Source organism: Micromys minutus (genome assembly GCF_963924665.1).
Source record: "Micromys minutus genome assembly, chromosome: 10".
NCBI classification, from domain to species: Eukaryota; Metazoa; Chordata; class Mammalia; order Rodentia; family Muridae; genus Micromys; species Micromys minutus.
The window spans coordinates 45176815-45318243 of record NC_137979.1 but is presented as its reverse complement, the minus strand read 5'-3'; the positions used below and the strand labels follow the sequence as shown (position 1 = coordinate 45318243).

Sequence of the window (141429 nt, the reverse complement as noted above, 5' to 3'; positions counted from 1 at the left end):
GTGGCTTTGTCCATTACAAAGCAGAAGTATTTGAAAGAGAGACGTGGTATCAGAGTAGTAGATCTGTGGTGAATACTGGAACACAAGACTAGGTTTGAGGGCGATGATGCAAACTTCCCGAATTGCAGAGCACAAGATGCTCTCCTGCCTAGCTCCCTTTTCCCTACTTGAAGAACCTAAGCGGGTGCATCCCCAGCTCTTGGGACAGGCCTTGCATGAGAAGAGGCACGTATTACCTGGGTGCCCTACCGTGCCGTAAACAAAGCCTTTGTTACTGAATAAGGAAGACCGTTGCGATCCAACTGCGGAGGAAAGAAAACCTCTGACTTATTAGTGAGTGTTTGGAGGACCCACGGTTCAGGGAAGGGCAGGGCGGGGCGGGAGGCGAAGAGGGCGGGGCGGGGGAGGAGCCTGAGGACCAAGCCCCACCTCCTGTGAGAGACCAGAGCACCGCGGAGAGTATGGCCCACGCGAGCATCACGGCTCACGCACAAGCGGCGACAGCTGGGCTCCCTCCTACCTCAGGCCAGGCCCAACGCCTCCCCATCGCTCCTCTACAGAGCGAAGCAAACCGCCGAGGGCATTTCCCCTACCGGTCCCAGGCTACCACGGGGGCGGCTGTGCCCGAGAGCCTGTGTTCCGGCTTGGCACGAGGGGCGGGGAAAGCGCTCGCTGATGGAGAGTCCCGCCCCTTGGCGCATGCGCAGTCGGGGGTGCTGCTCGCTGCGCCTCTTTTCGCATCTCGCTTTGGGTACCCTGTTCCCGCGTTCTAGCTCTAGTCGGCCTGGTGGTGTGGAGAGAAGAGTAAAGGAAACGAACTCAAGACTTCCGGGGACTTCCTCAGACTCGAGGCTAAAGGAACTGATGAGAGAACACAGTGGGTCCCAAGGACGGTGGTGGTTGCGCCGAGCAGCGCGAGGATGCCATAGTTTGGGGATCTGAAGAAGGGAGGTTGTGAGAATTTCCTAAAAAAACGAGGGCTCACCTCGGGAACCCCCTATTCTGACGTGATGCTAGGGTTGCTGGATCTGTCAAAACGTCACATTCAGCTTTTACCTAATTGCATTCTTCTGGCACACAAAACCAAGCCCTCTGTGCTTCAGAAGGGTGCCCTCAGACCTTCCCACCAGGAAGAAGGTTAAACCTTTATTTTTCACATTAGAGTATGAGATGATGTAAGGGACACCCCCTCATGCAAATTTATTCGGAAGTAACTTTGTTTTAGAAAACGGGCCCCATCGAAAGGCAAGAGCGTATGATCTTTTCCTCAGCTGATGTGAGATAAGTCACTATCAGGGCGCTTCAAAATAGTCTTTCAAAGTCCCTCTGAACCCCGTGCTGGGACCAAACCTAGGACCTTTACTGAATTGAATCGTTAACCCCATCACGCGTGGTCCCATCTTGACTACTATTTTAGGTGACCTGAAAGGCCCTATGTGTTGTTTATCTCTTAGCAGTAGAACACCACTCTCAGTAGTGGTTTTGAGTAGGTTGGTTAGGTAGAGAGCCCAAGGTTCAGATAGGGTGCAGAATGGTTATTTGGGGTGAGATCAGGAGTTTTCAGTTTTATTTCCTTTGAGCCGAGTCAGTATTTGGACTGTCTCAGATGGTCCAGGAGCAACCTTTGTCAGTAATTTCATTTTTAGTCACTGTTAATTTTATCTATATAGCACAAGCAAGAAATGGGATCCAATGAGTCAGATCCATCCTATGTCAGTTACTACGTCTAGACTCATGGGTTAGCCTCAACTGTTAAAAATGTGTATGGTTGTTTCGCTTGCATGTCTGTGTACCACAGGTATGCACTGCCCACAGAGGCCACAAGAGGGCGTTGGCTCTGAGACTGGAATTAAAAATAGTTGTGAGCAGCCATTTGAATGCTGGGAATCAAACGTGGGTCCTTTAGAAGAGCAGCCAGTGCTCATAACTGCTGAGACATCTCTCATTTCAGATTTAATCAAAACATTTTTCAAATGTTCAAAGTGTTACTAATTTCCCAGTTATTGCACACGGTTCTCATAAACTTAGGTGTTAAATTTTAACTCCTATGAACTGAGTTATAGTGGGGTGGGAGGGGTGGCTAAGTGGTCTAGAGTTTATCTGCTTTTCCAGAGGATGGCTCAAGTTCTAGTACCCATCTGAATAGCTTACAACAGCACCCTTCTAACCCAGTTCCAGATGATCCAGGTCCCTCTTCTAGACTTCATGAATGTCTGTCTGCATTCATATGTATATACCCCCTTCATCCTTCCCATATATACATAATTAGAAATAAAACCTTTAGCTAGGTAGTGGGAGCACATACCTTGAATCCTAGCACTCAGAAGGCAGAGGCAGAGAGACAGAGAAGCAGAGAGGCAGAGAAAGAGGCAGAGGAGGCAGAGGCAGAGAGAGATCTCTGAGTTTTAGGCTAGCCTGTTCCACAGAGAGAATTTCAGGACAGCCAGGGCTACATAGAGAAACCCTGTCTCAAAACAAACAAACAAAAAGAAAAGAAATGAAAAAAAAAATGGAGGAGTAGTTTGTGTCTTGGAAGTATCCATGTAGGCTTTTGATGTAAGCTTTGTGCTTTAGAGTTTTGTTTATTTTGAGACAGGGTCTCTTTGCGTATCTCTGGCTGGCCTGGAGCTTGTTGTATAGCCCAGGCTGATGTCACAGAGATCTGCCTGCCTCTGCCGTGTGAGTGCTGGAATTAAAGGCTTGTAGCATCATGCCCAGCAGCCCAGACAAATTTATTGATTTTCTTTATTTCTTGACATCTCATTTTGTCTGATTTATGTCAGCAATTAGGTATATGCGAGAGATTTTTACACAAGACAGATTAATAATGCTGATATCACACTATATATTGGTACTTGGCACAGATATGCACTTGAGCAATTCTTGTCTTTTCTCTCTTTTCTTTCTTTTTTTTTCTTTTTATCAAGAGGGGGGGGTCTCTCTGTGTAGCCCTAGTTGTCCTGGAACTTGCTTTATAGACCACAATATCCTCAAACTGAGAGAGCCTCCCGCCTCTGCCCCCTGAGTGCTGGGATTAAAGATGTGCGCCCTATGCCTGGTATGACACAGCACTGCTAATTCAGGTTCATACTTTTACATTTCCTTAGTCTGTCCGCTCCAGGCTCACACTCAGTTGCACTGTCCCCTCAGATTCTTCTGGGCTGTTGACAGTCTCAGACTTTTCTTGTCCTCTTTCTTCTCATGTGCTTTCTTTTTGGTTCTTGTTGACTTTGACAGTTAGTTAATTACCGTTTTGATGATCCTGACTGGGCCTTAAATGATCAAGTATTGAGGAGAGCCTCCCATGGACTTTGCCTGATGGTTTTTCTCAAGATTGCATAGAATTGTACATTTTCATAAGGATCTCAGCAAAGTGAAGTTCCCTAGGCATCATGTCACTGTACTAACGTCACCATGTAACATGGGTTCACCTGACTAAAGGAGTGTTGGTCAGGTTTCTTCATATAAGGTTATCCCCCACCCCAGTACTGCACTGTTTGGAAGAATGTTACTATATGTATCCTGCACTTAAAGAGGAGAGATTTATGCTCCACCCACTTGAAGGTAGAATTGCTACATAAATGGTTGTACCCATCTGCTTTATATTTGCCCCTTCAAGCATCTGGAGAGACTGGAATAAAGCTGCAAACAGCCTAACAGTAAACATAGAGAACATTGTAACAGAAGACCCCACTTCCCCACCCTGTCTTTTAAACAACCAATTAGCTATTCATCCTTATCATCCCTGCGAAAGTTTACAGTTCCTCTTCTTCTACTTTTGATGTGCTATTTTTGCTTTTAGAAACTAACAAACAACAAATTTCCCCTTTCAGTACTAAAATTAAACCTTGATGTTTATTAAGCCTCAGTATTTCTCTGAACTCCATAGTGTCCTGCAGAACTCTAACTCATGTCAGTGGAGTTGCCACTGTGGTTCTGTGACCCCAAAGTCAGTGTGAGCCACTCAAGTTATGTATGCATGTGTACACAAACATAGTATATAGAGTTTTGGAGTCCCCCTCCCGCTTCAGTATTTCACTCCTGTTGTAGTGGCCCACCACTATGATCCCAGCACTTGAGCAGCTGAGGCAGGAGGATTGCCATCAATTCCAGGCCATAGTACAGAGTTCACAGACTGCCTAGGTACGAAGACACTAGTTAACATGAACTTAGGTTCATATATTTCAGTGTGCTTGCTTAGCTCTGAAGTATGATTTTCTTTAGATATGGAGGACTGATGAACAGTCCTCAACCTTACATCTCCTGTGTGTGTGTTTGTGTGTGTGTGCACATGTGTCTGTTGGTCTTTTTGAGACAGTTTATTATAAAGCTTTGGTTGTCCTGGAACTCAGTAGAGCAGGAAGGCTTCAAGCTCCCGGAGATCCCCTTGCCTCTGCCTTCCCAGTGATGGGATCAAAGGTGTGGCACCACCATACCTGGCTTCAAATCTAGTTGTCTAACTAACAAGACAATGGAGGCGGGATCGTTCCTTCAGCGCCGTTGGTATGGTTAGCAGTGCCCATCTGAGCACTGTCTCTTAGGACCTCATCTGATGAACCGCTGCGCTTTGAAAACCTGTCACTTCCCCTTCCCCTCCCTACCAGCAAATGTTTTCCTCTATAAAGTGTAGATGATGGGAAAGGATGTTGATTTGTACGCCTCTGTGAGCCAACACCTTCCCTTGATTTAATCCCTCTGCCCCACATAGCTTTACTCTTTGGACACATCATACATGGAATTTTTGGTAAAATGTCCTATTTAGAAGAAAGAAGATTCGTAGGAAACAGAAACATATGTACTGCTGTTCCCTCCCCCCCCCCCCCGAATGCTGGCAAATCAACCAGTTCAGTAAAATGAGAGAAATGTCCCCCCAGGTTAAGCATTTGGAGAGCCGTAAATGCTAACGTACTTTTGAACTATCTATCATTGTGAACCAAGGACTTTTTACAGTTTGTTTTCTGAGAAATGGTTCCTATCGTAGTCTGGGCTGGCCTAGAATTGATGGCAATCCTCCTGCCTCAGCCTCTAAAGTGCTGGGATCATAGTGGTGGGCCACCCCAACTGGAGTGAAAAACCGAAGGTGGGGGGAAACTCCATAAATAACTCAACGAAGTGAATTCTCACCGACAGTTCTCATGACTGTCATCCCTGAGCCTTAGATGAAAAGTTCCAGGTCTTCCGCGTCAGGCAAATCTGGAAGTTGGGCTTGCGCACACCACTTAGCTCTCCTTGCGACAGCGCCCTCATCCACGGTGTTTCTCAAGTAGACGTCCCGAGACCGTCGCTGAGGCACTGTTTCCACGCCATCAGGGTTCCTCAGGCTTGACATTCAAAAGTGGGTTGAGGGTGCGGAACCCGCGGCGCTCGGCGCTCGCCTTAAAGCGGCCGCCAGCCAGCGCCGCTGTGACCCCGCGTCCCGGCTGCCCACGGCTCCCGCCCTGCATCTGCGCCGACGCGACCGAGCGATCCCGGGGCCTCCCCGCGCCCGGAATCTCCCGCCAGCCGCGCGGGTCCCCACGGCGGCAGCACGTGGAGCGGCCGCGGAGCCTGAGCGACAGCTGCAGCCCGCGCGGCCCGAGGCGACATGGAAGGTGAGCTCCGCGCCGCCGCGCTGGGGACTTTGAGCAGCCGGAGCGGTGCGCTCAGAGGCCCGGCTTCCTTCTGAATCTCGGTTTTGCTTCTATTTATTTCTTTTAATTTAAATGCGTGTCCGTTCTCAGACACCCCCTCCCCCAACTTGGGAAAGTGCTAAGTTCTCTTCAGTTTTATTTCTTGGAGGCTGTGAGACGGGGCGTATGTATGGGTCACCTTCAATCTGCAAAGGAAGAACAGTTTTGGGGTGTCCCTGAGTTTGGCACCTGAGATGGAATAATCCCCCTCCCATTCCCGGAGGAGGGGTCGCTCCAAGGCCTCAGTGTTCAAAGGAATTAGGTTAATTTGAGTTACTTGTAGCTGCTTTTCTGTAATGTGACTTTTCTGTGAATTCTTAGGGGCTAAGGGCACATTTGAAAATGATTAGCAACTGTAGTTAGCTTGGAAATCATGCTTCTATATGAACTTTAAAAAACGCGAAACAAAAATAAGGCACACGTTAAGGATTTCATTTGAATTCATTTCGGAAGTTATAGCTTTGCTTCTCAGAAGCTTCGCAGTATGAACTTCCTTAAGATAAGTGCAATTTCACATTTTCAACAAGTGTTTCTAAAACTCTGAGGATGGAAGATGTGGCTCAACTTTGGGGGAGGAGAGGTGGCCTTGAGAAAATCAGAAGTTGAGCGTTGCATTCGTTTAAAAGAGAGAGATACTGACACCCAGTTAAAGTGTTGGTCTATAGATATTATGAACATCACAGATATTTTCTTCATAATGGTTGAAGAAGCTCTTTTAAAACACGAGCCTTGATCTTTTGGCATCTTTGTTTAGTTCTCGTATATGTGAAGCTATGACATGTGATTGTCTAGTTTGGAACACAGTTAAATATGGTAGAGCTTTTGTTTCACAGAGCAACTGAGTGGAGCTTAGCCCTTAATTCACAGCTTGTGCATGATGTGCTGGCTTCTTCTTCTTCTTCTTCTTCTTCTTCTTCTTCTTCTTCTTCTTCTTCTTCTTCTTCTTCTTCTTCTTCTTCTTCCTTCCTTCCTTCCTTCCTTCCTGCTTTAACTAATGTAAACATTTCTCTCTCAGTAAAATGGCAAGTGGTAATGAAATGAACAAAAACTTTTAAATGTCTGCTGTTGAATGATGCCTCAAACATTTTCTCTTGTGAAAAAAAAAAAAAAAAACTGTAGGTTTCTAATGGTTTTAGTGGCCAAAGTTTAAAAAATAACTTCAAAGTGTTTTGACATGAAGTGTAATATTTCCACATAGAAGTTTCTTCGTCCAAAAACAGAGGGGGAAAAAGTTGGCATAGTGTATACTATGGGAAAGAAAGTTCTCGGGCTTTAATTATTACAAATAATCTCTTTTCCTGAAGTTGCTAGTCAGTTCTCCAATACCATGTCCTAATTTTCACCACGTCATTTATTAGGAATAATGCAAACCCACAACTGGAGTATTTCTGTGCAAATGCTATTAACTAATTGGTTATTCAAGATGCAATACAGACAGACATTAAACATATTTTAGGACATAAGTCTCCTTACCAGGCTTCAGTAAGACCAATGAAGACTTCCTGAAGAAAAACAACGAAAACTTGTGTAGTTCAGCATTTGTAGATTATACGTGGGGAAAATGTATAGAATACAGGTTAATAGTTTAAAGAAGTTATGAGTCTAGATGTTAGATTAAATTAATAGCTACAAAGAGATATATATCATATAGTATATTCAATATACAAATTCAGCCTTTAAATAAAAATAAACTAAAAAGATTAATATGTGAGTTTGGTCATTTTATGTTAGGTCCTTGAGGTTAGGATAGTTAAATAAAATAAAATAAAAATAATCTAGACTGATTAGAATAATCTGGCTAATTTTGGTTGTTTATTGAGACAATGCAGGGTTAGCCTTGAATCACTATGACCTAGGCTGGCCCTGAGCTCACTGCAGTCCTCCTGGTTTAGTTTCCTGAGGGATGAGATTATAGGACACACAGCACCGTGTTGATTCAGGTTTTTGATGCATTGTACTATTTTAATATTTGGTGTTACAGAAATTTGACCAGTATCATAGCTCTCCATCTTACTGATATAAGAGTGTATGCCATAAAAATGTATGCTTTATATATTTTCTTATGTAAACTACATTTGTTTCTTCCTGATTTGGTGGTCGCAGTAAGGTACCATGGTTATTGTGAATTGCAAGACCACACTGCCATTCCTCCAGTGGATGGCATCACCTTTCCATCCATTTACCTTTGCAATCATCAACATATATTTATTTGGGAAATATAGATCTTTCAAAAGAGGCTGTATCTTTTCATTAAAAAGTAATCTTTCATATAAAAGTGAAGAGTCCCCTTACCAAGCTTAAAACTGATAACATGTATCTCCTCTCACACAGTCAGGAACTTGAGGTATTTGCTCCCGAGACTGGGGACCAGTGCTGCCTGGCTGTGCCACTAAGTTTGCACACCAGCCGCTCTTTTATCTGCAGTGGCTCAGAGAGCAGGCGATTCACAAAGATGACTTTCCCATGGGTCTTCACATTCACCATATGGAGAGGTCTTTTAAGGTGTATCTTCTTATAAATGATTTGCTGTTTACTGTATTTCATGTGTATACATATTTTCCTGCATGTATGTATATGTACCACATGCATGCCTGGTGCACACAGTGCTCATGGAGGTCAGAGGAGGGCATAAGGTCCCATAGAACTGGAGTTACAGGTGGTTGTGTGCCACCATTGCATGCTTGGAGCAGAACCAGCTGCAAGAACAGCTTGTGTTCTTAACTGCTGAGACATCTGTCCCATCCCAAATGTGTGTATATTTTGTATAGCTTCCTGCTTTATAACCAAGGTGCATAACAGGGAAAGATGTCAGTGCCTCTGTGTCTCCCTATAGACTACTGGGTATCTGTTGTAGCTTCCATTCTCATGGGAGAGTCTCAACAGCACAGAACGGGATGCCCCTTATCATGCTATCTGCTCCTAGATGTTGGCTTCTGTTGTTTATAGTTCAGTTTGTGGAATTCATGGTAGTCATTTTCTTTTCCCATTTTTGAGTCCTTTTCCATGTTCTAGATGGAGGATTCACAGAGACTTAGGTGGTGCCTTCTTGCTTCGTAATATGAGTGTGTAGAGGGTTAAAATATCAAAATTGAGCAACCCATAGCCATAAACATGCCGTGGGCTTCTGGTAGGATGCAATGTTTTAAAAATCCTGTTTGTACTTTCTAGAACTTAATACTGTGTTTCATGGGCCAGCATCTTTCTTAATACAACTTGTGGATTGCTTTATTCTTCCTACGGGCTGTATGTTTTGTTGTTGTTACTGTTGAAAGAGGGTCTCATGGTGTAGCTTAAACTAGCCTCAAATGTGTGATCCTCCTGCTTCAGCCTCTTGGGTTCTGGGATTGCAGGTGGCTACCGCATTCAGCGAGGGACTGTTTTTAATCACGTATTTTGTTTCTTTTTCTGCTTGTGTGAATGCTTTGCACATGCATGTGAACCTGTGTGTATGTATGCGGAGGCAGAGGCTGGCGGCAGACCTTCTCCCCTGTGGCACGGGGTGTCTCACTGGATCCGAAGCTCACTAATTCACCTGGAGTGGCTGGTCAGAAAGTCTCTGCTTCCACACTGCTGGCACTGCTGCCACACACTGCCACACATGGCTTCTTACGTGTGCACTGGGTCCTCTTGCCATCTTCCCATCCCTTAAGTTTTATTTCTGTGTGCCCATTGCCTGGTTTGTAGGAGTCTTTCCGAGCTTGTTGCATTCATCGAAGAAAGCAGTGCTGAAAATAGCTTTTATTATGTTTATCTGAATTCTTTTCTATCATATTTAGCTGTGTGGGGGGAGGGGGCGCACGCATGCCCAGCACACGTGTAGAGGTCAGGGTGTGGGAGTTTGTTTTCTGTCCCAACCATGTAGCAGTGGGTTCTGTGGCAATTATGGCTGTCTGATATTAAGCCCCTGGTTCCCAGAGATATGTAACTTCCTTTGTTACACATAGCTTCCTAACTCCATCTTGGTTCTGTGGGTGGTATACTCTAGCAGTCAGACTCTGAGAACTACATGGGCCAATAGTTTGCAAGAAGTTTTGTCTACATCAGTCAAGGGAGAAACTGTTCACAACCAGTGCAAACCTGCATTTCTTAAGCTTTGCTCACTCAAAACCCCTTTTTGTGTGGTAAATTTTTTTGCATGTATAGATAATTATATAAAATAAGTATACAAATTAGAGATCGGATGGTAATAAATCACAAATAAATTTATTTTGAAATAACTACATATAATTTTATCATTTATTAAGGCAATGTTAAACATTTCATATTAATGAAATTGATGTGATTATTTTTACAGAAGAATTAAATCTTGGCCAGGTATTTAATATGGCAGGACAGAGTATTGTCAATGTTTCCCAGAATTGATTCATACTATCTTATAGTTGTCAATACTGAATACAGTGCTTCATATAAACAGGTAGAACAAAATGGCCAAGGTTAGGGCCATTTCAGAAATTATTGTCTAATCTCAGACCAAAATTCACTTAATGGTTGAATTCAGCAACGCAATTTCATAATTTATTTTTATTTTTTTTATTGTGTGTGTGTGTGTGTGTAGTGCCTGTGAAGGCCAGAAGAGGGCATGAGAACCACTCAAGCTGGAATCACAGGAGGTTGTAAATCACCTTATGTGGACGCTGAGAATGGATGAGTTTGTGCCTTAACTGCTGAACCCTCCAATAGCAATTCTGAAGGTCATTCATTCTAATCCAACCCAGTCCGAAGACACACCAACTTATCACTTACACACTGAGGAATGATAGTAAATATTAAAAGCCTTTATTTTTCATAAAATTTCCATTTTCATTATATTCCCATAAAAGGAGAAAACTGTACATAGTTTAAAAAAACAAAAGCCAAGCACACACCTTTAATCCAGTGCTTGGGAGGCAGAAACAGGCAGATCTTTGTGGGGCCAGCCTGGTCTACAGAGCAAGTTCCAGGACAAGGGTTTCTTGACCTGGATTACACACACACACACACACACACACACACACACACACCCCACCTTGCTGCTGCAGTTTATAGTATTCAATAGACTAGCTTGATTCGGGGTGTTTCAGACAATGTTGGCTGCCTTCTGTGGCTTGATGGTATACACACAATGCCAAGTGCCATGCGGCATGTTCAGAACCAAGGCTACCTTGAAGTTGCATGATGGGACATGGTGGAGTCCTGCCACAAGCACCGAGGATTCATTACACTTCCATCGTGACTTAATCTGTGGTCATTACATTCAGAACTGTTCTGCTGTTGCCGAGTTAGGGATCCCCCACACTGAGTTCTGTGACCCACAGCTTAAGGACCCATGGTATGAGGTGGCTCTTGCTTTGTGAATCCTTGCATCAGGACTGGGGTGTTTTATACAGTCCTAACAAACGTACATCTGCATGCCACTATTTGTGTGTGTGTGTGTGTGTGTGTGAGTGTTTTCCCTGCATATGTTGGCACCATGTGGTGTGACTGGTGCTTAAAGAGGCCAGAAGAACTCAGTACCAGATGCTCTGGAACTGGAGTTATAGATGGCTATGAGCCACCAGAATGATGATGGGAATTGAACCCAGGTCCCCTGGAAGAAAAGCCAGGGCTCTTGACCTCTCTCCCCAGCCTTCTTTCCTCCTCCTCCCTCCTCCTTCCTTCCCCCTTCCTCTCTTTCTTGCGATGGGGTTTCGTGTATGCTATCCTGGCCTTGAACTGTTTGTATAATTGAAGATGGCCTTGAACTTTGGCTCCACTTACTTGTCAATGATTTTCCCTCTCGAAATTACAAGCGTGTATCACCACGCCAGGCTTATTTGGTTCTGGGACAGAATCCAGGGCTTCATGCACAGCAGGCAAGCACTCTGCCAACCGGCTCCATCTTCAGGCAGCTTGCTATTATTAAAATAATTTCTCTGAATAAATGAGAATGTATCTGTGAATAGATGAGGGGATTAGGATAACGTTTTAGCATTTTTGTACATTCTAGAAATGAAGTCAGGAAGCTGATAAGCAGGAATTTAATATAAAAAAAAATCAACCCTTCAAGACTGGAGAGTTGGCTCATTGGTTAAGGGTGCTTTTTGTTCTTGAGGGGACCAGAGTTCCATCCCCAGCACTCACAGCCATCTCTAGTCAAGATCCAGGGGCTTCAACACCCACTTCTGGCCCCCACTGACACTTGCATGTATGTACACCCAAGTGCACGGGCACACATACAAAAAAAAAAGAATCTTTAAAAAATATCAATCCTTGCATTTGAAAATGTAGCCAGTGTCTTTGACTCTTTGTAAATTATAATGCATATAAAACATAAGACATGATAATTTGTAAGTGTTTTGATTTATAGATGTAGCAACTTAAGTGGAATAAATCTTACTTCTCAACTTTGAATGAAAAGGAATAGGAGGCCAGAATCCACAATCACATACACAGTTTCTGAGTATGCCAAGCCAACAAAATGGCATGTATAGCTCACTGGAAGGGATTTGTATTTCTCAAAAGACTTACAAATATCTGTTATAAACACCAGCGACCTAATACGTCCTGGTTACCTCTAAATAAAACAGCTAAACAATTAACCTATGACAGATGTAAAAGGAACAAAACTGGTCAAATAATAACATACACAATCCATAGAATTCTTACCATTTTTTTTTTTTTTGGTGTGCTTGTTTTGCTTCAAGACAAGGTCTCATAAAATCCAGGCTGCTAGTTGGTCCTAAAGTCCTCATTTTTCTGCTTCTGTTCCCAAACCGCTGGAATGACAGGTGTGTGCTGCAATTCCTGCCTTTAGATTTTTTAAAAAGATTTATTTATTCATTATATATAAGTACACTGTAGCTGTCTTCAGACACAGCAGAAGAGGGCATCAGATCTCATTGCAGATGGTTGTGAGCCACCATGTGGTTGCTGGGATCTGAACTCGGGACCTCTGAAAGAGCAGCCAATGCTTTTAACCGCTGAGCCATCTCTCCAGCCCCCTGCCTTTAGATTTTTATGAGGTCTCGGATTCCTTGAAATTGGAGTTACAGATGTGGGTTCTGAGAACTAAAGACAGGTCCACTGGGAGACAGCAAAAGCTGTTAACGGCTGTCCATCACTTCATTCTTCTCTCATTGTACAGTTCAGGCTGTTTTGGTCTTCATCCTCCTGCCTCTTCTCCCAAGTGCTGGGATTATGGGCATGTGCCCAAGGATCTATGGATTGTATACTGTTCACCAAGAATTAGCATTAGAGGCAGAAATGAGACACAACTTGAGTTTACTTTTCAACAGAAGCTGATGAAACCCAGATGTGAGTGTATTGTCCCCATAAGAGAGAGAGGGAGCAGGAGACCCCTGTTAGGCCTGGTTTTTCTCTGCCAGAGTCACCACCCCTGGTGAATGCCTGGGGCCCTGGAGGTCCATTTTGATACAGAATGTCATGTTTTCCCCTCCTACTGGCAACCTCACATCTAGACTCTCCACCTTCATCTATTTCAAGGAATGACTTCTAGAATGATTGACCTACAACAGAAAGTTAAGGGCTGGAGAGATTGCTCAGTGGTTAGAGCACTGACTGCTCTTCCAGTGGTCCTGAGTTCAATTCCCAACAACCACATGGTGGCTCACAACCATCTGTAGTGAGATCTGATGCCATCTTCTGGTGTGTCTGAAGACAGCTACAGTGTCCTCATAGACTGTCTTCTAATACTGCCCTCTGCACCGATGGTGTTCCCAGAACACACATTTTTCTTTCCTAACTTCATATTTTTCTAATGTTTTTCTTTCAACTCAGCAAGTTCAAAAATGAACTCATTCCCTATCCCTCTCACACCCAGACCAACACTGTTAACAGCCCCACCAGTGCAGATTCTACCCACCTATCAGGTTCCTCTCCAGTGCTCTTGAACCTAGTCCTTTGCACATGCTAGTGCTAGGTAAATGTGCACTCTGCCTTTTATTTTAAGACAGGGTCCTACTAAGTTCCCCAGGTTGGACTCATTCTGTCTTCGAGACAGTTCTTGGATCACCTCTGTCTTCTGAGTCGCTAGAATTACAGACCTATCTCACTAGGCTAGGGAAAGCTTTATGAAATTTCATTTTGATTAGTCTTATAAGACAGTATTTATTATACAATATGACTCAAAACTCAGGAATTTTACTCAATCTTCATTCAAAAATTACTTTCTGGGAGACTAGCAAGACGCCTCAGCAGGTAAAGACATTTGCCGTGCCCAGAATCCTGTAAAGGTGGACGGAAAGAACCAGTTCTTCAAAGTTGTTCTCTGACCCCAACAGACATGTCTCAGCATGTGCAAACCCCCAACATGTATACACACAATAATAAAGTTTGTTCTAAGATGAGGTCTCTCTGTGTATCCCTAGCTGTCCTGGAACTCACTGTGTAGACCAGGCTGGCCCAGAACTCCCAGAGATCCTCCTGCCTCTACCTTGCAAATGCTGGGACTAAGGGCATGCACCACCATGCCTGGCTAGATCCTTAAAACCTAGGTATCGAATTCCTCTTACCTGTCCTATATGCAAAATACTGGCTTACAATGAAGAGGGAAGACTGAACTTTGGTTTTCCTGGATTTAGTCAGGTAAGGATAAAAGATCTGAAGAAGAGGAGCAACAATGGAATTAATTAAAGTTATGCTAAATACTATGTAGGAAATCAAATGAAAAAGTCATACGGAGAACAGTGGCAGAAGGCCGGGCATTGAAGAAGAGGCGTGGCTAGGACAGGAGTGTGCTCATCCTCAGCACATCCCTAGTATTTAAAGTCGGGAGAATGAATGAAGCCTTCTGAAGGGAGAGTTCTGAGAGAGGGGGACTCAAAGCCCCAAGAAATAGTAAGGGGAGGTTTATTTAATTCATAGTTTGGCATATGTAAAGTTGAAGACTAGGTAGCAGCATTGATTTAGTCGCTGTTGAATGACATAGGTGGTGTCACATTGTGGTGGGCTCTGTATAGGGATGAGAGGACATATCTCAAACCCAGAAGCAGAGATGTGGGTTGGGGGACAAGGCTGGCTTCTCTTACAGCCCTCTTAGTTCACTGCAGAGAATCCAGAAGACAGCAACTGTCTCTTAAGAACTACCAAGAGGGTTGCGGCTTTTGGGATGGCTCAGCAGTGAGGAGCACTTGTTCTTTACTGGGAAAGACCCAGGTTCGATTCCCAGCGTGAGAGCTTGAAACCATCCTTAACTGTCATTCAAGAGGATCCAACATCCTCTTCTGACCTCTGAGGGCATTGTACAAGCATGGTACACAAACATGCATGCAGGCAAATATCCATACACATTTTAAAAAAAGGAAAGGAAGGAAGAAAGGAGAAAGAGAGAGAGAGAGAGGGAGAGAGAGAGAGGGAGAGAGAGAGAGACACACAGAGAGAGAGAGACAGAGAGAGAGAGAGAGACAGAGAGAGAGAGAGACAGAGAGAGAGAGAGAGAGAGAGAGAAAGGAGGGGGGAAGACAGAGATAGACAGAGACAGAGACAGAGACAGAGGAGGGAATTACTAAGGGGGACTCACGAGAGCTGCCTTTATGCCCCTTTTGGACAGTATTCTCACTGTCCCAAGGGCCTTCCACAACACTTCGAGCTTTAATACCAATACCACCACCCTGAGCACTGGCCTTCTGCATTCAGACCCTTAGGAAACACTCAGATAATATCCGGACCATTGCAATATGTGAACCAATTCCTTATGAGAATTTTAAAGCTATTTGGAGCATTTGGTAGGTGATTGTCAATCTTATACATTAAAGACTGTGTCATAGAAACCTTTGAACTTTTACAGGGGTATCTGAGGGCTTGGGAATGAGGAAGTCGTTGCAGCTGTGGGGAGCTACCTGCAGCTCTGTAGTCTCTCCTTTATGGAATTGTCTGTTCAGGCAACACAGACTGTCTTGGCGTTCAGGCTGTCTCAGCAAACATTTCTGTTTGTGGCTGACTGATACCGGTCGAACAGGGCTAACTAGAACCTCCTAGGAATTCTGTTTTACCACGGGATGGTTGTACCATTCTGCATGTGTGCCTGGTGCCTGGGAAGCCAGAGGAGGTGCTGGATTCACTGGAGTTACAGATGGCTGTGAGCAGCCACCTGGGTGCTGGGTGCTAAGCCTGAGTCCTGCAAGAACACCAGATCCTGTTCAACAGTGGGACCGTCTATCTCTCCGGCCCTGGAATCCTACTTTCTGTTCAGTGGGACGTTTCTCCTGTAATCACATTCCTGAGGCTCCAGGTTTGAGGCTCTTTTGGTTCAATGGACTTGACATTTTGTTGTTGGTGTTTGCAAGACAAGGTTTTTCTGTGTTGTCGATTTGACATCTTAAAAGTTACTTCTTATTTCTCTGTGTGTGCAGGAGTGTGTGGGTTGAGGACAATTTGTGGGAGTTGGTTCTCTCCTTCAACTATATGAGTCCATGATATGAACTCAAAGTCAGGTCACTGGGCTTGGCAGTAAGACACCTTCACCTGCTGGGCCATCTTATTGGTCCCTCAATAATTTTTTAAAATTAACATACAATAAAGTGTACACATACACACACACTATACACATATATGCATGCATAGACACATACATGCATACACATACTATATATACATACATTATATACACATACACATATGCATGTATAGACACATACATGCATACATACTATATATATATGCACACACTATATAATGTACACACACATATATGCATGCATAGACACAAGCACACACACACAAACACATACACACCCTTCTAGATCAAAAGATGGACCAGGCGGCATGTCTTTAATCCCAGCACTAGGGAAGCAGAGGCAGGCAGGCCTCTGAGTTTCAGATCAGCCTGATCTACAAAGTGAGTTCTAGGACGGCCAGGGCTACACAGAGAAACAAAACAAAACAAAAAGACAGACCATTTATCACACCCCAACTGTTTCCTTGTGTGGAAATATAATCATGCGCTCCCTCATGCTCAGCAAGTGCTATTTGGTTTCTACCATAAAGATGAGTGCTACTTGTTTCTGGGTTCCATTGGAATACACGCACGCAGATTATGCCTTTTCTTTGTTCCTGGCTTCTTTTTTCTCCATATATTTTTGAGATTCATATGCATTATATTTATAGTACTTCAATATCTTTTCCTATTGAATAATATAAGATAGAAATACACAACAATTTATTAATGCATCTTTGTTAATGTCAGTCAGCTTTTTACATCTGAGACATTGCAGTGTGTGTATTAGTAGCTCCTGTGGTTTTCATTTGCATTTTCCTTATGAGTAGGACTTTGGGTATTTTTTTTTAAAATGTTTACTGGTCACTCAGATATTTTCTTTCCTAAAATGCATTTGTTTCTGGCCTTTTATCTATTTAAAAATTACACATATTTATGTATTTACGTACTTACATATGTATGTATGTATTATGTATGGGGGGTGCGTGCCATAGCATTTGTGTGGAGGTCAGAGGACAACTGTCAGGAATCAAATCAATTTTTTCCTTCCACGTGTGTGTCCCAGGGATGAAACTCTGGTCCTCAGACTGTGGCAGTGAGTGGCACTGAGCCAGTTCATGGCCCTCTGGATCTTTAACTCAACAACATTGTGAGCTTTTCATTTTCTTTTTCTCTTTTCTTCCTTCCTTCCTTCCTTCCTTCCTTTCTTTTCCTATTTATTTATTTATTTATTTATTTATTTATTTATTGATAAGGGCTTACATATCTTAGGCTGACTCTTCAATTTGCTTTTGTAGCGGAGGATGACTTTGAACTTTTGATCCTCTTTGCCTCTGTCTCCAAATGCTTGGGTTATAGGTACATGCCACTATGCCCAATTTATGGGGTGCTGGAGACTGAGGCCATGGCCTTGTGAAGGCTAGGCAAGCACTATACTAAATAATCTATATCTCTTGTCCTAGTCTGTGATGTTTATATGTTTAGTGGCAATACATAACAGAACAAAATCAAACGTTTAGAAAGCCACAATATTTTTCTTCACCAAAACTTACAACATAATTCATATCTCACAACTTTATTATTTGTTTTAGATTGAGTCTTACTATGTAGCCCTGGATGGCCTGGAACTCTCCATGTAGGCTAGGCTGTCTTTGAACTTACAGAGATCTACCTGTCTTTGCCTCCTGAGAACTGAGATCACAAGGCATCCACCACATCTAGCCTGATCTCATGTATTTGTACGGGAAAACATTGATCGTGCAAGATCCTTAGAAAGAACTCTATTGGAGTCCAATAGGCTGAAGGTATGTTCATCATTTCCTGTATGAAAAATAGCGTTAAATGGAGCACTGTCTCCAGGACAGTGTGGCTTTTTTTTTTTTTTTTTTTTTTTGACCAGATCTCACCGTTTCTCCAGTCTGACCTTGGGCTATCAATGCAGTTGGGGATGACCTTGAACTGTTGGTTTTTTTGACTCTACCTCCCACATGCTAACATCTGCTACAGTGCTCAGCTGTATATACTTTAAATTATGCTGTTACAATGAAACTAGGCATTTTACAGGTGTTAAACGAAAGTCTCAGTTTGAACACAGTGGGCTCAGTTATGTAACTGAGAATATTTTCCTTTAATCAGCGTGACATGAAATGCTCATTCTTCTGTTATATTCATTTGGTGGCATGTGACATTCAAGAAATTAGTAAGAAAGAATGTTCCAATAGAAATATATATACATAGGCACAACTTTAGGGTAACTAACTTCACAGGAAAAAATAAAACTGGACATCCAGTTTGTTATTTAGTAATAATAGTCCTTTCGGGCCCATAATGTGTAGTTCCCCGTTAGATTTTGAATTTAGGGGAAAACTGAACACTTTATATAAAAGGGCAGGGTAAGATGAACGGCTGCTGTGGCTGTGTTTGATCTGTTTTTCTTAAAGAAGGCTTGATATTTCTTAATTGTTTACCGTAGTCCTGGGAATCACGGAAGGACGAATTTCACAGTTGGAAGGATTCTCTAGCTTTAAAGTGCGTTCTTTTCCTTTCTCCTCCTGCTTCAACCTGCAGTAGCGCACAGTTAGCCAGCTAAGATGTTGAAGGCCACAGCACCTGAATCACCGCTCGGTGTACCCGTGGATTTTAACCCACATAGGGAGAGGTAAAAGCATGAGTTAAGGTCCCCGGACAACAGTGGCACCTGCTCTATAGACTGCTGGCCTTGAACTCTGAGATTCACCTGTTCTTGTCCCTCCAGTCCCCCATTGCAGGGGATTACAGGTGTGCACCACCATGCCTGGCTCCTGTGTCTGAATCTTGTCTGTAAAATGGGAACAGTTGTAAATGTCACTGCACCCATATCTCAGCAATGGCATTTGATGAAAAGAAACCTCACCGTCTGACTGGGCTCAATGCTTGAGGCCCCCTTTCTTCTTCTTCTTCTTCTTCTTCTTCTTCTTCTTCTTCTTCTTCTTCTTCTTCTTCTTCTTCTTCTTCTTCTTCTTCTTCTTCCTCCTCCTCCTCCTCCTCCTCCTCCTCCTCCTCCTTCTTCTTCTTGTTTGTTTGTAGGATCAGGTGCCAACCAAAAAGGTTTCACAGGAAAGGGAACTAAGAGGCGGTGTCTGAATAATGACTTACCCTGCATGAACCCCCAAATTGAACCAGGATCTCAGGTGGGCATTTCAGGAAATCTGCTTAGACATGTTAAAGGAAAGACGCTAAAAGGAAAACAAAAACAGCAAAAATGTACAAACCAACAATGACAGAGACCTCAGTATTGTTGGAGAGATCTAAGCGGAGACTGCCCAAGCACCAGGTGACAGGGAGAGTTTATGACCTGTTAAAGACCTCACTTCTGGTTCCCAGTTCTGATATCCCCTTGGTTGTTTGCTACAGGGGTCACTTTTCATCCTCTGGTGACATGAATGCTGGTGGCGGCTTTACAGAAATTCCAACTGCCACAATTACGGTCCAAAGTATGAATTAAATTTCCAAAGATCTGTCTAGAGAGCAAAAGTGGACATTTCAGATAAGAGAAACTAATATTTTAAAAAGAGGCTTGGGCATAAATAAGAGTGTTCCTTTACTGTCGTAGGACAAATGAAGCCCGGCATTGAGGTGGCGCCTGTGGGGTTGAGGGTTGAGCGTGGTTGAGCGGTTCAGGACAGGTTCCATCTGGTTCGCCATTTTGTTCTCCTTAGTGTTCTCATTTTCTACTAAGTAAACCAGTGAATGAAAATCTGCTCTCTGAAGAGGGGACTTCTGTTAGCAAATGTTCCTAATTGAGTGATAATTATTTAACACCATTGGACAACAGAGGCAAGTTTTATAGACATCGTGAGTAAACGCTGCTCACACATTTTGTTGTAAATGTGGGTATTTGGTTTTGTTGTAAGTGAAAAGTTCAAAGCTTAGATGTAAATTCTGATATCTTAGCCAGACTACTGTCATTTCTTGGTTTAAATTTTACTTGTAATCCGTCACCGTTGTTTTGTAGCACATAAAATACAGAAAAATGCTGGCATCTTGAAAGTTTAAAAGAACGAAAGTTTTTGTGTGTCCTCTTTGGCAGTGAAAATATAATCAAAAGGGGTAAAAAAGAAAACTAAGACTGTCATCTTTGGGGCTGGGTCTACAACTCAGGGGTGGGAAATTTGCTTAGCATACGTGAGGCACTGGGTTCAATCCCCGGCCCTGCCAAAATAAAATAAAAGGGGGGACGCGTTGTGGAATTGTCGTCTCTCATACTTCGGTGGAGGCCGTCAATACTCATAGAAAGAAATAACTGAGACTGAGTTTGCTGATCGAGCGATCATAATAATGCTAATAATGCTAATAATACTGACAACACTACTACTAATAAGTCACTAACGAGAAAACAGCCGTGGGGCACAGGAAAAGAAATATCTTTGAATGGATGACCAACTGTCCCAGTCATAGACTAGAACTGACCTCTATAAAATTCACTATTTAAGAGGCAGAAAATTACAGTCAGGACTGGAGATGGCTCAGTGACTGAGACAAGTTTATACTGTTCTGCCAAAGGACCAGAGTTTGGTTCCTAGCACCTACGGAATAGTTCACATTCTCCTGTAACTCAAACTCCAGGGAATCCGATACCCCTTTTCTGGACTCTCTTGGACATCTGTGCTTACTAACCTGGGAAAACCATCTCTGTGACCTGGTATAGGCTGTTTAAATGTCTCTCTGAAGTTACTCGTGTTAAGGTCATTGAAACCTCCCTTTTCTCTTGAAATGCACTCAGTTGTCTTTGCTGCTGTTTTCAGTATACACAAGGTATCAGAAAAGTGTTGAAACCAATTTAAATGTCATTGCCAGAGAGTTTAAAAGGTCCTGGGACCAAGACTCTTTGCCTTCAGACCACCAAACCCAACCCAAAATGACTTTGTTGTATGTAAGTAAAAGATGTTGCCACAAGACGGTTGCTCTTGAGGCCTTTGAACTGTCTTTCCTTTGTTCCCTTTAAGAATCCTCCCAGCACACAAGTTGAAAGTTTGCAGCTAGCTTCCCCTCCCAGGGCCCCCTTTTACAATTAAAGAAAAAAATAAAACACTATTAAGCTCACAGAAAAGTTGCAGTACAGTGCAAAAAAGACTTTTTTTTTTTTCTGGAAAATTTGAGCCCAAGTTGCTGAGTTGATCCGTATCACTTTGTGCTCTGTAAAGTGTATGTCCTATCTCAGCCATAACCACAGGACAGCCATCGAAACCAGGAAGTGCACGTTGGTAAATTACTACCAATTTATCCTCTGCCCCATCAGTGTTCTGATTGTGTCTGTAACCCTCTTTCCCACAGAGGATTTAGTTCAGAGCATGCCGTGAGCCCTATCACCTCTCCACTGGCAGTCTAGAACAGTCTAGAACAGTCTGGAACAGTTCCTCAAGCTGCCAGGACTTAGACACCTCCAGGATGCTGAGTTGGTTCCTTTGTAAGCCCTCTCTCAAGTTAGGTTGATCCCTTATGGTGTGACTGCATTATTATCTGAAAGTATTAGGGTGTTCGCCGGGGACAATAACGTGTGACTTCACGAGTGACTTCAGTGACACTTTCACCTCTATAATTTTTAAGTATTGAAAAGAAGCACGTTGGGGGCCTGGAGAGATGGCTTGGCTGTTAAGAGCACTTGCTCTTCCAGAGGACCCAAGTTCAGTTCTTAGCACACCTTAGGTGGCTTCTTACCACCTATAACTCCAGCTTCAAGGGATCAGACACCCTCTTCTGGCCACCTCTGGCACCCCAACCACACAAAAGGAGTCCACTAACTCAGACACATACACATAAATCGAACTAATTCACAAGGACGTTGGAACCATATAAATTGCCTATTTATCATCAGGCTTACTTTCTAAAAACTAATTAAACAGTGTATTTTTATTTTATTTTCGTTGCATGAGTGTTTTCCCTGCGTGCATGTAGGTGCATCACGTGCATGTCTGGTCTTCAAAGGGTTCAAAAGAAGGCATTGAATCGAACGAACCCCATTGAACCGAAGTTACAGATGGTTGTGAGCCACCATGTGGGTGCTAGGAACTAAAAGCAGGTCCTCTGCCAGAGCAGCAAGTGTTCTCCAGCCCCTTTGTTGGATTTCCAACAGCTATGCCCGGCCCTGTTTGTTTCAATGCTTGCTAATGCCTGTTGGGTAGAGGATGCTCTTTAGTGATGACTTCTGTGTCCTTCTCTTCCTTCTAGGATCTCCCCATTGCCTCTGGCATAGAAAAACGTTTCCAACCCATCTTGTTCTTTCCCTGGTATCAGCTGTTTCTCCAGGGAGCCTGGGTCCTTTCAGAGGAGAATGATATTTGGATGTTCTGTCGGAGGCTGGGAGCTGTCTGTGCTTCTGTTTCCAGATGATGTTGGCAAACAGGGCTGTATTTATTTGTGGGGACTCATGCACATACATTTATATGTGTGTTTTTTATGCAGTAGGAGCCCTGGGTTTGAGTCTATGCCTTCAGCTCCAACACGACAGGCTCACAGATTCAGTATTAATACATTCCTTTTGAGGATAGACCCTGGGCCTTCCAAATGTGAGCCAAGGGCTCTCCCACTCACATCTGAGCTGTAGTTTCCGTTAAGTATTATTAAGACCTATTTTAAGGGGTTTAAAGGTTCAAGGGAAACACGGGCTTTTGTGTTTCAGCCACCAAATCAAAGGCTATCTTGCTATATTTAACTAAAAGATGTTCATTCTATATGACAGTTGCTCATGAACCCTTTGAACTAGCTCTGTGTTGCCCTCCCCAGCCCCAGCTGAGAATCTTCCGTGTGCAGGTGAAAGTTTCGCAGCTGTCAGAGAATGACCTTGAACTCTTGATACCCCCACCCCCCAGCCGTGCCTCCCAAGGGCTTGGATTCTGATAGCTCACTACAAACTGCCAAGTTTTTTCTTTTTTTTTTTAAATCTTTCAAATTCATGTGTTTCTTATGTCTTCATATTTTGTTGCTAGCATGGAATGGCTGATGTGTTGAGCTTTCTCAATTTAGGACTCACTGAAGAGTCCAGGCTTCTAACTCCTGGCAATCCTGCTTTGTCCTCTGAAGTAGTGAGATGACAGGTGAGAGCTGCTGTCCCTGGCTCACTCCAGACACATATTCACAACAGGGTCTCACAACAGGAGGACTTGGCTGGCCTGTAGTTCATTATTGTGGGCCAAGTGGCCTTGAATTCAGTTTCCTATCTCTGCCTCCCTAGTTTTGGGATTAAAGGTGGCATACCAGGAAACAGTATTCTGTATCTAACAAGATCTCTTTTAAAAAATGTTTTAGTTATTTTTATTTCATATATATGGGTGTTTTGCCTACATGTATGTGTGTGCACCACATATGTGCCTGGTGCCTAGGGAGGTCATGAAAGGGTGTTGGATGTCCTAGAACTAGAGTCAGAGATGGTTGTGAGCTGCCATGTGGGAGCTGGGAATTGAACCCAGGTCCTTTGGAAGAGCAGCCAGTGTTTGTAACCATGGAGCCACCCCTCCAGCCCCCAAATAAAATTTAACCCCTAAAACAAAGTAAAGGTATAGTCAGAATAAATGAAAGTTACATGAAACTGTTTTCCTACTTATAGTAGATGTACTATGTAAGTATTAGCTCAAGTTCTTTAAGTTGTAGGCGAATCGCTATAAAGTAGGAACCAGACATTCATGGAAAAGGAAATAAAAAGTACCAGAAATGTTCACTATGTGGGCAAAGCCAAAGTAAAATTTCCTCTCGATTCCCGTAAAATAAAATGTGACGACCGATAGCAAATGTTAACGGCCTTGTGAAGTTGATGATATATTTAGATATAACACAAGACAGCCAGAGTGTAAAAGGTTGCAGAGTGGAAACAAAGTTTAAAATGGCCGCCAGCCGCTGTGAGGAAGCCAGCTGTGGAAAACTGAAGATGCCAGTTACAGCCTCTAGAACAGGCAGAAACAGACAGGCGAGTGACAGTGTTTGGGGAATTAAAGAGTCTTCCTTGAGCAGCTTTGCCAGCCAGCTAGAAGGACAGCCTCGGCGGAAGGAAGGACAGCCTCAGTGGGAGGATGGACAGCCTCAGTGGGAGGAAGGACAGCCTCAGTGGGAGGAAGGACAGCCTCAGCAGGTGGAAATGGTCAGTTACTTTGGTCTCACTGACGTTCATCAACCAGCACACTCCGAAATATGTGTTTTTCCAACTACTCATAGTGTGTTCTTCCCAAGGAAACAAACGGATCTTCATAATCGTAACAGCACAGACATGGGGGTGGTTAATCCCAGCCCCTAGGAGGTAGAGTCAGACAGATCTCTGTGAGTTCAAGGCCAGCCTGGTCTACAGAGAGTTTCCGGACAGCCAGGGCTACATAGAGGAATGCTGTTTAAAAAAAAACAAAACAAGAAAAATAACAACAACAAAAAAGCAAAAATAACAACAACAAAAACAAAAAAGTTAAACAAAACCCACCCTGAAATAAATAAATAAATGAACTGAAATCATAGGCTTTTTTCCCCCCTGTAGTAGGGTAGAATTAAAAGTCTTTTTATTTTGTTTTGTGCTTCCCTTTTTGCGAACAAGGAATTGCACCCTGGACCATGCACATGGTCTGCTGCGGAGATACATCTCTTTCCCAGAAGTCAATAAATGCCCAGAGATCTCACAGATTCTGATAAATGTCTACAAATCAAACACGCTTAAATAAAATAACCATTGGACTGAAGAAGTCCCAAGGAGATTGTAACAAAATTACTGTGAGGACAAAGCATCCAGTTTACAAGGTGCAGTAATCATAGTCTTCAGGGGACAATGGATAGCCTGAGCTCACAATGACAAAGCAGGAAGTAACGCAGTTTACCATAGTTTCACCTAAATAGGCTAAAAAAAGGAAGGGCAAATTCAATCCAACCTAAGCAATAGAAAGAAGTAATGAAGGGTAGAGAAAATTAACCAAATCATAAGTTGGTTATTTGAGGAGATGAGTCTCCCTAATAAGAAAAGCAACCGTAGACTGTCAAGATGGAAATAAAGAATACCCTACTGTAGCTCCTATGGGAAAAGAAAGAAGTGATGGCGTGTGTGTGTGTGTGTGTGTGTGTGTGTGTGTATGAAGGGCTGACCATAGGAATCTTACTCCAAGTAAATAGGCAGAACCCTCGAAAGGTAAAACTCACTAAAACAAATGGAATAAAAATCTGAATTGGCCCATATCTGTTTAAAATATGAAGCTGGGATTTGAAGTTCAATCCAAGCAGTGTTACATTAGATGGTACCATAAATAAACATTAGAGAGGAAACAGTCAGTTTGACATGACTTTTTAAAAGAAAGGGGGGAATGCTACAAAAATGACCAAAACCCCCCCAAAAAATCTAATAAAGACATTTAATAAAGTATAGGCCTACGCCATCCAAACATAAACTCACAAATCCTTAGTAAGCTGGTTAGTGGTTTGGTCCTCAATACACACTATAGCGGTGAAGTCATAACCAGGCAGAGATGTGTCCCAGGAGTGTCAGGAACATAATCTCAGGAATTTATCTCATCACGAAGTCAATGAAATTCATATGGGTGAGAACACAGAGCACCAGGCAGAATGCATATTTTGCTGGTGGCACAACCACTTTGGAACAAGTTCTGGCAGTTTCTATTAAAACTGAACATATACCTACTCCGTGACCCAGTAATTCGACACCTGGGTATTTACTCAAGAGATCCGAAAGCCTATGGCTCCTGAGAGGCTTTTACACGGATCACCATACCACAGTGTACTCATGAGAAAAGCAAACACTTCTCAGCTGAGGGACAGACTCTGAAATACCTGCCCGTCTCTCAAAACTGTCAAGGTCACCCAAACAAGGAAAGTCTGAGACACTAACTAACCAAGAGGAACCTAAGGGGACTAAACTAACGTTGGCTGACATGGGACGTAACTGAAGGAAGTGGATTTTTAGTATAATGGATTTCTGTTTGTGAGTCATAACAGATGTCCCACATGAACAAGAAGATGTTGATTAAGAGACTCAGTATGGAGAGTGTGGGAGCCTTTTGCACCAGATTTCATAGTTTTTCAATAAATTTAAAACTGTCTTAAAACTTAAGCTCATTGTTGAAAACAATTTTAAGGTCTATTTATTTTATGTGTATGAGTGTACGTGTTTACACCACACATGTGCTTCCCACCCTCAGAGTTCAGAAGATGCGGCATCATAGTCTCTGGAACTGGTGTTCCAGGCAGTTGTCAGCTGCCATGTGGGTGCTGGGATCGGAACCCAGGTCCTCTGCAAGAGCAGCAAATGCTCTCAACTACTGAACAATCTCTCTAGCCTCAGGTCTACTTCTTCCAAAAAAGAAATAACATAGGAGTTTTATTTAAAATAGCGAAACTTACAGACAGCCTGGTAAGGTGTTGCACACCTTTAATCCCAGGAGGCAGAAGTAGATAGATTTCTATGAATTCAAGGCTAGACTGGTGTATCTGGTGAGTTCCAAGCCAGGTAGAGTTCCACAGTGAGGCTTAACAAATGAACAAAATTAGGCATAGTTTAAATATCCCTCAGCAGGAGAGTAGCTAAGTAGTGGACTCACACAGTGGAATACCACCTTACAAATAACTAATGAGAACCGCCGCTCAATGCGTGGGTTCCCAGAACATTCCGTTAAAGAAGCCTTAGACAAGAGAATTTGCATCATCTGTCTGTATAATCTCGTTTTCACAAAGTCCTAGAATAAGTTAAACTAGCTACAGTAGAAGCGGTTGTCTCTGGAGTGTGTGTGTGTAAGGACTGACTGGGCCTTCCCCCTTCACACTCTGCCCTGTACACCTTTCTTCCCACTGCTTCCCTCCCCTCCCCTCTCCTTTCCTCCCCTGTTCCCTTCTTCCTTCCCATCCCTTCCCCCATGCAGTCTCATTATGTAACCCAGGCTGCCCTCCAACCCACAGTCCTCAGACTCCTGGGTCCTGTGATTTACAGACACAGACATCTTGGTATTGGTAGGAATTTGCATCACACAGAGATGCAGACTTTTAAAAAGTTGTTAAGGGACACACTTAAAATGTAGACAATTGCCCACATATGAACTTTACCTTCAAATCTTATAGAAATATACACTTTAGTGATGTTTGTGATGGCATGTCATAGGGGTGAAGTACACTGATATCCTTTTTGAAAGTTTGTCTGGATTGATTGATGAATAGATGATGGATGGGACATGATTGATGAATAGATGATGGACGGGACATGATGTGAATCCGGATGCTGGTTAATGGGCGCTCACTGTAGTCTCTGTCCTCCCTCACTTTCTTCCTTCCCTCCTATCACCCTTCCTGTCTTTTATAAATTCCTTATTTTTAAGCATGTATGTGTGTACATCTTTCCTTCTCCTCCTCCCTCCTGGTTTCCTTCTTGTCTCTTTCAAAGAGGCCACAGAGATTGCATAAACTCTAATGTTTATCATCGGGGTTCGGTTTGACATTTTTCAACTGAGTGGTTTTACTAAAAACAAATAATGAATAATATAGCTTGGATGAGAAGTACATTGCTGGGATGGAGAGATGGCTCAGTGGTTAAGAGCCCTGGCTGTTCTTCCAGAGATCTTGAGTCCAGTTCCTGGGAACCACATGGTGGCTCATCTATAATGGGGTCTAATTCCCTCTTTGGGTGTATCTATCGGAAGAGAGTGACAGTGTACTCACATACATAAAATAAATTAATAAATCTTTAAAAAAAAGAAGTACATTGCTTCATTGTAAAGCAGGGATCAACAAAATTGTGTGCGTGTGTGTGTGTGTGTGTGTGTGTGTGTGTGTGTTTGTGTGTACCTGTGCACACACACATATAGGAAAATAGAATTCTATTTTTTTTGCAATACCTTGCCTTTTAATTTTGTTTAATGTAAATGTTTAAATAGGATCTCATTGTGTACCTATGGCTGGTCTAGAACTTGATCTGTAGACCAGGCTGGCCTTAAACTCACTTAAACTCTGCCACTGCCACCTGAGTGCTGAGATTAAAGGCATCTCCCCCCACCCATTTTCCCATTGTTCTTGGTGTAAATGTGTCAGGAATAAAGTTCTCTGAGTCTGCTGCTGCCTGGATAATTCCTCCCATTCTTACAGCACCTTAGGGGGAGCATGAGGAAATGCGTTCTACTCTGAAAGAGGAATTTCCCAGCTAGGCCTTACAGGGTCATCCTTATTAGACTCAGAACACTCAGACCTGTGGGAATGTGTCCTGAATAGCTAATACCCATAAACCCTTTGTTTTTTAGATATACAACCAAGCTCGGAACTGAAAAGCACCGAGGAGGAGCAGCCTCTGCTCACAGGTAATGCCGGGTCTCTGCTGTCGAAGCTCTCTTTTATCCAAAAGCACCCGAGAAAGCAGAGGGCTCTTGCTCCTGTTACAGTAAAAATGCAATGGGAGAAGCAGTACAGCTCCCTTGCTGCTATGATACCTCCTCCTTAAACACCTTAATGATCCTTTAAGATCCATAAAAATGCAACAGGGGTGGGGGATGGCTCAGTGGGTAAAGGGCCTGAATTTGGATCCCCAACACTGTAAGAAGCCATCTGTGGCCTCGAATACCTGTAACCCCAACACTGAGGGACAGAGATAGGTGGATCCCAGTAAGCTCTAGGTCCAAGTCAAGAGCAGGAAAGGAAGACATCCAAGCTGATTTCCCACCTCCACACACTTAGACACACATGTATGTTCACACATACACACACTTCAATGCCACGTACTCAGACTACATTTCAGCTAATGTCGATTATTAGCTTTCTATTCACGTCATTGATTTTTTTCAACTGATTGGTTTTTGATAAGGATAATAGCTTGATTATGATTCTTAAGCTTCTTTATTTTATCACCGTCATCATCATCATCATCATTTTTTTTTCTCAAACTAACTCAGCTAAGCTTTACTTTTGTCAACCACCATTTCTGGAACAGGGGCAGAAATTCATTATTTAATCTCTTTTTGGAGTCCTTTGTTATAGGAGTTATTTTTAATAACCTTTGTAAATGTTGAAACTGTCCTTTCCCCTGGACCTAGACAACAGGTAGGATCAGGTTGTGGCCTTGAGGATTAAGCAGGAGGATCTTAACTGAATTCAGGCCAGCACAGACTATATAGCGAGTTTGAAGCTAGCCTGGGCTACATAGGGAGATCCTGTTTTTAAAGTACCAAGAAATGAGTGAATGACCAAACAGCCCTGGGTTCCATTGCATTTCTTGTAGGACCGCACTTACGATATAAACACCAGAGAAAATAGATTTGGCATACAGAGGTCTCTAGGTCTCCTTTAAGGACAGCATTTCTCCCAAACTGGGTTATATCAGGTATGTCCAGACTCCGTATCTCTTAATCCTACGTGTTAGTATTTGTTGGAAACAAACAACAACAGGATCCTCTTGAATATTGTGAGAGATACCAGTGAAGGCAGAGGGCCTGTCTAGTGCTTCTCAACTTGTGGGTCTCGAGCCCTTTTGGGGTGGAACAGCCCTCTCACAGGGATCATATATCCCACAGATCAGATATTCACATCCTGGTTCCTAAGAGTAGCAAAGTTATAGTTGTGATGTACTAATGAGATCATTTATGGTTGGGGTCACCACAACATGAACGGCATTAGGGAGGTTGAGAACCGCTGCTGTGGACGGCCTATGGGCTCATTATAAGGTAGATGAAAGACATCTTCCCAAGGGTGCAAACTGTCAGAAGCATGCGCGAGCCTCCTTCACAGTTCTAGACTCGGAGAGTTTCCACATCTGCTCCTGCTGGGGTGAGTGAAGTGGGCCCTATTCGCCAGAGCTGGAGGCTGAGGCCGGGCACTATTGAGGAATACTGGCTTTCACTGTTGGTGACCGTGAAGTCGCACTCAACTCTCACAAACCTCTTCAAGTTGACTGCATGCTTAAAACCTCCTTTGTCTTTTAGAAAGCGCAGAAGCTCTGAATGACTACAGTTTATCCAAACCTCATGAGACAGACAATGTGGACAGTACAGAAGCCCCAGCCAATGAGGACGAAGATGAAGGAGGTAAACCATGCTGTACAGTTCAAACCTCGTGGTGACAAATACAGTTGTGAGATCAACTCAGATTCATTCATTTCATATATATTTAATAGTCTGTTACATGAGGACACGGATAGTGGGGCGGGGGAGGGGGAGACGACTCAGCAATTAAGCACTCCTGCTGCTCTAAGTTGGTTCCCACTGCCCACGTCAGGTGACCCGCTACAACCAGTAACTCCAGGTGACCTTATGGTGTCTGTGGGCACGTGTGCTCTCTCGGCATATATACACACAGTCACATGCACACACACCACACCAATATTTTGAGAACTGAAGATGCTTGTTCATTGTTCACATTATACCAGCTTCGCTGCTGGTTTGCCAGGTTTGGTGGTACGTGTGTGTGTGTGTGATCACGGCTCTTGTGTAGCTGAGGTAGGAGGAACACGACCTGAGGCCATTCTGGGCTACGTAATCAAAGCAATATATTGAGACGCAGTCTCAGACAAAGCAAAACCAAATGTTTTTTTTTCCCCATTATAAAAATAACACACGTCCATAGTTTTGGGTACTCCAAGTGTGTGTGCGTGCATGCATGTGTGTGGGAAGACTACAGAAGCACGTGGGTGAATGGGGGTTAGCAGTTTTTATTTGAGCAGCTCCATTGATGGTTCTCCACTTTGTATGTGGAGGCAGGCTCTCCCACGGAACCCCGAGCTTGCTGATTTGTTAGTCAGTTTGCTGGGGAGATCCCCTGTCTCTGCCTCCTGACGCGGGGGTTGCAGTCGGGCTGTCTGCCTGGCATTTACATGGGTGCTGGGGATTTGAACTCGGACCCTCTGCCCTAGTCACCGATCTGTCCCTTCAGCCCTCGTCCAGATGTAGGTTCTTGTTCTTGTGTAATTTTTTTTTTTCCCTTTAAGGACACAGCTTGGAATCTAATATCTGAAGCTCAGCTCTCTGAGCTTGGTCTGGCTTTAAGACCTGATCCAGTACATTCTTATCCCTATAACTTAACTGTTACAACAGCACCTAAAGGGTTAGACATCTACTCCTTGTTTTCTTAGTTGCATTTCCTTGGACATCCCAGAAACCTGGGAGCTGGCCATTGGTAACTTTTACCTTTAGTAGATGATCAGGACACTGAGGCTGTAGCTCCATATCCTGAGTAACAATATGGCCACTCAGGAATCAAAGGTTCAGTGTTCTCTTCCCTTCCTTTTCTCTTTTGTCTCTCTTCCCAAGTCACATGCTTCTATGGGCCACAGCTGAGCTGTCAAGTCCTGCTTCTGACACCGGTTCTGAGGTGTTTCCCATACTGGCAACCAAAGACAGCAGTTTAGTCATTTTCTGTTTAGTTCTGGTGTTAATTCTCAGGGTTCCGATGGACACTGTGGGTTAAACCTTCCATCTTGTAAGGGAGCCCCTGCTTCAGACATCAGTCACAGTACAGAGCCCTGTGCAGCTTGGACAAATGCACAGACCTCACCTCACTTACTGTTAATGGTTTCTTATAAATCATTTGACTCAGAGGCAGTCAGATGGAAGAGAGCACAGCACAGGGCTTGGGAGGAAGCAGGTGGAGTGCTCTGCTTTCTCCAGACGTGCCCCCCTCCCCCCAGTACCTCTGAGCGTTCCCCAGCCCAGAAGCCCTCAAGCTCATTGTCTAAGACTTTATTTGGATCTCCAGCCCTTCCTGGCCTTTCCCAGAGATCAGTGGGTGAGGTTGAAAGTTCTCACTGGTTTCTCTGTCTTCTGGGGTCCCTTGGGTCCCAACCTAAGTCGCTTCATTAGCATAAACTCATGTATATTAGAAAAATTGTTGTGAATCACGACATCTCGTGATCACTAAGAAAACACGAGAGCTTTAGGAGTTGTGTGCCTAGAAGAAAGAACAGGAACAAAGACCAAATACATCTTTGCAATGTACTATAGTCTGTAAGGTTCATAGAAGAGGAAAGCAAGAGGAAAAAAAATTCAAAGCAAAACAAAAATAATACGACCAAACGCAAGAAGAAAAAAAAATCTGTATTCCACTATTCAAGCATTCTAGCCTGCACTCTGGGGCTTTTGTTTGCGTGTGCCTTGACTTTCAGCACGGTGTGCTTGTTTGCAATGCTCTCGTATCATGCTGATAATTATGATGACAAATCTCATTTACTGTCGCCTTGCGAATGTCACTAGGATCTCATCTAAAATATCACTTCTTTAGAGAAAGTTTCCCTGACAACCTGGCCAGCACTTTAACTGCACTTCATTCTTCAGTGATTCCCCATCACAGATAACTCTCCTCCCTACCCGTTAAATGTCATTTCCTTCTACTCTTTGTTCACTGGCATGTAGACATCTTTTCCACTAGTAAGTACCTCACCCAGGGTAGACGTTCAATAAATGTCTGTTGTATGACTAAAAGAAAGTCCTGGGTTTATTACTTGTGTATCTACATATTTCGCTGAAGAAAAGTATTTTCCTCTCAGACTCTTTCTTTTGGCTGATTGCTCATGACCAAGAAACCGAGTTCCTTGTCTAAAATTTCTGAGATTCAAATCACAGCGTTAGCTCACATTCCTGATCTGCCCAGCTATACATTAATTCGTGCCAGTTTTTAACCACAGAGTCAGCAAATGCTGCTGCGCACGCAGGATGTGGTTGTGTGTACTGAGGAAAGGCACATGGTGTCTCTGGTTCGGCAGCTTCTCGATGGGGACATCCATCGGGTTACGTTCAGGATGAGACAAAGCCTGTACCCACACGTTTCTAGGTTAGGGCTTCTAAGTTTTGGTCGTCACCACATTAAGTTTGTGTTTGGGATCACAGCCACGTCTCTAGAGCAGTTGGTCTGGGAACTGATAATCCATATTAGGATGTCCTTGGGGTTCAGAACAACCTCAGAGTTAGCACTCCAACATAGACATCAGAACAGACAATCTCCATGCAACAATAAGAATTTAAAATACAGTAGCACAAGCCTGTAATCCCAGTACTTATCGGGCAGAGGCAGGGATCCCTGTGAGTTTGAAGCTAGCCTAACAGAGAGTTCCAGGCTAGCCTTGGGTATTTATAGAGAGACTTTGTCTCAAAACATTAAAACAAAACAACTGACCCAAATGCTGTAAACACTCAACTTCCCAAGTTGCGGGCATCAGGAAATGTCACGCAGTTCTTGGTAGCAGTTTGAAGATGTGATCTGTTACTCTAAGCAACTTGGGAATAAGGGAGAAACAGGGTAACACACTCCTTTAAAATTGTTTAGAAAGAAATTAATAGGATAGCACCAGCGTTGAAAGATTGTGTTCATGATTAACTCTCAAACTGACTCAGACACTATAAATGTCAAAAGTGTGAGTAATCTGCCTTTGAAAAAGGTAGTTAGCAGGACACACTGCTTTCAAAAAGGAGACAGTCAGCATGTTCAGGTCACACATACCGAATGGTAAGAATTATAAAACTGAAAAGGAACAGTAGCAGGGCATTGGCCTGTAACTCAGAATTTAGGAGGTGCAGGCAGGAGGATCACATGATACTTCATCTCAGTCTCACTGTTAGCACCACCACCATCATCATCACCACCACCACCACCACCATCATCACCACCACCACCATCACCACCACCACCACCACCACCACCACCACCATCACCATCACCACCACCACCATCATCACCCCCACCATCATCACCACCACCATCATCACCACCACCACCACCACCACCATCATCACCACCACCATCATCACCATCACCACCATCATCACCACCACCATCATCAACAACAACAAAAATAGTGTCTTAGCCACCTCTTTGAACACAGAAGACATTGGGAATCATCTTAGATCTGAAATGCCAGTAAGATATTGTGAGGAGACAGGGTCATGGTGGGCATCCTTAGTTAAGAACACACTGGGTTAGAGTCACACTGGGCTAGTGTGACCCTAACTCTGAGCTCACACTGGGCTAGTGTGACCCTAACTCTGAGCTCACACTGGGCTAGTGTGACCCTAACTCTGAGCTTACACTGGGCTAGTGTGGCCCTAACTCTGAGCTCACACTGGGCTAGTGTGGCCCTAACTCTGAGCTCACACTGGGCTAGTGTGGCCCTAACTCTGAGCTCACACTGGACTAGTGTGGCCCTAACTCTGAGCTCACACTGGGCTAGTGTGGCTCTAACTCCCATGGCTGGCATTTTGTAAGAGGAGAGGAAGTGACATAGAAAACAAAGTCCTGTGACAAGAAGTAGAGCTTGGAAGTTAAAATGTTGCCCTGAGCAAGGAGTACCAAGGATTGCTGAAGACCTCAGACTGGTTGGGGGACGTCAAGGAGAGAAAACTGTAATCAGGATAGATTAGGCGCGATTAAAAAAAATCTATCTTCACTAAATGGGGCTGGGATTGGAAGGAGGAAAATAGCACCTTCCTATAATCTCAGGATTTAGGAGGCAGGAGCAGGAGGGTTAGGAGTTCAAGGTTAGCCTTGACAACAAAATATGTTTGAGGCCACTCTGGACTCCATTGTTATAACCTTTCTCAGTGAAACAAAATGAAACAAAAGCAAACATTAAGTGGAAAGGTTGATTTGAGCTTGCAAGTTCCCCGGTTCTCAGCCTAGGGCTACTTGGCTCTGTCACTTTAGGACCATGACAAGATAGTCATGGCGGAGAGTCCAGTGGAACAAAACTGTTCACTTCATGGTCATCAAGAAGCAAAAAAGAGGGAGGGGAAGAAGCTAGGACCAGACTAAACCCTTCAGGGACTCCCAAGTGACCCACTTCCTCCATCTAGGCCCCGCCCTTCCCAATGATGTCAACGGCTCAGCAGCTAAGTTTTAAACACCAGGTCCTTGGGGGGAACATTTTGGGTCCTAATCATAACAGTAGCTGATATAGTCTGTAAAAACCAGGGGCTCAGTAAGACAGGAAACACAGGACACTGGTGGCCTAACTCAGGGTCCCTAAAATTTCAAAGATGGGAAATAATTCTCTTGGTAAATGTGTGTAGAATCGTGCCCTCCTAATAGGCATGCTCATGGAAGACTCCTGTTTCCTGTGTGGGACATGGAGACAATGAGAATCAATTTTCAGATGAAGAAAGACCAAAGGAAGAACCAGGGGTTCTGTCCTGGCCTTTCCACTTTGTTGGGAGGGTGCTCCGTTGCTTCGTGATCTCTACTGGAGGTAACTTTAGGCTGAAGTCAAACATAGGGCTGTTCTAATCCTACTTCTCAGAGACTTTGATTGTTCTGAGGAGTCAGTTTCTGCCCTTCCCCATGAAGATCGGGGATCGAACTCAGGTCCCCCGGGGTTGGTAGCAAGCACCGCAGCCTGCTGAGCCATCTCTCTAGCCCTCAATACATCTATTTAGGTCTTGCCTGGTTCCAAGAATAAATGTGAACTTGATACTTTGTTGAAAGGTCTTAAATAGTTTCTTTCCATGGTGACACCTTGCACAGAATAGTTTAAGATAAAGATGGGAACTTGGAAAGCTTGCTGGAAAAAAACAAAACAAAACATTTTTTTCTTAGAAAACATATCTCCATGCCTCAGTAGCTTTTCATAGCATAGTTTCCTGTTTGGAGTGGGGAAGGACTGGAAAAGGAGCTCCTATTGTAGTTCAGGCCAGCGTCTAACTCACTATGTAACAAAAGTTAACCTACTTGTGGCTCAGGCTCAGGTTCCCAAGTGCCGAGATTACAGGCCCACGGCACACACATCTGACACCAGTGGCATAGTCTTGATCCTTTTTGATGTCTATGATCATCTTGTGCTTATAAGAAACATTAACACAAGCTACTTTGATGCTACCGAAGGGAGAAAAAACAAGCCACCTTTGCGGCTTCTGGATGCTAATTATGCTGAAGGTAGTGTGTGGGAGGGGTGGTTGGAACAGCTGGGAGACACCAAGTCAGCCTCGCCTCCGTTCACCAGAGCTCCAGCAAGTGGTATCACTCAGCGCACACAAATACCTGCCTTGAAAGGAAGTGCCACATCTTATCAAAATATTACATCTCTTGAGCCCAGAGCACGGGCCCCCTGCTCATGGGATGCAGGAGTTATCTTACAACATCAGCAGTGTGCCCCTGCAGAAATTCACTCTTTCTCTATGTGTTGTGATGGGCAGAATCTCACAGCTTCCCCGTGTCAATTTGTGGTTGTGTTAGTGATAAAACCAAGATGTCTTTCCTTGAATCTTCTTGACAAAAAAAAAAAAAAAAAAAAAAAAAAACCCAAAGCATCCCTGATCTTCCTTCCTTTCTTTCTTTCTGTTTTTAGCCAACCCATGAAGCACAGTTAAGGTAGAGGAATGTTACCTGCAGAAAAATAAGTTGAAAGGGTTAAAAGAATAGGCGCCCACCTGCTGTTTCTAGGGGCTCCTTGGGGAGATCGCCACCTCTTTTGACAGTGGTCTCTGTGGCATGGCAGTATTGGCATCTCTTCTTGTCATGCTGACGGACCCATGACACCCACGGGAGCATGCGTGCCATAGCAGCTGCCTCTGCCAAGTGAATTCTGGGCTCAGATGAAGTTTGGCATTGATAGGGAAACTGGCCCATGATGGCTCTCTGTGCATGTGAGGAAACCCTGCTGAGGGACAGAGGGGATCCCGGTGGTGTGCCAGAGCCAGCGTATAAGTCACTTGTGAAATCTTCAGGAATTTTGGGAGTTGGCAGGCTTTGCATCTGGTAGCTTAAAAATGACTGTGGAGGAGTATTTATAGCCCTGAAATCAGCAAACTACACGGAGGCCTTTCCCCACCCCATGGAAATTAGTCAGCACCACCAGCTCACTGTTAGACTAGGGACTGACCACACTCCTACCTGGCTCTCATGCTGTGTGTGTGTGTGTGTGTGTGTGTGTGTGTGTGTGTGTGTGTGATAGAGTACAGATGTCTCATTATTGTTGAAGTAATGAATGTAGTCGGTGTGTAGTCGGTGTGGTGTGTAATGTCACAAAAGGAATAAAGCAAGAGCAGCAACATTCAGCCTGGGCACAATTGCCATGAGATACACTTCACTTAAGAAATCTCTAATGACTCATGGAGCAGCTACTTCGTACCCACTCCTGTGGGATAAGGGCCAATCACCACCATGGTATAGTTCCATGTGTTTTATGGCAGGGCCTACTCCAGGTTATTGTGCCCTAAAGAATTTCCCCTCCTTTTCCTCCTCTTCAAAAGCAAGGTCCCAGTCTATCTTAGAACTCATTATGTTATCCAGGCTGACCTCAGACTTAGAGTGATCCTTCTGCCTCAGCTTCCCAAGGACTGGAACTGTAGACACATACTGTGAACTTGTTTGTATTCTTTAATATCAGAGTTCTGGGCTGACAGTAAATGTCCATGTTTGTTACTTTAGTTTCTACCCTTCCATCCACCCATCCATCTATCCATCCATTCATCCATCCACCCACCCACTCATTCATCTATTTATCTACCCACCTACTCATCCATCCACCCATCCACCAACCCCCCCACCCATCCATCCATCCACCCACCTATCCACCCACCCACCCACCCATCCATCTATATATTTATCTACTCACCTACTCACCCATCCATCTATTCATCTATCCATCCATCCATCCATCCACCCACCCACCCATCCATTTATCTACCCACCTACTAATCCATCTACCCATCCATCCATCCATCCACCCATCCATCCATCCACCCATCCATCCATCCACCCACCCATCCACCCACCCATCCATCCATCCACCCATCCACCCACCCATCCATCCATCCACCCATCCATCCATCCATCCATCCATCCACCCACCCACCCATTCATCCATCCATCTACCCATCCATCCATCCATCCATCTACCCATCCATCCATCCATCCATCCATCCATCCATCCATCCATCCATTCATCTACTCACCTGTTCATCTGTTCACTCATCCCAGCACTGTCCACAGTGCTCACTAGACAACTGTTTGATTAAATGATGAACATGTAACGATATCTTGAAGATGTGATTTGGGGTTAAGGGGGAGTGGATCTTAGCCTTGAGCCATCTCTCCAGCCCCACAATATGATCTTTGTTAGCAATGATCTTCAAACCTTGGTGGGTGGGGATGATTTTAAGAGAATTAAGAGAATTTTTAGGTTCTTGGTTTCAGTGTGTGCTTTTCCAGAAACTGATCTTACAGAGGTTGATATTCTCCTTTCCCAACAAGCGTATTCCAACTCATAAAAGGAAGGCTCATTTTTTTACCATAATTAAGGTGACGACTCCCAGGGTGACTTTCTGACTATCCTTTTGGACATCAAGAACACTCAAGAGGCAAAGGCAGAAGAGTGTGAGTTTGAGGCTAGCCTTGGCTACATAGCAACTTTCAGTTCAGCGTGAAGAACAGAATGATCAATTTCTTAATAGAGTGACTGCTAATTATTTGCATTTGTAGGCTTGATAATTACTAAGTAAGAACTACAGATATTATTATTTAATCAGTTTCATGCTAATTATTGTCATAATAATTTGATGAAGAAAAGCACTGAGCATACCTACAATCCTTATACATCTATTTATAATCTGTTGAAGCAGGGGGATCACTGTGAGTCAAGGCCAGTCTGGGCTACATAATGAGTTCCAGGAACAGCCAGGACTAAATAGAGAGACCATACCTCAAAACTAATAAAAAATAAAAATACAAAATTTGATACGTAGGAGTCTTTTATTTACACGTGGCTTCTCATTGCAATAAAAATAAGTGAAAATTATTTTTCTTGTGTAATTTTAATGAGGAAACACACACCAAGGTGTTTATAGTATGCAGAGCAATAGAAGGTTAAAGCTTATAAGAGCAGAACATTAGGGTAAGATTTTATTGCAAAAGTAAACTGGAAATAGAAGTCATGGGAAATTTACACACACACACACACACACACACACACACACGACCCAGGATGTCTCTGTGTAGCCCTGGCTATCCTAGAACTCGCTCTGTAGACCAGGCTGGCCTCCAACTCAGAGATTCACCTGCCTCTGCCTGCCCAGCGCTGGAATGAAAGGTGTGCGCCTCCACCACCCAGCTTCCTACCATCTTTTAAAGGCTTCTTTATATGATTGTTAATTTATGATGGGATAAGATTCATGACGAATACTGCTGTTCACTAGATACCTGTTTACATTTATGAATCCATTTATTATGTGTGGTCAGAAGGTTAACTTGCAGAAGCTTCTGAGGGTTGAACTCAGATCATCGGTCTTGGCGGCAAGCCCCTTCACCCACTGAGCCATCTCACCAGCCTGAATACTTTTTAACTGGTAACAGCTCCATCTGTAGCCAACGGGACGCATGCACCCCCTGAATAGCTATGGATGTGGTCCGTCACGGAATCGTAAGTTTACTTAAAAAACGGATATTTTGCAAACTTTTTTGGAACCCATTATGTGATTCTCAAAAGTGAACTTTGTAGGCAGCATCTTGAACATATGCAGAACCTTCGATATTTAAGACAGAAATGTTTCTGGTTTTGTTCGACAGTTTTAAGAGTGAACTATGATAGGAAACTGTACACCTTAACCTAATACCCTCTTAATGTCTCGGTATATAAGGCAGAGGCTTAGTGTTTCCAATTTCTTCTAAGGGCACTTGTGAAAAACTTTGAATGCCAAGCCACTGTCTGTACAGAGCACAGTGTAGAGGCCCCTTTCACTTAAGCCTGAACTGATCTAGGGCAGAAATCTGCAGCCTTACAACTCAGGGTTTGAGAAGATCTCTCAGTGCAAGGTATGGCCCATGCTCACAGGCATGTGTGCATTAAGAGGCCCACAGTACAGAAATGATTAGTAAGATCTGACTGCAGTATGTAAAATCTTAGGGCTTATTATTTTTAACTATTTGTGTGTGTGTGTGTGTGTGTGTGTGTGTGTGTGTGTGTGTGTGTGTGGATGCCCATGGACGCCAGAGCAGGGATGTCAGCTCTCCTGGAATGAAGGCTTACAGGCAATTGTGAGATCCTGCTGTGGGTGCTGGTGACCGAACCCTGGTCCTCTGGAAGAGCAGCGAGTGTCCTCAACTATAGAACCATCTCTCCAGGGCTCTTGACTTCAATGCTTTTTTAAATGATTTCTTTTTCATGTTGTAGTTCTTACAGAAACAATCTTGTTTTCTGCTTAGATAGAGAATAATATATGCTAATTGTGAAAAATCACAAGCTAGTCCCAGATAGACCCATCCTCCTCCTTCACCCTTCCTCCCTCCCTCCTTTTCTTCTTCCCCCACCTCTCCCTCAGTGCGGGGATTGAACCCATGTTTTTGCTCAGGTCTGGTAGGCGTTTGGTCCCTGAACGGCATGCCTAGCCTGGCCCATTCTCTTCTACAGTTTCCGACCCTATCCCAGAAACATGTTTTATTTTTATCTCTTACTGGATCAAGACTGTTCGTCTTCCCTGATTTTGATGAAAAAATGTTTTGAGTGCTTTATCCATACCAAAAAAAAAAAAAAAAAAAAAATGGGTGGAAATTAGGAAAACAATTTTTAAGAACATAGTCAGCCTCCCAGGACTCTCTTGTTAGGTGGTCTTTTCTACATTTAACTGATGGCCCAGCAACAGGTTGACAGAGTATTCCACAGTTCAGAGTTGGCAAAATTACTTTTTCGAAGTGACGGACTAATTTCTAGGGCTTTGCATTTTCAAGTGTCTCACATGCAGCAGAATGAATAAAGATGTCAGAGCCGGGCCTGAAGGAGGACCCTGGTAATCCAGCCCTTGGTGAATAACCTTCAAACAGCAATAAACAAGATTAACTGGGTTTAACATGTGACCTTTCTCGTTTTGACTGGTAAGCACAGATGTTTTCTCATTTTGCCGTCTAGTTGAAATCTCTTCTCGCTGGCTGCAGTTGGAGCTAGATTTGAGGTTGCAGGGAATGACAGTCCTGAGAACCGTACTCCTCAGCCAGTGACGCTGTCTAAACAGTAGCATATGGACACCCACAGTTTAATAATTAAAAATAATGTGTGACCTTACCCATAATAAATCTGTTAATTATGTCGACTGAAGAAGTAAAAAATGGGATCATGATAGATATTTCGCTATTTTGGTTGGTCTGGTGGCATTAAAGACAGTGACAAGATTTGTTAGAGCCAGCCTTTCCGCACCTGCGCCTGCGGAGGCAGAAGTCCCAGCCAAGCCTTTGGTACCCTTTGGTATTCCTCAAGGAAGTGCAGAGAAAATACGAAAGGCTTTGGTTAGCTTCTTCTAAGTTCCTCTAGGCTTGCGGCCATACTTCTTACCCACCAAAACTGTGGCGATAACCGTGTGGTCCTTTTTATTGCTTGAATTCCAGAACCATCCCTGGCGTTTTTATGTGACCTGTTCCTTACCTGGCAGGCTTGCTCTTCAGGTTCTTTGGGCTGCACTAGCTCTCTTTCTGAGGCCTTGCAGAAGTGGTAACTCTATTTGCTTCTTCGGTCTTATGAGAGCACAAAGCCATCATCCCTGGATGTGTGTGAAGACCTCCCTGTGCTGTTCTGTTGCCTCGGATGCCGGGGCTGTAGCCATCAGTTAACAATTATAGTCTAACAAAGCCCACTAAATTATTAAGGAAACAGAGAGCGAGCAAGCTGAGGAAGCTGTGTGCCCATGGACTCTGGCACAAGTTAGTAAGAGGTTGCATTTCTGTCTGGCGTTGATAATAACAGAACTAAGCATAGGAGAGTCTTGCCCACCCTTGGAGTAGATTGCTACGGTCTGTCTTCCTATCGCCAACGAAGGGGTGTGCTTTGTGGTTTTTAACCAGGTATACATTTTATTGAAAACCACAAGAAATCAGTTATATAGAACCGGAGTTAAGGATAGAGTTCTGGGGCTTCGGGTCTGATCATAGATCAGAACAAAACAAAACAAAACAAAACAAAAAAAAAAACTTATCCTGAAGCTTCTTGTGGGGAATGAGAAACCGAGCTCTCCCCTTTGCAACAGTCACGGTCAAGACAGCGGGCGATCCGGTTAGCTTTCTTTAGCCATATTGATCTCGTTTAATTAATTAATTATTAATGGGTAATTAATTGTTGTGGAAGGAGGAGGCCTGCCACACCCTGTGTAGGTGGAGCCGGTTCCCCACTCCCACCTTTACCTAAGTTCTGGGGATGGAATTCAGGTTGCCAGGTACGTGTAGCAAGCACATTGGAGGAGCTGCCTTACTGGCCCAAGATTTCCCTTTTAAAGTGTCTTAGGTGAGTTATTGCTTATCTGGCCTTATGTGTTCAGTGGCTGTTTAGGTGAACTTAGAGTTACACAACCCCACCATGTGTTAGGCCATGTCTGCCCCTTCAAAGGCTTCATTGTACCTGTTCTGCAGATAACTGTCATTTTACCTGTAGCCTCAGGAAGCCACTTATCTGGACCACATCTCTATAGGGTCTCCATTTCTGAGCTTTCATGCAAACGGAATAATACAAATTTTAGTCTTTTATTTCTGCCTCTTTTTTCCTCAAAGTAATGTTTTGGAAGTTCGTCTGTGTTGCATGTGCCACTGGTTTGTTTCTTTTTTAATTTAGTATTTTATCTTAATCAAGCTAGCCTTGAGCCTGTGATCTGCCTGCCTCAGACTCCTGAGTGCTGGCATTAAAGCTGTGTGCCATCCTTCCTGGCTTTCTCCTGCTTTGTTTTATATCTGAGCAGTATTCCATTGTCAACACACTCAATTTTTGTTCAGTTCACAAGCTGATAAATATAATGTCACTATGGACATTATTATATAGGTTTTATGTGAGCATATGCTTTCATTTCAAGTATATATTTAGGAGTGGAACTCCAGGGTTGTTTGGTATATCCATGTTTATTTATACAGAACTGCCTATATTGGGTACCAATGGATGGGTAAGAAATAACATCAAACCTGGGCCATTTGAAGATAATGCAAATGGGTTGTCTCAGAAGTATGGATGTAGCATAGCTGGGTCCTCTGCTTCATAGGCTCTTGCTAGATTCTGATGGAGACACTGACCTGAACTGTCATCTCCTCTGAAAACTTAATGAGAGAAGAGACAACCGCAAACTCACGAGTGGTCACGGTCAGGAGTCAGACTTAACCGTTGTTAGACCAAAGGCCTCATTGTTTTTCCTGGAGCTCCTCCAGGCACTGGCTCCAATTCCTTACCACTGAGCCATCCAGAGAATCACAAAGCATCAGGATGGGAGCGAAACCAAGATCCAAGTCACCATCTTATATCACCTAAGCGCTTCTACCAACTTCTGCGGATTGGAGACAAATCATCTAGTCTGGCCCACAACGAGGGAGAGTAGACTCCAAGGTTATCATGGGTATCAGGAAGCAAAGATCACTGGGAGGCACTTGGGAGGCTGCTTGCCACAATGCCAAGTGGTTTTTCAAATGGCTGCACCATTTTCTATCCCCACCATCCATACATGTGAGGATTATGCTTTCCCTGTGTCCTTGTGTGCTTTTTAACTTAATCTTTCCAGTGGGTGTGAAGAGGTGTCTTGTGGTTTTAACTGCATTTCTCTAAGGAACAACGATAATTATTATCATCAGTCCATTGATGATCATTTGTACAATCTCTTAAGTGGGATATCAATGCAGACATCCTGTGTGCTTTTTAAAAATCTTATTTCGACAGGGCTAGCAACTGAATCTAAGGTCTTGTGTATGCCAGGCCAACACTCTATTACTTGAGTTATATTTCCACCTACGTGTATGCATTCAACTGGCTGTTGGTCTTATTGTTGAATTATGAGATACTTCTCATTTATGAATCAGTATTTTAGTATCATATCTAAGAAATCTTTAACTCAAGGTCATGAATATACCTCATGTTAACAATTACACTTGGGCTATGCAATATTAGGGTGAATTTCATTACTGCAAAAACCCCATGAGACATAGATATTATCTTGGCTCAAATGAGAAAATTCACAGAAGTCAGCTTCTCATTAAAGGGTGGTTAGTGTGAAGCATCGGATTGTCTTTTCCGTTGGGGGAAAAAACAGAGTTAGATTCCATATTGTCATTCTCCTATGGCTGTCACTCCCTGCTTTATTCCTTGGCTATGAACACAGTCTCCATGAGGGATCACTAGGAATTTCCATACGACAGAGAGAAGATGTGGGCTCAGGTCATTGGCCGACTTCGGCTCTGGTTTTGTTCTGTGGGACAGCATTCCCTCCAGTCTCTGGTAGAGCTGGGGTGTCGATTTGCTTGCAGCCCTCCAGTGATCCTGGGCAGCTGTTAAGCAGTTGTGCTCCCTGCTCTAGGGATGAGCATGTTCCAGTGACAAGTCAGCGTAGTCCCTGGTGTGCTTTAATGATGCACGTCACCTACAAGACAGCAGAGCCTCTCCTGCTTACTTCTGTTCTAAGCCATTATTTGAATGTCAGGAAGGGAAGGGTGAACAGAAAGGAGGGCCGGAAGTTCAAGTAATATGTTACAGATGGTCAACTTTATACTCTTCTTTACACGTGTTTTACTCCAATTAATTTAATATTTAAAAGAAAAAGAATCCCCGAAATTTTCATCTCTGTCTTCTCTGCCCCTCCCCTGATAGTTCCTCATCTGCTTTGGGTCTAATTGCGGCACCTTCACTTAGAACAATTGATTGGTTTTTCTCTCTGCTAGTGCGCTTGCTTTAGGCAAAACTACAATCTGTGCAATTTTTAAAAACACCATCAACCCTAATTTTGTAGTTCAGGCGAAGAGCAGAATGATCGTTCATCTTCTTTCCCTCTCACCTCCTTTCCTAGCCCCTTCCTGTTGGCTCGGCAAACAGTCCCAGACCCGCACCAAGCTCAGCAGTCACCGTTGAAGGTACACGGACAATAGTCTGCAGCTATGGGGAGCAGAACACTGGTGTGACACCCGTAACTCCAACACTCAGGAGGCAGAGGCGGACAGCCATGGGTTCCAGGTTTTGTCTGAGCTATGAGGCAAAACCCTGTCAAGGGCTGGGGTGACGGGGAGTGGAGTTCAGCTGCAGGACAGCTTGCCCTACATAGACAAAACTCTAGACTGATCCCCCAGCTCGGCATCGGCTAGATGAGGTGCCACACTCCTGTACCCACACTGAGGAAGCAGAAGCAGGAGGATTAGAAACTGAAGGTCACCTTGGCCACATAGTCCAAAGCTGGTCTGGGATAGTTAGACCTAGAAATGGGGAGCTAATGTGGTAGTTTGTGGGGCTTGAAGCAAGTGTAGAAAACCAGGAAGTGACTAACTGTGTCTCTGGGCTCAGCAGGGAGATATAGTCAGGCAGTCAGCGGCAGTAAGAAACTGAGTCAGGAGAGAATATAAAATAAGAAAAGAAAAAAGTTTGAAAAAACAGACCTCTTCCCTCCTTTGCCTGGTTGTTATCAGTGAATTGATTCAGGCTATGTGGGAAATTCATTCATTCATTTATTCATTCATTCAGTTCCTAGAGTAGCTGAGTCTACAGTTCTGGGGCAGCCTTGAAACAATTCCTTGGAAGAGGGAGGCAAGACAACCAGGAATTCAAAGCTAGCCTGGGCTATGTGAGACCTTGTTCCCTACCCCCATCCTCCAAAAAAGCTAATTCCAGCACTCAGAAGGCAGAAGCAGGTGGAGCTCTCTGAGTTTGAGGCTAGCCTGGGCTACATAGTGAATTCCAGGATAGCCAGAGCTACAAAGTGAGGTCCTGTTTTAAAAAACAGAAACAAAATAAGAGGGAGAGGTCCCTTTGGAACTTGAGTATCGGGTGGTTGAGAGCCACCCTGTGGATGCTGGGAATTGAACCTGGTCCTCTACAAGAGCAACAAGTGCTCTAACCACAGAGCCATCTCTCCAGCCTGTATTTCATTCTTTTTTTTTTTTTTTTTTTAATGTGAGTACACTGTAGCTGTCTTCAGACACACCAGAAGAGGGCATCAGACCTCATTACAGATGGTTGTGAGCCACCATGTGGGTGCTGGGAATTGGACTCAATACCTCTGGAAGAGCAGTCAGTGCTCTAACCACAGAGTCATCTCTCCAGCCCTTTCGTTCATTTTTTTTATGAATAGCAGTTACTGCTCAGAATTACAGATGCCAGGTAATATATAGATTAAAACAATAAATAAAAAAAACTCTGTACATTTTCTTACTGTATTATTTTCTGTATATGACTGTTTTGCCTGTATGTATGTGCATGTACCATTTTCATGCATGATGCCCTCAGAGGCCAGAAAAGGGCATTGGGTCCTCTGGGACTTAAGTTACAGAAGGTTGTGGACCACGGCATGGGTGCTGGGAAGTGAACCCAGGTGCTCTTTAAAAGCAGCAGGAGTTCTTAAGGGCTGAGCCAGATGAGGATGGCCTTTGGGATGGATGTAAGTGGTTCAGGAGAAACCTTCACCCACTGGCTGTGCCTGGTCCCATGACATTTAAAAAGCTTAGCTAAGTCAGGTTGCTGAGACCTCACCTACCCTAGGTACAGAGCATTTCTGATGGTGGACGGAGCCAGTCTTCTCTTTGCAAAGCCAAGACATGTACTGAAACTATTAAACAAAATCATTCTTACTATTATGTGAATGAAGTGTGTCAATGGTCAGCTAATAAGGCAAAGACAGATGTCCTTGGGTAAATTGAGGCGGGGTGTCTTTGTAACTATTGAGGTTGGGTCTTTTGTAACCGTTAATTTTTGGGGACTACGCTAATTCTTCTGCAATTGAACCGACATGGTCTACCCATTCCGTGTGTAGATTCCTTACAGAGAAATTTGAACGGCCAAGGAGAACTTGTTTCAGTGAGCACCTTAATCAGGCAAATGTCACCCAAGCCTGCTTGCTCACTCTTCTGTGCCCTTGAGATAGTAGCATCTCATCCCTGGTAGGTTGGTTTACTTTTTCCAGGTTTTCTTCATCTTAAATTGGGCATTTTAAAAATTAATAACTGCCCATCATCTTGTCTTTAAAGGCAAAAAAGAGAAATGACAACAGATCCTGCAAACCATTGATCAGAAGTTTAATATGCACTGAGACTTATGAGTCTTAGTAGTTAAATACCCAAAGGCCTCCTTATTCTTTAGTTCTCAAAACATCAGAGGTTCTTTTTTTTTTTTTTTTTTCTCTCATGGATCCCTCCACACATAAAATGCTGAACTAGAAAAGCAAAAGGGCTGTTATTTCAGTGTTTTTATTCCTGAAACAAAGAGGACGTCCTGGAAGAGATGTGCAGACATTGCGTTTACGAGGGCTCTATGGGTTCTGGCTGCCCGTGCGTGTGGACCCGACACCTACAGAGCCCGTGTCTCCCGTTTTCGCTCTCTTCTCCGTCAAGCTTCTAAATCCTATTAACAGCTGTCAAAACCTGGTAAACTATTTAGGTGCTCTCACAATTTGTTTAATTGGATAGTTAGGAAATGGCATGCTAGAAAATCCCCCCTCCTTTCTTTTAGCCTGGCTGAACATCTGTAGCATTAGGGCCTCATTATCTCTGAATTGGCATAGCAAGTCGGCGCATCATTAAAATGCCACATTAAGATGATTAAGCGTCTTTGTTATCCAGTTGACTTTTGCATGTGCTGAGGATTTCATGGTTATGACCCTCCATCCTTGTAAAACACTTGAACAACATCATCCTTTTTGTCTTCCCGGCCTAACAGCCTCTGTGTTGTTCTGTCCCTCCTGGCCACATGGCTGGCAAACTGGAGGCTGGCTATTCATTCACCGCTGGCCTTATTGTTAGATTTTGAAATCTCATGCTCCAGAGTGGAAATTCAGCGCCTTCCATTAATACTCGGATGTTCCTTCAAACCACCCGAGGAACCCAAGTTGCCTGTTCTGTGTGCATTGGTAGGGTCTGCTCTCCAGCCGAGCATTTTATGTGCCTGTAAAAACAAACGCAGGCACAGTTGGATGAGGCTGCTATGGCCCCTGAAGGATTTAGGGGCTGGATCCTTTCCAGGACCCATTGTTTTTGCAGAGTCTCAGGTGAAACCAAAAATGTCTACTCCAGGAGCTGGAGCCTTTCAAGTGATAAGCATCACCCCAGGAAGTGAAACCCGCCCCAGTGAGCCAAACCTTTGTTCTCCTCAGCCTACAAAATTCTCTCTAGGGGGTGTGTGTGTTAGCGTGTGCCATCCTCCTAAGCGGCCTCCAGAACACAGACAGCGATGGGAACAATTGTCCCCCAGAGCAGCTCCTTCAGAAAGTTTAGTTTAATCTAATTTCCTATGGGTTAAATTCAATTTAGACATCTCTTCCTCCCTCTGGGAATGTAGAGCAATTACTTTTATCAGCAATTTGTGGTTTGCTGTGTTCTTTTCTCCACAAGTTCAATTACACGAAATTTACTTAGGAAGCCTTCGATATTTTTTTTTATTATGAAATAGATCATACATATCAAAAGGCAGATTATAATTAAACTTACAGTTTAAAGAATGCTAATAAAGTGAGCATCTAGAGACCCATCACCCGACTGAAGAAATAAATTTTGCAAGTGCCTAAGAGGCTTCTTGGTGCTGTTTGAAGAGTCCATTCAAATTGCCCGAGAAACCTGATCTAATTATAATAAGGTTAGAATTTAACAAAACCAAGTTCAAGGTTGCCCACATTGGAAACAGTTTATTTTCTTTATAAAAGACTTCAGAACTTTGTCTGGGAGTGTAACTCAGTAAGGAAAGCACCTCCTGCTAATTGTACCAAGCCTTCAATCCCTAGCACTCCCAGGACTGGTTCTCTCCAGCAGCTACTCCAAGTTCAGTAACACTTGCCTTTAAACTCCCCAAATGATGGAGGGCCTTCTCCCTAATTAGTAGATCAAAGTGAAACTCCTAAAATATACAGGTTTTATTTTATTTTATCCTTAGTGGGAAGTGGGGAGGTAAGGGGGACACAGGCTAGTGTGTCCTGTGAGGTGAGAGGACAATTTGTAAGAGTCAGATCTCTCCTTCCACTGAGGGTTCCAGGAATCAAACTCAGATCATGAAGCTGGCATAGCAAGTGCATTTACCCACTGAGCTGTCTCATCGGCTCTACAATTTCTGTTTTAAAAACATGCAATCATGCCAGGCTGTGGTGGTGCGTGCCTTCAATCCCAGGCAGGTAGAATTCTAGGGGTTCAAGGCCAGCCTGGTATACAAAGAGAATTCCAGGACAGCCAGGGCTGTTACACAGAGAAAGCATGTCTTGGAAAACAAACACATGCAGCCCCTGTTCTTCTGAGGTCTCTTTGCTTTCTATTGATGTTCCTGTGTTTGCTTGTTTTCTTTCCGTTTTGGTCCAAGGTCTCACTACGTACCTCCAGTTGGTCTTGAGTTCACCATCCTCAGAGCACAGGGATGATTGGCCCGTAGCACCATTCCTGGCTAGTTTGATTGTTGTTAATATTTGGGTTTTGGTGTTTTTAAGGGGGAATTTGGGGACTGGCAAGATGGTTCAGCAGTTATGAAAATGGACTACCTAGATTTGATTCTCAGCACCCACATAGCAGCTCACGATTATTTCTAACTCTAGTTCCAGGAGATCTGATACCCTCTTCTGGCTTCTACAGACACCAGGCATGCTAGTAATGTGCAGACACACGTGCATATAAAAACACCCATACGTGTGATATAAAATAATTTGTCTTTTATTTTATTGTTGTTATTGAGACAAGGTTCCTATAACCATGGTTTGTCCTGGAACTCACTCTGTAGACCAGGCTGACCTCAGATTCACAGAGACCTACTTGTCTCTACCTTTAAGGGAAGAAATTGAAGACATTTGCTACCGTGCCCAACTACAAGATAAAATAATTTTTAAAAATTAAAAGGGAGTATGTTTTTCTATTTGACTTTGTTGTTGTTATTGGACATGGAGTCTTGTAATATTGCCCACAATATTCTCAGGCCCTTGAGCTCCTTTGGTCCTTTTACCTGAGCCTCCTGAGTAGCCGGAACACCACATGTAGAGTGTTAAACTCAGCGTCTCAATGTTTTAAATGGAAAAACAAAAGTGTGTGGATACCCTGTGGCTAGAGCTACAGGTGGTTGTCAGTTGCCCAGGGTGGGCACTGGAGACAGAACTAGAGTCTTCAGTAAGAGCAATGTGTGCTTTTATCCCTGACACCTTTCTCTAGCGCAGCCCACCTAATGCCCTAAGTACATACTGGCCAAGTGGTGTCAAAGAGAATACCTAGAGGCACACACACACACACACACACACACACACACACACACACACACACGGGGTTGGGGAGGACTGTGTCTACTAGCTGAGGGCTAGAATAAGAGAGAGTTTATAAGTACCCAGAGAAGGAAGAACGAGCTGTTTTCCAGTTGAGGGAACCCAGGAGGACAGAGAGGGGGAAGTGGTGTATTAATTTTGCTTTAGAAGATATGTAAGATTGGGGCTTGTGGCAATGTTGGGGAAGACCATATAGAATATAGAAATAAGGGAAACAGACTTAGATGTTTACTTGGATGATGATATCTGTGTACCATCTGTGTACCAAGAGCCAACACCTCAAGGATAAACTTGGCTTCGATCCCAAATAGCCCTTTTAGTTTTGCTTTTGCATGTTGACTTTATTTTGTTGGCAGTGGAGAATATTCCAGAGTTTTGGGAAAGCCAGGACATGAGCCACGCTCTAGTCTTAGGACAAACATGGTATACAGGATGAGCATGGCCCTCGGCATGAAGGCTCCAGATGGGAGGAGAGGCCACGGCGCCTTGGAGTCATGGATGTAGAATGCAGCAAGTGAGCATCTTTGGATGTGCAGCCCACCCAAGAAAAACAAGACGACTGGGAGGCTTACAACCTGAGGAACAGGGAAGAAAGGCTTTGACTTTAGAGGATTTGGAAAGAGGATTGGAGAGGAGGAAAGAAAGCATCACATCTGGAACTGTATACATCCGGGGATTAATCATATAAGGCCTTAGGTGGAGCCTCAAGAACGGATGGAATTACCATAGAGAAGTATTCAGGGGGGGATAAACCACAGAGGGTCAGCCACAGAAATTAGGAGGTAAGTGTGGGGAAAGAAACAATCAGAAAAGAGGTACCACATCACGGAAGAAACAGGAGCACAGAAAGAACAATGAGAGACAATGGCCTGTTTTAAACACTGTTTTTTACAAACGAGTAGATTGTTACAGGGGACAGCATCAATTACAGATGCCAGATTCCAGGGAATTTTGAGGGGCTGGAGGCAGTGAGCGTAAATCCAACTAGAAAGCCATTAGGAGAGGATGAGCCTGGGTTCTGTGAGATGCAACGCTTGTCTAGGCTGAAGAGAACACAGATGAAGTAGTTGTCCCTGGACAACCCGAAGTCTGAAGGACTGAGTAGGTGTGGAGTTTCCATTTCACGGCGTCAGAGACCAGAAGGACAGTGCCCCTCTTGGGAATAAATCGGTTTGTAGTTAAAGCTTACTAGTTTGGTTGTGGGCACACGTCATTATTTTCTAGGGGCATTAGAAGGATGCCTGTGTTTCTTTGGCTCCAACAAATCTTCCTCCCAGTGGAATAAATCTCTTCATTAGGGAGTCCAGTGACTTTCCCAGTTTGGGACCAATGGCCCATGTTTGGAGGCTGGGTGCTAAGCCCAATAGTCTCTTAGGAATCCCATCTGTACCTTTGGGTCTCTTGGGTATTTTGAGTCTGTCCTGGAGCTCACTCTGTACCAGCTGCCTCCGCCTCCTAAGTGCTGGGCACGTTCACATTTTCTAACCCAAATGGAAAGGATTATTTTTCTGCTGGCCCTTTCAATCCACTGGTCTTTGGTTCTCAGTAGAAGACGTTTTTCCGTTGAGGTTCTTTTAAACGCCTACATGCAAGCTGAAGTGCACTCAAGCTTTGGTGGGATGTCACCCACAGCTGGAACAACAGAGGCTAAGGGGGACACCAGCCTTGGGTTCATACTTCCCTTAAATGGTGAAAAAGAAAAAAGAAAAACAACATTCAAGGAAACAGAGTCCATACTAAAGCAGGCAAGATCCAGGAAGGAAGAAAGAGAGAGGGGGAGAGGAAGAAAGAGAGAGGGGGAGAGGAAGAAAGGGAGAGAGGGAGAGAGATATAGAGGGGGGGAGGGAGGAAGAGAGGAAGAGAAGGAGGGGGGAGAAGGAGGGAGGGAGAAAGCTAGTTAATGTCTTTCCCTGTAGGACACAGAAATCAATTCCTATCTAACCAGGATGCATCGGGAGGTAACGTGGCCTGTGCTGAGCTTACCTGCAGCTTCCATTGCTGCAGTTGTGAGCCACCGCCTGTGACTCGGAGTGAAACAGTGTGGCCCTGCGGATGGTGCTTAGGCCTTGTCTTGCTCTATTAAGCAAACACAGTTAATATAGATGAAAGGTAGCCCTGATAGAAGTGAAAACTGAAACCGGGGTGGAAGGCAGCGAGCCCGTGCAGCTGCCATGGTACTTCCTCCTGTGGTAGCGGGATCAACACTTCTGATATGTTTTGGAAGGGATGTAGTTTTTTAAAAATATCGTGGGTTTTTTTTTTCACAGTGTTTTGGGTTTTTACATCTACCCCAGTGAAAGAAGGGTGTGGAATAGAGTTGTTAAACAGACACTTAGACTTTTTTATGTGGGCGTATGGGGTCCAACCCAACTACCTGATAGTTTAAGTTTAGCTTTTTATTTTATTACTCATTTTTTAACGTGTATGAATGTTTTGACTGATAGTATGTTTGTGACCACCTGTGTTCCTGTGGAAATTAAAAGAGGGCTTCAGATCCCTTGGAACTGGTGTTGTGGGTGGTTGTGAGCTGCCATGTAGGTGCTGGGAACCAGACCCAGGTCCTCTGCAAGAGCAGCAAGCTCTCATAACTGCTGAGCTATCTCTCTAGCCCAAGCATAGCATCCTCATCACACCCGTGCCAGGAGCTGGCCGTATGAAATTAGGAAAATGACTCATGTATCTCTGCTTTCCCATTTCCTGTCCGAGAAGGAAAAGAGGCAGGAAGGGGTTAGCCAATCTCTAAATTGTCTTTTGCTCTAAATACCATCGATTTGTGTTTCTCCGTAAAGCTTCCAATGGCTCTACACAGCAAACTTTACATATGAAAATGTCTTATATGCTGGTCTCATGAGGCAATTATTTTTTAGAGTTTTTGTTTTGTTTTGTTTGAGGGGGTTAATACATTCTCCATTTCTTCTGTTGTTTGATTTTATTTTCTGAATCAGGATCTCATTTTGTAGCCCACGCTGGCCTGACACTCATTGTATAGACCAGACTGGCCTCATACTCAGAGATCTACCTGCCTCCTTGGCCTCCAGAGTACTGGCACTGAAGGGGCGTGCCACCATGTCCAGCCATCTTTCTACATGTCTCATGTCCTTTCACTTGGCAAAGTGTTTGCTGCACATACGTGAAGACCCGAGTTTGATCCCCGGCACCCAAATAAAGTGGCAGGTGTGATGACAGGTGCCTGTGACCCCAGCACTGAGGGGGTGGCGGCAAAGGGCTCCCTGGTGCTCCCCGGCTGGCTTGCCAGCATGTCCTGATCACTGAACCTCAGGTCCCAATGAGAGACAGACCCTGTCTGAAAAAACAAGGTGAACAGCTCATGAGGAGTGACATCACACACACACACACACACACACACACACACACACACACACACACACACACGTGTTGCATGGTGGAAGAGATCACCAGGAAGTAGAACGCTGATTACATTCTGTGTTCTATTCTCCCTGACTGTCCCCACCTGCAACAAGAATGCTCAACCGTGTAACATCCTTTAAAGAACAGCATTTGAACATCCAACTGGTCAGGCCAGTCCCTCCTCTCACGTCCAATCCTATAGTTAATCTAGAGTCTTGAGTTTAGTCTTACTTAGGTTAGGTCTAGCTATCTCTTCCTCCGATTGGGCTGCTCCGAGCTCATCCAGATCGATAGAAGTGGTTCTTCGGGTTGAAATTAAAATTGATCACTTCTTTGTCTGTCTCAGCCCTGATCGCCAGCACCAGATCTCCTCTGCTTTCAGTGCTGTCTCTGCCCCTTCCACGGCAGAGAGATAAGAGACTGTCTCTGCCCCTTCCACGGCAGAGAGATAAGAGATTCTTCCCACAGTTCACACAGGAAGGAAGCAGCAAAGCCTGGCTTCAACTCAGGAATAAAAAATGGTTTCAAATCTTCAGCTCTCAATATTCCTGGTCTGCATGAAGACCTTGGTGGCATCAGAATGACAGGTTCATCTTGAAACCAAAGACCATGTCCCATGGCTTCTTAACTGCAGCCACCAAAAAAAAAAAAAAAAAAAAAAAAAAAAAAAAAAAAAAAAAAATCTCTTTGGGTGGTCACACCTAAAACTTGTTGTGTCTAATCTTCTGAACAACCTAGGACTCTGTCATTTTGTGTGTGTGTGTGTGTGTGTGTGTGTGTGTGTGTGTGTGTGTGTGTGTGTGTGTTGGGAGGGGGGATATGTCTGTGTGTTTGTGTGTGTGCATTTATGCATGTGCTCATTTGTGAATGTTTTTATGCATGGGCACATATGTGCGTGCTAGTGTGTGCACGTTATGTGTGTGTGATCAAGTATGCGTTTGTAAATGTGTACCTCTGTGTGTGCACGGATGTGTGTGCTGCTGTAACTGCGGTTCTGAATTCAAACAGTGAATGGTCACTCTCACGCTCACAGCACTCACTCTCCTGTTTTGATTGTGTACAACATTCCACGAGCTTTCTCTGCCCTTAGCTGTCAGCTGTGGGTCTCGATCTCTTTCCTGAGCCACGTCACAGCTTCGGTACAGTCATTGTTCATCTCTTGCGCCTCTGTCCCCTGCAGAAGATTCGATGAAAGTGAAAGGTGAATACAGGGACAGAGATGAGAATATTCTGAAGCCGGAGCCCATGGGAGATGCAGAAGAGAGTGAAATGACCTACAGCTATGCAAGAGAATACAGTGACTATGAAAACATGAAGCTGGAGAGACACGCGCCGTACGACAGCAGCAGACCAACCAGTGGGAAGATGAACTGCGATGTGTGCGGATTATCCTGCATTAGCTTCAATGTCTTGATGGTTCATAAGCGAAGCCATACCGGTAAATAGTCTCCTCCGTCCCGTCTCGAAACTGTCCCCATGCCACCTGTGAGGAGCAGACTGGTGGAATTTGAGTCTTTCTTTGGATTCCTCTATTGCTGTCTGCTATGATGCTGATGTCTCTCTTTGCGTTGCCAGTTGACCCAGTGGCTCTCATCTGTGCTTCACTGTGTGTTTGGCAAACACATTGCAAATACTCTGGATTAAAAAAAAGACTAGCAAAGGCCTGGTGTAATGGCACACACCTTTAAACCCAGATTTCGGGAGTCAGAGGCAGGTCGATCTCTGAGTGTGAGGCCAACCTGGTCTACATAGTGAGTCCAGAGAAGCCAGGGCTACATTGTAAGACTCTGGGGAGAGAGGGGGGGGGGAGGGAGGGAGGGAGGGAGGGAGGGAGGGAGGGAAGGAGAGAGAGAGAGAGAGAGAGGGAGGGAGGGAGGGAGGGAGGGAGAAGAGAGAGAGAGAGAGAGAGGGAGAGGGAGAGGGAGAGAGGGAGGGGGACAGAGAGAGAGAGAGAGAGAGAGAGAGAGAGAGAGAGAGAGGGAGAGGGAGAGGGAGAGAGGGAGGGGGACAGAGAGATACAGAGACAGATGTATAGAGAGAAACAGAGAGTCAGGGAGAGACAGAGAGGCATGCAGAGAGACAGGGAGAGACAGACAGAGAAAGATTAGGAGCAGCCATCTATTTTAGCCAAATAACTCTGCTCAGTCAGTGAGCAGGAGCTGAACTGTATGCTTTGCTTCTGAGAAGTTTTCCAAGTGTTTTTAACAAGGCATATCCACAAAAGCAGGCCCTCTTACTGTGAATAAGAGGATATGAGTTTTGTCGCCCTTCTTAAAGGCATCTTTATATGGCAGGCAAGGGTCCACGGGGTGCATAGGGTCTATAGGGTCCATAGGAAGGCCCGTAAACAAGTCACACAGTCAATAGATTCCATATGATGCAGATACTATAAGGACAGACGGTGCCTTGGCACCTTATTACATCTTGCATCTAAGCGCGCCTCAGTGGCTCAGTCCCAGTGCTCAGGAGGCTGGAACAGACCATCATTAGTCCCATGCCGTTCTGGGCTACAGAGGAAAAAAAGCCCTGCCAAAAAGGGAGCGGGGGAGGGGGAAGTAAAAACCACCAAACAAAACAAAGACTTTAATTCCAGCAGCAGCACACAGGAGGCAGAGATGTGAGGATCTCTGTGAGTTTGGGGCTTAACCTGGTTTATATAGTGAGTTCCAAGCTAGGGCTACAAAGTGAGGCCTGGTCTCAAAAATACAAAAATGAAGGCTTGAATCTGTGAGTCTTTTTTTCCCCAAAGGCAGCTGCATTCAGATGCCAAGAAATGGAGAAACTTCTAGAAAGCTCCTGACGCTGCTTGTGTTCCTTGGCACTGACTCAGAGCAAGGTGACAGCTAGAATAATTGTTTCGAGTGGGAGCATTCACTCTTCAAGGAGGAAGATCCCACAAGTCTCTTCACCCGAAAAATGCAGCTCCCAAGTGGTCTATGTCACTGTGGGTAGAGGTGCCCAGAGATGGGCTTTTTACTCTAGGTCTCCAATCTGTGCACCCACCTTCCCGCTTACCTTGTGATCAGCAATCTCCTTTCTCGTCCTCTCTGAAGGTGAACGCCCGTTCCAGTGTAATCAGTGCGGGGCATCTTTTACTCAGAAAGGTAACCTCCTCCGCCACATTAAACTGCACACAGGGGAAAAACCTTTCAAGTGTCACCTCTGCAACTACGCATGCCAAAGGAGAGACGCGCTCACGGGACACCTTAGGACACATTCTGGTAAGTGAGGACACAAACATCCCATACCTAGTGACCATGGAAACAAAAGAGTGTGGAGGTCTCCATCTGTCACCCCCCCACCCCTTCCAAAGGGTTGCATCAGCACAGACCTCTAGGGCTAACTGAACTTCCATTAAGGCATTAATTGCTCTCCGTCTGCCTCGCTGGAAACTGTTCCCTCAGCAGCCTTGTGTCTGGAGAGCAGCAGTCAAACAAATCACCATGCCTTTGTAATTTTTTTGTGAGAAAAATTGTGACCATCAGTAATTTTATGGTAAGCTAATTGTTAAAAGATTATTTTCATAATTTGCACACACACACACACACACCACACACACACACACACACATACTCACAGTTTCCAATTTTCCATTCAGAAACTACACATGCAAACTACGTACAGTCTATAAGTTATATAAATGGGGTTGGGGGTTGAAGGGGATGAGGCAGTTGTTAAAAGGACCAGAATTCCGCTGCTGACACCATATCTGCTGCCTCATAGCCCACTTCTGCATCATCTCCAAGGGGTCCAACAGCTCTGGTCACCACAAGTGCTTGTTCTTTGTGTTTGTACTCAAACAACAGACACCACATAATTATAAATTAAAAAAGAGAACTGTAATTCAGATATAAATTATTATTTGAGACTCATTTTGGTGGCTCTGGGCTAAATTTCTTAATCATTTTGTTTTAGGTTTTGAGCTAGGAGCCCTACTTTGTAGTCCTGGTTGGACTGGAACTCACTATGTAGACCAGGGTAGCCTCAATATTGTAGCCACCTTCCTGCCTTTACCTTTGTGGTGCTATAATGGTAGGCATGCACCACTCTACCCAGCCTCTGGCTAAATTTCCTAACCCCAGCGTCCCCCTGCCTCAGCACACTTATGTTTAAGCTCTAAGAGCAGCCTCAAGAGTTCTTAAAAAGCCACATGCCGCCTTCATCTTGTACCCCTTATTCTGAGCAAAGAAGATGACACTTTAAAAAAAAACATTTAGAATTTCCCTCTTAGAAAAATAAGGCTAGTCTTATTTTCAAACTTGGGAACCTCATGTTCTTGATGTTATCTGTCAGAATTTTTAATTTGAGAGAGAAAGGTTTGTTTTTATGTCAGGCCACGTTACTGCTTTGACTAAACCCCGGCCCCATCTCAAAGCTACTCCCAGTTCAGAGGAAGATTAAACAAGCCAACCTCAGCAAAACCCATGACAGATCATATGTGGCAAAGAGGGTTTCTCTCTCTCTCCCTCTCTCTCTCCCTCTCTCTCTCCCTCTCTCTCTCCCCCTCTCTCTCCCTCTCTCCCTCCCTCTCTCTCTCCCTCTCTCTCATTTTAGCTCACTTGACAATGTAACAAATTAGCAATGTGTAAGATGGGAAAACAAGAAAACAAAAACAGATTTCTCTCCCATTGCCTTCTTCCAAGCATAAAACTAGTAGGCCCTGTAAGACAGATTTCAGGGCACCCAAGTTATACAGAAGTGAAACATTTTTGGCCATTGCAAACCTGCACTTTATTTTGATATGGGCCTTTATAAGGATCCTTTGAGGGTGCTTTTACTCCCAAAGCAGGAGGAATTGGAAAGTAAAATATGACAGAGACAGGTGACTCAGTGGTAGCATCTAGGCCTGGCACACACAAGGCTCCAGGCTTGATTCCTCATATAACACAAACAAAAGGGGAAAACACATTTCAGTTTCTAAGACGCTGACATTTTTTTTCAGCTTATGCTTTATCAATAGACCAGAAGAAAAAAAAACTTTCAAAGAGAGTTGAAAGTATTGTTTTCCTATGGAGAAACTTACAGGGAGACTTTCTGATTTGCTTTAGGAAATTAGTTGAAGTCATTTTTGCAGTTTGTCCTTTCCTTTGATTGCTTGTTTGTTTCAAGACAGGTCTCACTCAGTAGACCACGCTGGCCTCAAACCCACAGAATCTGCCTGCCTCTGCCTTCTGGGTGCTGGGATTAAAGGGACACAGCTATGTCTGGCTACTGCAATTACTTCTTAATTCTATTATTAAAAATATTCTTTGTTAATCAGCCATGCTTTGGCCATACTTGCTTGAAGTCACTTGATAAGAATGTCCCGCACAATCCAAACGTGGATGTTTGATGTGTCTCTAGCCTGATCCTAATGCCCACAGACCATCTAGTTCCTTAAGTAAAGTTGTATGGGAAGGAGCACTCTCCCTGCATACCTGTGCCTAAGGAGGTCAGAAAAGGGCATCAGATCGCCTAGAACTGGACTAATCTGGATGGTGGTAAGCAGTCAGGTGTGTGTTGGGAATCAAACACAGATCCTCTTTGGGAGAGCAAGCAGTCTAACCACCCCAACTTCCCCAGCAGTAAGTACTCTTAACTGCTGGTCCCAAATATTTTGCTTTGTTTTGGTTTTGAAACAGCGCCTCACTGTGTAGACCAGGTTTACATTAAACTCACAAAGAGCCTCCTGTGTCTGCTAGGGTTAAAGGTGTGTCACTGTACCTGGCTGTATTGCATTTTGTACCACACTACCCACCTAGAAGAACAAACGACCCTGGTTTCTTTGTCTTCCTTCCTTCCTTCTTTCTTTTCTTCCTTCCTTCCCCCTCCTCTTTCTCTTCCTCTTTTTATGTTTAACTCTAGACCCCCTAGGACTAGGGTTATAGCTGATGTGAACCACCCCATATGGGTGCTGGGAACCAAAGCCCAGGCCTCTGGAGAGTAGTCTTAACCGCTGAGCCATCTCTCCAACCTCCAGGACCTGTTTGTGTTAATTAAAAAGATACTTGATTTTACCTGGAGCCAAACACTAAATAAGACAGTCTCCGCCACTCCAGACGCTTCCATCAGCTAAAGGCCATCCCTGGTAATATATCGGGGTGACAGTGGACTGTAGCCTTGTTTCAGCTTAACAGATTCGACAGCAACGTTGACTTGGAAGTGTGGGTCAGGCCAGCAGCAGCTTCATTCCTAGAGTTCTCAGAGCCAGGTCCCAGTGTGTGGCGTCCCTGAGTGCCCTGTGTCTTCCTTCTAGTGGAGAAACCCTACAAGTGTGAGTTCTGCGGAAGAAGCTACAAACAGAGAAGCTCCCTGGAGGAGCACAAGGAACGCTGCCGCACGCTTCTTCAGAGCTCTGACCTGGGGGACGCTGGTGAGTTCCACAGTGCTGGATTGCCGGACATGTCGGTGAGCATCTGCTCTCCCAGTTGGTGGAGACGGATTCTAGATGGAATAAAGCAATGTAGAGATCGTGAGTGCTATGGAGAAAAACAGAGCAGCAGGCACAGGGTAAAGGTGAGCCAGGGAAGCTGTCAGCCATGGAACATTTTAATGGACTTAAAGCATGTCAGTGAGCCCCACAGGTCACTGGGGACCAGTACATGCAAAGGTCCTGAGGCTCAACTTGAAGAAATGTAAATATAGCCCTTCGTGAGTGGAACAGCATGAGCAATGGGACGTGAAGCCAGATCTTATCAGACCGCGAAGGATATTGTTAAAGACCTTTGAGAGAAACTGGAAAGCTCTGAACACAGACAGGTGATGTCACGGGACTTCTCATTTGAAAGCCATCATCTTACTTGTTCATGAAGGAAGACTGTGCTGAGGTCAAGGCTAGATAGATCTGGGGGAATCCAGTTAGGAATCTGTGGCAAGAATTCAAGCCAAAGAAACTCTTGGTATTCTGATTTGTAAACATTTCAAGGGTAGAGCAGGGCAGAGCCAGCAGGATTTCCGAACAGTGTTGGAATGGCAGTGTGGCACTCGCTGGGGAGTGCTTAGTGAAGAGACGGTTAAAACGTGCAAGGATTGTCTTTACCCAGGGCCCAAAGGTGATTTCCTTGGCTTTGACAGGTTTCCTATTTTCTCCAGGGATTTGAACTGTATGCCCCTGACCACAGGATGAGGCACTCCACTTCTCCATGTCTAGGGTGGCTTTATCTCCTCTTTTACTTACATCAACCTGAAGCTTTTCTTCTATAGCTTCTCTGGCGGTCATCTTTCTTCTTATCCATTTGGCCTTCAAGCTGAGTCTTCAGCATGGGGTGGGGGCTTGGTTGTTCGAGAACCAAGTGCTTATTTTTGGGAAGCAGTCCTCCTGGGCTTTGGTGTCTGACAGCTGTAACTGCTCTGGAACACTTTGAGTGGCCTGAAGCAGAAGGATTACAGAGTGTGACAGAGCGACATTTGGGGTTATAGAAAGTGACGTGGAAACCCTGAGCGCTCTCCCCCGGAAGTGAGAGAAAATTGTGTGTTAGTCCAAACCTGCTTCCTGGTCTAGGTGCTGGGCAGCCGAAGCCCGTGGATCTGTGCTTGCCTCTCATCTCATTCCGGTGGCATCTTGGGTTTTATCAAGAACTCTTCTGTCCTCGTGGGTTCTGGAGAGTGCTGCTTGCTCCTTTAATAAAACAGCTAAAGCTTGGGGTTCTTCGTCTTTGGTGGCATGGAGTGAGATAGTGTTTGCCTACAAAAGAAACATCTAATCCTATGTTCTTTCTCAATTTAGAGGTGGGAAAACAAAGACTTGTCAAAACTCCATTGAATTGAACTCAGGACCTCTGGAAGAGCAGCCAGTGCTCTTAACCACTGAGCCATCTCTCCAGCCCATATTTTTTTTTGTTTGTTTTTATAGTACAACTTAAGGTGCAGTTCATACCTCTTGGTAGCTAAAAAAGAGTCCATGTATGAATTTACCACATTCTGCTTTTATATTCATTGATTAATAGATACTGGATTGATTTTCCACTTTGGGGAGTAGTAAGCTATATTTTTTAGTGATCTTATATTATCTGGATAGCAGAAGAAATAAAGTAATACATACTGAATAGATACATATACATACTAGTATGTGTGTGTGTGAGTGTTACATGCATGTATATGTGTGTGTGAGTGTGTGTATATGTGTGAATGTCTGTGTGTATAAATGTGTGTGTGTGTGTGTGTGTGTGTGTGTTGTCCTGACTCCTGGAAACAGGAAAAAGAGAAAACAAGTTCTCTTTCATATACAATACATTTGCAGTAATTATTTGTAAAGTAACTTTTATTTTGAATTCCCATGCCATGTCAGTAACTTGAAGTTTTAAAAGTTACCAAAAGAAGTATTGAAACCGTTCAGAAGTGCTGGATGGCTCAGGAGGGACTGAGCTGCAGACGAAGCTAATTTGTGTTCATAGGGGTGTTTGATGGTTCCGTGCAGCATAGTTTAAGTCTTAGCAAAAGGTAAAAGGTTAACCAAGTCAGCAAGCTTTGATTTCATTTTGTTGCTGTTGGTTGTTTTGGTTTTGAGATATGACCTTTCTATGTAGCCCTGGCTGGCCTTGAGCCTGCAGAGAGCCAACTGTCTCTGCTTTCTGAGAGCTGAGATTAATGGAGGTGTGCACCACTGTGCCTGGCTTTGATTTTCTTTAGGTTGCATAATGGGTAAAGTCACAGCTTTCTCAATTCTGTTCCAGAATGACATTACTGAGTCTCTTAGGTCTTAAATAATGTCCATACTTTTTTTTTTTTTTTTTTTTTTTTTTTGAGTTCCAAATGTGAAGACTTTCTGACCCAACCTAAGCCAACCCCTTATCAACACCATTTTGTCTACGGCTTCCCATTTCTATTTCCTTCCTGTATCTAGGAGTGTAGTGTGACTACCATGTTCTATCCCAAGTCTGACCAATGCAGAAAAGTTTTTTCTACTTTCTGCCTCTATCTCTCTCCATGCTAGGATTACAAGCATGTGCCACCATGCCCAGTTTGATGCGGCACTAGCAAAAGAAGTGCAGCTTTGTGCAGGCCACACAATCAAGTAGCTACACTTGTCCCCGGTGTGGCACATCCTAAGGCTTTATCCCTCAGATCCCTTCTTAAATGCTATCCCAAGGCCTGGAGCTCTTGTGCAGCAAGAACATGCTCAAATCAAAGTGCAGACTGTGGCAGCGGCACTTGGGGTACCCGGAATGCTGAAGCAGGAGGATTCTGGTTTGGAGGGTAGGATAGCAAGACCCTGTCTCAAAAGGAAGAAGAGTTAAAAGTTAGGTTGCAGTGGAGTGTGAAAGACAAGATGGTGCCAGAACCACTTAGCCTGGAAACCAGACTTTCCTGGAAGGGGACAGATGAAATGGCCTCGGAGTAAAGGGCAGCCTCTGAAAGAATACCAGTATGAAGTGACAGGATCTCCAGATGTCCTCCTTTTGTTCAGACACAGCTGGTTCAATCTGTCTGCACCACAGCCTGTGTCAGAACTGTTTGCAAGGACAAAGACAGCTAAGTTCCTATCCCCGAAGAGCTCGCAGTCCACTGAGGAGTCTAATTATGGAGACATGTGAGTTATTGCAGGGTTCAGCCCAAGGCTGTACAGATGCCGTGAGTAACATTATCACAGCATTCTGGTCCTGCTGCCTAATGGAGTACAGGTGACCTGAAGGAGCCATAGATGGCCATGGACTTCCTCCATGTCACCTTGGTCTCCCTAATGTCCAGGTGGCCTCATTTTACACAAATTATACTTGGAGCCATTTTGTGTGTGTGTGTATGTGTGTGTGTGTGTGTGTGTGTGTGTGTGTGTGTGTGTGTGTATGTGTGTGTGTGTGTGTGTGTGTGTATGAGTGTGTGTGTGTGTGTGTGTGTGTGTGTGTGTGTGTGTGTATGAATAATCATGGGTTCTGGCAATATAAACCTTTTCATTTGCAGTGCCAAATCTCAAACCAGGGCCTTGTACATTTTAGACAAGCACTCTACCACTGATAACATCTACAAAGTAATTGACTAAAACCTGGTGTGACAGCACCCACTTTGATCCAGCACTCGGGAGGCAAAGGCAGAAGGATCTCTGAGTTCAAAGCCAGCCTGGTCTACAATGTAGATTCTACACAGCTACAGAAAGAGACCTTGTCAAAGAGGAAAACACTAAGGTGACTAATTCATTATGCTTATTTTGTGAGTCTAGGAGTTAAAACTTCTTCCTGGTTGTCTCGGTTGAGCTAATGCAAACACAATAGTTTCTGGATGAAGTTACATTATTTTTTAAACAACGTAACACACTTTTTCTTCTAAAAGTTAAAAAAAAAAAATCAAGTCTGTTTCCCTAACAGTCTTCATGTTACTTGCTCCATAGGGCAACAGTTTCGTGTAACTTTTTTTGTTTGAACCTGCCTTGTCTTTGATAGCGATCTGTTGTTAGACAATCTTGTTGCACAATGACACCACTGGTTCCCGTCTCTATTAGCTGCTGACCACACCGTAGAGACAGGAAGCAGTGACTGGTATAAGCCCCATTTAACACTTCGAGCCCTAAGGAAAGATTTTGCAAAAAGCAAAAGCAAAACACCATCGCATAGTCAAAGCTACAATTACTTGGAGATTTTTAAAACAATGCATTATGGAAGCAAATAGCTAAGGCTCATGAAGGGCTTAAAGGCAGTTGATTACTTCTGCGATTGTGATTTTTCAATGACATTTTATTATTTTTCCAATATCTCTACAGTCTGTTGCTAATAAAAGTTGACATCACCTACTATGTAGTAGGCAAGAGATGTAAAGGGAGCTTGTTCCAGAACTGCAGTCCCTCCCCTTTGCCCACTCAGGAACCAAAAGTGATGATGTCTACCATCCCAGAATCCCCACCCCCACCCTGACAACATTAAAACAACAAATACCACCTAGGACCGGATTTCCTATTTTGTCATTTCAACTCACATCTTCTTCCCTTGCCGTCTTGCCAAACTTGTTTTCCTTCATTTACATTTCTGAGACTCTTGTAGCAAGATAACAAGTCTAGACTTCGTGAATAGACAGTTGAGTCAGAAAGATGGAGGGAAGGCATTCTCTTTTGTCTTTTCAGCAAGTCTACTTCCTAAATAACTCCTGAGCTCAGCAGACACTGACCTCTGTTTAAAGGGTGCGTATCCCATGCTTTTATTCATCAGCTGTCTGACAGTTCAGAAGTAGAAAGGCGGGGAGCCTAGGAAAGAAAATAAGAGTGTACCCTATGTTGTTGCCTTTGTTTAGCCTTGCCCACTTGGCAGTTAGAAAACAGTTCCGTCTGTGGAGATATTCTCATCCCCTGGGGGTGTTCCCCATGCTTGGGAGAGCTGGGATCTGAGAGTGCTGAATGACAGATCTGGGGAGGGTGCAGTGAATGAAAAATCTGCCTCTTGATTTCTTGCAGGAGGTACTTCCCTCTAAGCAGAGCCGTGAAATAGGAAAACGAAATAGGAATAAATAGGAAAGTCTCATGCCTCAGATTATCTCTCCACCCGTGAACACTCCTGAATGTTACTTTTTAAAAAAAATGTCAGCTATTTGGTCACTGATTGCCGTGTTGAGAGTTATCCGGAAATGACTGTTAAGACCAGCTTGGTGGGTAACCAGGAATGAGAAAGGTGATGTTATCTCACAAGGTTGCCATTTAGTGACATGCCCTAATTACGGTTATTTAGGTCAACGTGTCCACGCATCAGCATCCTCTCAAACGCAGAGGATGTTGATTGCGTGTGCCCACAAACCTGCTGATGCTGATGGTGACTTTGGTAAAACATAAGCAGCAGCTCCTAAAAGATAAGTGGGAAACCAAGGCACTGCACTTGGGGTAGGTCCTAGGTCATGATTTGCCCACGAAGGGAGCGGCCGCAAGGGACAGAACACAGTGGTAAAATGGGGTCAAAAGGAAAAGTTCCCTAAGTATTTCCAACGTCATTTCAATCAGAGATAGAAGAGTGCTAACTCTAATCCTCTCAGAATGACACCCCCAGAGTACAGATGTGGCTTCCTTTCTCCCGCTTCTAGGAGAAAGAAAGAGAAAAGAAATGACCCCTTGTATTGGGAACTGACTTCAAATTCCAGGCTGTGTCTTTCATCTGTCTGCTCAAGGGGCTTTGGGTAGTGCCACATCTGGTGGTGGTTTGTGTGAGCGGAAATAATACGAGTGATCGTTTCCTGTTTGGTCATTTTAACCTGTCCCTGGACTGAACAGAATTTGACCCACTTCTCTCGGTAGCAGGGTTCTGTCTACAAGTACCAGAGTCCAAAGACCTTACGGAGTCTGAAAGCTGCCCATGCTCCTGGTCCTGAGCACAGTGTGTTCATTTACACAAAGCATGTTGCCAGCTGAAGCAGAACTCAGGATATGTCTCTTCAGAGCCAAGAGTTATTTTTGACAAGAACCAAAGTCAAGTAATGTTGGCGATGTTGTTACACTTTTGTCGTAGTTGGGTTTTGGTTTGGTTTGGTTTTTTTGTGTGCTTTGTTTTGTTTTTACTTTTGGAGACATGTTTTCTTTTATTACTGGCTTTAAAAATCACACAAAGTTTTATGTTGTGTAGCACCTGAAACAGAGTTCTTTTGATGATTGTGCTGAAGTGGAAAAGGAATTACTCCTTGGAATGGAATGATCATTTTCTAATCTGGCCTTGACTCCCTCTGGCCCAAGCTGACTGACCCGTCCTGCAGATCTTTCTGTGTCCTTCATTTTCTGCAACGGCAGCCATGGGCATTCGTCTGACAGGCCATGGGATTCGGGGCGATTCTCTGTGCTGGAATCTCTTTACACCGCAAATGCCTCAATACTACAAGTACTGACCATTCCCAAGCCTGTCCTAGGACTATCTCATTCTGAAAGCTATTATTAACTCTTTGAATCTCGCTCCTTAAACTAGTTACATCTTCTTCCTTAGACATGATAGAAATGTATGGAGATTCAGTTTAGATTATTACAATGTTTGCTAGGGCCAGGATGCATACACCATGGCCCTCTAGCCAAGTGCAGCCAGCAATCTGTCTGTGCACAGGGTTTTTACTATTTACTTATTATATATGTGTATGTACACATGGCATTTGGATGTGGAAGGTGTGCCTAGAGGCCAGAAGTTGACTTTAAATGCCTTTCTCAGATACTGTCCACCTGATTTCTTAAGACAGGGTCTCTCGGGGCTTGCAGATTCAGCTAGATTGTGTGGCCAGTGATCCTCTTGAATCCTGCTGGTTCTGTTTCCGTGCTGGGGTCACAGGCCTGTGCCACTGCACGGGTTTTTTAGATGGATATTGGAGGTCCAAATCCAGGTTCTCATGCCTCTATAGCAAGCCTGTCACTGGCTGAGCCATCTCCCCAGCCCAATTTTCACATTTTTAAAGAGCTGTAGAGTAGGAAACACGAATAAATAAAGAGACCAAATAGCCCACAAGTTTAAAAAATATTTACAACTAACATGAGCATAGAAGTGTGCATGTGTAATAAATAATTTACTGTTCCTTGAGTGGGGCCAACACTATAAAGTCTTAGGTCTTATATTTATGGTAGCTGGCTTCCCTCTTGAGCTGTGATGTGTCATTGGGTACTGCTGGCTGTTCCAAAGTAAGTCATATGTGTTCATTGTATGGGCACTATTTTCATATTCCTCCAGTGGACTGAAATTCTAGCTCCTCTCCCTCCCCAGAGTTTCACATGGTAGTCTAGGATGGCCTACAATTTACTACATAGCCCAGGCTAGCCTCAGACTCATGGCAAGCCCCTTGCCTCAGTCTTCCAAGTGTTGGGATCACAGGTTTGAACTGCTGTGTCCTGTTGCAGCTGCCTTTTCAAACCATCTAGTGAACTTTGAAAGTGCTGTTGTCCGGGCCCCTCTACAGAGTAAAAGAGAACCTTCCTATAGACAGGTAATTAGACAGCACTACTTTGTAGTTGGGCCTGACAGCTCTAGCCTTTGCCACTCTGATGTCTGATTATGGGTTGATAATTAATCCACAGTCTCAGGCAACTCCTCATGTTTCGTTGAGATGTAGTGTACAGATTGCCCTTCGATTTCAAGACAGCAGTGTGGCTCAGGGACACTTCAATGGAAATGATTTTCAGACGTGAAGAACACACAGAAGCAACACATAGAACCCAGAGAAACGGAATGTGAAAGATAAGAGCAGAGAGAAACGTAGTAAAGAAAGAAAATGACTCAGTATTTCAATACCCAAATCACTGAGTAGATTTCTTGCTATCTGGGTGAGTGTATCTAATTTCAAAAGTGTCATTAGCATCAACAGAGCAGTAAATCTGGGGCACTGTGCCCTCTTTTTTTTTTTTTTTTCTCAAAGTTGTTAAGAAAAATTATATCAGGGTGCAGGTGTCATGTGCAGTTACTCAGAACCAGAAAGAAGGCCGATGGGGGTTCGGAGACCTCCATCTATCTATCTTTTCTGCAACCAACCACATCCAAGCTGTTTCTTCAACACTTCCTCATGCTAATGAAGGTACTAGTTGGGGATGTGTTGGGCTTTCCCATCTCAGCATAAGACTGCAAGATTTGAATGCTTTCCTATCTCAGCCTAAGACTGCACGATTTGAATGTGCCCCTGAGCTGGCCTCGCTGACCACAGCAGGTACCAGGGGCAGAAATCTGAGCAGGAAGAACAGGTAATGGCTACGCTGTGCATCAGACAGGACGCTTCTCCCCACCCGTTTCCCATCCTTCTATTTACCAGTGTGTTCTTCTCCCTCTCCTTCCAAACCAGCAAGTGTGGAGGCGCGACACATCAAAGCCGAGATGGGAAGTGAAAGAGCTCTCGTTCTGGACAGATTAGCAAGCAATGTGGCTAAACGAAAAAGCTCGATGCCTCAGAAATTCATTGGTAAGAACACGCGGCCCTTTCTCGATTCTGACAGCAGATGCCCTGGATGAGATAACACAGAGCTGTTTACTGCCCAGGCCTGCCTAGCTCGGTCTGTTAAAGCCAGGCTTCTTACTCTGTGTGGCTGGTTCATTTGGATGGCGGTAGTATATAGACTTAGAAAATATTAACTCAGAAGCCTTAGCTACAGAAGAGGGGAACATTTGGTATTGTTTCTTAAATGGAGTTGGTGTTAAAAATGCTGTTCCTTCCTCTTCCCCCAAATGACATCTGTTGCATAGATTTATGCAACGTACACCAGTAAAATGTCCAAGATAGCATCTTGGTAAAATTTTGCAATGATATGTTACAAGTTGGTTCTGTTAACATACTCCAACCTTTCTTTCTTTCTTTCTTTCTTTCTTTCTTTCTTTCTTTTTTTAATGTTCTAAAGCGCATCACCATATTTTCTTGAATTTGATTGAGGGCTGGCTTTAACAGAACATTGATGGAGAAAAATGTGGATTTGAATAACTCAGTTTGACTTGATCGCTGTCTTGTTGAAGTTAGCTTTTGTGTTGTTGGTTTTCACATTGTCAAAAGCCACCATGGAGTGGGACGACAGACAATTATGTTCAGACAAGTGTTGGGACTTACAAATGGCGAGGCTATTTCTTTATTTGCCCAGATGTTTACATACTTGGGACCATAGTGTCTAAAATAGATTTGCAGCTGGGAACTAGGCAGCTGAGTTTGAATGTGTCAGTTTTATTATAAGTTGAAAGTTGGTGGTGCTGAGCAAAAATTGTTATCACATAAAGAAAACTCTTTCTCGACACTGATAATGTTTTAAAATCTGTCAATACCTTTTTGTAAAGCTGCTTGTTGCTCCTAACTTTAGTCTTCTTGTATTTGTTGATTTTAGTGGCTTTTACACATACAAGTGCCTGTCTACTTTGTTTTGTTTTGTTTTTCGTTTTTCTTTAAGACAGGGTTTCTCCGTGTAGCCCTAACTCAGAGATCTGCCTGCCTCTACCCCGTCCCCACATTGCTGGAACTGCAAGCATGTACCAGCACCTCCTGGTTTGCCGGTCTATTATTCAGGCCTAAGTAGACATTCAGTTGAATTTCATATTGAAAGAACCTGTAGATTTTAAAACCACTGAAGCTGGTATTTCTGCCCATTTACTTTATTGTTATTGGCTGGATATATTCTGTGTTCTTTTTGTCACTGAAGCTGGTGTTTCTGCTTACTTACCTTACTCTGTCCCATATTTACAAGTTAGATTTTATTTAGTGTCCCATAGAGTTTATCTAAGGTTATCTGTGTGGACCTAACTTTGGAACTAACTCTAGAGCCCAGCAGGCACCCAGTATGCACCAACTGAACAGAGTCAGCTTCAGAACCCAGAACATTTGAGGTCTTTTTAAACATTTTTCTCTTTTTTGGAATTTGTTACTTTAGTGCAATTCACAGAACTCTTCCCTGCATTTCTCTGCCATTTAGACAATCCTTTCTGGGCCCCTGTTTACTCATCTGTGAACGAGAAAACTAAATCAGGATGAAATGACCAGGAAGGCCCCTCAAGACTATGCAAGATAGATTCAAAATGTCAGGCAGAACCAGCTTGTGTTTCAGAACCTGGCCATGTGATTTGGCAACCTCTTCTCCAGGCCCTAAGGATAGAGAGTTCATGTCATACATCAGCATTGAGCTTTGATCTGAGTTGTTTTGTTGTTGGTTGAAGGGAGGCTCCTAGGGGCCACCGGGATGTGATGTAAGTGCTCAGTGATGTGATGTAAACGCTCTAGTGAACAACATCCCTAGTCTTTAATGCTTGTGGTGGTTGTGTTTTTGGGGTTTTTTTTGTTTTTTTTTTTTTGTTTTTTTTTTTTTTTTACTTGAAGAAAAAAATCTTAAAGCTCGGACTCCAGATAAAATAATTACGTGCATAAACTTTCGTAGGACAGCACTGTGCAGCCTGCTTGGTGTTCTTGTACTCATCCATGCAGCAAACACAGAGTAACCCGGGGTGGGGGAGGGGTGGGGTATCTCTAATGTCTGTAACCCCAGCACTTGAGAGGCAGAGGGAAAAGGTCATCTCAGTGTTGAAGACAGCCTGCATAAGATGCTCCCTCAGAAAACAAAAAATCGCTTCTTGGCCTTTGGCTAAGATCAAGTGTAGTATCTGTTCCTATCAGTTTAATATCTGATACGTCCTCTATCCGAGGACAATATATTAAACGGATTTTTGGAACTAAGAGTTGGAATAGGAGCTTGCTCCGTCCACTCCACGCATCGACCTGGTATTGCAGTACCTCAAGGAATGGTGCAGGGAGAGAGGGAGGGAGGGAAAGAGAGAGGGAGGGAGGGAGAGGTCTTGTCAGATGTGTGGAACTCTTGTTATGAGGCACGCTCCCAACCTTCTAGCATTAACTTATATCCTGAGCCTTTGTCATGAGACTTTTTTTAGGGCACACAAGAAACAGACAGATCTCTGTGAATTCCAGGCCAATTGGTTCTGTATTAAGAATTCTGTGCCAGGTAGAGCTAGATGGTGGAACCCTGTTGTAGGTGGGCTGATATGCAAGCATGAAGACCAGAGTTGGTTACTCATCTCTCCTCCCAGAGCCCACATAAAATCTCTTGTAATACCATCTGGAGTCTCAACAGCATGCTGGCCAGTCTCTTCAGCTAAATTGGAAACTCTAGGTTCAGTGAGAGACTTTGTCTCAAAAAATAAGAAGAAAAATTACTAAAGAAGACACCCTTAAGATGGACCTCTAGCCTCCACTTGCATATGGATACACATACACACACACACACACATACACACACACAGAGAGAGAGAGAGAGAGAGAGAGAGAGAGAGAGAGAGAGAGAAAGAAATCTTGAAAGACACACACACAAGATGAGGTATGTACATATATATGCACAGAAAGAAAGTAAAGAAAGGAAGGAAGGAGGAAGGGAGAGAGGAAGGAAGGGAAATCCAATGTGGAGGGAAAGCCCTTGGAATATCTAACTTAACCACTCTTTGTACCTAAAAGCAGTGAGGTCAAGGGAGCACCTCCTGTGGGATGTGGGATGTGGGATGCAGCCACATAAGCCCAGGCCAGTGCTCCCTTCCCTCCTCCCTTTCCAAGGCACCATTTTCTGAAGTGTTCCATTTTCTGAAGTGCCCCATGATCAGGCACCAAGCAGGCTGTGAAGAATGAGTCATTCCCTTTCCTCCTTGCAAAGAGTGCTCTTCTCCCACCAGCCCTTGCAACCCTGACCTCTTGAACTGTGAGGGCAAAGGTCAATCAGGACTTTGTTAGAGGACCCCTTCCCATGCAGCTCTGTAGGGGTGGTGGCTCTCATCCATGTCAAGATGATCTCTTCCCAAAAGACAAGATTGGAAGTGCTTGTCATATTCTGACCTGAAGCGTGTCCTGTTGTAAATGGTGTTGGGCCATCCTTTAAGTCAGGCTAGCCCCAAATAGTTGGCCCAAAACAGAGGGCAGATTTCTCTCCTACAAGGAAGGAAAACATAACTTGTGGCTAAATTTTACTTTTTCCTGGTTTTCTCCCTCACCCCACCCCACAAACAGAACTCACCAAATCTCCCTTTTAAAAAAATTCTATGTGTTACTTTATTAACGAAAGTTCTTGTGTTAGAAGGAACATAAAGAAAAAAAAAAGGCCTTTGTCACTGTCAGTAAACATGTGAGTGAGGTTTTGACACTTCTGCAAGCCCCAAGGATGAGACCTCACCTACTTTGGTTAACAGAGCAGAAGGGAGCAGATTTTAACATCTGTTAAAGAGTCTTTGTGTCCCTGGTTCCATAGACATTATGATGTTCTTAATTAAGTCACTTTCTAAGGATGTTGGGAACCTGCAGAGAAGTCCTTTGACTCAGGAGGTAAAGGAGACCAGAGCAGTGGGGAGAGACAGCTAGATCAAACAGGGCAGACCCAGAGCAGCTGGATGGTGAGGCCAGGGATGGCCCTTCCTCCTCAGGAACATGGCTCATGGGCTGAGGGAGCTCTGGGCAGCCAGAAGTCTGGTGCCTGAGAGCTGGTGGCAGGGAAACCCTAAAGGCAGCGGTTCTATGTCCAGAGGGAAGAACTGTCCGGGCTGCCTGCAGTTCCTTATATCCAAGCAGCGTGTCACAGCTGACAGGACCCGGGCAACAACACCGTGGGGTCTCCAGCTCAGGTCTCCCAGCCAGTGTTTACACCCCCCCACCTGCTGCTGCCTGACTCCCATGTCCTGAAGGGAGTGTTATGAACCCCAGTCATCCTTATGTTGAAGTCAGAATCACTACAACCACTGAACACAGAATTTTTTTTTCTTATCTGCCCTTCCTTCCTCCCTCCCTCCTTCTGTCCCTTCTTCCCCTCCTTCTCTGCCTCCCTCCCTTCCTTCCTTCCTTCCTTCCTCTCTCCCTCCCTTCCTCCCTCTCTCCCTCTTCCTTCCTCTCTCCCTCTCCCCTCCCTTCCTCTCTTTTCCTCCTTTTCTTTCCCCCTCCCTCTCTCCCTCCCCTTTCTCTCCCTCCCTCCCTCTCTCCCTTCCTTCCTTCCTCCTCTCTTCTCTCCCTCCCCCCTTCCTTTCTTGACATGCACTTGCAGTACAGCAGATGGGAACAGCCATAACACATAATAGGAAGCAGGAAGAAATGGCATCAAGTGACCTGAGAAACCTCACGACCTCTGCCCAGCCTCCCTGTGCTCTTCCTTCATACTTCTTTGGGCTCCTTTTCACTTCCGGGCATTCCTTTCCAAGTTCCATGTCTGGATGCCTTCCCTCCCACAGTCTCCTGCCCTTCACTGTGGCTGCAACATCCTCCTCCACCTCTGAGTCCAGGGCAAGTGGAAGATCCACGCGCCCATACTTTTCTAGCACATCTTTGAAGTGCCTCACAGTTTCCTCCCCCATGCTCCCGTCTGTGAGACACTCGGTTCCTCCACGGAGCCAGTGTGGAGGATGCTGCCTCAGAGTGAAGTAAATAAAAGCCACAACTTGTCTGTGGGTTCCAGTGATGTCCATATTTTCCAGAGTAATAACACGAAGAGGCCATCACTTTCCGAGTGCTCCTGCTCATGTGTGCCCAGCGCTCTGCTAAGCACGTCGCAGACGGTCTGCATAGTCGATGAGTCTCAAACGCATAGTCTGACATATGCTGATGATTGTGAGAATTAGAAACCCAAGTGCCACAGTTGTTGCCGCTAGATGCCCTCTGCCACATCTCTGAGAACTATCCCAGCAGAGTGTCTGAGGCCACTGTCTGTGGAGGGCTGAGCCACCAGGAGCAACAAAGCATCCAGCACGTGCTAAGATGTGGCCTTGAATTGCAGCCTGGCTCTCCAACCACCACGAACAACCTTTGAAAATATGAAGCAGTTTGAGCTCTCGGTCCCACTTCTGTCCAAGACAGTAATCCACCTTAACAGCGGTTCAGCCTTGAAGGGCTGATAAAGTGTCAGTGAGCTAAGTCTGTATAGCACAAAGCTCAGTGCTGTAGGGCCAAAATAAAAGTGGCTTTTGTCATTAATATCTTATATACAACATATAGTGGATCTTGGCTTTAGCCCCTGCAGACAGAACTTTAAGTCATCTGGGATTCTAGGCTTCCAGCAACCATGTTCCCAGCTTCAATATAGGTCTGCAGCTACTCACTTGAGAAATACCAAAACCAAACATAGGTGAGCCACCTTTAAGAGGGTCTATGAGGAATGATTGGCCCAAGCAGGCAGCCTCCATCCTGCATTCGGGATCACTTGTGTCTTCATCAGTCTCTATGAGCTGCCGTGGAAGCAGTTACACCCTTGTGGTTTGCCCAACTTTTTTTTTATGAGTGTGGTACTAAAGAAACGTGAGCTATTGGCTTTTCGATTACTGTAGCCTACCCCTTCAAAGTTTCATACACACTGAGTCATCCGGTCTGCAGGTGACTGATAAGCATCTGCAGCGATCAGGTTACGGTAACTGGGGGATGAGAGGATCTGATCAGTGAAGATCTGGGGCGCTCCCCTTGCCTCGTCGAACAATGGTCTGCGTTAAACCACACAACTCAGTCACCCGACTCCATGCTTCCAGGGGCTTGGTTTCCCTTCCTACCTTGTCTCTTTCCACCTGTGGCATCCCAGCTGTTTGCTGTGAGGTGCTTCAGGTGGTGCGGGTGCAAGTGGAGGTGGTGGTGTGCCTATGTGACCCTGAAAACCTCCCAGAGCCCCACTGTCATAAGACACAGAGATTAGAGATCTCCAGGCTTTTAGGGAGTTTAGCAGAGCCAGCCACACTGGGAAATGACCTTAAAAAGATTAAGAAACCAGATTTCATCAGTCCTGTGCCGTTTCCAGGGGAACGGGTGTGGGTGACCTCGGTGTTTCCTGTTCTTGGTGTCATTGCTTAAAGCAGCCATCATCATCGAGAAGAGAGCCAGTCTGGGAGCTGGAAAGAAAACCCATTGGTTACTTTGGCAAACATGTACATTCTTCTGTGGCTTCCTAGTGGTTGTCAAGTTAGGGCTTTTTCTTTTTTCTTTGTCATTTTTTTTTCATGTTCTCAGATATTAGTGTGGGAAGTAACATATCCACAAGGTCGTGGGGATGCTAGCTGACCTCTCTGCCTCCTGCCTTGGTCTGGTACATCTCACACATGGCTGTTCACTGATCACAGCCGCCTTTCCTCAGAGGCAGGTAGCCACTTGCTGTGTCTTTCAATCTGATCACACTCTAGCTGGTTATTCAGAATGCCTATCATTTGGCCCTACTGTGTGTTTTCAAGGGTCCTCTGTTTGACTGTGGTACTGAGATTGACCTAGGGCCTCACACAGAGAGACAAGCACCCTACCATTGAGCTATAACCCCAGACCTATCTAATCTTGGAGACAAAGATACACAAAGTTGCCCAGGCTGACCTTGAACCCCTTTTGTAGCCCAGGCAGGTCATCCTCTGTAGAGTAGTGTGGATTCTAGGCCTACCTCCTTTTCTTTTTCTTCCCCCAGATTTTTCTTCCCCACAGTATAGGGTATGACCGACTTGGAAGCACACAAAACTTTTGTTAACTTTGATCACTATGAACAGAAAACCCCAGGCCAGTGAGATGGTTCGGCAGATAAGGGTACCTGGTGCCAAGCTTGGCAACCTGAGTTCAAAACCAAGGTCCCACATGGTGGAACTGATTCCCACAAATTGTCCTTTAATCTCAACAAGCACGCAGTGGCACACGTGTGCCCCCCTAGGCACAAAGCAAAATGAATGTAAGAAAGCAGGAAGGAAGGGAGGGAGGGAGGCAGTAGGGAAGGAGGGGCGGAGAAAGGAAGGAGAAAAGACAAAAGGAGATGCCTGCAAGTGCCAGGAGCTGTGTGTGCCTGGTCTTTTCCTGAGAGCCTTCCAGTGACCCCGTGAGGAGTTACTGTGTTCATTTCACAGGGTCATACAACTAGTAGCCGATGGAACCAGAATCAAACCACCCTAAACTAGTTCATGCGGCTGAAACCTGTGTCAACCACCACTGCTACTTCAGTGTGTAGACATCACAGTGTGGATATTACAGTGCTCCACATGCCTGCGTCTCTCAGGCCTCATCTCCTCTCCTCCCTCCTACAGAGCAATCCTGGTCCTGCCAGTTGATCAAGATCCTTCTCAAGAGTTAGATTTTTTCCCCCCAAGAACTCATTCCTTTCCCAGAGTACTTCTGAAGTTTTGGCATCCCCTTAATGTTGAAATACACAGTTCGTACCAAATGGCCTCACTTTGCTTATATAACACCTTACACACACACACACACACACACACACACTTTTAACAAACATCAAATGGGGCATTTGGAATCAAACCATAATCCTCTATAGATGGGCAGCCCTCGTGCGACGACCACACTCACTGCAGCTTGTCTCCAGTTTTACGCCTGAAGGTCTCGTTTAAGCCCTGTAAGAGTAGAGGACACTCAAGAACAGAAGCTGATTCCTCTGATCGCCGTGTTTTCTTACGGTGCCAGAGCTAAATTAGTAAAAAGTAAGTTAGGAGACGGCCAGAGCAAACTGCTGCGACTGACCACTGCCGTCCCTGCTCCCCACAGCGCCCAATATTACAAGCTGGAGAGTAGTCAGGACACTGCCAGCACTTTAACACAGTGAAAGAGCAACGGCCCCCCGGGCTCCCGACAGCCCACCCACCCCCAGCCTGTCCCGCTGTCTTTGCTTCTTGTGCCTACCCCCTTCCTCCAGTGGCACACCTCACAACATGGCCTCACCTAAGGACATCTCTGCCCCTGTCCTTTATCCACTGGCTTAAATTTGACAAGTCAAACATGTACAGCACCCCCCATGCGACTGATGTACCCCTGAGACTCCTCGAGGCTGGGTACCCCCCTCCCCGAGGCTAGGTCCCCCCTGCACCAGTGAGCAGCTTAGCCTTTCCCTCTTCTGGAGGATTCTGGGAAATTTTCCCCACTCTACTTCTTGCTGTTTCTTCTGTAACCTCCCCTCCCGCCTGTTCCAGGTGAGAAGCGCCACTGCTTTGACGCCAACTACAATCCCGGCTACGTGTACGAAAAAGAGAACGAGATGATGCAGACCCGGATGATGGACCAAGCCATCAATAACGCCATCAGCTATCTCGGGGCTGAAGCCCTTCGCCCCTTAGTCCAGACTCCGCCTGCTCCCACCTCTGAGATGGTCCCAGTCATCAGCAGCATGTACCCCATAGCACTTACTCGGTCCGATATGCCCAATGGGGCCCCACAGGAGCTGGAAAAGAAACGGATCCTCCTTCCAGAGAAGATCTTGCCTTCTGAACGAGGCCTGTCCCCCAATAACAGTGCCCAGGACTCCACAGACACCGACAGCAATCACGAGGATCGCCAGAATCACATCTACCAGCAAAGCCACATGGTCCTCCCCCAGGCCCGCAACGGGATGCCGCTTCTGAAGGAGGTACCTCGCTCTTTTGAACTCCTCAAGCCCCCTCCGATCTGCCTGAGGGACTCCATCAAAGTGATCAACAAAGAAGGGGAGGTGATGGATGTGTTCCGGTGTGACCACTGCCACGTCCTCTTCCTAGATTATGTGATGTTCACCATCCACATGGGGTGCCATGGTTTCCGTGACCCTTTTGAGTGTAACATGTGTGGATATCGAAGCCACGATCGCTATGAATTCTCCTCCCACATCGCCAGAGGAGAACACAGAGCCATGTTGAAATGAGCATCCGTCTCTACGCTCACAGCTAAGGGTCAACATTGCTTCTAAAAGCTGATGATCGCCTTATGCAGCAGACTGAACTCAACCCCACAGTCCTGCCCAGTTCTGTTAGCTCTCAATCACGTTCGCATGAGTGGCCAGGGAAATGCTGTCTTCATTCAGAAACTGTGCGCAGGGCTGTCATGTTACTTTGTGAAACCTTCCTTTCCCATCAGCTGAATTTGATGGTATTTAAAAGCCAAAGATGTATCTGGTTCATTATCTTTTGTAGCAATAGACAGCCACCCACTGAAGCTCCTGGCCAATTGGAACAGTCCTCCTTGGGCTGCAGGAGTCATTCACTGGAATACGGCCGCCATATGTGGAAAAGCCTTTTGATCCTATGCCCAGATCCACACAGCAGAAGAGCTGACCAGCCGCCCTTGCCCTCGGACACCAACACAAGGCAGAAGGGTTAGCATGTAGTCCCCCCTCCCTTCACAGTCTAACAGAAAGGAAGAGGTGGCCATACAGTAAGGACCCGCTGCCAATAATGGAAGACCCTATTCCTGGAGCTTCAATCCACTTCCTACCACACAAGCAAAACAAAACCGAAGCCATCTGAGGACCCTTCTGCTTTACCTGCTGTCACAAGGGAGAACCTCAGACGATTTGGCCTGAGCCAGCACTCTGATCCTCCTGCCTCCGTCTGGAGGAAAATTCGACTCCCAGAGAACCAAAGCTTTTAAATATCGGGCATCATTGACAACTCAGAGTCATCTGCCGAGGGGTGGGATTTGTCTCCTTTGATTGAGACTGGTAGAGCAAGTGGGGGACATAGCTTTAGGGGTACAATGCCTGCCAAGTTCAAAACCCCTACACCAGAGGGGAAAGAAAGAAAATGGAGAAAAGGAAGATTGGCTGAGCAGAGCGTGTAGGGACATAGCTGGTTGACAGTTCTTGTCACCTTCGTAGACTGGCTGAAAACTCAGAGCATTTGAAAGTGATTTTAGGCAAAGGAGCCAAATGTACTAGCTGAGGCTGGCCGGCGCTCTGACCCTCCTGCCTCAGCCGACTGAGCACCGGGGTGAGAGAGCCACCACCGTCGTGGTCTTGGGCTTTTGCTGTCCTAAATAGGAGCTGTGGCATCTCGTTGAGAGTCTTGAAAGACCAGTCTGTCACCTTTGTCCCACAGGCACCAAGACATCAAGATTCTTGTAAAAAATGCTCCATAAAATGAACACTGAAACAGAGGTCACACAACATGTTTGCCAGGCGCATGTTTGCTATTAATTAGTTAACTCTAAAAGCTAAACTTCCTCAACCATAAAATAAGAGTTGGATCCTAGACCGTCTTAATGGTCCCTTCAGGCTTTTATACGTGATTATTCAATAACCACTTTTTTTTTTTTAAACTTCTTGATGTGTGGGCATTAAGCAGACAAGTCTGCACGTGATAGTGTGTTTTATATTTCTTTGGTGTGAAAATGTAGTTGTGTTAAGTTTTTCCTTCAGATACTGAGTCATGACCGTGAAGGAGACAGTGAGGAAGGACCAGAGACAGGGAGGTGTTTTGATGGTGCCATCCTTTGGGCACACACCAGCTGGCATCTACAGCTCCTTGCCAGGGTCCTTTTCTTCCTTTTCTTTTAAAAGAACTTGTGTTAAGGAAAATAAATTCTCCTTACAGGGACAGCTTCATGGAGCCTATTTACAAATTAAGAGCTAGCTTTTATGAACATTTCTGCCAGAGCCAAGAATCCCAAATTCCTGGTATATTAGCATTTTTCTTCTAAAGAGCTTATGGATTCGGCTTTCGTTCATTTATACGATGCCAGTAATTAAAACGTTCCACCTCGAACACACAAATGGCTTAGCCTGCTTTGTAGCATGGTGTCTGTCTCAGGGTAAAGGGAGCTGGGTGTAAGAAATTCCATGGCAACAGTCCCATGTGTCTGAGGCTTCAGCTTAAGGGCTGGGTGTCTTCAGCGCATCTCCGCATCTCAGCAGAGTCGGATCTAAGCTGTACTGCATTGTTCATGCCCATTGTAAAAGAGGACCGGCCTATTCTCTGCTTGAGGTATCTCACATCCTGTTGTCTTGGGAGGGGAGGGCCCAAAGAGAGGGAGTTGGAAAACAGGGACTAGAAAGAAGATATGCAGAATTGGGCATTTCCACCAGAGTGCCTTGAAATCTGCTGCAGGGGTGCAAAGGCACATGGGCATATGTGCAAGCATGTGAGTGCACACACACACACACACACACACACACACACACACACACTTAGTTATCTCAAGATGGCGAACTACTATTCTACCAGCCAAGAACCCTCTGCAGATCAGAATCTGTCCTATGACTGTGGACTTGCTGGGGTGCCTCCGTCTCCTGAGGCTCCTTTTCTGAGTGATGTGCACGCAGAGCCTTCACAGAAAGCATCTGAAGCCTCGGAAGGGCCCTCAGCTCCAAGGGCCTGCTGGAGCTTGAAGATCTTGAGTCTGGCAGTTAAGCCTAGTGGGGTGCCGTGGTTAGTGCCGTGGTTAGCACCGCCTGTGCATGTGATCCTTGTGCTACCTAAGGGCCCCCCTGATGGAGGTGGGGGCTGAGATGAGAAAGGGTAGATTTGCATCCTCCATGGGGCTGTGAAGTCCTGGGGTAGCTTCAGCTTCCTCATACAGGTGCCTCTACCATGCGCCCTGTGGATCTTGCCTTCCTTTCCCACCAGCCCTCTTATAAGCAGACTTCCACCACACACCCACCGCAGGGGTGGGGGGCTGCGACCTACCAAACCCACAAAAAGTTCCATTGCAGCCAAGGTGACAGAGTTGGGGTGAGGGTGGGAAAAGAGCAGCAATTGCTCTCCAAATGCTCCTTACCATGACTGAAGTACTGCGCAGAGCCGAACAGTGCCTTTCCCATTGCCACTCAGGATCACCACCAGAAGAGGAGAAAGGCCACTGGTCCTTGGATGCCTCAAGTCATTCCCCCAAGAAACAGTGCCCTGGTGACAACAATCCAGCCAGCTTTATCTCTGCTGCCCATTCTCAGCCCTTCCTGACTTCACTTCTGAATTCACCCATGACAGTTAATCCATCCATATTCACATACACACCACACACACACACACACACACACACACACACACACACACTCACACACAACACACACACACTCACACACACCACCACCACACACATACACACACCACCACCATACACATACTCACTCACACACAACACACACACTCACACACAACACACACACTCACACACAACACACAGACACACTCATACACACTCACTCACACACACCACCACACACATATACACACACTCACACACACCACCACACACATATACACACACTCATACACACATCACACACACCACCACCACCCACACACACTCACACACATACACACACAACACACCACCACCACACACAAACACATCCACCAACACACACATACACACACACACACACCATCACCATCACACACTCACACACACACACACACCACCACCACCACTGAAGAAAATGGCCCCAGGTGTCTTTTGCAGAGAGAAATATTTTAAAACATAAAATCTTAATTGAAATATATAACTAACAATGTCACGTTGACATAAGAGTCCCCAGGTCTGTGTTACTATTCTCAGCTGCTTTGTCCTTTTACTGAATGTGAAGATTGTTACACTTTGAGGGGGAAAGCCTCTCTTTCAGGCTAGGGTGTAGCACTGTATAAGAATGCTTCTTGCTTAGCCAGCATTAGAGAAGCCCTGGTTTTAAAGCCTGGCTGGAAGAGAAAGAGATAGCTAAATGACAGATGATAGATGGAGAGACACATACATACATACATACATACATACATACCAACAGACATATCATATTTTTGAAACATACCCCAGGGCAGGCAGGAAGACTATGGGGACAAAGTTGGCCCATGGTCCTCCCTGTAAGGTTCATAGTCCTCCTATAAGATCCATAGTCCTCCCTGTAAGATCCATGATCCTCCCTGTAAGGTCCATGGTCCTCCCTGTTAGCTGCACTCCACTGAAAGGTATGCTGGTCTCTAGGAAGACTTGGGAATCTGTGAGAGTTCAAACTTGTGGACAAGCTTGGGCATCTTTGAGGATACAGAAGCCTGGAATTAAGACTTCTGCAGTCAGGAAGGAAAAAAAAAGAGAGCAGTGAAAATTTTTACCTAAAACTCAGCACCAAGAGCTTCCACAGAAGAGAATATATATTGTCACATTTCAAGGGGTAACAGTGCTATTTCATGCAAAGGATTGTTTAGGATACTTCAAGAGACAGTGACTCTGGACATCACGACTGAGGATCTACATTCTTTATCTGAAACCAAAAGCTGGATCTGGGCTACCCTAGGGTTGTTGTCTAAGAAGACAGGGCTGAGCAGCCATGGGAATGGTTAGTAAGGATAGGGTTGGGGACCACAGTTTCTAAGGACAAGGGACGTGGAAGAGCCTAGAGGGCAGGTGTGGGCTTTGACCCAGAGTGAGCTCAGAGGATAATGGAAGTCTTTGTCTCTGGCCTTACCTAAACTGTAACCTCCATAACCCACTAAGCCATCAACATGCTAAATAGGTGTTTTTACTATGAAGAAATTGGATGTACTGTTCCCCTAAATATTCCAACGGTAGACCATCCGATCTATTGGTACCATTTAGTTGTTATTCAAAACTGGAACATTCATGCTTTTATTTAAAATGAAAGTCGCAAAACATCTACCTTACAGAGTGTTGTGAGGTTTGCTGTAGTCTTGTCTGTAAAGTTGCTTTGGAGGAAGGGCTGTTACACTGTGTAATTATAAATTTTCTACTGTAGATCCTGCATCTGGTTAGAAAGACATGAAAACGTTCAGAGTCACGCTAGGGCCAGTGCCATTGCAGGTGGAGGATGCCAATGCCTAGCCAGCAGTTTCTTAGCGTTGTGCTGCATAAAGCTAAAGAAGATGCTGGACCTTGGATCCAATGTGAGTGACCCACAAACATCCTTTCATGGCCTGTCACCAGGACGGTAGAATAGCTTTGCTCCTTCCATGTCTGTGAGACCACAGCCATTAACCCTCCCTCATAGTCTTCCCAGAGGGTCCTCACCCCCCAATGCTCTCCCGGGAGCCCAGACAGTGGTAGCTCAAACACAGCTACGTTTCTTTGCCTCCCCAAAAGACACACACATTTTAACATGCTAGGAAAATGGAGTAACCTATAAAAATGACTGTTGTGGTAGCCAGTGACTCATCGATATGAGGACCTCTGTTGGTTCACTGGCAAGGCCCTTCCTGGTTGGCCTGCCTCTGTGGACTCACGGAAACCAAATTACTGTGGGTTGTGAAAATTAGCAGGTCATTTTAAAAGCAGACATACCTTCACCCAGACTGTGGTTTTTTATGTGCTCAGTTGGTGAGCCCCTGGAGGAAGGATCATTTTGGCTACTGGAAAAAACCATAGCTTATTTTTAATTTCTGGTTGTCAAAGTCACCACACATGTGGTCTGTGGATGACCCTCATCTGCAGAGTTGATGAGAGAACAAAAGATGGTTTGGGGCTCAGGGGACCCTTACCTAGAAGTTACCACCAGGCCTGTGTTTCTCAGAAGCATCCCCTGCAATGAGATCTCTCATTCCTCCTCTGGAGATTTACCTGAATCCCACCATCAGGAGCCCTGTACAGTAACTCCCCACCCCATAATGTCTGTCCAAAGTTCACTTTGGGTGAAGCCCTTATTTGCCCCGCCAGAACATGAGGACCGCACCTCCTGTACGAAGCAGCTTGCTGGTATTGTCAAGTTTTCTTTACCCTGTTTGATTTTTTTTACACTGATAAATAGATAAATAAAGTCCTGGTGTGTTTAAAATTAGTTCTGTTGCACGCCTGTCAATTGTCACGGTTCCTGTCAGAACGTTGAGGGATTTCATTCTACCCTGAGGAAGATTTCCATAATTTTGTCTTGGCTTGTTCTTAAAGTCAAAGTATCAAAATCAGTGGAATTACCACAGAAGTCTCACCCCAGCCACACTGCTGGTCTCTGAGGCCACAGCAGAGTTCTGGATCCATACATCCCTTTAAAAGTCACTAGGAATCCCAGTGGACAGGGGTCTAGACATAACAGGATGAACACTCCCAACAGTCTCCCCAATCCACATTGCTTCACAACCCTCCTCTCCAACAGAGAGCCTTTGAGATAGACAGGTAAGTCTTGGCTTTTCTCAACTGTGGATCTCCGAAACAGTGAGAAACTCAAGGTTGCATTCATCAAACTCAGCCAAGTTACATATGATCTGTAGATTCTTGGGGACCCAAATTTCAGCTGACCATATGGTGTGGGAGACTCCCCAAAGAATGATGCATCATTTGTCTTACTATCTGGTGTTTACTCCAAGACAATTGGAGGGGTAGGTTCGGTCTAGCCTTCTGCCAAGTTCATGTAGAACCTAAGCCCGTGGATCCCATATGGCCAAGGATAACCATGCATGCAGACCACAAATCATCAACTTAAACATTCAGGTGGTATTTAATTTGCTTGTGCAGTTCTTGGATGGGAATTTTGTAGATGACACCTTCATGTCACTGTGTCAAAAGGTTGGACACACAGGTTTGCCTCGGGCTTCCACAGTTTAAACTTAGCAAGCTCAGTCCTAAGCAGGTTGGTGGTAGGGTCCTCCTCAGAGCTCTATTTCGGCAGTGTCTCCCTGCCTTTTGCTGTGAGGACTTCTTGCAGATCCTCCCAGCCCAGAAGACAGGAGTGGAGAGCAGCCTACCCTTGTATTTTATAGTAAATCACTTAAAAAGTAGCTTCCCCTTAGTCAAAACACACACATATATGTGGCCTTTCCCAAGCCCATTCCATTCTAAGCAGACACAGTTGGAAGGAAGAAAGGAGAGACAGGGAGCCCTTGAACCCTTTGCAAGGAGATGGGGAAGAGGGGGAGAGCATTTCTCTCAAGCCTAAGGGCACTTAAATTTTCTAGCTCCACTGACCAGTGTTGCTTTAGAGGGGTGATGAGCCCAGCAAGAGAGGCCACCCCACACCTGCAGACATCCCCACCCCCAACATCACTCCACACCCCAGGCCACCTGCAAAGTTGAAGGATCCAAACCTCCACCTGCAAGCAACTGCCACCTGAGGGTAAGGAGGCAAAGCACCAAGTTTCTTTTCCTCCAACCTGTCCTTAAAATCTCAGGGCATTAGAGACCAGAACTCCAGACTGTCAGGAACAGCCTGAGGAAGATTGAAAGGCTGGATGGATGGTTTGCCCAGGCCTTAAATTCTGCCCCAGGAGCATTCCCAGGCAGATGGTTGTTTGCATAAAAGCCAAAAGCCGCTGCACCTGGGCTGGGGGGCCCTCTAGGGAGGTGCTCCTTGGCTTGGGGGAAGAGGGGGAAGGAAGGAGTCATGGAAAGTCCCTGAAGGACACGGGTGTTGAGTTTGCTGCGGTTTTGTTTTTAACTCTGTCTTGACTGTGTAGCACGCAGCTGCATCCTTGCCCCCAAATAGCAGAGCCACCCCCCCATATGTAATATGCACATACACAGGGAAAAAGGTCTCCAATGGAAAGAACGGAGGTTAGAGTGATGTAACCTGCCACCACCACCCCCTACCCAGGAGTGAGGGGGCAGGAAGCCCCACCACCACCCCTCTGCCCCCTGGCCCAGAAGAGCAGCCTAGTCAAATAAACCACAGCCCTGGATGGGAACCCTGGCGGGCAGGGGGTGGGGGAAGGGGGGCAGGTGCTACCTCTTCCACCAACTCAAGCCCCATCCCACCCCCACTGGAATGACATTCTCAGCTCTTCTTGCAGAGTTCCTGTGTGTGTTTGGAGGAAGGAGGACCTCAGCAAAGCTCAGGACAACTTGGTGCTAGTACTCATACTTCGGTCTCAGTCTCTGCCTCACAACTGTGTGACCTCTGGTGCTTCACTTTCTGGGCCTTAGTTTTCCCTGGACTCATGAGTCTTTCCGATTTCTAAAATTTGGGACTTTAAGCTCAACTCTAACCCCATTGGCCTAGTAGACTCCAGACCTATCCTCTAACAAAAAAGCAAATCCAGGGATAGAGAATCCTGTTCCCATTCCTTTCTCTACATTACACCTCAGGGCTCCTAGAAGATGGGCACAGGAGGCGAAGGGCGTAGCCTGACATATTTTCCCCAGAGGCCACGTTCTTAACTGTTTGTGAGATTCTGGGACAAGAAATAAGGGACAGACAGGCTCCTGTCACTTCATCTGTGGGAAGCTCTGGATGTGGGGGCTGAGGTGCTCTACACCCCTTCTCAGGATGGATACAGATTCCCAGAGTCAGGGAACTTAGGAGAGACAACACTGTAACCAGAGAGGTGAAGGGGTGAGGCGCAAGGTGTGAGCCAAGGAGGTGAGGGAAGGGGCAGCTACATTTCTGAGAAACAGCCAGGCGTCCCAGCAGCCAGCAGATTAACTCCGAGCCTGCGGCTTCACAGCTCTCCCCTTCTGCCGCCCACGCCTCTCGGGGGTCTGCAGGCTCGACCGGGCGGCAGCCGCTGCGGACACGCAATAGATCTGGGGACAGCGGAATGGAGCTTAGGGGCGGAAGGTAAGCGCCGGAAGCCGTGGATCGCGTGACACCCCAGGGGTCCCGAGAGCCAGACCCCGCCTGCCCGCAAGTACCGCCCTTGCCCTCCCCACCCAAGTCCTCCTCTCTCAGCCCCAGTGAAGCGGGATCCAGAAGTGAAACCACCGGGTCACAGCCCAGTGCCGATGCTGCGCCGCGCCGCGCCCCGCCCTTCCGGGCACTGCAGCGAGGTAGGAGCTCCCGGCGCCCCGGAGCGCAGCTTTGAAACGGGGGAGGGGCAGAGGGGGTGCGCCCGAACCAACTGGGGAACCAAGGGAGGCGTCGGCCGTAGTTCCAGAAATGGCCGCTGGGTGGCACTGCAGCCGCGTGGCTGGACTGGCTCCGGACCCCGCTGAGACTGGCGGAGCGCCGACACCAGGTTACTGTGCACATCTACGAGCACAGCGCTGCGCCAGGAAGGATTCGAGATGCGACGTCGCTCCAGACCCCAAAAAGGGGCTCGGGGACCGACGGGCGCGTGTTTGGGTCCTCGCCCTACAATGTTCAAAGGCCGTCAAGTTCTCAGCAATCTCGTCGTCGCGCAAGTCGAGTTGGCCGCAGGAGGGCGCAGCCTTGAACGCACCTCTGTGTGGGTGGGACTCCGGCGAGCACGTGCTCTCCAACTCCAACCTGCTCTCCTCAGTCGGGGGCCTCTCCTTATTCACTAAACCCACTCCAGGTCACTTCATCGTCCCGTGGGTTCGCGGGGCGGGGGAAGAATACCAAGTTCATCCAAGATGTGGGCTTCGGTGGCCCCACGTCTTGGGAGGAAGGAACCCAAAACTGTGAAATCTATATAAAAACTGACGACTGTAAGAGAGCAGGGTAGACCAACGTTGGAGAAGGTTGAATAGGCTGGAATCTTGTGGGGGAAGTGGTCAGGTACCCAAGGGAAGGAGGGGGCTCTACGGTGTGCGGGAAGATGTGGCTCAGGCCTTAGAAACTGGCAAGTTAAAGGTTGCACAAACCTTCCATATTCACACGTGAGTGGCGTACCCACATCTCACTCCCACACACCTTTCCCTTAACTCCAATCACACGGCTCATTTCCAACCTGATACCCTGCCCTCTGAGCCACTCTGCAAGCCCTCAAAACTATTTCATTCATTCATTTATTCCTTCGAAGAGGAGGTCACAAGCCATGATGAAGGTGTAGCAGAAGAAGTCAGAGGACAACTTGCAGAAGTAGGACCTCTCCTCCCAACCAGGTGGCAGATGCCTTTCCTTATGGCTCTTAGCACCTCAGTTCCTCCCTCGAGGCTGGAAAGGATGGGATCTACCGTCCGCAGCCTGGGCTGGCAGTTTCTAACTTTCTCTATGACCCCAGGTGAGCCACTCATTCTGAGGCTCATTTTCCCCGAGTGTAAGGTGGAAGGCTAGTCGGTCTCAGAGATTCTGATTGGCTGGTTGACAGAGAAGGGGCAATCTCCCCCATCCAGTACCTCAGGTGCTGAGAAGATGCTGGGTTTTCTTTGGGGACAGATGAACTCCTCAGACACGCTTAAAGGATGACTCATCATAGCCCCTTTTCTGGGACCTTGGCAGGAATACCACTGGACAGCCATGATTGATGTGGACTCCCAATTCCAAGCCTGAGCAGCAGCCATTGAAAAAGTTAGTTCCTAGTTCCGGGGCTTGGCAAGGGGCCAGCTGCAGAGGGCACTGGTCTTTGCTTCAAGTCCTGTAGAAAAGCAGGGAGATCCGCAGCTCTTCCAGGGTCTGTGGGCCACAGAGAGCTCTGAAGGAGAGGTTCCAGCTGGCACGTGGGAGTGTTAAAGGGTCTCTTTGCCTCTGTTTGTCTGGCCTGGTTCCAGGCTCCCCAGCCTGGCTTTAGCCAAGCGTGGGTTGGTCTTCATTCCAATTGGCCCAATGCTTGCTGAAGTTGACACAAGTGTTCCTTGAAGCGGCTGGACCTTTGAGGTCTCCTCAAGCCAACCTGACCGAGAGAGCCAGGCTATGGAGGAAAGTCTTTTCAGAAAGGACTGCCCTGACGCTTAGGAGTCCCACCTGGAGTCAGCTGCAGGGGAACAGAATGTGCCCAGAGCTGGCACCCAGAACCAGACAGACATTCGAGCTGCCCTGTGTCCTGCCTTCCCACTTCATGGTAGACCTAGGATTTGAACAAGGACAGCGATGTCCCTGGCAGAGGAACTGTTTTGTTTACCTAGTGCTTAGTCAGTCTTAAAGGTTTAGAAAAGATCTCTGTTCTGTGTTTTAAAAGCTGTGAGATTTTTCAAATGTACCGAGGGCATCAACAAATCTGGATCTTTTTTTAAAAATGAAGCTGGGCTGGGCATGGTGACACGTGCTTTTAATCCCAGCACTGGGGGGTTGGGGATGGAGGAATTGAGGGTAAGGGATGTGTGCCCGGGAGGCAGGGGGATTTTCAAGCCACATAGCAAATTACAGCCCAGCCAGGAATACAGTGAGGCTGTCTTGGGAAGATCAAGAAGACATCTTGTCATACCCTTAACTTCTTCTTGACATCCCTCTTCCCGAGCCTCCCCACCCACCCCTCTGCTAGGTGCTTTGCATGTTTGTTGAGGTGATCTTGCCTGGTACTGAGATTACAAAGTTTACCATCACATAAGCCTTTTCAAGGGAGAGAGGGGTTGAACTGTCACTGGGTGGGGCTGGCACAAACGTTTTAGTTTGAGGCCAGCCTTATCTACAGAACAAATTCCAAGACAGCCAGAGCTACACAGAGAAACCCTGCATCAGACTATTTTAAAAATTAAAAAAAAAAAAAAAATCCTACCATATCATTACCATACATTAAAAATGTAAGCATATCCTTTAATATTGTGAGTTAGAATGTCCCCCCCCCCCACTTCCTCTCGAATGTACTTTTACAGTGAGTTTGGGTTTGTATCATTTGGCTGTCATGTCTCTTGTCGTTTCTGTTGTTGAAGTAGAAACTGAGCTGTCCATTCTGGTTCCCGGTCCAGATTTTGGTAAGTGTCCCTACATGTCATCACGTGTGTTCTGCTGGCCCTTGTGTTTCCGGGAAACTAGTTTGATGGGATCAGAGTCGAGTCTGGTTTGTTTTTAAATAGGGTTCACATCCTAAAAGATGTGTCTCTACAGCCAGAGCAGGCGGTGCGGGCATTGCTGGATGTACTTATAATGGTCCCGTTGGGTTAGACGAAGGCACGAAACTCTGGAAAATGCAGCCTGGCTGAGCAGTGGGCATGCTTGCCCATTACAAAACTCATTCTGGAAGTTGAAAGAGGGACTGGAGACAGAAGACAGCTCCGGGCTGCATCTCCATTCCCTGTCAGGCTTTCTGAGTGAGGGGGACTGTGGGGACAGAAAGAAGATCAGGGGACTGCAGAGAGGAAGAAATTGGTAGAAAACAGGCTGAGGGAAGTGAGAACACTCCCCACCCCCACCCCGTGTCATTGGTCCGTCTGTCAGAACTCACTGTCCACCAGCTAGTCAAAGACTTGCTGCTGACTTGTCTTGGTTTGTGGAGAGAAGGGAGGTCATGAAACAGGGTCTCACATAACCCAGGCTAGCCCTGAACTGTTCTTCCTGTGGCTGTTGCCTACCTGCTTAGATTCTAGTCATGCATCACAGTTCCCAGGCTTGGTTAGATCTAGGCTGTCAGAAAAGCCCAGTCCCTTGGGGCTGAAGAGATGGCTCAGGGGTTAAAGGCATGGACTACTCTTGTGGAAGACCAGAGTTTGGTTATCAACAGCCACATTAGCACACAGCTGACTATAACTACAGCTGGAAGGATCCAGCGCCCCCTTTTGGCCTCCTTGGGCAATTGCATGCACTCATACACCACATACACACCTAATTTTGAAAGTATTAAAATAATAATAATAATAATAATAAAAGGTAAACACCATCCTTGGTGGTCCACTGTCCATTCGTCCATTTAACCGGTACTGCCTGACGACTCAGGCTGCGCCAGGATACCTGCTAGGGATTTGGAAGCTCTCAGGCAGCTAACACCATTTTGTCCTTGGGGCATATTCTGGTCGACCAAGACCTTGACCTCTTCTGGTTCTCTTGTCAGCTCTTGCCAGACAAAACTCATGGGTGTATCAAAAAATAATCTTTATTGTCACTGGTATAAAATAGAGCTGATCAACTGGCCTCTCAGTCTGTACAGAGCGTGGATGGGACATGAGATCATCTGGGCTGCAGCTACTCCTCTCATAATGCCCCTCACTGCCTCTGGAACTCTAGCATGGAGAGAGATCCACAATGCCTCCCTTGGGGACAGGAGTCAGGGATGGACAGGGCTGGGGGGTATGTCATTGCCTGAGGAAGGTTAAAAAAAATGGGAGAGAAGGGGGGGGGGCTTCGACTGTTTACCACCCCACCCATCTGTGCCGAGTCCACTGAACAGAAGGTTCGACAGAGGTAGGCAACCTCATGGCTGTAATAGCTTGTGTGGCCTCAGAGGGCCACACGGGCACAGCAGTGGCGCAGCAAGCAGGGCAGGATGCCTCGGTTGAGCTGATGGAATTCCACCAGCTGCAGCAGGTCTGTGAAACGGGTCTGGCCTTCATCCATGCTGAAGTAAAGGCAGCCTTCATCTTCGCTCTGTGGTGTGGCCAGAAGGCAGGTCAGAGAGCGGCCCCAGGCCGAGAAGCAGCCTGTGGGGCCAGCAATTAACCCCCCCTTACCCCCCGCCCGCTTCTTGTACAGGAAGAAAAGAGGTGCATCCTGGGGCTTCAAGTCACGTATCCCCTGGCTACAAGAACCTCCATCAGGAGCAGGGGAGTTTTACTCACGGGCAAAATGAGATAATGTTTGACTCTCTGCAAATGGCACAAAGACAGAACAAAGCCCTGTGGGTTCCGCTGGCTCTCTCGGACCAGGAATACACTTTGGGGAGACAAAGTAGCATGCTCCTGGTTACAGCTGCTCTAGGTCTGGTCCCCAGCTCTGTAGCCCAGCCCAGCCCAGCCCAGCGCCTTACCCATCCACCAGGCCCTGCTGTCCAATGAGCCGCTGGCTCTCCTCACGGGAGATTCGTCCATGAAACCAGGGCTGGCTGCGATGGATAGCTACGGTCAGAGGGGAAGAGACGCTGATCATTCGGGGAAGGGAACTGCCCCGCCCCAGCCAAGACTACTCAGAGTCGCAATGCAGCCCACCCTGGGGATTCTAGACCATCACCCACCTGCACTGAGGCTCGAGCTGGAGCAAGGGGTGGGCAGGCTGAGACGGTGGTTTGTCTTCTTCTGCAATGGGGGACAAGGAAGTCAGGGTGCCCTTGGCAATCACTGCCTCCCTAAGTCCTCCCTCCTGCCCCATGAAAGCCCGCTGGGAGCTAGTGCGGCAGATGCATAGATGTGTGAAGGCCCTTACCCTCCAGGCCTGGGCCTCCTCCATGGCGGCACTCAGAGCTTCCCGGGGGTTCTCGATAACACGCCCTGCATGGCCAGAGAAGTCCATAGCCACTAGGGTATTATCTGAGACGCTCCTCTGGAGAGAGGACAGAATGAGGCGGGGAGGGGTCAGAACAGCTGCGCTGAGCCTGCATGCCCACTTCTCCCGTACCCCAGAACAGTACACTCACCAAGGGTGGAGACCCCAAATAGGATAGGCGTGGGTGACGAGACTGGGCTTGCTGATAATTCTTATATAGCTGTACCCCGTACTGGAGGCAGGGGGAAGAGGAGGGAATGAAGTTATGAGAGCCTAAGGAAATGGGCTATGACAGAACAGGGCTGAGGCTGCCCTTCCTGATGGCTATTCCAGGACCTCTTCACGGGGGAGACATCGGAAGTCACCTCCACCAAACAAGGCCAGCCCCACTGCTGTTCCGGGATCTCACCTTGAAGAGCCGGAAGGCGGCCAGCCAGCAGGTGCGGCTCTGCTCATCCTCGCTGCAGAAGATGTGGAGCCCCTTGTGGCCATTCCGAAGCTTGTTGGGCTGGGGAGAGGAAGTCCCCTATGTGATTCTGTGTTCAGTTGCCATAGGGCAGGGAAGGACCCAAGTACTATCCAAAGTGCAAGTACTAGAAGAGGCTGGGTTCCTCAACGCGGCTCCTCTACATGGCTTCAAAAGCCATAGGTAGGACATCAAACTTAGGCAGTTCTCACCCTCCCCCAGGCCAGGCTGCAGCCCTCACCTTTACACAAAAGCCGAAGTCGGTGGGCATCCCATACAGCTTTCGTCCCTGGGTCACCACATATATATTGGACTCATTTACATCTGCCACGTACTGTAGGTGTCTCGGGTCCTGAGCAGCATGAGAAATAGGACTTGGTACAGGTAGATCCTGTCTCCGAACTGCTGTCCCACCAGGAAGGGAGATTTTAGGACCCAGGAGAGGCAGGACACTATCCATGGTCACACAGGAAATAGAGGCTGGGGAGGTGGCTCAGTTGGTAAAGAGCCACAGCACCCACCTAAAGAGCCCGGTGTACTGTTGTACATCTGATCCCAGTGTGAGGAACAAGAGTATTCTCAGGGCTCTCAGACTAGGCAGCCTAGCTTAATTCATGAGTCCTAAGTCCCAGTAGGGACCCTGTCTTAAAAATCAAGATAGAGAGTTCCTAAGGAGATCACCGGAGGCAGACTGCCGACATTGATACATACACAGACACACAGAGAAATACTCAGACACACACAGATATACACAAACATATCCACACATAGAGGCACAAGTACATACAGACACACAGATACACACAAGACACAGGTACACACAGACACACACACAGGCACACACACATACAGAAACATACACAGAGACATACGCACACAGAGACACAGACACACAGAGAAGACACATACAGAGGCACACACACAGAGACATGCACACACATAGGCACAGGTACACAGACACAGAAGACACACAGGGACACACACACTGACATGCATACACAGGTACACACACATACAGACACAGGCACACAGAGACACAGACGTACAGACACATAGAGGGACACATACGGACATACACTACACACACATACATATACACACATATACACAAACATACCCACACATAGAAAGACATACACATACAGACAGACACAGAGACATACCCCATAGAACATAGGAACACAAACACACACATACACACACACACACACAAGCAGAGGCTGATTCAAGTGGCCTGTCTTTTCCACTGTCTCTCCTGGGGTAGGTGAGCCAAATGGGTTGGGGTAGAAAAGGTGCAGACAGGGTCTGGAGACAGCCAGCCCAAGGGGAGGGAAGAGCAGCTGAGGGTCCCCTGGTCTGAGAGCGGGTCTAGGCGTAGCAGTAAGGACGAAGTACGTGATAGGCTGGAGCTGACCCCTCATAACCTCACCTTGGAGGTGCCCTTGGTAGAGTAATAGAGGCCAGATCGACGAAGAAAACAGAAGAACCGTTTCCAAAGCTTCCGACCCGACCCCCAGCCTGATCCCCGCAGCTGCAGGAAGCCCTGGATCTCAGGGAAGCTGCCAGCATTCAGGAAGTTCTGAGAACAGATGTGGGCAGAGCATGAAAGGCCGACCTCCTCTCAGGCCCCAGGAGGAGGCGCTGTGCTGCTGATGACTGTCACAAATTCACGGGCAAGGTCACCAAGGTGGGAGAGGGGACACCAACAGACAGATTTCACATGGCCTGGTGGCAGGGAGTAACCCCTAAAGGGATTGTGGGTACATGGTGAAGGGGGAGGTACTGGGGAAGTCTCACCTGGATGAGGTCTTCGTGGGATATGCCTGTTTGTATATCCAGGCAGCTGGAGACCATCTTTTCTGGGAACAGGATGTGCTGGGGAAAAAAGAAATGTGGATTCAGAGCTCATGAATCCAGGCTGGGGGTCCAGAGGGTGTGCATCCACGTGTGCGCGTGCGCGTGTGTACCCACGTTCCCTCGCACACACTCACTGGAGGGCTCTTGAATAGTTCATACTTGGCGAAGTTTTTACGGAAGATGAAGCGGCTGTCTCCACCCACAGGCCAGGCCTCCTGCACTTCCACCACAAACTCATGGTCCTCCAAACCCCGCTCTGAGATCAAGGGTGAAAAACAGGGGTTGGTGGAGATTAAGCCTCAGAGATGAGCCACCTACTGGCCCAAGATGGAGGACATGTCCCATAGCTCCTTGTACCTCAACTCACCCAGTGCCAAATAGGGGTGGCACTCCACCAGGCCCCAGTTCTCGTCGCTCAGGGCATGAGCTCGCTGCACCAGCATCTCACACACGTGGCGAGCTGTAGCACCCGCTGCCACCTCCACAGACCGGCAAGCCCCATCTTCACTGTACACCTTCACCACCTGTGCCCCGAGAACTGCAGATGACTTGGGGTAAAGCAGGGGTGATTCTATTCAATGACTTGCCCTGTCCTTAGAGACCAGGATATCCCACTAGCACCAAAGAGACCTGTCCCCACCTTTCCTTTTTCCAAAACAACTCACATAGAGGCGGCTGGAGTCTCGAGGAAGCAACCCCCTTGCACCGGAGGAACCACCAAGAATGGGTTTCTGTGACGGTGGGCTGCAGAGCTCAGGGAAGGGGTTGGGGATGGAAGGTAGAGAGGTTGCCTGAAGCTCCTCTTCTCGAAGTTTCCTATGGCAAAGAGTGAAGGATAGAAACCCCTGTGTGTCAGCCAGCGCTGGCTGGCCTCTCTGCCCACCGACCTCTCTACCAATGCAGTCCCATTACCCCATCCTACCTGCTGCTCGGGATGGGCAAAGGCTGCGACCGCTTCACATCTCCAGGCGGAGGGTTATCAGGGGGCGGAGGAGTCTCAGGAGGGGTCCCAGGAGTTGGACACACATCTTCTGAGGAACTACTGAGATGAGGCGGGCTCAGATCCAGTTCCATGGCACCTATAAAGAAAATGCTGCTGACATCACAGGCCGCTCACGCGTACTTTATACGGGAGCATGCGCGTATGTACACAGTGGTTGTCAGACCATCGCTCCGCTTCTAGCAGAAGCAGCGTGGGGAAGACCAGGCAGGGTCTGTGTCTCACGCCCCTAGCTACAGTCGCTGGGTCAAGGAAAGGTTGCTTATTTCGCCGGGCTCTGCCCCAGATTTTCCCGGCACTTTGTCGTTCTGGCACCTCACTGCCAGACGCAGTTGCCAAGCCTGTTGTGGTAGCACCTGGCCGAGTGATGAGTGATACCAAGGGAGGGGGTGGGGAAGGGCAAGAATCAGGAGGGCTGGACAGTGTGCTCAAGTTGTGGTGGGAGCGGAAGGCCCAGCCTGGGGGCTCTTACCCCAGCAGCCTCTAGACTGAGTGCCTTTCTAGACTCCTCATCCTGTCCAACTTTTTTTTTCCCAGAGGCCTCAATGCTAAAGCCACCTCCTAGGTATGAGAAATTCTCTTGGACTTGCCACACTCTGCCTTGTGCTGGGAACTCTGTCCCCATTACTGTGCACCTGTCTTATCCTTTCCCTGGTCTGAAAACACCTGGCATACACACTGAAGTGTCACCTATGCCTTAGCGCCCACGGGTGCAGAGACGATAAAACAGGTAAGGGCAGGAAAGACAGAGCAAAGAGATCTTGGGGTGGGGGAGTGCCAGCCCCTTCCCTGCAGAAACCAGCAAACCCTTGGTGCTGAACCTGGCAGGGCCAAAATGTCAACCCCGGCACCCTGCCTGTTCTCCAGACATCCTCACCTGGACTGCAAGGCTACCGGGGACACTCAGGGTTTCCTCCACCAGGATAGGACAAACATTGAACCTTCCATGAGGGCATGAAGGGATCTGGGGGACAGGTGAGTCAAGGTGGGGCGGGACAGTTATGCCCCAGGCTCTCCATTCAACCCTGACTCATCCTCAGACTTCCTGGCTGAGGAAACACAAACAACCTACCTCTGCCCTCCATCCTAACTTCCCAACCTCCAGGTACCCTGGGGAGTAAGGGGTGCCGGCAGGGGAGAGATGAAGATGTGAGGAGGAGCAGCCTGAGGCTCCTTTGAGATCACCCTACCCACCCTTGGCCAGTGTCCAGCCCCGACAGGAACAATCATCTGCCCACCTCCGGTCCTGAACCATCTTCCTGCCCATAACACAGGAAGGAGAGAGGAAGCACCCGGCCTGGATCCAAAAGTCTATCAGGATTGGAGCCCACCTCCTCGTGATCGACAAGCAGCTTCCAGCCCTGCCTGGCCTGAATCTGAAACCTACAACTCTCTTTGCTGTTCACTACCCCCAAGATAAATGATGGAGATTATTATCTGGTCCCAGGGACTTCTGTGTACTGCTCCGTGGAAGAGGGTCTCTGAACACACTCTGGGATGTCCTGACCTGAGGGGCACCACCAGGCAGAAGCGGAGTTAAAACACTCAAGAAGACGGACAGCAAAGCACCCCCAGGAGAGCCAACTAGTGCAATCAGGACACACCCGACGCTTAGCACCCTCAAGACACCAGACCAGGGACGTCAACTCCTGGCACCCACTCCCACCCACCTAATCTCCCTTTTCAGGGTGCCCCTCCCTCAATGAAGAAAACAGCACCCAATTAGACAGGTGTTTGAAAGGGAAGTAGACTGAAGTCAGATTACAGACCGAGGCTAGAAACCCGGGTGCAGGCTGAACTAGGGTTAGCTTCCAGATCCCTCCACTGTACCCTTCAGATGGACAGGACTAAGAACAGCCGGGTAACTAAAATTTGAGAAGAGGCAGGGTAGCTTGTAGTGGGCCTGGCAGACCCTGCTCAAGAGATCTAAAACATTCCAATTAGGGCCTAAGCAAAGGTTGGAGAAACTGGTCCCCCAACCAATTTGTCCTCTCAGCAGGGCCACTCCAAACTCTGGCTCTCCAGCCCCAGGCTCCTGCCCCACCCTCTCTCTTACCCTCCCTGCCGCCTTGTTTACTTCCTGAATCTTGCCCCACCTAGAAAGCCCCAGGGATGAGTGGCAAGGCCTAATGTTTGGGGCCAACTGCAAACAAGGCTACCATCCACTCTACCCAAGTTGAGGGGAACGGGTCCGTGGGGCAGACAATTTAGCTGGTGGCATGGGCATCCTGAGATCCAGTGCTGGTCCGGCACAGGAAGCTAACATCTTTCAGGACTTGGGGAGGAAAGAGGGGGCTTAACCTTTCCGGAATCTGGACCAAGTGAGAAGGTGGGAAACCCTTAGGTGACCCCGAAGTTGATGCTCCGCCCACTCCGCGGGGTGGGGTGGAGGACGGATATCCAATGGAATAAAACGGGGCGGGGACAACTCTTTTAATGTTTAATTTGGGAAGAATGCTAGAGTTCTCGGTAGAGTTAATCATTAGTTTACCTTCGGGGAGAACACACACACACACACACACACACACACACAAGCACGCGCTATTAGGGGGAGAACAGAGTCCAAGCTAGACAGACTCATAACCCAGAAGGCATTGCATTCTTGGGGACAAAGGGGAAAATGTTGAAAATACTATCATCTGGCCCTCGGTGCACTCTGTCCCCATCCTGCCCTGAAGACCCAGAGCCGGACCCAGGTCTCTCCCCAGACAGGTGCACACACCCGCCATACAACGTCTTCCAAGCCCTGAACTGCAGACCTTCCCCCTCCACCCTTCTAGCTTCCTTTGTCCACTCTTCTCTGCAGCCAGGAGGCATCCTCGGCCGACTGGGTTTCCATATCCAAGGCGGGACTACAACGTGGAGTGACGGGTTCCAACCATTGTGGGACTCTCCTTTACCCTCCTCCGAATGGGAACCCCAGATTGCAGTAAACTGAACTCAGTGAGGTACTGAAGGGGCAACTTCCGATCCGATTGGTCTTGGGTAAGAAGAACTAGTTTTAGCCAGAAAGTCAAGATTTCAGGTGATCGAGAGACTTTTACCTCCCACTCCCGAAATCACTGGGAGAGAAGGTTGGAGTGTGGGGGGCATGAGAAGTCTCGGGATTCCAGATACCAGGCAACAAACAAAATAAACAACGCAGCGCCGAGAGCATGAGGAGAATGAATCTTTCCTCCTGCATCCTGTCCCCCCCACCCCCAAAATGAAGTTCCAGCTTCGGTCCTTACCTAGACCTTAGCTCATCTGCCTGAGGCCACCGGTTTAGGGAGAAAGACTCCAGGCCTTAACTACCACCCACCCCCCCTTTCCCCGCCTCTGGCCTGACCTCGCCAGTGAAGGCGGTCAGGGGGAGAGCTTGGCAGCCTCCGAGCCATCCACCTGGGCAGCAGGCCAGATCCGCTCGAAGCAGGCACAATCTGAGGCCCTGGTGAGGCTGGGGGTGGGAGCAGATTGTCCGAGACCGATCTCGGTCGGCTTACCTGGAGGAACTCCAGCAGAAAGAGCCGGGCCCAAAGTCTGGCTCTGTCTAGAGATCCCAGAGCCTTGGATCTGATTTCGAACCCTCTCTCCTTTCTCTACAGGTGGTAGGAGGATTATCCCGCCTTTGGATGTTGAGGCGGGAGAATATGGAGATTCCAGGCCCAGGGAAACTAAAATTATCTTGGGCAGGTGAGGGCGGGGCCTGAGAGGCGCCCTGCAGAAGGAAACTCAGCAGGAGGGTGGAGACTCCTCACAAGGCACCGCCTGGAATTGCTCCTGCCCTTCCTACTGGGCTGCAGGTGCTAGGAGAGCAGGTGCCCCGAGAGGCCAGGAAGAGGCAAAAAGAACAAACAGGCTGGGGAGAGAAAAATCTAGAATCCTAACTACAGGGGAAGGGGAGGTTGGAAGGCTGTTTGTTAAACAGAAATGGTCCCGCCCACTCCTACTCGTCCCATCCCAATGATGGTCAGTTTCATTGGTCTAGCTAGGGGGCCGTCTTCAGCGCGGATCTCACCCCCAGGGCAAAGGGCACTGGGCTTAAGAGGGAAGCCAGAAAAGATACCCTGCCCTTTGACCTGACCTCCCACCACAGTCTAGCCAAGCAGGCTGTTGTCCTGGCCCTGCTAAGATACCCAAGGTGCACCCTTCCTTCCGAGGCAAGTCCAGGGTCTCACTTTTTCAGTTTCAAATCTAAGAGTGGCAAGATGGCCTAGTGGGAGGGGCCATGATGTTCTGGCGACCGTTGTGGCCTGGTGCAGATGACTTCTGATTACAGCAGTTACTCCAGCTTTCTGGGTCAGCCCACAGCAAACATCGAGGATCAGAAAGAGGGGTTGAGAGGGTCAAAGGCAGCGGGCCACCTCCCAGCTTCCTATGGGTGAGAGTTAAGAAAACAAACAAAAGGGGTCTGCCCTGAGGAAGCATAGCCTTCCTCAACTTTTCTTGAAAAACTAGTGTGAAAAGCCGCTGGCATTAAAAGTGCATTCCTTTTATCCCAGCTCTCTAAAGCCAGTGGCAGATGGATATCTGTGAGTTCGAGGCCAGCATGGTCTACAAGGACAGTGAGGACTGTACAGAGAAACCCTGTCTCAAAAACAGGAAGAAAGGAAAGAAAGACAGACACCAGACAGACTAGTATAAATGGGACAAAGCCAAGAGGTGGGGAAAGGGGCAGGTTACTTGGGCCAGGAAGCAATTTGAACAAATCACAGGAGACAATTTACTCGTATCCAACCTAGCAGATTTGTGCTTGGCGCTGGGTACACGGAGCAAAACAACAAAAACAGACCCGCCCTCGGCCGGTTGCAACCCAGTCAGGGAGACTGACCTTTAAGAGTCACACAAATAAGAAATGACAGGTGACAAGTCTGCCCAGTGAGTGACTCATGGGAGGCAGGGAAGGCCATGAAAACAAAGCCAGGGAGGAACCACAGGTGAGTGGGAGCCAGAGGGGTTAACCCAGCATGGTGGACGACAGAGCCCAGACACAGCTGCTGGGAGGGAAGGCAGAGCTAAGAGTGGGGGTGGACAGGAAAGGAGGCCATCCGGGTGAGCCTGGGCAGGTTGTGCAGGTCCAGGAGGGGTGGAGAAAAAAAACACTGCAGCTCTCAGAAGGAGGGGTAGGGTCTCCAAGTCTCTTAAGCTGCTTTGTAAAGAGCAGCTCCGAGGGCCCCTCCTCGGCTACCAGAGCCCCCAGCTCTGAGGCGGAGCCCCAGGAATGTGAGATATTGAGGAGCCCTCAGGTGGCTGTTTTGCAAACCAGGTTTGAGAGCCATCCATCCTGTTTGTCCAGACTGGCAGAAGTGGTAGGCAGAAGCCAGACCCTGCAAGGAGAGAGAGACACAGGCAGGGCTGCACTCTGAAAGATCACTGTGTGGAAGACTGGGCTGGAGGAAAGCCAGAGGCAGGGCTTAATGATTCCATCTCTCTCTCTCCCTCCCTCCCTCCCTCCCTCCCTCCCTCCCTCCGCGTGTGTGTGTGTGTGTGTGTGTGTGTGTGTGTGTGTGTGTGTGTGTGTGTGTGTGTTGTTTGAGACAGAGTTTCTCCAAGTAACAGCCCCGTTGTCCTGGACCTTGTTCTGTAGACCAGCCTGGCCACCTGTGCCACTGTGCCTGGCTCCATTTCTTTCTTTTACAAAGACTTTTGTTTTGGTTTTTGAGCACATGCCTGTGTGTGTGTGCATGTGTGTAGGTTTCTACAGAGGAACTTGTCAGGTCTCTTACAGTTGGGGTTACAGGCAGTTTGGCCCTTCAGAAAAGCACCAAGTGTTCTTAGCCCCTGAGCTATCTCTCTCCAACCCCAGAATTTCATCCAGAACAGTGGTTCTCAACCTTCCTAATGCTGCAACCCTTTAACACAGTTCCTCATGCTGTGGTGACCCTGACCATAAAATTGATTTTGTTACTACTTCACAACTGTTTATTTTGCTCCTGTTGTAAATCACAGTGCAAATATGTTTTCCCATGATCTTAGGCTACCTCTGTGAAAGGGTCATTCGACACCCACCCCCAAGGGGTGGAGACCCACAGGTTGAGAAACACTGAACTAGAAATAGGACTTGAGGACAATGTGGGTGAAGGGCAGATCCCAGGTCCCCGGGAGAAGACAGGAAGGGCTGGCAGTAAGAGAGGCTTGGAGGAGCTTGGGAGCCATTGTGTCAGGGACATTATGGGATAGGTGCACAAGGCTGTGCCAGGACTCAACAAAAGAGCCATAAAGAACTGTTGCATGCTGGTTTCTGGGGATCAAAACTCATGGCACCAAGCTTGGCAGCAAGTGCCTTTAACTACTTAGCCTTCGTGCCCACCAAAGGTGAGCTTTAAATATGTATACGTTAATTTAAATTTAGGATAAAAGCCACCACAACCTAAATGTGTAATACCAGTACAGAGGAGAGTTAAAAGTTCAAGGCCATAGCAAGAGCGTCTCCAACCAAATAAAAGACAAAGAGCATATGAGAATGAACTGATTTACTGCTGCTTCTTGTCCCATGGTCCTATTACATCTGAGTAAAACTTACTTTTGGGAACTGGAGAGATGACTCAGTGGTTAAGAGCACTAGCTGCTCTTCCAGAGGTCCTGAGTTCAATTCCCAGCAACCACATGGTGGCTCACAACCATCTGTAATGGGATCTGATGCCCTCTGCTGGCCTGCAGGTGTACATGCAGCAGAGCGCTCATACATTAAGTAAATAAATAAAATGAAACAAAAGTAAATAAATAAAAATAAATCTAAAAATAATTAAGAAAACAAACCTAGTTTTTGGCCAGGTAATGATAGTGCATACCTTTAATCCCAGCTATCCAGAGGCTGAGGCGCTTGGATCTCCTTGAGTTCAAGGCCAGCCTGATCTACAAAGCTAGTTTCATGATAGCCAAGGCTATACAAAGAAACTCTGTCAATAAATAAATAAACAAATAAAGGAACAAGCAATCAGATAAATAAAGCCTAATTTTTGTTGTTGCATGGCATTGGGCTTAGTTTTTGTTGTTACGATATGTTTATTTTTATTATTTATGTGTATCTGTTTGTCTGCATGTATTTGAGTATAGCACATTCTTGCCCGGTGCCCAAGGAGGCCAGAAGAGGACATCAGGACTCCTGGAACCGGGGTTACAGATGGTTGTGAACCACTAGATGTGTGCTGGGAACTGAACCCAGGTCCTCTGCTAGAGCAGCAAGTGCTCTGAATCACTGAGTCATCTCTCTGGTTCATCTTGATATGTAATCCTGGCTGGTCTCAAACTCCCTATTTAACTGAAGCTGTTCTTGTACTTGTGGCCATCCTCCTGCCTCTGGTGGAAAGCCTGGGAGATGGCTCAGCTTGCTGCAAGCATGAGGACCTGAGCACAGCTCTCAGGAACCACACGTGAGGAGAGAGGAGACTACCATACTTGACCTCTGACCTCCACAGGAGCACCTACGTATACGCTTAGAATGTATACTGTTTTTAATTTTAAGAATACTTTAGTTGTAAAATGCACACTGATATCTAAACTACCAAGCATCATCAACTTCCAGTTCCTATTGAATCCTTTTCAAATATACACTACTGCAAAGTCAAAACTTCAAGGTACCATTTGTATATACATCCATGAGAGTCCAAATGGAAATCTTTATGCTTTTAGCAGTATCTCTCCTTCTTCTTCTTCTTCTTCTTCTTCTTCTTCTTCTTCTTCTTCTTCTTCTTCTTCTTCTTCTTCTTCTTCTTCTTCTTCTTCTTCTTCTTCTTCTTCTTCCTCCTCCTCCTCCTCCTCCTCTTCTTCCTCCTCCTACTTCCTTCTTCTTCTTCTTCTTCTTCTTCTTCTTCTTCTTCTTCTTCTTCTTCCTCCTCCTCCTCCTCCTCCTCCTCCTCCTCTTCTTCCTCCTCCTCCTACTTCCTCCTCCTCTCCTCCTTCTCCTCTTCCTCTTCTTCTTTTTAACTTAAAACAGGATCTCACCTCATAGCCCAGGCTGGCCTGGAACTCTGTAGCCCAGACTGGCCTCAAGCTCCCAGAGATCCATCTGCCTCTGTCCTGAGTGTTGGAAATGAAGGCATGCGCCACCATGATTGAAGTTAGCAGCTTCTTAACAGAGTTGCAAATCACATTTAATGGATGGATAGGATCTTTGAGACGGTGCTTTGCTATTTTGCCCAGAATGTTCTTGAGTTCAGTCAGTCCCCGTGCTGGGTCTTCCAGTTAGCTGAGGCTAGAGATGTGTGCCACACACATGATAGAAGATATTTTTAACTAATGGCACCATCACAATTTAATATTTACACACTACAACAGTAATTTAGCTCTTTGTTTCCCATGATGCACAAAAGTAATTCTAACCAGGTCTTAAGGGACTGTAGAAATGGCTCAGTGGTGAAGAGCACTTCCTGCTTCTTCAGAGGACCCAAGTTCAGTTCTCATCACTTAACATCCAAAGGTTCACAACTGCCTGTAACTCCAGCTCCAGGGGATCTCATGCCCTGTTCTGGCCTCCATAAGCATCTGTATCTGCACGCATGGGTCCAGATATAGACATACACATAAATAAGGACAATCATTAAAAAACAGCCGGGAGGTGGTGGCACTTGCCTTTAATTCCAGCACTCAGGAGGCAAGAGAAGCTCCATGAGTTCAAGGCCAGCCTGGTCTACATAGTGAGACAGCCAGGCTACATAGAGACTCTGTTTCAAAACAAACAAGCAAACAAACCAAAAAAAAAAAAAAAAACCAGAAACAAAAAATAGATCATAAACCTAAATATCAGGGATGAAGTGATAAGATCACACCAAAACATCAAAGAGTTAAATAAATAACAATGGAAGAAAATGTGTAGCCTTTGGTCAGGCAAAAGATTACACATTTATTTGTGGTATTTCCAGACATGGTTTCTCTGTAGCCTTACCTGTCCTGGAACTTGCTCTGTAGACCAGGCTGGCCTGGAACTCAGAGATCTGCCTGCCTCTGCTTCCCGGATTAAAGGCTGTGTCTCCACTGCCAGCTTGCTAGGCAATTTTTAAAGAAAAAAAAATTTAAGTGCTTGTATTTATTTAGCATGTATATTCTGAAAATACCAAGAGAAATACTTGTAAATACCTATTTCACTTGAGATAGTGTATGTAGGATATATAGATAATTCTCAGATACCAATAGTAAAGAGAAAGTGACCCAATTAAACTGGGCTATGAGATGAATGTGGTGGTACACCGCTTTAATCCCAGCGCTCAGAAAGGCAAAGGCAGGTGGATCTCTGTGAGTTCCGGTACAGCCTGGTCTACAGGATGAGTTTCAGGACAGCCAGAGGTATATACCTCGGAAACAAAACAAAATTGGCCAGGCAGTGGTACACGCATGCCTTTAATCCCAGCACCCTAGAGAGAGAACCAGGTGGATCTGAGTTCAAGGCCAGCCTGGTTCACAGGGTGAGTTGCAAGACAGCCAAAAATCCTGCCCACCCCCCCCCAAAAAAAAAAAAAAAAACAAGAAAGAAGGATAAAACTGTTACTACTTGAAAAGATGGGCAATAGACAGACAACCAGTGTTTATGAAGAAACAAATCCTTGCGTACTGTGTTGCTGTTGGTGGTGCAAAATGAGAGCTTCTTAGAAAAAAAATAAGCAGGTGGGCAATCCATAAAGAGTTAAATACAAATTTCCCAGGCAGCCCAATAATTTTAATTCTACTCCAAGGCACATACCTAAGAGAAATGGCAACACACATCCATATGTAGACGTCTACGACATTTATAGCAGCATTATTCAAAACACACAAAACCAAAAGAAACCCGGATTGATGTCGATAGATAAATAATCTGTGCTTTATCCATGCAACAGAATGAAATACTGTTCTTGAGTTAAAAGGAAAGCCTGGTGCACAACCACTGGATGGAGGCTTGCTCTAATACAACAGAGCAAACGTCACATGCGCAAGACTCCATTTATGTGAAATGTCCAGGAATGTTTATAGAGAGCACATCAGCGATTGCTTAGGGCTAGAGTTGGAAGCTGGCTGGACGGCAGGCAAACAGGAAAGACCTTGTTGGACCGATGGAAATGCCGTCGCTGGATGGAATGACGACAAAACTCAGCAAACACAAACTGAGCAAACAATGAACAGTTTCAAGGGACACCAAAATGGGTGACTTGTCATGATACTGCAGTGGTGCTTCAGGGAAGGAAGAGGCAGGGAAGACCCAGGCTGCCTCCAGAATTTCAAACTGCGTTCTATAATACTAGCCCTCTAGCAAGAGGCTGGGATGAAATGGGTGTACATAAAGTTGGATGCGGGCACTTCCGAGTCAAAAGAACTAGAGTATTAGACGGATGAGATCGCCTAACCTGTAAGAGACAGACCTTTGAGACAGAGCCTGACACTCTGAGTTCAGTCCCTGGGACCCACAGGATAGATGGAGGAGACCGAACGCTGAAAGTTGCTGTACTCTGACCTTCCAAAGCACGCTGTGGAATGGCCTTCGTCTCCAATGCACACTCATCCACAAATGAATAAATAAATGTAGTATGTTTTAAGAGATGCCCTCCCGTACACAAATTCACACTTACACACACATATATATGTAACCAAAATATTCTTAAAAGTTAAAAAAAAGAAAAGAATTTAGGATGTAACTATGGTGTGGTTTCAAGTGTTGTCATCATGCTATTGGGGGGGGGGAACAACAATCACAAAACCATCAGCTACCGCAACCGCTTGCCCCATTTTCTCTGTCTTTTGTAAATGGAGAATAGCTTTGCAATCACAAACAGTTCGTTAGTAAGCAAATCTGTGATGTCCTGTGAGCATTGGATGCCAAAAAAATCCAGCGCTCACAGGACCCAGATCAGTGCTGGTCCAGGATTACTAGCTCTCCAGCAGGATCAAGGTGTAACAGTACCAGCTGGCGGCAGAGGGCGCTCAGACGCAATGCGAGGTCCGGTCACGCCTTGGCCACGCCCCCCACGTGACTTTGGCGTGGCGTCACACCCGGAAGCAGCCCTGCAGCGGAGCGGGCAGCAATGAGTGGGGAGCCGGGGCAGGTGTCCGTAGTGCCCCCTCCCGGGGAGGTGGAAGCAGGCAGTGGAGTCCACATCATGGTGGAATACTGGTGAGCCACTCGGGTTGAAAAGGAGCCTCTTGTGCTCGCCGGCAAGATGGGGGTTGGTCCATGGGAGGCCCCACCCCCGGAACCCTAGCTCACCCCACGTCTCTCTCCAGTAAACCCTGCGGCTTTGAGGCGACCTACCTGGAGCTGGCTAGCGCTGTGAAGGAGGAGTATCCGGGCATCGAGATTGAGTCGCGACTCGGGGGAACAGGTGAGGTCCGCAGAGCACCTGCTGAGTCAGTCCATGTTATAAACTTAAGCTCTCCTACCTTCTAGAGCTGACATTGGCTGCTGTACATAAAGCCCCTAGCAGCGTCTGGCACATAGCAAAAATGCCTACTGTGGGTTTGAAGGAACTCTTAATGGTGTAATGATGGTTTAAGGATCTGAAAACCGGGTCTCGAATACAGAGACCATGAAGAGTTTTGACTGGAGTCTCAGTATTGCCAAGGACCTCCCTGAACTTCTCTGCCTGTTCTTAGCTCATTCTTTCGTTCATTTCCTGCTAGGGGCCTTCGAGATTGAGATCAATGGACAGCTGGTGTTCTCCAAGCTGGAGAATGGGGGTTTTCCTTATGAGAAAGACGTGAGTATTTGCAGCATTGGGAGGTTGGCTGAGACTAGACACACCTTCCTCTCCTATGCATGACACTGGCTCATGTCTTTGTCCTCTAGCTCATGGAAGCTATCCGAAGAGCCAGCAATGGAGAACCCTTAGAAAAGATTACCAACAGCAGGCCTCCCTGCGTCATCCTGTGACTAAAAATGATTCTTGGAAGTTTGGTTCTGGGATTTAAACCTTTGTTTCCTTGTGGTGACACTAGGAACTCCTTGTACCTTTAGCCCCTCACTTAGCTCTAGGTAGCTAAGACCCTGACCTCCGCACAAGGAGGGATTAGACATTTGTGTGGTCTAAGGAAGAAAAGAGATGATCTCTGTGGGCATTTCCACTGCCTCCTCATATTCCTTTCCCGGGATCTGTGCCCTCTGCAGTTTGGTCCTCTCCCCAGCGTGGCAATACCTTTCAGATGCCACAGTTAATATAACTTATTGTCCGCGAGTCCTGGGCAGTGTCGGCTCCTGGCAATAAAGAGTAACTACAAACACTTGGGTTAACTGGCGAGTGTTTATGTCCAGCCTGTGTGGGAGCACACAGGACAGTCTGGCCCTGTTAAAAACCTAGTTAACACCTACTGGGTGGGGGGTTTTCCTGCTCAGATACTTCTCTCTCTCTAAAACAAGGAAAGTGAGTCACATGACAGTGCCCCTCTCACTGGAAGGGAAGGACTTCACTTTGGAGGGGCCTTGGAATGAGTCTGTCCAGTGGAGAATAATCCTGTTGCCAAAGGGCCCTCAGAAAGGAATTCTAACTTCCCAGTCTTTCAACCCCAAAGCCTACCCATCTCAAACCTTTGGAAGATCTCTACACACTGCAGGAGGAGCTGTGTGTGTCAGGGGAGCAATAAGGTCTAGCCCGGGACCACTCCCAGACACAGGCTGGGACCCAGCTATTTTATAAATCTCATTGCAGATGAAGAAAGAGGGACACCATCCTAACACCCACTCTTCCTCCGTGTCCTTATTTCATCTTTAAAAAACAAAAAGAACAAACAAAAGTAAAAACAGAACAAAATACACTCTGTACAAAGACTGGTCTGGACGCAAGTGCAGCCCCTTCTTGGGATGCACACATCTCAGTCCTAGTGGCTTGTCCTGTCCCCCAGGATAGTCCCTTGGGGCCTCTTCCCTGGTAGGCTGAGCTTCCCTCAGTCCTCAGAACCAAGAGAGCCAGGCCAGGTAAGGAGCCCTGGTCATGCTACCCACTGGACGCTATAGTCTTGTCAGTGCAGGGTCTATAATCCACTGAGGATGTCCAATGTGCCGTCTCTTCCAGCCAGGCAGGGCCCTCTCGACCACTCGGGATTCCAGCAGCAAGGAAAGGTTCCTTAGGGCAGGTTCCTGGTATAGCCAGCTACCCTGGATGTAACATGGCCAGAGGACCCTCTCCCTGCTTTGTGGCAATGGAGACCGAAGTCGGGCCTTCTTATCTCTGAAGGCCCAGGACTTCTGTACACGTCTCATACTGGCACATCCAGGCCTAGGTACTCAGGGTTCTCTGCAGTGGGGGTCCCTTCAAAGGTACTTGGTGGAGGCCCCTGTTCCGATGAGTTCTGGTCCCAGTAATAGAAGTTGTCAAAGGCTGGGCTAAAGGCAGGAGAAGGGTGGGGCTGAGAGGCAGTGCCTTCTCTGGGTACTAAGTATTCAGGGTTCTCCACGGCACCCCCAAAGGCAAAAACGTCTTTGACAACTCCATTCTTCCCAGGAGAGAGAGTCTTGGGTCTTTCTAGAGTAGCACCAGCAGGCTGGATAGGAGGCAGAGGACCCTCTGGGGTCAAGGGAGGCTGAGGCTGAACCTCTGGCTGGTTCACATACTCTGAGGAGAGAAGAGAATTTGTTAGGGAAAGGGTCCAAGATATCCCTGTCCCACCATTGCCCCTCAGTGGGTGTGGCCTGAGGGTTCTTAACTCCCCTTTCCTCCCAATCTCTTCGGGCCTAGATTCCATACCGGGCTGGGGGCTGCAGGCCAGGGGAGCCACATAGCCATCACTCTCAGGGGGCAGAGGTAACGTGGGATCCTCGCTGTACCGCTGTAGAGGGCTGAGGTCATGTGGAGAGAGGTTCTGCAGCCCTTTGGTTACCCCCACTGCCAGGTCACCATCAAACACATCGGAGCCAGCCCCTTCTGAGGGAGCCAGTGGAGATCTGGGGGGCTCTTCTTCCGAGGGCTCCAGGCCCGGTGTCAGCTCACCACCTCCACTCTGTGGTAAGAGAGGGTCGTGATGGGAGCTGCCCAGAGGTCTGGGAGGGGAACAACAGGGTCCCAGGAGAGAAACACACGTCACGGTGGGAGCCGTGATAGAGAGAATGGGGTCCCAAGGGTTGGAAAGCAGCTATGGTAATGGAATCCTCAGGAAAGGCAAAGGTGGGGGAGCTCAAAGGACAGGACCGCCTCTGTTCCAAGATGGCTACTGACCCTGGTGGACGAGCTTCGGTGCCTGCGGTGGGCTGTGCTTCCAGTGCCTGGGGCAGGGTCTGGGGAGAAGAAGCCCTGCTGGGGTACCAGATATTCTTCAGCATCTACTAGATCACCCATATCATCATCTTCCAGCAGTGAACGGTAGAAGGTGCTGTCCATGGGGCTGGATGGGCCCAAGTCCTCGTTCTAGGAAGGAAGGAGACACAAGGTGACAGCCCCCCAAGCCTGCTGTTTAGTTCCCTGGAAGGGTTCACCAAGCTTAGGCTAGAGGTGAGGGTGATCTCTGAAGGAGGGAGGGTGCTGTCAGAGCAGGAATGGTTTGGGAAGGCCCAGTACCTGGATTACCACAAAGCGCTGGGGGTCCCTCGCCATACGGGAGAATTCTGATACCAACTCACGGAATCTCGGGCGACACTCAGAGTCAATCATCCAACCTAGAGCAGGAGAAAGTTGTCAGCATCCTTATCCCAGGACCAGCCCGAGGACCAGCCTGGCCTAGACAACCCTGGCTAGCTGAAAGTCCTCGCATGGCGGAGCACAACTGGACCCTGGGGTCTTGAGGCAGAACCCTGGAGAATTTCTAGGGTTCCCCCTTTAAACCGGCATCTCTCAACAGCCATCCCCTTGTAGGACTTCTACTGTGGATAGGTAAAGCACCTTTGAGGCCTCCTCAAGAACACGAGTCCATTCACGTCCTATTCTTTATCCCTGGCTTACACATGCCCACACATAGGTCCTACCACCCTTCCTCTCTGCCTGAGGTTCAGCCCTGCCACGCACATTTGACCATAATCATGTAGACGTCGATGGTGCAGATTGGAGGTTGAGGTAGGCGTTCTCCCTTCTCCAGCAAATCAGGGATCTCCCGGGCTGGGATCCCATCGTAAGGTTTTGCCCCAAAAGTCATTAACTCCCATACGGTCACACCTAAGACAGACAGGCATCAGGAGTTGAGGACAGAGGGAAGTCTGGGTGTGCAAGTCACACTTAAGACAGGCATCAGGAGTGGGGGAACAGAGGAAGTCTGGGGGTACAGAGAGAGGGGCTGTGCCAAGATGAATGGGTCTACCAGGCTTCTCATTCCCCAGGTGGCCAGAAGATCTCACAGGGTAGACATAAACAACCTTCCTCCTCTTCCCTCCATCCCTACCCTCACTCTTCAGCCTGTATCCCACCCTGACATGGGCACTCATCCGGCCCTCCCAGTCACCGCCTCCACACACCGTAGCTCCACACGTCACTCTGATGGGTGAACCGGCGTCTGAGAATAGATTCCAATGCCATCCACTTGATGGGCACCTGGGAATGCAGAGCAAGGAATCCTGCCTGGGTGTGGTAGGGAGGTGACCCTTCTCCAAGTTCTCCCAAAGGCCAAATACCAATCCTGCCCACCCCACCACTCCCTCCTCCAACCTTGCCCCCATCTGCATGGTACTCTGTCTCGTCAATGTCCAGCAGCCGTGCCAGCCCGAAGTCTGTAATCTTGACGTGGTTGGGACTCTTGACTAGCACGTTCCGGGCAGCTAGGTCCCGGTGTACAAGCCGCACATCCTCCAGGTAGCTCATCCCCTGGACAAAGGGCATCAGCGTGGAACATGAGTCTAAATCTCATCTTAGGGACACTTCCACCTCATCCTGGCCCCAAATGAAGACAGGGATTTGCACCCAAAGGACCCACAGAGCCAGCAACCCCCAAAGCACATACCTTGGCAATCTGAACACACCAGTTGAGCAGGTCCTGGGAGCCTAGGCGACCTCGGTGTTCTCGGACATGGTCCAGAAGGCAGCCGTAGGGCATAAGCTGTGTCACCAGCTGTACTGTGGATGTCAGGCAGATGCCCAGGAGGCGGGACACATATGGAGAACCCACACCAGCCATCACATATGCTTCCTGCAGACAAGGGTACAGAGGGATGCAGGAAACCACCTACTGTCCTTTCCCAGAGACCTTCACACATCCCTCACCAGCTACAGCCAGGGCCTTCAGACTAGGAATATTAACAGTCAAGGTTTAGGAGCCCAGATCTGCACCTAGGGGCTCCCCACATTCCCGAGGGGGAGGGTGAAGGGGAGGTCCCCCACATTCCCAAGGGGGAGGGTGAAGAAGGGCTCCCCACATTCCCAAGGGGGAGGGTGAAGAGGGGCTCCCCACATTCCCAAGGGAAAGGGTGAAGGGGGGCTCCTCACATTCACTAGAGGGGAGGGGCTTACATCTAGGATTTCTTTGTTAGCTTTAGGAGATGTGTTTTCCCTCAACACCTTGATAGCCACAGGGATTTTCACATTCTCCCCATCTGGGATCCAGATGCCCTGAGCAAAAAGAAAAGGACTTGAATCAGGCTCCAGATCTAGCTGATCCCCAGCAAGCCATTGTGGGGTGTCCTTCCCCCACCTCCAGCTTGGCTCACTCCACTCATGCCAGAACCTGGTCCCTCCTGACCTTGTAGACAGTGCCAAATGCTCCTGATCCAAGCACCTTCACCTTCCTTAGCTCGGTCTCTTTTAGGATCCGCATCTGAGCCTGGTTGGGCATGGCTCCACTGGGCGTCAGTGGCTCCACTAGCTGGACCAAGAGGGTGGTAGAGTGAGGGCCAAGCAAGCTGCAGATGCAGGGGGGGCACTAGGAGGGCTGCACCATGCCTCACCTCTGTTTCCTGCAGCAGCCTACGCATTGTGTACTTCCGGATCTTCTGTCGCCTTCGTTTGATTAGGATCCCAACGACCACCACGATGATCAGGAACAACAGGACACCCACCACAGTTGCAATGATGAATGTCACTGGGCTGGAAATGGGGTCAGAGATTGGGGACTCGTCTGAGAAGAGAGCTCAAAGAGACCCCGTGAAGGGACAGGAAGGTTCCTTGGCTCAAAAACGTTATGGGAGAAAATCCACCAAAGACCTTGTTAATCTATTCCATGAAGTCCACCCCCAGGGGCTTCTGCCAGACATGCAATGGGGTCCAGTAATATGTACCCCAAGACTCTCAGGTACTAGTCAAAGCATTCTTCAAGGAGCCATGGTTTCCTATGCCTTGCAGCTGTTACACACAGGTTCCCATTACTAGGACCCAGATTCCTCCATGATATAATCGTCTATGATTCAGCTCATCTTGGGGCACACGGGGTCCCTGGATATTCATCAGACTGTTATTTGTTGGTTAGTTTTAAGGCCACCTCACGATATAGCCCAGGCTGGCTTTGTCCTCACAATCTATGTGCCTCAGTCTCCCACATGCTGGGGTTACTGCCACTATGTGCAGGCAGAACACACCCTTGTCATCCTTGTTCCCTTAAACCCCATCTTGCTCTGCACGAGGCCTGTCGTTATAGCCGGTATCTAATGTTTGCCTCACAGGCAAATAGCAGCTCTTTAAAGCGTACTCTAGGCTGCTTTTCTCCTTTCTAAAGCTCTCCTCTGGCAAACCAGAGTCCTGTGGCCCAGGGTCAAGAACCCTACACTACCCTACACTGGACCTCATGGCCTCAGTTCTGCACCAGTGTGTGGGTCACAGCACACACCAGAGAGCTCTTGGTGACCTTTAGATTTGCCTGACTTGCCACCAGAGTGCAAAGAAATCACAACACCCCATCCTGGAAACTTCTAACTGCCCTGCTGGAATCTGCTGAGGCTCTGCCACTGCACTCCGCAGTTCTAGGAGCTTGAACCTGGCCTACATCCCTAGGGAACCACATTTCCCAGCATCCCTTACCCCACAGCATCCTGAGGAAGAGTGTATCCACTTATCAAAACAAAAATTAAAGAGAAAGAATGGGCTAAGGAGGGAGGCACGCGCAGCATGCTGGGTAATCTCTTCATTATTGACCACCGAGGCCAATGAAGGAATCTGGGGGGTATGGGGTACCTCTGGGGCTCAAGCCCACCTGGCTCTCTGCTCTGCTGGGCAGCCTCGTTCGTCCAGGTCCACACAGCTGCAAAAGAGAGAGTGCCATCACCAAACCTGGGGACAGCCTCCAGGAGCGGGTCTGGCAGGATTATTCCCATGTGACAAGTAGAAACTGGGCTTCAGGTCACCAATTTGCTCTGTACCAGTCCAGAAGAAGATTCCCTCTTCAGTCTGGGAGCCCACCTCCCCTGCATTGCTGTAACTTCCTGAGCCGGGCAGGAAGCAGGTAAACTATGATGGTGGGAAGGTACTCTCTTCCCTCCATGAAAGAGGACTAGGGTATATGGTACACGTGAGGACAGTTTGGCTAGACCTATTGAACACGCAGGGGCTGGGCTACAGCTTAGGGAGAAGGGGGTCTGTCTACAAGGTCCTGCCATCTGTCTCCAACAACCAAGCAATAAAATATCAACAGTCCTGCCTCAACAGTTGGTATCACCCTGCCAACACCAGGCCACAAGAAGGCATCCACACAGATGCCCCTTTGTGTGTGGAGCTGAACAGCAATAAACCGTTTAAAAAAAAAAAGACAAAGAATCAGGCCGTACTAGAATAGGAGGTGCCTAATCTTACTGCAAAGTGATAATAAACCATGGCTGGTTGATATCCATGGGAGGCCTGCCCTTTTCTGAGGGGAAATGGAGGAGGAATAGATTGGGGGGTTAGGGAGACTTGGTGGGGGGGGACTGTGGTAAGGATGAAATATATAGGCAAGCAAGAATGATATTCCTCAAATAGGGCCAGTACTGAGTGAAATGCTATGAACTGAGACGTTTGTAGAGGGGTAGATGGAGATACACTTGTAGACGAGGATGCAGAAAGTGGGCGAAAGGCAAAGCACAGGACATGACAGGAAGAGTTGTATTGTCTTAGGGAATGAGGGCAGGCTGGGCAGTGGTGGCGCACACCTTCAGTCCCAGCGCTCGGAAGCAGAGGTAAGCAGATCTCCGAGTTCAAGGCTAGCCTGTTCTACAGAGCTAGTTCCAGGACAGCCGGGGCACACAGAGAAACCCTGTCTGGAAAGAAGAGGGAAAGGGGAGGAGGGGAAGAGGAGAAGGAGAGGTGAACAGGACTAGAGAGATGGCTAGAATTTGAGAGCACTGGCTGCTCTTCCAGAGGGCCTAGGTTGGATAACCCAGCACCCATATATCGGCTCACACCACTTTATCTCCAGGGCCAGTGGATCCGACTGCCTCTTCTGGCCTACAAAAGGCACCAGGCAGATCTTCATGCAGGCAAAACAATCTGTACTGACTATTTTTAAGTTACCTTGACACAAGCCATTGCCATTTGGAAAGAGGGAACCTCAGTTGAGAAAATGCTTCCACCAGACTGGTCTATGTGTAAGCCTGTGGTGCATTTTCTTGATTGATGCTTGCTATGGGATGGCACAGGTCACGGTGGGCAGTGCCACCTCTGAGCTGGTGATCCAATGCACTGTAAGAAGGTAGGCTGAGCAAGCCATGCCATGCAAGCCAGTAAGCAGAGTTCCTCCACGTCCCCTGCCGCAATTCTTGCCTGCAGATTTCTATCTTGAATTCCTGCCCTAACTTCCCTGGATTGGACTGTGATGTGGAGTTAAATAAGTCCTTTTCTCTCCAAGTGACTACTGATCGTGGTGTTTATCACAGCAATAGAAACCACACACACACACTCCTAAAAGAAAGAAACAATCCCGTTGGTAGTTGGCAAGATGGTTCAGCCACCAAATCTGACAACTACATTCAGTCCCTGGGACTCATATGGTGGGAAGGGAGAGACTCTTTCAAACTGTCCTCTGATTGTCCTCAAATTGTCTACACAATCCCCAGCACTAGGAGGTTGGGAAAACAGTTCAAAGTATTCACAGTAGAACCACCAGCAGCGTTATTTTATGTCTTATGTGTAGTTTTAAAATGTTAATGCACTACTGTACAGATTTACTCTAGTTACATTGGTTTATTGCTTTGCATGTGTGTGCACGCTTGGAAGACATGCATGAGCCATGACAGGCCTGTGGAGATCAGAGGACAACCTCTGGGAATTGGTTCTCTCCTTCTACCATGTGGGTCCTGGGGACTTAACTGAAACCACTAGGCTTGCAAGTGCCTCTACTCACTGAGCCATCTTGCCAGCCCCTAATGTGTTACTTTATTTACATGTATGTGTCTGAGTGTGTGTGAGTGTGTGTGTGTACACTTGCAGAGACCAGAAAAGGACATCAGCTCTCCCTGAAGCTAGCTAACAGGCAATCACAAGTCTCCTGAAGTGTGTGTCAGGAACCAAGTTCCAGCCCTCTGAAAGAGCAGCGAGTGTTCCTAACCACCAAACCACCTCTCCAGACCCTAATGTGTTATTTTTGTAGTTAGAAAAGAGATACACAAATCACGCTTCAAATGTGAGTGAAAGTAGACTTATGCCCTTTCCACAATAAGAGCTCTAAAGGGGCTTCTATCATGAAGACCCTCCTCTCTACAGAAAAGATGCACTCCCTCTACTCACGAGTGGGTGCAGTTGATGGGGCACAGCTGACATATGCCCTCCTCATCCGGGTACTTCCAGATGGGCATGTAGGAGAGGTCCGGTTTCACACCACTGGGGCATCGAGCCACACAGACGGAGGAGTCCTTGAAGTGGGAACAGGCTGCACACTGATCAGCCTCCTGCAGAAAAAGGAAAGGTTTGTGAGGGCTGAGGGCTGCCGTCCCATAGCAGAAGGATTGGGTCCCCAAACCAGAAACATGGCCTCCCTGTTACTGGAGTAAACATCCCTGCTCTTTACCAGGAAGTAGAGGCACCCAGAGAGGGACGTGCGTTCCCTAAGGTGTGACAAGTGACAGATATTATGTACAAAGGTTTTATTTCATGCTTGGGCACTGTGCCAAATCCCATTTAATTCAGTTCTCACCACACCCGAACCAGGTAAGGCTATTACAACATTCACCTTATAGAAGTGAACACTGAGGCTGGAAACATGTTCTGCATTTGGTAGCCACTTTAGCGCAGCCACTGCCAAGGACACAGGGCTTCTTGGAACCTTTTCCCAGCCCGAAGGGGCTCTAGTGTCGCTAGCAAAAAGGGGTAGCCCAGAGTCCACAGCACAGTGTGAGCAGTCCCCAGTCCCCAATTTCAGCCTCCCTGATCTTCCCTGCCCCGGTTCTCCAGACCCTAGTGGAAGCCTTCTCTGGCTTCGCCCTGCAGCAATGTACTGGTCCCTCAGCTCGACCCTCCCTGATCCCTGAGCCCACCAGCACCTCACCGATCCAAAACAGGTCTCTGAGCTGTTTTGAGGCTGACACTCGGGGTGGCACGGCAGACAGTGCTTGTCACTCACATACTCCCTGGGGAGCCTGTGTGAAAGGTGGGTGTAGTACGGGGCCAGTGTGGAGGGGGTGTGCTCCAAGTACCCCTCCAGCCACCCACTCCTCTGAAACTCATACCCCTTCCAAACTCGGCACTCCTTCACACACTCCTGGCCCCGAAGGAACTGACTGCAGTTGACACACTGGGTGGGCCCTGGCCCCCAGCAGTGCCCATGGGCACACAGTGAGTTACAGACCAAGCCCTCGAGACCTGCAGCGAGAAGAAAAGCAGCAGACGGAAGTGTTTGGAGAGGCTCAGGTCTAAGGAACAGGGAAGGGACGGCCGGAAGGACACAACTGAAAACCATGTTCAAGACTAAGTCTTCCATAGGCATAGGCAAGTGGAGAACAGGACTCTAGCCCGGCATGATGGCTCGTGCCTTTGACCCCAGCACTCCGTAGATAGAGGCAGGTAGGTCTCTGTGAATTTGAGGCCAGCCTGGTCTACATAGTGACACAGTTCCAGGACAGCCAGGGTTACAGAGTAAAACCCTGTCTCCAAACAACAACAGGGCTCTAAGCCATGAGGTCTGCACAGGCTTCAGGAGGCTGCTGCCAGAGGCTACTGACAACTCCTCGGTACTGCCCCTCGGTGCTGGGCTTCCGGTCTTACCACACTCCTCTTCCGGCCGATTCCCACTGTGGAGCAGGGCCTGGTGCGGGTTCCGGAAGAGCTGGTCCCAAGGTACAGTGTGTACAAAGCAGAGATGGATGTTGCGGTGAATGAGAGCCAGTCCACTGCCCAGCTCCCGCAGTGAGCGCAGCCCCAGGGAGTGAATTCCCAGGCCTTGCAGGGTCAATGAGTAGGCGCCACTGTAGAAATGGGGTTTCCAGTCTCAAGAAAGTACCGACTCTAGGCCCATTTCTGACCACCAAGGGACCGCAGGGTATGTAGCCACGCCTCCTAGGCTCCCTCCCCTCCCACTTACTCATGGAGAATCCGTCCCCGAATGACCCGAAGGTTCTGGAAGACACTGAGGTTGTGGAGACTGTCTGGCCATGCTGAAATGTATAGGTAACCTGCAGGCGGAGGAGGGGGCTGAGTATGTAGAAAGGTCCAGAACTCCTAGCCCCCATGGAGGAGGACGGACAGACAGCCCACCTGTGATCTCCTCCAGGGTTTCGAACACGTGGAGCTGCTCAGGCTTCAGAGGGGCAATGCCAGAGGAGGGGTTCCTAGAGGGATCAGGAGTCAGTAGGGCAGGATCCCCAGGAAGCCTTGACAAACCATTTTCCACCCTCACAGATGCCTTCACTTAAAGCCTATCAATTTGGCTGTTCTCATCCTGAGACTCAAAGCCTAGGGTCAAAGTCTGGCAGAGCAGTATTTGTTTCCTTTGGTCTAGAAGGCTCAGCTGCAGTATATCCCGCATAGACACTAGCTTCTGTTGCCAGAGGCATAAACCAGCTGAACTGTTTGTAGGAAAGACATTTGAAAAATGACTCAGTATCCATCCGTGACACATAAAACCCTGATCTCTGCAGATTTTAAAATGCACACAGGGGGCGCTCAGCATCTGTCAAGCGCTGTTCTAAGCTTGTCCCGAATATTAACTTTATAACCACCTTGAGCATAGAGCCATGATGGTCCTCACTTTACACATGAGGCACCAAGAAAGAAGAGGAGAAGGCAGTGAGGCTAAGCAGTAGGGTTCTAGCATACAAGCATGAGGACCCGAGTTCAATACCCGTAACCATATAAGAAAGCATGACTGTAATCCCAGCACCTATAGAGGAAGGCAGATCTGTGAGTTAGAGGCCAGCCTGGTCTACGGAGTGAGTTCCAAGACAATCAGGGCTACACAGAGGAATCCTGTCAGGAGGAAGTGGAGGAAGAAAAGGAAGAGGAAGAAAAGGAGGAAGAGGGGAAAGAAGATGAGGAAGGGGAAGGAGATGAGGAAGAGGAAGAAAAAAGCAGCAGCAGCAGCCCATGTGTGATACTGAGCTTGTAATCCCAGCACTGGAGATGTAAAAACAATTCCTCAGGTTCCCTGACCATCGCTGTAGCTTGTTTTAGTGAGCTCCTGGACAGAGAGGAACCCTATATTGAAAAACAAGGTGGATGGCTCTTGAGGAGTCATAACGAGATTGTCCTTTGAACACAAACAGACACACACGTCACACAGACACAGAAAGAGAATAACAGTCAGATAGACAGAGATAGACATACAGACACAGATACAGAAAGAGAATAACAGATAGACAGACAGACTGACGGACTGAGGTAGGTTTCAAACCCAAGTCTGGGCTCTGTCACCTGTCTTTGCTGCTTCCTGTTCTGCAGCTATTGTAAGAATGAGCCATCTTGAGGTCTGGAGCGATGGCTCAGCGGATAAGAGCATTGGCGTCTCTTCCAGAGGACCCAGGTTCAATTCCCAGCACCCACATGGCAGCTCACAACTATCTGTAACTCCAGTGCCAGGGCTTCTGACACCCTCACAGACACACATGCAGGTAAAACACCAATGAACATAAATGAAAAAGAAAAAGAGGCACCCCAACAAAAACTGTCATAAGCAATTCCCCAAAGCAAGGGATACATGGCAGTTTCCATAAACTACCTTCCCCGGCCAAAGCTGTCACTCTGTGTTCACCAATACACACACACAACATTAACAATGTCCCCTCTAGATGGTTTGACCACCACATTATGCCCATGCCTATGGATTAAATGATACGTATACACACAACCTCTAACTCCATGTGTCCTTGGCTCCCTCTGATCTTCCACCTGCCTCCTGTGAATTCTTGGCCTCGAACTCTCAGTCCTCCCTGACACCACCTCAGGTCACTGTGTACCCTTACCCATCAAAGCTCTCCGGCAAAAATGCCAGGCTCCCAAAGATCTTCTTGCAGCCAACAAACTCCTGGATATTGTCACTGGTGATGGCCCTCGCCCCTCGAAGGTGCTCCATGCCCAGACCATAGCACACTGAAGGAAAGGGTGGTGAAAGGGGCCACCTCAGAACCACATCGCATACCAGAGACCTGTCTGCTGTCCCCTCCTGAAGTGACAAACCTCTACCCTATGCTGACAAGAGAAACCCAGGAGACTGATCTGGAGAGGGGCAGGGTAAGTCATGACAGCAGGAGAGGAATCTAAGCAAGAGGTGGGTGGACCAGGCCAGGATGGCAGGCAGGGGCCACAGCTGGTCTTGGAATAGGGATGGTTACCTCGAGCACAGGGCTTGCTGCATTTCTCACAGCGCTGTGTTCCGTCCTCAGCTGTGACCTCTTGGTTATTCGGGGGACAGACCAGAGTGCAGGAGCCCACTTCCGTAGAGAGGTAGTTGTCTGCACAGATTTGGAAATACACGTCCATGTGCCCTAGCTTCCGCCCAGCCAACCACAACCAAGGCTACGAAGTCCAGCTCTAAGAACAGTACCCACCAACCCTGGAAGGTCCTTTCTGCCCGTCCGGACTCAGAACTTTCTGCCCCTCATTACACTCCTGTGTGAACAGCACTGCTATTTGTACTTTGCAAAAAAGGGAAATCAAGGCACAGAGTTATACACTCTGGTCACTGGTCATTGTGCTACTAAGTAACAGAACGGGAATTTTTTTTTTTTAAAGGAGTTTTCACTGTGCAGCTGAGGATGACTTTGGACCCCTAAGCCTACTACCTCTATCTTCCAAGTGTCAGGGTGGCAGGTTTGTGCCACCCAGGAACATGGACTTGGACCAAACAATCTGTCCCCACCACCACCTTGTCCTCTCACCCTGACCAAAGAGAAGTGTAGCCAGACCTGAAAAGCCTCACTCCACCTCCCATAATAAGAATTAAAAGAAGGTCCTGAGGTCCAAATCCAGTCCCTAAGTGTCCACAGTGCTTAGGGTTACTGCCACACAAAGTCCTACTTCACGCAGATGAAGGAACAAGACACATTTAAAAGAGTATTTAGTACAGACTAGACATTGTTCTCAAAGATTCACAAATATTAACTCATTCAGACATTACACAATTATTAGGATGGGACAAATAGTGCCCCTATTTTACAGGTGAAGAAACTGGGGCCCAGCAAGAGGAAAGCACTAAAACTATTAAAGGTAGGGGACAGGTTTCAAATCCAGCGCTCCAGTTCCTGAGTCAGGGCTCTTTTGATGCCACCTGTTATGTAGTTGTTAAACAGAATGAGGCAAAAACTTAGGAGTAGCGGCACACACCTGGACTCTCCACACACATGGTCTCTCCTCCACACACCTGGACTCTCCTCCACACACCTGGACTCTCCACACACCTGGTCTCTCCTCCACACACCTGGACTCTCCTCCATACACCTGGACTCTCTTGCACACACCTGGACTCTCCTCCACACACCTGGACTCTCTTCCACACACCTGGACTCTCCATAAACTTGTACTCTCAGCCCTTGGCAGGAGCAAAGAAGAAGAATCAAAAGTTCAGTGTCATTCTTGGCTGTGTGGTAAGTTCAAGGCAAGCCAGGCTAAAGTTACACGAGATCCTGACATTAAAAGGGGGGTTGAGAGAGATGGGTGAGGCAGTGACAGGAGGCTCTCTAGGAATTTGAGGCCAGCCTGCTGTACACAGTAAGTTCTAGGACAGCCAGGACCACAGAGAGACCCTGTCTAAAACAAAGCAAAACAAAACAAAATGGCAAGAGCTGGAGATATGGCTCTTGCTGAGGACCCAGGTTCAGTTCTCAGCCCCCCACATGGTGGCCCACAGCCACCTGTAACTCCAGCTCCAAGGGATCTGATTCCCTCTCTTCTGACTTCCACAGGCAATGCACACACACAGTGCACAGGTGCGCAGGACATACAGGCAGGCAAAACACGCACAGGCTTAAAATAACTATAAATAAGGTACACTTTAAAAAAAAGAGTAAGGCGTTCACTTCAGCAGCACACAGACTAAAACGAGAACAATACAGAGAAGATTAGCATGGCCCTGCGCAAGAACAACACGCCAATTCTCGAAGATTCGAAGTGTTCCATATTTAAGAAGAGAAAAGGATAAGGCACCCAGACTTGAGAGTCAGGACCAGCCCTCCAAGGGGCACACGATCGATACTCACAACATGCTCCCTTTTATACAAGCCACCTTCCCTGGCCAAGGCATTAAAGGGATGTTTTTCTCCCCAGTACTCACAGGGGCAGGTGGTCACACAGCTGGCACCAAAGGTGTAACGACCCTCAGGGTTGGGCATGGACTCGAAGGTGTCTGTGTTGTAGGTGACGAGGGCCGGGCAGTGCAGTTCACAGGTACCACTATGATTGAAGTGGAGGCAGGCCTGGCAGAGACAGGCCGCTGGTGGTCACTGTGATGTTTCCACCTGTGCGCCAATGGCAGCAGGGCAGTGCCAGGAAAGAAGCCCACCCCTTGCATCCTGGAGGGCTGGCCCACAGGGCACAGGAGCGACAGGCACATACCAGGCAGTCAGAATGCTTGGGGCCCGTGCAGCCTGCAGCACATTGCTCATGGCAGCAGTCCGTGGGCAGCCGACCCTTGCAGCGGGCACAGCCGCTGGTACAGACGGTGCCAGTCACTGTTGGTGAAAGAACAGGGTGAAGCTGGGTAGGGCCTGGGCACCAGACCCTCAGCACCATGGCCTTCTGGGAGACGAGTCACTCCACTACTCCCAGCCATCCACCGGCCCCAGCCCCACCCCAGACACTGGGGCTCCCTCCGACTCACAGATCTGACAATCTTCAGGACTCTCACCCCAACAGTGATTGTCTTTGCAGGATGGGGCACAAGGTGGACCTGTGGACAGAAGCAGAGGGAGACAGTAAGGGAGGGAGGCAGGGAGAGGGGGTGGAGGCAGGGAGGGAGGGGAGCCGAGAGAAGAAAGGCAGCAAAGGAGGGAAGCAGAGAAAGGGAGGCTGAGCGAGAGGCAGGGAGGACTGAGTGAACAGAGGGAGGAACGTGTCAGCAGAGCCCAAGTGCAGATACACAGCAAAGGGGACCCAAAATAGAAAGAGGCCTCAGGAGGAGGATGTCCTGCCTACGGGCAGGAGGACAGCCCTGTGACAGGAGAAAGACAGGACGGGGGTGGGTGGCTGAGATGGGGCTGTCTGTCAGGAGTCTGGGTCAGGTGCGCTGACACATGGACGTGGCTTACAGGCCCGGGAACGATTGGTGTCTATGTGGACAGGAACCAGCTGGTTATTCTTGCGGAAGACGTCCTTCCACAAAACCATGTCCTGGTGGCAGAGCTGAGGGTTCCCACGGATCAAAACTCCTCCCTTCAGGATCTCTGTGGAAAAGGGAATAGTCAGCCCCCTCCTGACTGCCCTTGGGGGATCCTGACTTCCCTGTGAGTGTCCGCCACACTCAGGATTAACCGGAGACTAGCAAGAGGAGATAGGGACGGCAGAGGGGTGATGTTCATGTGGCTGGGACCTTTCACCTCATCCTGTGAACACTGTGTGTGGGGTAAACAGAGGCTCGGAGGCAGGGGTATCGCTCAGTGGCAGAGCAAAGCACCCATCTGGTCCATACGTAGGATCAATCCCCAGATTGATCAAGAACAACAAATCGGCCCTGAAGTCTGAAATCCTGCTTCACCCCTGACTGGCTGTGGGACCCTGCAAACCTTGGATTTCTCCTCTGTGGAGTGAGGCTCACACTGAAGAAGACTGGTGGCAGCAGTAGGGAGCTGAGGCCGGAGGACTGCTTTTGGGATCAAGGTCAGCCTGAAGTCTCCAAACCACAAAACCAGAAAACCAAAATAAACATAACAAAAAGAAACACCTGACGGCCTAGTAGCGGCCTAGTAGCGGGACTTCAGGACTGCAGTTTGACTGAAGGGGGAACCAGCATGCAAAGCGCCCGGCTACCCCAGGGGGGACACCGCCAGCTACAGGCTGTCACATTCCTCAGGTTGCTCATGCATACGCTGACATGGCCAAGATGGAGAGAAAACCCAGCCTGCTCTCTAATAATGAGATTGTGGACATGACGCAAGCTTCATCTTCCTGAAGAGGAGGAGGGGTTCAAACCCAGGGCCTTGCACATGCTTAACCAAGCACTCTGACACCGAGCCGCCGCATAAACTTCTTTTTCTAATCCTCATAAGGGCGAAAAGAGAGGGAGGCTCAGCCTGCATCCTCACAGAGCCCCTCCACAGCCAGAATGGCTTAGTCAGCAACCAAGAACCAGGAGACACTTGCAATGGTAGCCAAGCACCTGTGAGACTCCGAAGCTGCAGCTCCCGCAGTCCTTCTGAGGTTCTGCCTGGGGCGGTGGTGACATTGTCCAAAGGATCTCGGTTGTCTAGCACAGCCAGGGCGTACTTGTCCTCAAAGAGCTGGGTCCCTCGCACGATGCGCAACCTCTGCAGCGGGACGTGCTTCACCTGGTTGTGAGCGATGAGCAGGTATCCCTGAACTTCCTGGATGTCCTGGTGTGAAGAGCGGGGGCGGGGGTTGGTGGACAGTGAGGTGCCTCTGGGCTTGAGAAGCACCCACACCTCAAAAAGCCCAAGGGTAACCCAGGGTTGGGGCTATGTCCTGCAAGGCCCAGCTAGCCACCGAGCAGTCTCGACCCCCCTGGAGCCCAAGATGGAGCCCTAGGCTATTCCTCACTGGTCTCGGCAAAGTCTTGTCTGTTTAATCAGGACTGATAAGCCAGTGCCCCCACCTCTTGGCACATCCCAGTAGGGCCTGTACAAGATGGCTTCTGTGATTGAACAGACCCATGTCTGTTCGTTGCTGCACTACTCCAGGGCCTATAGATACAACCAAGTGGGCTGGACTCCTTGCTCTCCTACATCTAACCCTCTCTCATAAATAGTCTCTAGCATTCTTCACAACAGTGGGCCAGGGTGTCTGCTAGTCCAATATATAGAGAAACTGCGGCCAGGAGAAACTAAGGGTCTACATCCACAGAGCTGGACCTGGAACTCAGACTCCTAAAGGAACAATGACGGGGACGGCTGGACCACGCCAGTCGCTGCAGAAGTCAACTGCTTTTTAAGTATCAGAAAGGCACTCCTGACTGAGGAACCACAAGAGAGAGACTCTGGGGAAAGGGTTCCCCCGCCTCCTTTCACACTCAGGAGGACCAGGTCTCACCTGCAGGAATGAGAGGCTGGCCCTGGCAGGCAGGTAGGTAAGTTCCAAGTTGCCCTGCACCACCTGACAGCCCTGGTAGAGGTGGCGGAGCATGTCCAGGTGGGTCTCGGGACTGGCAGGGGGCCTCAGCTTCATGTCTGTGCCGGTACACACTGATAGAAGGGAGAGTGTGGGTCAGGACGCTGGCCATGATCCCCTCCAATCTATCACCTCCTCCACACTCACTCCCTGGAGTCACGTCACCTCAGACATCGAGAAAGCATGGCTAACAGCCTTTCCTCCCACACCTCTGCATCCACAGGGTGCAGAATGCCCTTCTGTTTGGGAAAGAGTCAGCAAGCTGAAGAGAGGCCCCCTGCAGCAGGGTCACCTTGGGCAGCCAGAGGGGCCCTAATGTGTCAGCTCCTTAGTGCTTACCACCCATATTGGGTTTTAGCAGGCAAAGAAAGCCTCCCTTTGTCCCAGAACTGAGGGTAAAAAGTCCCCGGAGAGAGGCTATGATGAATCAGACCCCTCTGGATTCCCCCATCCGTCTCCCACACATGCATAAACTCAGGGCATTCTCTTCCTGTCCTTCCAACACACCCACATGTCAAGTTCCCTAACCAGGACAACTGCCCCCACAGTGCCACCCAAAACATGGGCAAACAGGGTTGACTGGAGTCATTGCTAGGACATAAGGGTAGCCAGGGGCCTGGTCATCATTGTAGAGTTCCTTGGAAACCATCTGCATGGAAAAGAAAAAGCCTAGGACAGCAGGTAGGGGACCTGGCTGAAGATCCTAATCAGGGCGAGACACTGCCGGTTCCTACACTGACTCTCTCACCTTCCTCCAGGGGCAGGACTCCAGAAGCAGCTGGCAGAGGGTATGCCACGAAACTCCTGCCACAAGGGCACTACTCTGCGTACCTGCCTAGTGCCAACTACCAGCCAAAGGGGTCCCCAAGATGCACTGCCCGTTCCTAGCCTGCCTGACCCTCAAGCTGGTGTGCCGTTCCTCCCATTAAGTCCTAAATAGGAGAAGCTGCCCCTCAGCTAGGGGGCTCCAGGTAACAGCTGGCACCAAGCCTGCCAGCAGGGGAGAGATTAAAGTGTCCAGTTGAACTTGTTTTTCTGCTCTGGTGAGAAGATGAATCACCTAGTGCGGCTTGCCCAGGAGGTTGTTGGGGGGGAGGCGGGTGGTGGCTGTCTTCACACACACAGGCCCACGGGTGCCTGAGCTCCTGACAGGGACTCGCTACTGGTTACTGCTTTGCCCTCCAGTGACTGGGTGCAGATTCAAGGGACAATACAATGATCAGTTCTGGGATCAGACTTTAGGAGTTCTGTTGTCCCAGCTCCTAGGAGCTTAAAGACAAATCCTAGTTATCTTCTTGCCTCCAAATTTGAGGAGGGCTTGCAGGGCTAAGGCTGCCTTTAGTGGCATCAAGCTGATGGCCTTCAAGAAGAGAGCCTCTTCTCTGGGAAGAGAGGGAAGGAATCAAGAAGGGGGGACAGGAAGGATCAGAAATAGAACTCAAAGGCTCATCTCTTGAATGGAGGGGAGACAGCCAAGCCTACCCACCCCATACCGCACCCACTCGCACCCTACCCTCTGTCTTCTTGCTCACGCCCCCCCAGCCCCACCCCCCACAAGGCTCCCAAAAGAAACGGGAGCTAGGGGTGGCAGCCAAGCCCAAAATAACGCCCTGCTGCCAGGACCTCCCCCAACATGGAAGCCTCAGCTGCTTTTATGCACAGCTGTCTCCAGGCCCAGATCCCAGGTCCAGCCTAGCTGGGGACAGGGATGTTGGAGCTGGAGTGGAGAGGCCCACCCTCTGTGGCAGTTTACCCCCTGCAGCCCTCTGCTGCCTCATCTCTGAGGGAAAGGGACACCAGCTGTGGCAGCCAAGCAATAGGAAAACAATAGTAAACACCATGGTAGCTGAGTACCTACTGTATACTTCAGGGTCTGAGGCTACTGCCTCTATTTTACAAAGAAGAAAACTGATCCATCCAAGGTAATAACACGGGTTCAGTAGCAAACCGCTTGTAGAGCATGCACAAAGCCCCGGGTTCCAATCCCAGCAACACAAAGCAGACCAGAAGGACAGCCTCAGAGTGACAGAAGCTCAATTTGCCTCCAGATTTGCCGCAGCTCCCCTGTTCCTTTCATTAAACCTTACCACACACACACACACACACACACACACACACACACGCACGCACACACACACACGAACACACCACTCATACGCACATACATGAACACACCAAACACACATACATGAACACAACACACACATACTTACACATGGACACACCACACACAAATACACATACATGGACAGATGACACAAACATATGTGGACATACCACACACACATATATGGACATACCACCTACACACATACATGGACACACCACATACATATACAACACACACACACAATACACACATGGACAAACCACACACATACATACCATACACACACACACACACACACACACATACTTATACACACACACACAAAACACACACACTAATGCCACACCCCTCACAAACATAAAAACACAATTCTCCAGTGAGACCAATAAACACACAGGCTCAGGCAGGGCAGGGTGGCTGGGCTAGGGAGAAGGTCAGAAAGAGTGGCAGCCACACCCCACTAGCCAGTTTGTTTATCTGATTTGTGGTTGGTTTGAGTAAGAGTTCTTAAAGTGTTTGTAGACAGGTGGGAAAATTGGTACCCTGAGACCTCCTCCAGGGGAGCTAGAAGCTGCCAGCTGACACCCCACACACACACCATGCTGACATACGGCCAAGAAAGCCTTTGGACCCCTTCCAAGTCTCGGCCTCCCTACTGCTCCCCCATTCTTTACCAAGCTTTCTCCACCAGCTCTGACCATGGTCCCCATAACCATCCCATTCCAAGAATTTCAGGGTGGGGCAAAAAGCTCTAATTCTACACGGGATGCTCTCTGCCTCCAGGTCAGGTGTCCCCTTCAGAAACCCCATCTTCCAGCTCTTGGAGACAAAAGCAGTATGAAGCAGGACCATCACAGGGCGAGGGCATGGCTCACAGTGTGTGCTGGACAAGTATCTCCTGGGAGAATGAATGAATGAGTGTGAACACCATCTAGTGAAGAGCTTCCACACCAAAAGCAAAAAGTACCCACCCCTCTGCTCACAGTTGGCCCCAGTCCTTTGGGTCCCTCCTGCTGAACACTAGAAATCAAGGTTTAGCCCTAGTTTCGAGCTTCTCACGTGGGCTCTTGTCTGCCAACTGGTCCACACTGTGTTCTTTCTTGTCTTCACTTGCAGCGCTGAGAAGAGAACCCAGGATCTCCTGCATCCTGAGCCCCCAGCTGCTATCTTGCTCACAGTGTGAAAGCCAACATTTCTTTTGGTATTCATAAACCCTGCCAGGAAATTACCTACATTCCCAAAGCTCCCCAAGCAGGTCAGAGGCCAGAGCTCACTCAAGTGACACCAGGGCTCCCTTGCCACACACACCAGCTCTAAGAAGCTGGTGTCAGAGCGGGAGTCTAGGCTCCAGGTCTTTTGTCCAGAACCTTGGGTCAGCTACTCTTGGGCTACAAAGAGGATCTGCTCAGACCTTTAGGGCACAAGCTAAATAAGACTGACCTCTAAGGCCCAACAGAGACTGGAACTTAGTTGGCCCCTCGGTGAATATTTACTGACCTCAATTTGGTAGTAAGAGCTCTCACTCCCCTCCCAAGGGCCCTGTGCATTAAAGGACAGAAGGAAGAGAAACACTCAGTAAACATAAGGAAGCTTTGTAAACAGACCTGCAGCAACCCAAACATCAGCTTTAACGATTTCACTCTCTAACCACTGCTGAGGACAGAGGTTCCCCCCAACTCCCCCCACATCCTCTGCCTCACTGGTGGCCAAGCAAATCACAGATGGTCACTCTCTGAGACCACTGAGAGCTCTCCACAGGGGAAAGGAAAGGGATTCTCCTGGGTCAGTCCTTCACTCAAGTGCAGACGCACCTTCCCTGGCCCTTCTCTGCCTGGAGCCCGGGCTTCACCAGTCCCTCTTGTTTCCACTTTAGTTGCCCACATCATTCCCATGGGCCTGTATGTCCTAGTAGTGGTCTCTGCACCTTCCTCCTCCATTCCTGGCACTGCTGAAGTCCCAAGAGAAAGGCTAGCAGGTGCTGTACAGGAGCTCTGCATCCAGGAAAGCAACTCGGGCCCCCATCACAGGGCACCTTCTCCAGCCTAGGACAGGGGCTAGGAAGGGCCATCCTGAGTGACAGAGGGACACTTTCCTGTGTGACTGCCTGGCTGCCACAAGGCTTTTTGAGTCCATTCCTGTTTGGTGACTAAAACTCTGACCATCTCTAAATACCCCCTGTAAGTCTCTTCATTTCTCTGAGGTGGAGTTTTTTTTTTTTTTTTTTTTTTTTTTTTCATCTGCACACCTGCTTCCCAGGACAGTGCAGAGAAGGCACAAAGCCATTTATGAAAAAGGATCTGCCGCATAGGGAGCACATAGAAGTTTTTAAAACAGGAGAGAAGCACCATGCGGGCTCTGGGTAATTACAGGAGAAAAGAGAAAACCTTTCCACTTGATTTTATAATGCCATATACTTATCTCTTGATAGGATTTATTTTATTTGATGTGTATGAGTATTTTGCCTGCCCTCGTGTGTGTGATACACACATCATGCCTGGCACCTATGGAGGTCAGAATTAAGCATCGAATTGCCTAGAAGTGGAGTCATGGACGTGAGCCACCATGTAAGAACTGGGAACCGAGAGCCCAGGTCCTCTGCAAGGGGAATCGATTTAGTCCCTGTACAGCAAAAGGGAGAAAGGGCGTGGAGAGAATCACACTAGGAATTGAAGTAGGAATGAGCCCTGCAGTTAAAGACCTTTGTTGACTGTGTTTTCCGAAACCTTGCATACTGAGGAGACCAGCAACATCTTGACTCTCTGGGCCTCCCAGATCTCCTTTCTACCACACACCTGGTGGAGAACCTGGAGCTAATGAAGCTGATGGTACACTGCCTTTTAACCACTTCTGGCAAGACAGACTCTGTCTTGTCCCTCTCTGCACCCAGTGTGTCTGAAGGGATGAAGGCTCACCCGCCCTCTGCTCCCTGTCTGGAGAGCAGTCCCCCTCAGATTCTAGCTCTACACTGCACGGATTGCTCCAGGCCAACTGCAGACCGGACTCCAGTGAAGGGCCTAACCTCACTCTTGTCAACAGAAAGTCTGAAGGAAGGCTGACCTCCTGAGAAACTGAAAGGAGACTAGATCCTCAGCAAGGCAAGGGGCATCTCCTGGTGTTTACAACAGATATGGCCCAGTACCTTGAGGGAGTTCCTAGAGAGGGCAGAGTTCATCCTGTGTCCCCAAGTCAGCAGAGAGATTGCTGTTTAGCAACAGAAACCCGGACAAACATACAACCATCATAAACACCTCAGACACAAAGGGGAGTGGGGTGGGGTGGGGGGTGGAGGCAAGCTCTTGATGGGGGAACAGATGGTGATACCCCACCAGCCTCCAGGTTCCCTGGCCTCTGAAGAACATCCCTGCTCCCAGAACCTGTTTTTTGTACCTTCAGTACAGCCCACTGATTGAGAAAGCAGTGTCCCCACTGTTCACTCGGATTAATGTGAATCATATATCATGTCATGTGGCTGGTCACACTGCCTGGAGTCCACCACTTATTCCATGATATTTCATTTCCCCAGCCCAGGTTTTCACCCTGGGACAATGAGAAAGGCTACTAATGTTTCCACTGTGGAGTTGTTCTTAGTATTGAAGAAGGAATGCATGCAAACCACCACCCACGGAGCCTGGCCGAGCTGACCCACACGGAGTGACTATAAGCTTTTCCGCTTATGGTGTATACTGGACATATGGGTCAGTATACACACTCCCGGGTCACCCTCCCAGCCCCCAACATGAAGATAGAGGCAAGAAAACAACCCAGCTCTCTGTCTACCCCTAGCTGACCTTACTTCTTTTCTATGCCCGCCTCACAAATGCCCAAGAACCTTCCCACTTTACTACTGTATGGAAGCTGGAAAAACACAAGACCACCCTTCAAGATCGAGCTTTCCCAGAATCCCAAAGCACACAGTATTGAAGCTGACTCTTAGGAAATTTGTTCAAAACGGGGCTGTGGAGTGTGCAACACAGTGGTAGAGGGCTTGCCCAGCACGCGAGACCGGGATGGAGGGGGGGGGTGTTCCATCCCCAGCACAGGAGAGAGAGAGAGAGAGAGAGAGAGAGAGAGAGAGAGAGAGAGAGAGAGAGAGACAGAGAGAGAGAGAGAGAGAGAGAGAGAGAGAGAGAGAGAGAGAGAGAGAGAGAGAGAGAGAGAGAGAGAAGAGAGAGAAGAGATTGTTCAAAACAAATGTCTGCCCCTCCAAATCCCAGACACCATCGAGAGGCAACTCAACTGCGGACCGGCCACTCGGTCCAGGACTGGTTACTTTCCCCACCGCCCCCTCCAAGGCGACCCCGCTGGAAGCTGGAGTAACCTACAAAACCCAAAGGGCCGGAGGGGGTGGGAAGGGGGAGGGGCGGGGCAGAGGGGACCCCCGAAGGCATCCTCCCTAGTCCGGTCCGGAGGCGGAGGCTGCCAACTGGAAGAGCTCTGAGAAAGCGTGAGGGGGTTCGGAAGGGGGGAAACAGGCGCACGCACGCACAGCGCTCCAGAGGAAAACTTTCGGACCAGTTTCAGAGAACTTTCCCGAGGAGTTCCCGGAGTCTCCTGGAGCCCGGGAAGCTCCGGTGTGGCCAGAAGGGGCTGGTCTGGACCTCCAGAGTGGTCCTCCGGGTGACTGTCCCATCCCCAGCTGCTCCGATCCCCTCCCGGCCCCGGCGCCGGCAGCCGGAATCGTCCCATCGCCCCCGACCGCCCGGCGGCAGAACTCTCGGGGCCCCCGCGGCTCCGGCCGCCCGTGGGCGCAGTCGCAGCGGCCAGAGCCCTCTCCAAACCAAGACCCACCTTGGGTGCCCGCGGCTCCGGGGGGCAGGAGGGCGAGGAGGAACCCCCAGCGGCACCAGGCCGCCAGCTCCATGATGATCACTGCGGCTCCGGCCCCATGGCTCGGGCTGGACCAGGCTGCGGGCGGGCGCGGGGCGCGGCGAGGGCAGGCACAGGCGCGGCGCCGGAAGGGGCCGCCTGGGAAGGGGCGCTCCTGGGCTGCTCTGGGTCGCCGGCGGCGGCGGGCAATCTCAGCTCCACAACTTCACGCCGCACTTCCTCGAGCAGCCCTCCTCCTCCACCTCCTCCGCCGCCCGTGATTGGGAGCCGCGCGCTCCCGGCTCGCCCCCCCACCCCTCCAACTGCATTCCAGCAAGACTGGGAGTGGCTGCTCCCAGCTTCACTTTCTCCCTCCCGGCGCAGGCCTGGGTGCGTCGCGCCCTGTGCCCGGACGCCTAGCTTGCTTGCTTGCTTGCAGTTCTCACCCACTTCCTAAAAGCAGAGCATCCCTTTTCCCCTCTTTGCAGTGTCCGGTTTTATCTTGAACACTCCTGGGACGTTCGCATCGCGCTCATTTAATATCAAATATAATGGGTCTGCCGCCACATCCTCAGGTAAAATCGACAGCCTGACAAGAGGATATGTTGTGTCTAACTGGTGACTTCCAGGACGCTCTGGAATACCAATTCTGTCCTTTTGGGTATCTCCAGCCTGATCTTAGAGGAACCGACAGAACTAGGAGACAGTCACATTGGGGGACCTCTGTTCATCCTTGGAAGAACAGCTTCTCCTGTTTCCTTTTTGCTTTTTTTTTTTTTTTTCTCTTTTTAAGACTTATTTTTATTTCAAATTATGTGTATTCATATGTGGGTTGGGGGGGGGGGCTGTCGCATAAGTGCAATTTTCCAGAGAGGTCAGAAGAGGAAGTGGGAATCCCCCGCCGGAGTTACAGGCAGTTGGGTGCTGCCCACTTTGGTGCTGGAAACAGAACTTGGGTCCTCTGCAAGAGCAGCACATGTTCTTAACTGCTTAGCCATCTCTCCTGCCTCATGCCTACTCCTTTATGACTTCACATAGTACTCAGTTTCATCCAGTGTCTCCTCTGTCCCTGTTCTTTTCCCCTGACAGTTTACCCCTGAAGTACCTAGATGCCACTCCTGAAGCCCAGTGACAGCTGAGGGACGAAAAGAAAGGTGTGCCTTTTGTTGGAAATTCCAAGAACACATTGCAGGAGACATGTTTACATAGATGAATTACCGGTCGTTTATCTAAAATTCAAGTTGAACTTCACTGCATCCTTCCTTTTTATCTGCTAAATCTGGTGCTGGTACTTGGGATGTTATAGTCAAGAACACACCTGTGGGGCTGGAGAGATGGCTCAGTGGTTAAGAGCACTGGTTGTTCTTCCAGAGGTCCTGAGTTAAATTCCCAGCAACCATGTGATGGCTTACAACCACCTGTAAGATGATCTGATGCCCTCTTCTGGTGTGTCTGGTGTATATTTATATACATAAAATAAAAAAATTAATTAAAAAATACATGTGCTAAGGGTGGCCCTCTCTTAATCTACTTTCATTGAACTGAAACAGTTTCAGGCAGACCCTTCCACACTAGGGGCCAGAGAACATGGGACCTGAGTTCATAGCTTCACTCTATCATATACTAGCTATGTGACCTTAGGCAAGTGACTGACCATCTCTGGGTCTTGTTTTACAAATCTGTAAAACTGTGATAGGGGCTAAAGGAGAGAACACTCTAAAAGCACTCAGCAGTGTAGTGCTTGACACATAATAATTGCTCAATAAATGATCCCAAAGAAAAAGAATACAACATTATAAATCATACCCAGAAGTAGAACAAGAGGGCTGAACCTGTGGTTTGGTTATAATGTACACTTGCCTAGCATGCTTTGGGACAGGAAAGAGGGGACAGCAAGGAAATGGAATAGAGAGAAAAGATGTATGTGCATCACATGTAGTGAGAACCACATGTGGGTATATTATATATATAACATATATATTATGTAATATTATATATGTATAAATATATATTAGGTAATGATATTCAATGATTTACTCCTTGCATCAATGTCAGGAATGTTCAACAAATAATCACATGTATGGTAACAAAGTAGCCCCTCAGATTAGCTATCCCTGTTTTCAGTTGGGGATGGTGGCTCACCATTAGAATCCCAACACTTGGAAAGTTGAGGCAGAAGGATTGGGGATTTGAAGTCAAAAATTTTAATAACAAAATGAAATACACACAAGCACACACACACACACACACACACACACACACATTTGAGGTCATGAAAATCAAGAGGCAAAAAGATTAAGACCTTTGCCCAGGACAGCTTAAGGCATTGGGAATAGCCGAGCCACGTCAAAACCGGGTTCTTACCCTGGCTCCAGCCCAGCCCCTGACCTTATCTACGAGTCCCTCAGAGCTGCAACTTCTCAGCTCTCCTGAAAGAAGATATACTGACTTGGCTCTCAGAGCCATTCCTGGCTGTCCCTTCTCCCCCAGCCCTGCCCCTCTCCTGCTCTCCATTAGGGCAGCAGAGAGAGCTGCTAAGGATGGCCTCAGTCCTTGAACTCCAGCCCCATCCCTCTGCAGCCACACCCCTCCTCTCAGGACTCCCTGAGGTCCCAGGCGTTAGTCTTCATTTTGCGGACCAGGCATCATGAGATTCTAAGCCAGTGGTTCTCAACCTTCCTAATGCTGGGACCCTTTAATCCAGTCCCTCATGTGGTTTGCATTGCTATTCCATAACTGTAACTTTGCTTTTGGTATGAATCACAATGTAAATGGTTTTAGAGATAGAGGAACATCAGGGGGGTCTTGACCCACAGGTTGAGAACCTCTGTCCTGTGCAGTAAGAGCAACTTTTTTTTTAAACCTCTGAAACAGCTTTTCATTAAATAGCAAAGCAGAACTTAAACACGTTTTTTAATATTTGTAACAATGTCACAAAAAGGTTGCAAAATGTCTGCAATGTGAGGAGTACACATCCTTGTAACTAAGTCACCCACCAAGGCTTATATTAATACATTAGATGATTCCACAAGTCAGCAGCCCAGTCTAAGAGCTGGCAGCTGCATTAGTGGATCTTTCTTATTATAAGACCTACTATTATTTCTGATATCAGATCCTTATCAAATGGAAGCTACAAACTAAACATTTTTAAATTTGTTAAGAGAATGACTAAAATTCTGCAAACTAAGTTGAGTTTACAGAACTTCTGGGAACACAACTGAGATAAAAATATCAAGGTTAATAATTATCACATATACAAAACTCTCACATTCATGATTCTGATGCTAACATACTCTCAAATAATTCTGCAAAAGTTCATCTCCTGGGTACAAACAAACCTTGAGACCAAACTTTTAACTGGTCTCTCTTAATCCACTCACATCAGACTCAGCCCACTTTCATTTATGTCCCAAAAGTGCAGCTGTGGGCCAGAGGCAACACACATCTAGAGGGAAAACACTGGAAGTTGGTTATTTCTTTTTATCCATTTTCCCTTCCTATTTCTATCTTTCCTCGAGTTTTTGTTTTTATTTCTCACACACCAGCATCCCTATCTTTCTGACACCTAATGGACTATTTTATGCAATGGGGAGTAAGCGCAGCTTTCTAAAGTCATACAACTGGGCCTGGAACTAAGCGAAGAAAGCTCTGGCTTCAACATTATCTTCAAGCAAGGGGCCCATGAGCCATCCCTCTCCCTAGACTGCAGCAAGGGGAGCAGAAGTGGCTCCTCCACCAGCCACCAGGGTCCCTCCATCTGCAAAAACACCCTCTCCTCTCTCCCTTCCTGCAAGCAAGTCTACGTACTGGGCATCCCAGACCCCTGGAAGAAGCCCAGCACTGTAGACAATGCTCAGCCCTAGTGGGCTGCATGGAGGGCGGGGCCTGGTGCTGAGCCGGCAAGTGTGTGTGTGGGGGGGGGGACTGGGGTCAGAACTCACGCCCTGGGGAGGAGGATCCAGAGGGCTGAACCTCCCAGAGAGAAAGAGGGCATTCAGAGCCTGGAAGGAAAAGGAAAAACCTTCTCTGGTGTTTGACAAGGGGAGAGGAAGGGGGGCAGGGTGGGCGATGCCTTTTCGATTCTCTGCTCAACTGTCGCATTAGCAAAGCCTGCCAGGAAAGCCAAGGAGAGAGGATGTTTGGGGACAAAGACTGAAGGGGGGCGGGGGGAGACTGGGGACAAGGGGGTGGGGCATTGGAGGCTGAGAGCTCAAGCGACAGGCCCAGCGAGGGAACTTAGAAGACAGACAGGAAAGAGAGGTTGTCTCTACTCCAGGCCAGAAACAAGGTGCCTAAGGTTCACCTGAGAAGATCCTAGGCAACAGAAAGGAGACCGTGAAGGAGATCATTGACTTCGAAGGCACAGGAAGGGGCTTTGGATGCTGGGGGTGACCTCTAAGGGTCACCAAGCCAGGGTCTGAAACCAGTGGACTGTGAAGTGCCAGTCAATCATTGACCAGCCTGGGGGGCACAGAAGGTGGTGGTGGTAGCGGCAGCGGTGGTGGGCGGTGTGTGTGTGTGTGTGTGTGTGTGTGTGTGTGTGTGTGTGCAAGCCTTCCTTTTGCCTACCTCACCAGCCAGCCATCAAGTCAGTGCACTGAAAACAAACAGAGAAAGGGAGGGGACAGTCTGGTCCACAGTCCGAGGTCCATGCCACAGTCTAGGCTTACTAAGGAGCTTTGAGACTGGGGAGCACCTTGCAAAGGGAAGTGTCTGTATGAATTAGTTTCTGGGAAGGAGTCCCCTAGGTAAGCACAAGGCCTCCTTGGTGCCAAAGAAAGACAATTCAGGTGCCTTTTTTAGCCTGGCAGTTGCTGTACATACCTCTAATCCCAGCACTTGGAAGAAAGAAGCAGTCAGATATTTATGAGTTCGAGGCCAGCCTGGTCTACAGAGTGAGTTCCACGACAGCAGAGATCTACACAATGAAATCCTGACTCAAAAAAAAAAAAAAGTGTATTTATTTATTTATTTATTTATTTATTCCTTTCATGACAACAGAGTCTCACCCTCATATGTGCTCTGGCTGTCTGGAGACTCTTTGTAGACCTGGCTGGTTTCAAACTTGCAGAGATCTCAGTGCTAGGATTAAAGACTGCATGGTACTATGTTCAATTATAGTAGTCTTTTTAAATAGGAGTAACCTAGCCACCAGGGCTGATCTTTAGTCCAGGTTTATCCCTGATCTCAAGGACAGTACTCAATTTCTGGCTGGGCTGACCCTGGGAAGGCAGGAATGCAGCTCCGAGGTCTTAGAATTCCTTTTATCTCTCAAAACTGCTGTAGAACAAAAATGAGCCTCGGACAGCGAGGTCATGTCTAGGGAAAAAAAACATCCTGAGTACTCACCAAGATTTTATGCATCCAGAACATGTCTTCTGTTTCTTTCTAGAGTCAGAATTTTGATATGTCATCTAATCTGGTCTTGGACTCCTGAACTCAAGGCATCTCCTCTTCCCAGGTGGCCAGCTGGTATTGCAGCCAACCCTGGTTTCCCATTGCTGGATTAGCAATCCCTTGATTGAGTCCCAGGGGCCCACCAAGGCACTCCTTCCTACAGTTTGGGATCCCTTGTTTCCTGAGCTGAGGGGTGTCCTACACGGTGCTGGTACCTCTTAGTCCTCTAAGTCCCTAAATTTGCCTCCCCAGTCACTAGAGTTCATAGTACTGGGTGTGGATAAGAGTTCTGCCTTGGGCTCCGGAAAGAGAAGGCATATAGCATAAAGTCCTTCTTTGATTACCTGGTTTCAGGTTGCTGTCTGAACCCACCTTGTTGTGTCTGCTCTCTGCCCTGTACAGCCAATCTCCTCCTCCCTCCTTCAGTTCTGAGGATTGAATGCAGGGCTTCACACTTTGGTCAAACACTCTTCCTCTGATTTTTCTCACTCTCTAATTTTGAAACAGAACCTCACGGAATTGCCAAGGATGGACTTGAACTCACCATATAGCCCAGGCAGGTCTTGAACTTGTGAATCCCCTGCCCCAAACTTGGGAGTAGCTAGGATCTGTTCTAACTTTAAAGTAAAAGAAAATGATGCTAAAGCACAATTTGCTGCAAAGGTGAAGGTTGGGTGGAAGTAATTAAGTAATGAAATAGTGATCTAGGGGAGTGGGTGGGGCTAGAGAACTTTTTTTTTTTTTAAGGATAAGGTAAAACCTGTCTGACCAAAAAGAAGCAACCTTACACTCCTAGGTCAGACAGTTCTAGACGGAGAAACAGCAAGTGCAAAGGCCCCAAGGCAGGGACAAGTTTGGTATCTTGGAAAAGCAGTAAAGGCTCCAAGGAGAGAGGAAATTTCCTGAGCTTGAGGCCATGACACAGAGAGGTCAGGCCTTGGGGTCTCGTGGACCTGGTGAGGCTTCAGGCAAGAGGAAGCCATGGAGCCCTGGAGCAGACCCATGATCTGATCTCTGCTTAAAAGCTATTTGACTACTGTGCTAAAGAAAAGGAATGTAGGGAGCTGGAGAGATGGCTCAGAGATTAAGAGTACTGGCTGGTTCTGAGTTCGCTTCCCAGCAACCACACGGTGGCTCACAGCCATCTGTAATGAGTTCTGATGCCCTCTTCTGGTGTGCAGGCATAACAAAATAGATATAATAAAGAAATAAACCTTTAAAAAAAAGAAAGAAAGGAAGGAAGGAAGGAAAGAAGGAAGGAAGGAAGGAAGGAAGAAAGAAAGAAAAGGATTGTAGGAGCCAAGTGGCTGGTGGTATGGGCTCAAAAGACAGGGCTTAGACCAGCTGAGGGTAGAAGCAGAAAAGCAGCCAGAGGAAAGCAGGATTAATAGATTTTCTTCTTTTTAGTCTAGTTTAGTTTTAGAACCAAGGTTTGTTGTTGCTTTCATTTTGTTTTGTTTTTCTGGTGTTTGAGGATTTTTTTTTTTTTTTTTTTTTTTTGCTGTTTTCTTCTTTTAAAAAATTATTTATTTTATTTTACTTTATGTGCATTGGTATTTTGCCTGCACGTATGTCTGTGTGAGGGTGTTTGATTCTCTGGAATCAGAGTTACAACTGTTGTGAGCTGCCATGTGGTGCTGGGAATTGAACCTGGGTCCTCTGGAAGAGCAGCCAGTACTCTTAACCGCTGAACCATCTCTCCAGCTTCAGAGGCAGGGTTTCTAAGGATGGTAAAAAAATTATGTGTGTGTGTGTGTGTGTGTGTGTGTCCTTTTCCTTTACTTTCATGTGTTCTTCTTCTCCCCAAAGCCAGTAACTATTTCTACTTATATAACTTCCCAAATATATTCTTTACTTTTTATTAATTTGGTTTTCTGAGATAGTCTCACTATGTAGCTGTGGTTGAGCTATGTAAACCTGGTTGGCTTTGAACACACATCTGTCCTTCCCTCCTCCTTGAACCTTCATACCTGGCCAAGTTGTACTTTAAAAAAAAAAAAAGATTTATTTATTTATTATATATAAGTACACTGTAGCTGTCTTCAGACACACCAGAAGAGGGCATCAGATCTCATTACAGATGGTTGTGAGCCACCATGTGGTTATGGGGATTTGAACTCAGGACCTCTGGAATAAAAGTCAGTGCTCTTAACCATCTCTCGAGCTCCAGATGTGCTTTTTAAAACAAACAATAGTTACTCTTCTTTTTCCTCACTTGAGTGATATATGTACATCGATGTGTCCGTGTGCATTTTGCATTCTATCCTTAACAGAACTATTATTTTCTTTTGCATGTCAGTATATGATACCCATAGCCCATTGTTATGAATTTCTAGTCTACATTCCATTCTCGGTATTACTTCAATTGACAGAATTTATTGTCTAGTTGACGGATATTGGTTTCTTCCCCCACCCCTCTGCTTTTCCTTTCTTTTTGAGACAGGATCTCACCATGTAGCTGTGGTTGGCTAGTATGAAACCTGCTATGTAGACTAGGCTGGTCTTGAATTTACAGAGACATGCCTGCCTCGGTAAGGCTGCCAGACCTAGTCTTCTGGGTGGGTCTGGACAGTCGTGGAGATGCTTGGTTAGATGGTGTGTGTGCAATCCGGTGGAATTAGTGGACAGAGCTAATTAACAGCATGCTATTAACCTAGCATGGAAGTTTCCTTAGTCTTTGGTTTGACACTCCTTGGACCACAAACACCAGGCCTTGCTCAACATTGTTCCTGCAGCCTTGTACACATAAACAAGGAGCCCTTACTGTGGGCTGCTTCCTGGTGTTTGCTCTAAGAACACAGCCTGCTTTCTTTGAACCTTTGTCATACTGTACAGTTTGTTTCGTCTCTCCTCCCAGGACTCAAAACAGTTCTTTTGGAGGGTTTGAGAAAGTCCTGGGAATTGAACACAGGACCTTAAAAGTAAGTGCTGGCAGCCACTGTGTCCTATGAAGTGTGGTCCTGGGAGCCTGGATCAACTGGGGTGATGAGGGAATGGAGAAAGGACAGGCACACTTAGAGAGAAGCTGAATTCAGATGGGCTGCGCTTGCTCTGGTGGTGAGCGTGAACTTACACACCCAGAGCTCAGTGTGGCTATTATGTACAGCAGGAGAAGCAGGACTCCATCGGGGGCAGTCTCAGGTTGCAGGCATCTGGGAGGAGGAAGCTGCAATGGCTAGTTTTTGAACACACTGCTCAATCGCTCATAAACACTAGTATCTTGACCATTCTGTGCCTCAGGGGAAGGAAGCCTTTGCCATTTTCCACGAGTCTGAGGCACTGTTGTACCGTGTGAGCAACACACAGTCGCTCAGAACTTCCTTGGCTTCCTCTGCTTCCCACAAGGAACCGGTTCAAGTCACCTTTCTCCCTTCACTAATGTGGTGGCTGCCACACAGCAGGCTCAATAAGCCCAAACTGCAAAAATGATCCCATGATTTTCCAGCCTGTGGTTCACACAGAACCAAATCTAAATCCGAAAGCAGGTTAAGCTACCAGAATGCAATGTGAAAGGGGCTCTGGGCTGGAGACTGGAGAAAGGGGGGGCACAAGATAATTATTAGCAGGGAAGACATCCAAGAGCTCTCTCAGCTGACAGCACCTTGTCAAAAGACAAAAACCCTGGGGAGAGATGAATCCCTCAATGGGTAAGGACCTGCTGCTAAGAGTGAGCATTTGATTTGATCTCTGGGGCTCATGTGGTGGAAGGAGGGATGTCCCGGAGGTTGTCCTCTGATGTCAGCATACTGTGGCATGTGCATGCCCCACCCCCTCCCACAGAAATAAAGAAAATGTAAGATCAACCGATTAATTAATTTAAAATAAATAAAGTCAAAAGAACAACAAAGTGACTCAGACATCTGATTTTTCTTTCCTTCCTGATTCATAAATGAACTGTTCCTATTTCCTTACATAGAATTCAGGCTTACTCTGGTCTTAGTGGGACCCTAGGTCTTGGAACGTGGAAACAAAGAAACAGAACGAGAGAAAAAATTCTGACTGGGATGAAAGTGGGCAGGAGGAAATAGGAGGAGAGAAAAGAAGCATCGAGTTTCTTCTCAGTTCTCATCCTCAGGCACAGGGCCTCGTGCGCTCTAAGCAAGCTCTTTGCCTCTCATCCAGTGCTCTGCTTCCTCCTCACAAGGATCAAAGCAGAGAGAGTTCTTTACTAAGAAGACTCGGGTAGACCCAAACTGTCTGTTTTTAGTAGCAACTGGTCTACTGTGGGATTTCTACATGTTCGTTTTGATTTCATATAGCATTTAGCATGAGCCACTCCATGTTGCCTTCCTCTGGTTTCTCCGGGCCTCCTGCAGGTGTCCAGTTCAAACGATGGCCTCCCGTAAGTAGTGGAACAGCCGGATAAAGGTCGGAAGGCTCCACTGAAACTGAATGTAGGGGGATGTGAAATGCTGGGGACCTGAGCAAACGTTCATGGAGCTCCAAAGTTTTATTTGTTTTGTTGGTTTTTCTTCATTTTCATTTTTAAAAAGAATCATTTATTTTATGCATATGAGTACACTGTAGCTATCTTCAGACACACTAGAAGAAGGCATCAGATCTCATTACAGATGGTTGTGAGCTACCGTGTGGTTGCTGGGAATTGAACTCAGGACCTCTGGAAGTGCAGCCAGTGCTCTTAACCAGTGAGCCATCTCTCCAGCTCACCTCTTTAATTTTTTTACATCAGTATATTAATTCTGTGTGTGGTGTGGGTAATGGTATAGTACTGAATGCTTGTGGAAGTCAAAGGATAGCTTGTGGGCATTCATTCTCTCCTCCCACTGGTGCCCTTTCTGTCTCCACCTGCCATGTGCTAGGATTATAGGCATGTGCC

The 141429-nt window shown here is 47.3% G+C and overlaps 5 protein-coding genes across 5 annotated transcripts in view; 2 read left to right on the top strand and 3 right to left on the bottom strand.

Moving 5' to 3' along the window:
- ZPBP2 (zona pellucida binding protein 2) overlaps positions 1 to 478 on the bottom strand; it is a gene marked incomplete at both ends in the record, with an annotated part of 6885 nt that extends 6407 nt beyond the window's left edge. The window contains 2 exons of the mRNA XM_080922433.1: positions 237 to 302; positions 430 to 478. Coding sequence (XP_080778559.1) covers positions 237 to 302; positions 430 to 478 — 115 coding nt within the window. The remainder of the gene's footprint in view (positions 1 to 236; positions 303 to 429) is intronic.
- A 29532-nt stretch (positions 479 to 30010) lies between these two features.
- On the top strand, positions 30011 to 77532 carry IKZF3 (IKAROS family zinc finger 3; the record flags this gene model as incomplete). The annotated part of the gene is made up of 3 exons (XM_080924359.1): positions 30011 to 30092; positions 68241 to 68357; positions 76829 to 77532. The coding sequence occupies exons 2-3, from the start codon at positions 68273 to 68275 to the stop codon at positions 77530 to 77532; spliced, it is 789 nt and encodes a 262-aa protein (XP_080780485.1). The 5' UTR covers positions 30011 to 30092; positions 68241 to 68272.
- Positions 77533 to 90522: 12990 nt separating this feature from the next.
- Positions 90523 to 94897, bottom strand: GRB7 (growth factor receptor bound protein 7; the record flags this gene model as incomplete). The annotated part of the gene is made up of 14 exons (XM_080922788.1): positions 90523 to 90669; positions 90861 to 90954; positions 91049 to 91136; positions 91253 to 91313; positions 91441 to 91557; positions 91652 to 91732; positions 91910 to 92008; positions 92208 to 92318; positions 93396 to 93545; positions 93764 to 93841; positions 93958 to 94079; positions 94191 to 94347; positions 94489 to 94639; positions 94746 to 94897. 14 exons carry the CDS (start codon positions 94895 to 94897, stop codon positions 90523 to 90525), a joined length of 1608 nt encoding a protein of 535 aa, XP_080778914.1.
- A 10863-nt stretch (positions 94898 to 105760) lies between these two features.
- MIEN1 (migration and invasion enhancer 1) lies at positions 105761 to 107280 on the top strand. Its single transcript, XM_080922900.1, has 4 exons — positions 105761 to 105882; positions 105993 to 106090; positions 106389 to 106465; positions 106555 to 107280. The coding sequence occupies exons 1-4, from the start codon at positions 105794 to 105796 to the stop codon at positions 106636 to 106638; spliced, it is 348 nt and encodes a 115-aa protein (XP_080779026.1). The 5' UTR covers positions 105761 to 105793; the 3' UTR covers positions 106639 to 107280.
- Positions 107281 to 107406: 126 nt separating this feature from the next.
- Positions 107407 to 131331, bottom strand: ERBB2 (erb-b2 receptor tyrosine kinase 2). The gene is made up of 27 exons (XM_080922196.1): positions 131178 to 131331; positions 124202 to 124353; positions 123285 to 123528; positions 122248 to 122415; positions 121821 to 121889; positions 121556 to 121671; positions 121275 to 121416; positions 119338 to 119457; positions 118969 to 119095; positions 117266 to 117339; positions 117093 to 117183; positions 116777 to 116976; positions 116242 to 116374; positions 116061 to 116151; positions 115304 to 115464; positions 112800 to 112847; positions 111562 to 111700; positions 111357 to 111479; positions 111128 to 111226; positions 110622 to 110807; positions 110330 to 110485; positions 110140 to 110215; positions 109697 to 109843; positions 109253 to 109350; positions 108914 to 109102; positions 108446 to 108698; positions 107407 to 108313 (listed from the first exon to the last, which is right to left on the bottom strand). The coding sequence occupies exons 1-27, from the start codon at positions 131248 to 131250 to the stop codon at positions 107958 to 107960; spliced, it is 3831 nt and encodes a 1276-aa protein (XP_080778322.1). The 5' UTR covers positions 131251 to 131331; the 3' UTR covers positions 107407 to 107957.
- Positions 131332 to 141429: the final 10098 nt, after the last annotated feature.

Excerpts from the sequence above, each read along its gene's own strand:
- MIEN1 (XM_080922900.1), top strand. The coding sequence starts at position 105,794 with ATGAGTGGGGAGCCGGGGCAGGTGTCCGTAGTGCCCCCTCCCGGGGAG. Across the intron at positions 105,883-105,992 it reads CACATCATGGTGGAATACTG|TAAACCCTGCGGCTTTGAGG; the intron begins GTGAGCCACTCG and ends GTCTCTCTCCAG. Across the intron at positions 106,466-106,554 it reads GTTTTCCTTATGAGAAAGAC|CTCATGGAAGCTATCCGAAG; the intron begins GTGAGTATTTGC and ends TTTGTCCTCTAG.
- ERBB2 (XM_080922196.1), bottom strand. The coding sequence starts at position 131,250 with ATGGAGCTGGCGGCCTGGTGCCGCTGGGGGTTCCTCCTCGCCCTCCTG. Across the intron at positions 121,890-122,247 it reads CACCAATCGTTCCCGGGCCT|GTCCACCTTGTGCCCCATCC; the intron begins GTAAGCCACGTC and ends TTCTGTCCACAG. Across the intron at positions 109,351-109,696 it reads CTACATGATTATGGTCAAAT|GTTGGATGATTGACTCTGAG; the intron begins GTGCGTGGCAGG and ends CTCCTGCTCTAG.